Genomic DNA, 143425 nt, shown 5'->3' with positions numbered 1-143425 from the left:
ATGAAGGACAAAGCATGTAGCACTAATAATTACTACCAATAAATCTGCCACTAGTAGATTGTGTAGTTCAATTGGAATGCAAAATTATTTTTAAGTACGTTAATTTTGAAGTTTCAGAAGTATGCACATTAATTATAAGTTAATTAAGAAGACATTTTAATAAAATGTTATATACCAGTCATATTGCCAAAATAAATTACTCATAACAGATTAATCTAGTAACCAAGGATCTAGCTCAGATAAAAAAAAAAGAAGATTACTATTTGGTAATTAATTTTCTTTATTTGGAAATTTTTTATTTTTAATTAAAAAATAGTAAAATAAACATAAATGAATTGGTACTATATTATTTTAAGTTGAAAAATTAGTAGTACTAGAGGAATGAAAGAAAAAAAAAATCTTAATTAAAGTACTATCCTTCATTAGTAGTATCAAAGAAGACAAAACACAACCCAAACTATTGGTGGGATTTTCTTCTTGTATTCAACAAATTTTCTCATACACGTGTGAGAGGATAATTTAACTTGTGATTTTTGTATCATTAATATAATGTTCTAATCTGGACAATTATATTAAAAAATAATTAATGTTTTTATATATAAAAAAATTTAATATATATTTACTATACATATAAGTTTATATAATAAATTTTTTAATAATTTATTTTGATCTAATAATATTTTTTTATATATATATAAATTTTTATTAAACCTATAATTTTTATTTAAAATTTATATATGTAAAAAATATATTATTAGATTAAAATTAATTATTACAAAATTTATTATATAAACTTATATGTGTATTAAATATACATTATAAATTTTAGTGTTATATACAACAATATTAATTATTTTTTAACATAATTAATCTATTAGTTTAATTTGTTAGAGTATCGTGTTAATAACACAATAGTCATGAATTAAAGATTTGTATGAATCATTAATTTTAAATTATTTTATACGTAAAACATATTTTTAATAATCTGTAGGTTCTATACCAATCCGTATACAGATTGGCCTTATGAATGACAATGTTAAAATTATAAGAAAATATGTTGGATGTAGAAGAAAAATGACTGATGATGTAAGAAGAAAATCCCACTGTTGATAGGCCCAATAAGGTGAGAAGGGCCGGCTAGTCCCATGAGGGAAGACGAACTAACATTCGGCATTTGCTATACCATTCTCCCTATTTCTTAATACACTCCCGTTTTATTTTATTTTATTTTTCCAAAATTACCCCCCAAAAAAATCCACTATCCTTCCTTTGATCGACCTGAGCCCCTTTGAGAATCTCCTGGTGTACTCTTTTCCCTAGTATATTGGACTATGATTTGCTAACACCTACTACTGATGAGGATTACCTTTTCCCTCCATCTCAGGCTCTTAATTTCTTCATACGAGAATACATGTCACAGCATTGCATGCATATCCGCAAGTCGCTCTTAGTATATTGCTGTTGCTGTTAGCACTGGTTTTTACACGTTTTGAGCTCTTCTACCTCGGTTTCTTTTGTGCCCAAGGCGAAGAGGAAGATAGCTAAAGAAAGCTTTGGCTCTCATCATCGCCATGGCGTGTTCGCTCTTTCTTTCTTTGACATGTAAGAGGGCATGCATGCACTGTAGATGTGTTATTTAAATGATCGGAAAGAAAAGGGAATGTTAAAAATGTTTCATAGGATACCCATTATGTTATAAGTATATAGAGATAAAAGAAAAAGAATAACATGAAAAAAGTTATTTTTGGTACTTAACACCAACCGATAATAACTCGAGAAAAAAAATATTAATATAATAAATGATATAATATGATACGATTGAAAGAGAAATAGAGAATTAAAAATTATTAGTTGGATGTATAAAATAAAATATTATCAAAAAATAATTATTTGAAAAATATAAATATTATATGATTTATGGTGTGATAAAAAAAATATAAAAAGTTAAAAGGTGTTAACCGTGTGATATATAAAATAAGCCATTGTTTGTGTATTATTATTGAAAGGAATATAGGATTGCATGGAGAATGCAGCGCACTTGGACGAGTGTTAACGTACGTGTCTCATAACCAGCAACAGCAAGCAAGACACTCATTTCTTCATACTACTGTTTCCTAGGAAAAGGGAGGCACACAGAAGTATACATTATTAAATTATATTTTAATATTTATATTTATTTTGTAATATATATTATATGTGCATTATATACATAACTGATGATACTCATTTTCATTATATAGTAGGGTAAACATATACAATGGAGATAAATTTTTGTTGTATAATAGAATGCCAAAATATAATAGTACGCAGTATATAAAAACCTATTTCTATTATATATAGAAATTCTTATATAAAGTGATCGAAAACTTAAATTCATTGTATAATTCACCCAAATACATGTTTTCTTTATGAGGAGACATTTTTGTCAAAATAAATATTGATACCAACACCTAGGGAGGTTTAAATAGCAATCAAGAGCTGCCAATGGCAAGCACCTTAAGGTTCATTTGCTACAATAACCCATCCAATTTTCTCTTGCTTATAAGTTTCAACTTAGTATTTTAGTTTGTACAACAAAAAGTAATTTATTTATTTTAAATGATGTAAAGAGATATGACATTGCCTTCATACAAGGAAGGAGCTACTACCCCCAAAGTAATCATGCAGTACATAACAAAACTAGTTTACAGGGAGCTTCACAATACTTTTTCCATCACCAAGTACGTGAATCTGGCGTACGTAAAACTGTAAATTGTTACGGTTAAATCATAGTCTCTACAAACTAACAGCTGGTTCTCAACCACCCAATTCGGAACTACAGTCGGAGATTATTTTGGATAAGACGAGGGTGAAGGGTTATCACTTATCCCGATTGTGTGTTCTCTTATTAACCAGCAAGTTTTTTAACTCCTATGATATTTACTACTCCTATGGTAAATATATTTTCTTTATTTGGTAATTTTTTTTAATTTTAAACAAAATAAATTAATAAAATAACCATACATAAACAAGTAGAAAAAGATTAGTAGTACGAGAGGATTGAAAAAAAAAAATCTTAATTAGCGTATATTTTCCCAAACAATTGTTGTAATCTTAATTCTTTAAAATAGAGATATAAAAATGGTATGGAAAGATTAGCATTTCTTATTAAATGGAATATATAATGTGAAATAATAATATTAACGTTTCATATTGAGTATTGTCTGATTGAGGACGTTGGAAACATTTTTTTTTTATCTTATATCAGAAATCATGAATATCCATAGAGATTAATCTTGGTCCCACTATTTCCACCAAATCCAAAGAAATTTTGGACACATTAAAAACTAATCAAACATGAAAATTTTCAAAAAATAATAGAATTTCAAAAAATAAAAATCCAAAGAAATTTTGGACACGTTCAAAACAAATTAAGCATGAAATTTTTCAAAAAATAATAGAACACTGTAGGATCTTATAACACTACATCAACCTATGAATTTTTTAGGTGAATTAAATTGCATCAACCTTTAAATTTTTTACATGAATTAAATTGTGTTTAGATAAATTTTTTTATAACACCTATGACAAAGAAATAAAAAAAATATTTTTTTTATAAACTAAAATTAAAATATGCATAAAGTAAAAACCATTTTTAAAAAACTAATATTAAAAAGTTCTACTTTTAACTTATAATGATAGTTATTTTATTTTTTTCTTTTTTCTTTTCTTATGTAAGTATTCATGATTTAAGGAATTTAGACTTGGAGCAAAGAACCAGTTTACGTCTTATTCTGCTACCATAAGAGATAGCTAACAATACAAGTGGCCATTTTATTCCATTAGCATCCCTGCATTTAGATACACATAAACTCCATCTGGCTAATTTAAAGAACTAGTAACATATAACACAAAATACAGAAAATTTAATTTAAAGAGTCTCTGAAGCTTAATACATTCCCCGTGATCTTCAGCCACATGCACACCTTTTCTTGATTGTTCTAAACCTCTCACGCATCAGCGCGACGACCACGCTCCTCTCTCGGCAACTCAAAAGGGAAAAAGAAACTCTCCTTTCGGTCGAATACTCCGTTCACCATCTCAGAAGGATAGTTAAAGGCAAGCTCCTTAGCAACGTTGTCCAGAGAACTCACAATGTTGTCCTTCCCTGTTACACACAATATATATAATAACTAGCTTCAACTTTGCAATAAACTAATTAAAAACCAAATGAACATGCATGCATAAAAAAAATGTATGCATGGCATAACTAAGGGTTTATGTGTGTGTGCCTACCTGCAAATGTAAACTTCTTGTTGTCTCGAGCGTTAACCTCGAAGCAAATCATGAGGAGATTCTCTTTATTGGAAGCTATGGTGACGAAGGGATGACCGGGAGGGACAACAAACACCATTCCAGGCTTCAAATCGGAACTGATTCTATGGTATGAAGGGCTACTCTTATCATGCTTCGAGTGTGACGACCTTGATGACATGTGTGGACATGATATTTGAAGATGCCCTCTGCCATCGATCACCAGTGCTATCTTCGTTGCATGTGAGTTGTAGTGAATAGTACTCATAGATCTCTATTAAATTATAGGAGAACATGCAAATCATTATTAAGAATTGAGTTCAAATCTATGCAGTAAATTTTAAACTGTCAAGATCAGTCCCAGATCACGTTATCATCTTAAAGAATAAGTTAATTATTATAAAAGTAAGAAAAAACTAGCTACCATCCATGACAATATCTTATGGAAATAATATAATGTTATCAGTCACAAGGCTTGTTTTCATGTTAAGAAAAATTTAATTATGATAAAGCCAAAAAGACTACCATTGAACAATATCAAATTGGTTGATAATGTCAATGATCTTTACACTATATATACATGTACTGTTTTTTCTTGAAAGATTACCAAGAATTTAAGTTCTATTTACTATAGATGGCAACCAAGATATTAACCAAACTGATAAAAAAATGACAACCAATTAAGAGAATTATTGTTTGAAATTAATAAACGTAGTCTACATTAGAGTTGATAACAGTTCAAAAACTAGTAACTTACTCATCAGTTAATGAGATAAATAAATAAAGATAAGATAAGCGTGTTGATAATATACCTGGGTGATGTTGGTAAAGGTAAGCATGAGATTGAGTCTTTGAAGCCAACTCTTTTCATCATCGTCAGGACCAACTTCAGTTAAACGACCATATCCGTTGGAGATAGTGGGACGCTTGCTGAAAATATTGAATTGAGGCTTGGATTCGCCACCGAATGGCCACCAAGAGCTTTTCTTGGTAGGGGCCAACGCACGCACCTGTTCTCTGCTTATTGCGAAAATACTTCCCTCGTTCTGTTGATCAAAAAGCTTTTCTAACTTTCCTTTTGGGGTCTGTAATTATTTTCCATTTTGGTAAAAAATACAAGAAACCAAGTTAATGAAATTGACAAGCCAAATTAGTAGCATTTAATGTTACTTTATGCTATAATATAATATTGATGCATGATAGCTAGAAATTAAGGGTCTATATACTTGGAGCGCAGCTTGCAGCACATTCCAGCTGAATGCTGAGAGGACCGATTCTGGGTCTCGTCCTCCAGGCCCGAAAAATTCCTACACCACAATTTCCTTCGATCAGTATAAAATATAATATTCAACTATATCGTATATACCATCTTCTACTTGCTTTAATTAGTTAACATGTGAACTCAATTGTGAGTATTGATTTAGTTTCTAAAGATTTTGAAATTTGATTTTTAATTAATGATCAAAACTTTGTTTGGTCTAGTTCTCTAGACTTTTGCATGTTATTAAAAACTTAACTAATCCATATGTATATATAATTAGAAGCAATTACCTCAAATTTTCCAGGAGTAGAGACAGAGACAGGTATATGGAGCATGGCAAGGAAGAGCTTATCATTCTCATCTCTGTTAACGATGTACAGTGGGGTGCCAGCTGGTATGTGTATCATGTCCCCAGGTTCAAGGGTGATTTTTTCTGTTTCACTTTCACTCACCAACCCAAGTACGGCTCGCCCTAGTAAATAAATAGAAATACAACAAATGAAGTAAGGAAATTTCACAAAATTGTACAGCATCAACAGTAGATGTGTGAATCACCAACAAATTAATAAAAAAAGCATCAATAAATTAATATTATATATATATATATATAAAAGAAAAAATATAGTGTAAAATAATTTTATATGACGTCTAATTATAACTTATTATTATATAAATATAATAATTATTTTAAAAGTTATAAAAATAATATTTTATGATTGAATAAAAGTATAAAATTATTTTAAATGGTTAGTAAATGCATGCATCAACATTAAACTCAGAAGTCAAAACTCATATGCAAATATCTTAAACTAAAAAGAATATATATTTTGCTTAATTTAAATTTACGTACCCTTGATGTTGAAAAAAACAACCTCGGAATCAAAGTGGCGAGGAGACACGAACGTGTGTGCTCTAGCTTCCAAAATGGCCAAACGGAAGTTCTCAATGCCCTGAAGAAGCTTGGATTTTTCAGTGAACTTCTTGAGAACCCGAATTCTGCCACCTTCAGTTTCGACTCTGGTCTCAAAATCCTTATCTTCCTCAAAAATGTAGGGATTTTCATCTTGTTCCTCATGCTGCTCTTGTTGTTCTTCTTCCCTTTCACGGCTTTCCTCCTCTTTCTTCTCACGAGTTTCCTCTTGGATTTGTTTCTCTCGCTCTTGCTTCATACGATGATACCTGTCACATCTTTGCAAGCATACCCGCTTGTCACCCTCAGTGTATTGCTGTGGCTGTTGGCATTGGTGTTTGCATGTTACGAGCTCAGGGTCTTCTTCTTCTACCTCGGTTTCTTTACATTTGCCAAAGGCTAGGTTTGAAAATAAGGCTAAAAGAAAAAAGAAAAAGATAGCTAAAGAAAGTTTGGTTCTCATCGCCATGGCTTGGTCAGTGAGGAACAAAAAAAACTCTCTTAATTTCTTTGAGATGATGCATTGTGCTTGTTTATATATATATATATATATATATATATATATATATATATATATATATATATAAATATAAAGAGAAGGAAAAGGGAGGAGTGATGAATGGGGTGGCAATTGCATGCACTAGCTAGGACAAGTGTTAATGTACGTGTCTCGTAAGTAGCAAGCAAGACGGGTAATTGCTGCCAAGTAGAGCTGGGTATATACAAAACCATAAACAGACAAAACTTTTGCTTTTTTCATACTCCTATAATGTTTTTTCCTACGAAAATGATGGAGAGACACCATGTTAGTAGACACGTACACGGTACATAAAACTAAATATAATACTCTCCGTTTATAATTGTTCTCTTAAAATTTTTTATCTCAAAATAATTATTTTTTAATTTTTATTATAAAATTAATTATTTTTTTTATTTATATCTCTTATATATTCATCATCAACTATAAAATTTAATAATAAATTATTGATAACGTAAGATTAAATAGAAAATGAAAGACAGAAAACAAATAATGCATGAATATAATTAATATTTACGCTTTTTTTAAAAAAAAAAATTCATGTACACTCATATGCCAATCAATACCTAAATAGAGAAAGTGATAGAAAAATATAAATGTAATGTGAAAAAATAAAAAATAATTATTTTCTTTATTTCTAAGGAAAATAAATAGGTCTAATTTGGTCTATTCATTGTGTGAGGTTTCTTTCTCATCGTATTCTTTATCGTATTTATCTTTTTAAAATATTTCTCTGACTTTAGGTCATATGAAGCAGTAGTGAAAGTATAAAAAGTGAAAATAAGATTGCATCTGTCATATTTTTTTTAAAATCATTTAAAAGGTTAAAAAATATAATGAGTGTGTAAGTTCATATGACGCACTGTTAAATTCATATGAAGCCAAAACATTTAAAAAATTATGTCAGACATACTAAAAAAAAATTCCTAACCATGTCGTATATTTTTTTTATGCTTCCTAACCATGTCGTATTGCTCTAAGCTATGAATTATCTGAACTATTAAAAAACCTTAGAGAAACAGATTGTTGTAATATTTTTAAAAACTCCATTATTTTTTATTAATATTTTTTTATAAAAAAAAACTATTAAATTATTCATTGAAAACGTTTCTCAGTGTGCCAGTGGGCCTAGATTATTTCTTTTTTTCCAAATGTAATAACCAATTTTACTTTTTAGGCCCTTTATGATAAGATAGGTTTAGCTACAAACAGTATTCTAGATCCATTAAACACCAAAACCCACATGTTACCCAATAAGTAAGACTGACTTCGTAGTTCGAACAGCAAGTTTGTTGGAACTGGATAAAAAGAGTACCAACCCATGAATCTGACATGAGAGAAGACTGATCTTTTGGGGAAAAAACTATCTATAGCTCAAATCAAACACTAATATGGTCGAACCCAATTAATAAAAATCACTAGAACTAGAACCATAACAATCAAACAGGTTCCTCTTCCACTCATCTAACAATTAAAGTTTATAGAGTGAAATGACCATCACTAACTGGAGCTAACATCAACTTGAATAGGGAAAAGAATGCTAGTAGTAATGACTAAATTGGTAAAGTTACAAATGATTCAACTCCTAGGCATGGTAGCATTAAACAAGGAATGCGTTTGTAACTGTGTTCACACAGATACACGTTAAACACTACCCAGTCTAGATTTTGCGTCTAACCCATCATAGGGTGGTGTTAGAATGAGGTTCCAAAGTCCAAACACGCTTTTAATTGAATCATGGCAAAGGGCAAGGTGATAAACTCACCAAATTTTTGTTCATCACGATAGCAGTTACCTAATTGGAAGTGGAACAGGGCAACGTCTCCTTAAAGTTCAGGCATGCCCCGTCCTGTTTTAGCATCGTAAGTCTTCTCTAGCACAAGATTCATAGGAGTATCTTTAGGACCAACTGCCAAAAATGAATAACAAACAGGATAAGATACTAAGCAAGTTTCTAAAAAAAGTTTAAATGTATCTCTGTGAATTAAGAAAGCATGGGTTTCCCAACACTGAACAGTATATATATCCATACAAGTTTTGCACATCTACAACAACTGAGGTAGTTTCCTGCAACACTAAGATGGAAAAATAATAGCTGTATAGAAACAAGAGAATGAATTCATGTGAATTACCTATTCCTTTGAACCTGGCTTCTGGCTCTAAATGAAATATTATAGAAGACTTAAATATCCATCAATCCAAATTACTCTGATTGACAACTTAAAATGTTATATATACACTTATTATACCTTACAAATGAAGTTTTTTATTTGAGTTTCTGCATATGGGTGCAAGTCCAACATGCTTTAGTTGATACGAAGGCGGGGAAATCATGTAACCAATATACACATCCTAGTCCTAGAAGCAATATTTTAAGACAATGGAAAGCACTTAATAAATCTTAAACCTTTGATGATTAACATTATTTAACAATCAATCTACCGTTTAAAAATCTTTCCTTTTATGGTGTGGTGCTAAGTTGGTAACTAGAATTATGTATTTCAATAAGGTCAAGTCAGTTTAAAGAATGTCTCTAAAGTGCAAGGAGACTCTCCTTTTTTAACACCAAGTATAATAACAAGGTTATGTATAACAATGTATGTCAACAGACATGTAGCAAAGAATATAAGTATTACATCTTAGAATTATTTGAGAAAAATCAACTATCTATCACAATACTTTGCTTTGTTTGACGAATCATCTAATTAGGTAGATATGCACATGTAATTAGTTAGTGATTCGTTACTCACTCTAGTCTATATCTATATACTATATAAGCCACATTATTGGCTTGTTTGTTTCCCACACCTTTCTCATAATTCAAGTTCATTTTCTGTCTCTCACCTTTTCTCAATTCTCTATTGGCTCTGGCCATGTTTTATCAACAACTCATACAAGGAAAAAACATAAGCTTGTTAGATACTTACGGACTGTAGGTCTTGGGGTAGTTCTTATCTTTAAGATCTTGGGACGAGGGACTATGAACCCTGATGCTCCTATTCCTCTGGACACTGACTTTAGTACCATCTTCAAGATATTTTAACTCCAACCTTGCAAGGCTTGCTGCACAAGTAAAAGTAGGTTACTCTTACTTACATACATGTTATCCCATTTGGAGAAGCAATCACCAGTTCAATATCTAACATGTACATACCCTGTCACTGGGTTAAGAACTTGCACATTGGAGGCATGCAGTGGGTCTTCCACTGTAAAGATTCCCCCTTTATGACCTTGCCCTTGCTTGATATGCTTCTTTACCTATAAAGAGGACGGCAAAAGGCATTGGAGTGAGAAATCTAACAGGAAAATTTACACAATTAAATGCTCAATGTCACTGACAACCGATTAATATTCTGATGCAAGACACACTGACAGTGGAATTGAAAACAAAAGCTACAGAAGATAGGGCATTAGAAAAACAGAAGGACCAAATAGTGATTATAATATCTCACCAGATTTTTACCCTCTACAATGACACGATTTTGAGAGCAAATGACACGCTTTATAATCCCGGTCTCACCCTTATCTTTGCCCCTTGTTATCATAACCTGTTAGATGAATACATAAGTGACTCTGTGACTGTGAGACTAAAATTGTAAAATAAAAAAGTAAAATTAATAAAGAGCACAGAGACAAACATATGGTGGGTTTGAATTGACTCACATACATTATCCCCTCTTAGAATTTTCCAGCGCCTAATGAGTTTCTCAGCTGCTTTCCAACCCATACAGGATGTTTCTGCACTCTAAAATTACAAAAGCTGAGCCAAGAACACCAACAGAAAGCAAAAATGGCCATGGTCGGTTTTAAAATAACTTGGAGGTGCCCTGTCCATGTTTGAAGTTTAATTAATTATTAATTTATATTTTATTCTGTGCAACAAACAGATGAATTTTTTTATCTAGCCCCATAGATTAAGCTTCCACCCCACAAAAAAGAGGAATCCATCTTTTATTCAGCCATACATACATCACATTAATTAAATGAAATGATAGAGAAAGCACAAACCTGGATGCTGGCGAAAACAAATGGAAGGTTGAATTGAATAGAGACAGAGACAGAGAATAAACAGAAAATGAATTTCGCGGGAGCAGGACGTGTCTTATATCTTATTAATTTCTTCAGTCGTGACAAACTACTCTTAAATTACAATCCAACTAAACAATAATATGTAACTCAATGCAATATAAGCCATTTATTTGGGAAGGTATAAACTGATAGAAATACAAAAGTATGTAAGATTTTGTGTTCACTAGCTGTTGAATATGAGGTACACAATACATGAAGCATGGACCATGATTCCAAATTCCATATTAATATCGATACAATGCAGTAGTTGTCAATTAGGGAGTCAAAAGTACTTGTCTAATTCCTGAACTTTTCGTGGGTGCTTCTGCTTCATTGGTGTAGATTCTACTGATGCTGGTGCCAATGCTGGTTGCAGAATCTCAGATTTCGGAGCTTCAACTTCGAAAATGGTGTTAGAAACTGCATTCATTTCTAGATAAATTAATTTCCCATTATTTTGTCTAAATTTTAATGGAAGATTAGCAGGTTTCAACAATTAGCTGAGGGAGAAGTGAAGAAAATGTTGAATAAAGATTGAGGAGGAAAGTGGTCTTTTTATACTTCTTAATTGTAATATTTTATTTTCTACCCAATAAATATTGCAACGGGTATTTATTTTATTTTCATTCGTTCAATATTTACATTTCTTTCTAATTATTAATATTTTAAACTTTTAAGTAAATTAAGTTACCTTGTGGGCTTAAAGGAGAAAAAGCAATAGGCGGAGGAGTTTGGTCATTTGATCCAAGTAGAGCTGGGCCTGCACACAAATCAAAAATAAAATGCATATTTAGTTTTTTTTTATAATATATATATATATATTATTTTACTTATTTTTTGAGAGGATTTAAAAAATAAGAAAAAAAAATCATCCCAAACATGTACTAAAAACTTCAATAAGTGTTAAATTGATTGTGGTATTCAACTTAAATTGAATAAAATAAGTATATAAAAAAAAAGATTGATTTGTGTCAGGTCTCTCAGTGAACAAATTTTAAACTTTGTTCAACTTGACTAAATTTTGAACTCTCAATTTTAAAAAAATTATCATCCATTTTTCTTAATTATTTTTTTAGTTTTCTTAACGATTGGTAAAAAGGTTAACCGGGGTAAATATACATGTCCCCCAACCAATATAATTTGATTTTGAGTGTCAATAAATAATTATTTGTAAAAAAATAATACTGAATTTGATTCCATTTATTTTATTTAAATAGTATTTATTTATTTTTCAAACTCAGCCAAACTAAGAAATATTTTTTTAAAAATGCTTTAGCAAATTAGTTTCCCTCACATTTAGCATATTTCCTCAGCAGTAAGAGAAGTAAAATATATTCAGCAAAAAAAAAGGGTAAAATATTGAACTGTCGACGATTATAAAATATGAAAGCAACATATAATAAAATAATCAATACCTGGAGCCGGTAAAGGAGAAGCAGAGGCTGCAATTTACAAAAACTCTATTACATTAGATATCCAAGGGTTTTCTTAGGAAAAGCAAATGTGAAAAGGTCATCAAAATTTGTAGCCATTTTTAGTTGCAATTTCAATAGAACACAATTAATTGCACCTTTGCACAGTGCAGGCATTTGACCCACGTTGCATGCCTGTGGAAGGAAGAGGGCAAGAACTCTGTTAACGGGTATTTGCAATGGAACATTAGCTGATACTAGAAGGCAAGCACAATCCACGCTAGTGGTTATCAAAGACAGAAATGAATCACAGCACGTAGCTGATGGAGTTAAACCATTGTTAATGCTTCCAGTGATGAAGTTGGCACAAGGGGTGATAGTGTTAATCATAGAGGTCATGCAGGGCGTGGTAATAACCTGTGCTGTGACCAAATTTAGTGAAGTGAAAATTGCAAGGGCTAATAATAATATGAGTGTCATTTGAGAATTAGAGCTGAGGTGTCCCATGGGGATTAATTGTCAGTATTGGCTGCAAGAAGAATGATGAGTTGTCTAATTAGGACGGTGTAGGGGGGTTGATTAGAGATAAGGAAGTTATTTATATGTTGTAATGATGATGATGATGATTCTTCAGGTAGATTTGAACATGGGAAGGAGTTCAACTACCTTAACTAACGCTTCTATTAAAAGGATCTTGTCAAATTACCCGGGTTTAGTTTGGTGTGGTTGGCTGGAATGGACCTTTCCATATTTTGAAACCAAATTTTTTTAATGACTCATTTTAATAGTTGACAATCCATTCCCTCAGGCCTCAGCCCCAACCAGGCATTTGGGTTTCGTATTACATACCATTCAATTCTACTTTTTCTATAACTTAAGCAAGTCCTCTCTCTAATCTAATTCAATAACTTTGAAAATTACTAAATAAGCCCCACGAGTAATCACCAAAATATGTATTTGAAATTGATTAAATAAAATGCATGAGTTATTATAAATTTTTGATATTTTATTTGATTCTTATGAATAAAAAAATCTCATAAGTAATTACTCTTTTTACAATTCAACAATGTTAATTTTTATTAAGTCATAAATATATAAATTACAAAACATTAAAGTTATAAAAAAAAATCTATCTATGCTAGTTTTTTATGGGATGAAAATTTAAAAATTAACAATTTTGGGTGAAAAATAAAATCAAAGAAGAAGTTCAACATTTGGGATTGACTGGAACAAATAGGATGAAAGAGAATTTGATAAAGAAGAAAATGAAAATCAAAAGATTTATTTATGTAAAAAAAGGTTTGATATTGGTCACATTTTATAGATGTTGGATTGCATTTATATGTTAAAAAGAAAACAAAATGTCCAATATACATATTAAGACTAATCTAATAGGTGAAAGAATCATAAGACTTAAATATCATAACATGCAAGTCTTTTATTCTCTTCATATATTCATATTTTAAAGACACTATAGTTACACTTAAATAATATTATAAAAGATATCTTAAGTTCACTCAATTAAATTTAAAATCATATCTTAATCTAAAATCTTAAAATTTTAATTTGAGTCTTGTTCTCACTTATTTAATATTTAATTTTTTTTATGTTATATTTGTATTCCATCAAGAATACAACCATGACTTTTAAAACAATTATTATAACATTAATAATTTTTAATCATGCATTAATCCATAGTTAAATGAAAATCATACCGTCAATTTATTCTAATTGAAATCTTATGTTTTATCATATTTTGAAGAAGCTTGAAGGAAAATACGTGTTTGAAATTGCGAGTGGCATGAGCCATGAGGGGTTGCAACCGCAACATTTTGATCATCTGACCATAAATTGCATATCGCTAGCATAGATCTGCATCAACCTGGTACGCAGTTGTGAGTTTGCGACCATAATAACGAAATTACAACTTAAGAAAATTTAAGCCATTCGTTCTCACAACGCTCCTAATGAGCTTCTCTTGGTATGTTAATTTGGGTCTCGGTTCAAAATATTGAAGTAAATTAGATCCTTACATCTTGTGGTGGTAGAGTAAAACATATTCTAGAATATTGCGACATTTTATATCAAACAAAACAACCCATTAGCTATAATTATCTATAAGCACTTCCTTTTAGGAAAAGTTAAGCCTTTACATATCTTTAGTTAGAAAGGGTAGGCAACCTACATTTACTTGACCATTTCTAAGAACTTTTCTTTCCCTATATAACTCATCCTTCAGCTCCTTTTCATTCTCACTCAAACAATGATTAGTACAGCATAATAAAAACATCGATCAGTATCAATATCAGCACACAACATATCCACATCCAGAGTTTGAGAATTATTCTGATTTTTGAGAATTGAAGTTCATAGAACTAATGGCTTTTAGAGGGTTTGCCTTGTGTCTAGTTGCGGTCATAGTGGCCACTATGTGGAGTCAAAATGCTGCCCAATCGGGTTGCACCAATACACTAACAAGCTTAAGCCCTTGTCTGAACTACATAATGGGAAGTTCTTCAACCCCATCAGCTTCATGCTGCTCACAGCTCTCAAGCATAGTCCAATCTTCACCACAGTGCCTTTGCTCCGTGCTCAATGGTGGAGGTTCCACTTTTGGAATTACCATTAACCAAACTCTTGCTCTGTCTCTCCCTGGCGCTTGTGAAGTACAAACTCCCCCTGTTAGCCAGTGCCAAGGTATGAATAATAATACAAGTACTATTAACTAAAGTCCAAGTGTTACGATGCTAAAACTACAGTTACTCTAATTTACAATCTACACAATAAAACAGTTGAATCTTCAATTTGCTTACCATGTGACACGTGTTGGCACATCATTTTTTAAAATATTTTATTGTTTTGTACTTTTCTTTCTCTCGCATGGATCCACACTCCACTATTTCGATTATTTTTTCTGCACAAGAATTACTCTAGTTTAAAATAAAAACTATAGTTTATAATATAAATCTTCTTTTTTTTTTGCAAACAAACTATAATATAAATATTTAAAATCATCTTATATAGTCTTTTAACTATTTAATTTTGAGAACATATTTGGGCCTTCGTGGGTCCATCCTAACACTAAGTTCCCCCTTTTTTTTATATTTTAAATTATAAGTACAACTAAAGTATGAATTGGCTAATAATAACTAATGAGTATTAACTTTGTTCTCATGACATAAATTTTAATAGCGGGCAATGGACCAACAACTCCTTCGACTGCTCCAGTTGGTTCTCCTTCTGGTTCTTCAGCTGAATCACCTCAAGGCTCAATTACTCCTTCTGCTTTAGACTTTCCCTCAGGTATGCATCACTTTGTACCCAACAAAAACTCAGGAAAAAAAAAGATGTAGGCGGGAGATTCTAATATAAACTTTGTACATAAGTAATAATATGATCTTTATTGGTTCACTTAGTTCTAATAGTTTGCACAAAATCTCTCATCAAATGCATACCTGATACTAGTCATTGAGACGGTTAGCATATGAATTGCACGCATAAATATTGCTGAAAATGTTTTTAGTAAGCCATTTTGGTTAATTGCAGGTGCAGGATCTAAAACTGTGCCATCAATAGACGGTGGTTCATCTGATGGAAGCGCTATTAAAGTCCCCTTCCACTTGGTGCTCTATCTTCTTGCCCTTGTGTCTTGTGCCTTAACCTTCACCAAGTTCTGATTATTATTTTGAGTCAACAGAGATTTGAGTGCTGAAATTTTATGTTTACCGTTTGCTGCCGTAGAAGATATATATTTGTTATTGTATAAATAAAGGAATATTGTTGAATACATGCATTTGATATGAAGTTACTTGTTCGTGCTGATGGACTGCTATTTTGTTAGTATATATTGGCTTAGCTACTTTGTTGTTAACTATTACTTCCCCGATGCAAATAAACTAAACAAAGGACCTATACAAAAAAAAAAAAAAAACCAATTAAACCATGGAAATTGAAAAGAGAATAAAACATATCAAATGCAATGCAGGTCCACCAATGATCATGATAATTGAATTGCAACGATTAACAAGTAATAAAACAAATAATTAAGCTAAGTACTAGTGTTTTTACAAAATTACGATAATATTAAATCATGATATATAGTTTTACTTATTTGTTAGCAAAAATTAATAACAAGAAATTCAAACAACACAATCTAATAAAAATAATGAAAATTTAACCACACCAAACTACAACTATCAGTTAAAATATTTGACCAATCCAATTTATTAAAAAGAAAATTATAAATGAATGGATTAGATTGAATTTAAATGTAAATGAATTAGATGGATTATGAATCCTCTTTTGTTTTCTGGTCTATAATTATTTTTCATCCTTTGTAGTTCAAAAGCAACTACAGGTTTAAGAGCTCAAAAATGTTTTTAATTTACATTTTATTTTAGTGTTTAATGTATAAAAACATTAGTTTTATAGTGAGTATTTTCTGCAATTAAAAATTTAACCGCAGGAAATTCAATTTGCCCTAAAAAGAGTGTAATGATTAGTAATAACAATAACATGAGCTAAACCTAAAAATAAATCACATGAACTGGTAATTAATACTAAAATCTATTAGTAAGTGTCACGCAAGGTTCCAATTTAGGAGATGAATAGAAGATAATCACGTTCATAAACAGAGCGAGACAGTTTTCGCTAGTTTAAGCTTTATAATTGAATTGGGTGCTTGGAATTTGTCCTTAGTATAACATAAAATACATAAACTAGGTGCAAAACACTGTTCAGATAGTGACAATTTTTACAGTGACCTATCAACAATATGATGATACATCTTTCTATTATAGCTCTTTGCTTATCCTTTTAGCAAAGGAAGTCGACAAACAGTGCCTCTTCTGCTCAATGATTGAGTAAGCCTTTTACCGCCGCAATAGAAAATAAAGCAAGACAAAGAAAATTATACATTTTAAAATTATCACTCTAGAAGACTACTATAACCAGAAGTTTCTAAATGACTTTTTTTTTTATAGGACTCTCTTTATAATCCTCGTTTAAAGGTAGATGGCCTAACGAGTGATAACCTAATATGAACAAAATGTCACTGGTTTCAGCTTCCCGACCAAGATTACAATTGAAAACCTTGAACATCACCGCTACAGTATCAGATTGTTTTCTACATGAAATTTGCTTTTGTCTTTTGTCTGCTGAATTGACACAAGCTATTGTTATGGAAAGTCCAAAATTTGATTTACTTGATCGCTCAGTCAAATAGGCAAACGATTGAATCTTTCATCTTGAGCTTAATTACATTCAATAAATAAGGGATCTCATATATAGTTTGAGTTATGGAAGTAATATATGATTTTTTAAAAATAAGTTATTTTAAATGCACACGTACAATTTAATTTATAAACACGCTAGCTTTAATATAATGAAAATTTGTTAAACAAAAAGTATTTGATTAAACTATTTATCAAAATGTCCTTAGTTTCCTCAACACTTGCATATTTCCTTGAGTGAATATATTCCTGGATCCTCTATCATTTACAAATCTTCAAATCTCGTCAATGTAAGTAAGGGTTTTTCAATTCTTCCCATATTAAAGCAGATGGTTGGAGCCAAAAGGGGAATAAGTGGGGTCTGATATGGTACAAGTGACTATGTTCTGTCTCCATACCGTTTCTCAATCAAGTTGCACGGGACACTCTGGTTTATCTGTTTGTCTATGTCACACAAAACTCCAAATCCCACATCCTCTTGCTGCCGACACCAGTTTTAATAATTTCTTCTTCTCAGTCTCTCTATTTGCCTACTTAAACGCCTCCACCCCTCCTTTATTAATACTGTGATTGCACCTCCCCAATTGATGTTTGAGCTGACAACATACCAAATTTCCTTCAACAACCATATCCCCACTAAAAATAAAAATAAAAACGAGTATTCAATTTGCTCCATATTATGATATAGAGTTTGCTAAAGGAAGGGTGTGAAGACAAGGAAAAAGTTTAAATTTTTCAACCGATAATTCTAATAAAGTTAATAAATTAATATTTATTAATAAAAAAATGATATGGAACACTAGTAAAAAATAATAGAAATGAAAAAAAGATGGAATTATTTTTTGATTTGCAAAATAAAATTTATTAAAACTTCGAATTTGTAAACTTTGGTCCATATATATGCCAACACGTTCTTTAACCTGCACCGAGCAACCAATTTCATCAACTTCTTTTTCTTTAGTATTTGCGACGACTTTGACTTTTATCTTCATTTCACAGCCTAGACTTCTTTTCGCCTTGTCCTTTATTTTCCTCTATTATGATAGATGCATATTTTTTCAACACCACAAATTCATTCGAGTTGAACCCTGCATTACGAAGGTGTTATTATGATTTATTTTGGCACTTTATTTTAGCATTTTGAACAATTATTATAAATTTTAATCTGTTATTAATAATGATCAATAATTTTGATTTTTTTCTTAAAAAAAATAGTTTTGATATTTTTTACTGTTTCAAAACTATTAATCTAATATTTCCTAAAAAAAAACTATTGACCCAATACATAAATTCGAAACAATGGACACAAAAGCTATACATCTCCAATGCCTCTTCATTAAATTAATTATCTGATAACATCTATTTTTCAATATCGCCATAATTGATTGAAACTACATATTATCTAGAAGTTGTTTTTCTGTTTAACTGTTTAAATATGTTGAAAATGCTTCATATTTGCGTTACGAGTTACAACTTAATTAAGAAAGACTTCTTCTAGACAATTAATACGAGTCTTGAAACTTTTCTTTTCCTCACAAATATTCTTCAAAACAAAATTTCATTATACTACAAGTGACAAGTGACAACCCATAGAAATTGCGTAAGATCCCTAAGACAGAAACTATATCAGTAATTAAATTGATTCACCCCTTGTCCTCTAAATATTTAGGTATCAGTACCTAACAAGCATATATATAGCCAGCCAAGCTCGAATGAACCAGCATTGTATAAGTACTTTTGATTTAATTTTTGTGTTGGCTTTATTATTATTATTATTACTCATCTCCTTTTCCACGTGCAGTTTTCATGTATCAACCTAACTTGGATTTTCCTTGAAGTATTGCACAATAATCTCTCAAGCTTGGGCAAGGGGAAAACAATGTTTAAGAGAGAAAAGAAAAGAAAGATTCGATGTTCTAGAGATCAACAGAGAAGGTTTGGGGAAGAAAATGAAAAGAATTAATAATATTCCTAGAAAAGACCACGCAACTGTACTAAGTGGAAGGAAAGAAGATTAATTGAACCTGAATACAACAAAAGGTTGTCATTAACCTTAAAAAAAAAACAAATCAAACAATAAATTTACACCGTTGAAAAAAAATATAAAATTGATTTGCATAAACAAAACATAAATGTGAAACATTAAAGATGCTTTAATATTATTTTTAATTAATATTAAAGTATCATTATGCACAATAAAAATAACGCGTTAAATTGTAAAAAAAAAAAAATGATTGAATGTTAATTAAAAGTACGAAAAATAGTGGTTTATTTCATGAGACAGAACAATAACGACAACGTTAACATTGGCTTCTGTTGCAAGTTGTAAGTGGTAACTCTTTCAACTCGGCCGTGCAAGTTTTATTGGCAGCGCTGGAACCATCTTCTCTTCTCTTCACCTACGTTTTTCTTTTTCTCTTTCTCTTTCTCTTACTCTTTCTCTTTCTCTTACTCTCTTCAACACTTTCTCAAATCCCTTCCTTCTTCGCTCTTGTCTTCTCTTTCAGGTAAAACCTCTATGTCTCTCTGTTAGCCAATCTTAAAATAATAAAAGAAAAATAAAATTCTGTAACTCGAATCGTTGCTACTGGATGATGCCTAATTTACATAGATTTTCGTTTTGCACGAAATTCATTTTCTTCGTTTATGTTGAATTTCAACAGGGTTTTTTGTTTTAGGACTCGAGAAAATTCTTGTACATATATACCCTTCCTTTTCTTTTCTTATTTTTGTTAATTTTTTTTCCTGGTGCTGAAATGTTAGGGTTGGAATATCAATATAGGTTGAAGTTAATAGTGGGTTTTCCCTCTTTATTGTCCAAATTCTTCGTAGAATGCGTCTGGCTTTTTCTTTTGTTGTTGTTTTGTAGTGATGACGTTTTCGGGAAATTTCAGTTTTGGATCATACATTGAAGCTTGGAACTGATGCTCTTCTTCAATCATTTTTCCTTAGTGGAATCATGTCAGTTGTTGTTTTTTTTTTAGAACTCATGCACAACAATAGAATTTCCTATTGAGTTATGCTCTATCCTGCTACAAATCCTCCTAATACTTTATAAAGAACGTAAAGTAAATGTTTTTAATATATTGGAAACATAAAAAAAAAATGAAATACTTATCCTACAAAGCAAGTAGGAAGATGTTGTAGGAGGATTTAGAATTGTGGTTTCCTAAAACTGTGTGTCCATTAAATGACGGTATTTGCTTTCCCTTCTCTCTGCCTCTCTTCTATTAGCTTCCAAAAAGCTAATGAATATTCTTTGCATTTGTTTCTGTGGGTTAAAATTTCCTGTGGAATTCATTTGTCCTTTTACAGATTAATATGGTTTTCTCCTTAATATATGCCGAGTTTCAATTTGAGTGATTCATTATATTCTAGAAAGGCAAAGTATCACACTCTTGTTTGGACTTGACGAGGAAAGCTATGCTGGCGTGATCCGTTTACAATTTCAGTGACTTAGATGTCTTTGACGTTGGTATTTCCTTTCGTGTTCACTTTCTGTTGTTTCTGTTTGTTGATTTGCTGTTGGAGTTGGATATTTAGTGTTGGAAGTTTTGTGATATATGCCGCTTCTGTACGGAAAGGAAAGTAAAAAAATAAAAATGAACACATAACGTAACATAACATTCCTTGGCTGTTTTTATGCATGTTCTGGGAAATAGGTCCTGCAGATTAACTAAACACTAGCATGTATCACTGTCATAGATTCTTTGAAAACTGGAGGCAAAACATGATCTTGTGTGTGATAAAGTGTTCTGGAAATTATGTCCTGGGGGTTAGCTAAACACCTGCATAGTAGCATTTGTCATTGTCATAAATTCTTTAAAACTGAAGTCAAAACTTGATCTTGTGTGCCATAAGGTGATGGGCCTCTTTATTTAGAAGGTTGATCTCTTTCATCCTTTTGTATAGGTACTCAACATAATATGATGCTGGGTTGCATTAGGTGTTTAAAAAGAGTGCAAAATGATGTGGTGTTGTTGTTGCAGTGGCAGTTTTTATTCTTAAATTTTAGGTCTTTAATTTATTTGTTTGTGAGTGATCCTGCAAAAAATTTTAGCACTGGGCTGGTTGTTTTGAGTATTTGTAATTTTTGTAAGGAACAATCAAGCAATAAATTTAATTGTGTTTTCTTAACTTTTCTGAAGGAAGTAAGTTAGAAACAATGTTCTGTAAGTAATAGTCTCAATTCTTAGATTAGATGGGGTAGGTAGATAAAATTCAGACTAATGATTGAAGACTAAGAGAGCACACCAGACAGTAGACAGTTGCTTAGGGTAAAGGAGTGAAAATGGTATGCTTTAGAGTTCTTTTTTTAATAAAAATCTTAATTAATAGGCTTCTCTATGGTGGGGATTTTGAGGGCATAAATGCTCATTCGTTAGAGTATCAATATTGTCCCCATGACTTTCACATTGAGTTGGATAGATGGACTTCTGACCTGAGATCCTTTGGGTCGGTATGTGTCACTAATTGAGATCTAATGGAGTCTAGTGAAGCATCAAACCTACTGTGTGGATCTATGGTGCTGCCTTGCATCTGAAACAATTGAACATAATTTTTGCATGTAATTCAATATTTTCTTACTTGCAGTTAGCTCTACTATTTTTGTATCTTTTGTCTAGCTTTCAAATACAGAAGAAGTTTCAATGACAAATGACTATTATGAAGTGAGAAAAGAAAATGATAAAACATATCCTCAGTTTAGTTTCATTCCATTTGTTTTGGATGACCTCTTTGTGAACTCCCCCTTCATTCAAATATTAAATAAATTACTTATATGTTGGAAACAACCATTTCTCAGTCAAAACGTATCTGTACCTGATGATGGCTTTCAAATTAGTAATGCTTTTCTTATATTGCATTTGCATTTCTCAAGTATTAAATTATTATTAATGTGCATAACTGGATATATATTGTGACTGCAGGTGCACCTTCCAGTTAAGCAGGAGTTGGATAATTGTTGGACATAGATGAAATAGTGATTGTTATGTCTGGACTGATTGAAGGACTTCCTGACGCTGTTGCAATCAGGTGCCTTGCATGGGTTCCCTTCTACCTCCACCCAAAGTTAGAGCTTGTCTCTCGTGCTTGGCGAGCAGTTGTTCGTGGCCCTGAACTATTTAAAGCTCGACAGGAGCTTGGTTCATCGGAGGATCTGTTGTGTGTCTGTGCTTTTGAGCCAGAGAACTTATGGCAGCTGTATGACCCTCAGCGAGACCTCTGGATAACTCTTCCTGTTCTACCCTCAAGAATCAGGCACCTTTCACATTTTGGTGCCGTCTCCACTGCTGGAAAGTTGTTTGTGATTGGTGGTGGAAGTGATGCTGTTGATCCTTTGACGGGTGACCAAGATGGTTGTTTTGCAACAAATGAAGTCTGGTCGTATGACCCAGTAGTACGGCAGTGGTCCCCCCGTGCGGCAATGCTCGTCCCCCGTTCTATGTTTGCATGCTGTGTTATGAATGGAAAAATAGTTGTGGCTGGGGGCTTCACTAGCTGCAGAAAGTCAATATCTCAAGCAGAAATATATGATCCCGAGAAAGATGTTTGGATTCCAATGCCTGATCTTCATCGCACCCATAACTCAGCCTGTTCGGGAGTGGTGATTGGAGGAAAGGTGCATGTCCTGCACAAGGATATGTCAACAGTGCAAGTTTTAGACAATGCAGGTCAGTGGACGGTAGAGGAATATGGGTGGCTCCATGGTCAAATGGCAGTTATCAGGGATGCCCTTTATGTGATAAGCCATGGATTAATCATCAAGCAAGACAAAAAAATGAGGAAGGTAGTTGGTTCAGCTTCTGAATTTCGAAGGAGAATTGGATTTGCAATGATTGGTTTAGGTGATGAATTATATGTGATTGGAGGTGTCATTGGCCCTGACAGGTGGAATTGGGACATCAAGCCACTGTCTGATGTTGATGTTCTTACACTTGCGAGCGAGAGACCGACGTGGCGCCAGGCAGCTCCAATGACAAGGTGTGGTGGTACTATTCTTGGTTGTACACAGCTGAGAATTTAGGCTTTCACTTTCTAGGCTTATGTGATATGTGTGCTCCAACTAAGGAATGTGAATTCCTTCAACAGGAGACGAAGAATTAGGTTGTTCAATGGCTTCTTTGAGTTGTTGTATGTAAGCCATAATATTTGTCCTTGTTGTTTTGTTGACTATTATGTGGTAATAAGATAAGGTAATGTTTTCAAGCAAAACAATGAAGTTCATGCACTACTCTAAACAATATTAGTCTCATTTATATTCTTTACTTGATTCGGGAAGATGTATAAGTATACAATACTCTAAAGTCTAAACTTATAAAGGGTACAACCTTACCTTAACAGATTTGAGTTGGCAGAGTAGGTTTTTGAAGGAAGAAAATCCATAGCATATCATTCCTTGTTGAATAGGGTTATAATGGCTGGGGCGCGAGGAGAGTTGAAAAAGATGCATTAAAGTCCCACGTTGGAGAAATACAAGGTTCGAAAAGGTAGCATCTTCTACAATAAAAAGAGAAGATAGGTTGCTGAGTAAGATGGTGACGTCCACGAGATCAATGGCTAATCAACATGGCCAGCCACGTGGATTTACCCATGGAGTAAACTTCGTGTAATGCATCTTCATAATTTAGTTCGATCTTGGAATTAATAAATAAATTTCTGAAATTCAATTATGAGAAAAAAAATGTATTTTAAGAGATTAATTAGAAATTTACAGTTGATATGTAATTATGAATTGAGATTGTATGTACAAATTAAACTCATAAAATTAATTTTCCTTTTTCAAATATATTGTTTATGCTAAATTTTAATTTGTATTTCGAACGGTGAGAAAAATTTTGATACTCTAATGTTATTACATTTAGGATGTATTTGAGAGAACTTGTGAAAAAGTTATTTTAATTTATAAAATAACATAAATATTTAAGCTCTTTTTAACTTAAATAAAATCTTTTTTTTTATTTTTTTAAATAATTTTTTAGTGAGTTAAGATATATATATATATATATATATATATATCAAAACCTTTATCAACACTTATTATTTTTCTGTCCTTTTCTTTTTGTCAAATCATATTATATCTTTAGTAATAATAAAAAATAACAGTGCATGTTACTTTCAAATTTTGGTGTCCACCAAATTTCTTTCAAAATGTAGAACATAAACCCACTTTTATATCTCAATGATTTCTAATTAGCTTATAGATAATATATAAGAATTTACATCTATAGTGTATCAAAAATAAATTCTAAGAAATTGTTAATAAATATAATAAATTTTTTAATACTAATATTCTATTATTTTGAAAACACACTTTTGAGATGGCTTTTTTGTTTTTTTTCTATTTTAAGCTTCAGATGATAGAAGAAGCGTAGAAGAGTCGAAATACGTTACGTCCCATCTCACGACGACAATGAATGAGTGTACGTATTTGGCGCTGGGCTGGACCGGAGCATGAAAGTTTCAGCCACAGCCACACCCTTCAGATTGGGCCCCACCATTTTCTCAATTCCCAAATCTTTTTTTTTTCTTTTATTTTCATTTATGCCCCTCATGTTTTGATTGAGTAGATGGACCACCCACCCCAAAACCCACTTTAACCCACTACGTTATGTTTTGTATTTGAGTGTTGTTGTACTAATAAACCAATCTTGGCTTCGATAGAAATCATGACCCTCAGGGAAAGAGGAAAAATAATGTGCGATTTGTAGCACAATTTGATGAGACATTCTACACGGATGAGTTCTCTTAAATATGTCATGTATTTTGGCATATAATAAATCAGATTTCTGGTCCCTTCTTTATATAGAAAAGCTATGTAATTTTTCAATACGAACATGATATGATATGAACATCTCATAAAAAAATTATTCGGTGGTTTGTATGTCAATATTACAATGGTTCATAATATGTTCATTGAGATCAATTTTATGATGCATAAAGACGCATTCATTCTGTCCAAAAAAAAAAGATGCATTCATTTGTGATCAATTTATTGCAGCTAAGTCATGATATATTCATAGTTATTCTGTGTGCAAGGCTCACGTATTAAATTATGAAAATGAAATTAAACAGCTCAATCAAATGGTTCAATATGCTCCATAAAGTGAAGCCTTAACTTCAAACGAAAACAATTTGAACCTTCTAAGCCAATAAATGGTAAACTCTGAGCTATAAAAAAAAGTGGTAAATCCAGAGCTATGAATTTTAATTTTACTTACCACAAAACAATTTAAAATATAATGCTTACACTCAAGTATACATTGTGTATTTGATGTACATTTCCTATTAAACTCCAATGCTTGACTTCAATGTAGTGTTGTGCTTAAAAACTATCAAAATTGGATTAAACTTTGTAGTCGAGAATATTTCACGTGGGATGTTGCACAAGTTACGTTCTAGAATAAACATGTTCAAATAATTTGTTCGACCAAGACTTTAGTTTAATAATTGATAGATTACCTCAACTTACAAGTTACAAACTTGCAAAAAAGGTGCCTGCATATCGAAGTTAAGCCATAACCACAAATAAAGTGATTTCTATATATACAAGAGGCATAAAAAAAGTGATTTATACAAGTACGTGTACACACCTTAGCCATCGTAGTGTACAATGAGAGATAATAATAATACACCAATTCATCAAAATGTATCGATGATGAATGATCCAACTAACGCCACAAAGTTATATTGAGGAAAATGTTAAATGTAAAGTCTATTTCTGAGATATGTGGGTAGAAAGAAGAAAGGGAAAAGAAGAATTCAAATATAAATAATAATAATAATAAATATGATACTTTAGATATGATGGTTTTTCTTTTACATCTTAGTGAAGAGACTAATCTTTATAAAAAAAAAACGGAGTGTTATCTCCAAGTAAAAAAACTAAAAAACGGAGAAAGGATTAAACTTATCTTAATTCTTAGATTCGAATCTCATAAAGTACGGAGATTTGTGGAAACAACAATAAATAAAGTTAGCAATGTTGTTTAATCAATTGTGAAAACTAATCAAATTGTATAGTTCTAACTGGTGTCTATAAGTAATCATGACTTTACTTTTCTTAAACAAAATCTCAAGTTCACGTTCACTAAATGCAAAATAAAAAAAATAATTTGTCTTATAACGAATTCTGAATTATCCGATATTCTTCCTTTTCTTATTTAGAACATATTTATAGGAGCTTCCTTTACCATCCGTTTCCTTGTTCGAAACCACACCAGAGTCAGTACAAAATACCTTGGATCAGTCATCTGTGAATAAAGGATAAGAAAAGACAAAATCAATAATAAAAAAATCGTTTAATGGCACAGTTTGGGTTTATAAGGAGAGAAAAAAAAATAGTATCCTGTTAATAAAAAAAATGAAAATGAAAGCAAAACTTGGAAGTAATAACGTTTGATTTTCATGCACACTACATCTTTTGCTTTTTCTTCCTTTAAAAGCCACATTCCGGCATCTATCTATCCTTCTCTCTCTTCCAAATCGAAAGCTTCCCTCTTTTTTCTTCTCTTTCTGTTTGTTCTCCATAAAGTTCCTGAATTTAAACTCAAAAAAAAAAAATAAATAAACACCCCAAAGTGAGTTGCAGTACTAACATCTCTTTGATGGGAATAGAATATATGCTTTTTTTTTCCTGTTGAACAAAATTAACAAGAGGGAGCAGAGGCAATTCAGTTACCCTGACACAGTTTCAGATCACCACTTCTTTTTTTGGCTGTGTCTCAAATTCTTCACACTAGAATTCTTTATTTCCTAAAAAGAACCCTGAACCTCAAGTGTAACAAGGTACATATATTGTTTTTGGATATTATAGTCTGCAAATCAATGAAAGTGGTTTTCTTTTCTTTGTAACATCAATTTAATCAGTTGTTTGTTTTGTTAATTAAGGCCTTAATGCTGCTGAGAAACAGATCAAGAGCTGTGACGAAGCCAAGTTTGATGGGTGATCACAGCTCCTCCCAGCCATGTCCAAATCAGAGTTACAAAAGAACCATCATTCCTTCTCTATTTTCACCAAAATTCCGAGACTTCACTGCCAAGTGTCTCTCAGCTGGAGCTGAGGCTTTGAGAAGTCCCACATCGATTCTTGACACCAGAGCCTTATCATCCCCATTTGGGAGTCCTTTGTCACATGAAGCAGCAGCCTCAGAAAACACAACCTCTTGGGACTCCAAATGCATTGGCCTTGCTCTTGTTGGTGCACTCAAAGATGAAACTTTTCCTCAGAATTCAACTAAACCAAGTAGTGGAACGGTTCTGTTTGGAACTAAGCATAGAGTAAAAATCCCACCTTTGCCTCTGTCACTGCCACCACCTTCATTTGAATCCAAAACATGTGCTTCTGCTGCTGCTGCTGATTGTGCTGCCAAAACCAAGGATTCTCCATTATCTGTTGCAACTGGTGTTCTGAGTTTGAGTGAGATGGAGCTTTCTGAGGAGTACACGTGTGTGATAGCACATGGACCTAATCCAAGAACAACACACATATTCGACAATTGTATTGTGGAAAGCTACTGTTCCCTGCCAAATACACCCAATTCTCCTTCACTCAATTTCCTTAGCTTCTGTCACACTTGCAAGAAGCATCTTGAGCAGACTAAGGACATTTTTATTTACAGGTATAATTAAGCTAGGTCCATTTCCAATGCTTCCTAGTGATAGACTAAAATGATTTTAATCAAATATGATTTTATTTTCCTTTTCTAATTCATTTGGGTTGTGTTTTGTAGAGGAGAGAAAGCTTTCTGCAGCAAAGAATGTCGCCACCAAGAGATGGTGCTAGATGGAGCAAGAAATTCAGAATTTGACAGATACTAATGAGAATATTTTACTTCTACCACGGCCTCGAAAGTGTTGCATACTGATGAGGATAACCAGCTAGTCACAATTTTCCATTCTTGGTTAGGATTTTCTAGATGATGTTTTGTTGTGACTAGCATATTATATTTTACCCTTGTGAAGTTTCTTTTGTTTTCTGTTTTTTTGGTCTCTCCCTTGCAAATAGAGATAAGAGAGGATGAGGATGTAGAGTTCACTTCAAGAAATGAGTAGTTTTTTTAGATTGCTTACGGTTTTCTCCCTTTGTTTTCGGCTGAAGCAGATGATGATATATGACTTTTATTTTCTTCTTATCCGGGTAGATGATGATGATGCATATAATTGTAAATGGGGACCAATTCATTATTTTTCTCAAGAAGATTCCTCTCTTGCACGAATTCTATTATTATTATTATTATTACGCCCCTCGATTGAGAAAATTCCAGCAAAACCATTAAATAGTTTATAAAAAAAATGACATTGACAGAGAAATATACATTTGTTAAAAGTCCTTATCCTTACCTATTATTACTTCGCTTTCGTTATCAAAATAGTTGAATATTAGGCTTCCATTAGAAAATTTGATGCGTATAATAAGGGTATCCCAAAATATCAAACTTTGGGATAAAAGCAATTCTGGATGTCCGTCTCATTTTATAAGTTATTTTGTGTAGTTTAACTTATCTCAAATATATGTTACTTCTAGAAACATAGGAAATTATTATCGTCAAATCATGCATTACTATTTCACTCAAAAACTTCATAATTATATTTATTTTAAAAAAATATTTACTTTTATATTATAAATTAAAGTACATAACTCAGAGAAAAGTTCTCTCCGCTCAATTAGACTTTCTCAATCTTCTATCCTTTCTCTTCTTTGGACATATTTACATGTTATTATGCAACAGTCTAAATTTTGTTTGTAAAAAAAAAATCTCTAAATTCTCTTAAACTATCTTTCTTTTATCAATATTTGTATACTCAATCTTCTTAACAGTCTATTTTTTTAATTTATTCTCTTTTATCTCCATTTCTAAATTATATTTTCATAGTTTTCTTTTAAAAAATCTCAATAATTAAAAACTAATATTTTATCAAAGTTTAAATTATTCACTATGAATCTAAAATATAGTTTATTTATTCAAATGTACTTGTTTATTTTAAACTTTAATTGTAATATAATTTATATATTTAAAATTATTTATTCGCTAAAATAACTAGTTAAGAAGTGTGTATTAAGAAGTGTGTATTATTTATTCACATAAATTTAAGTAATTAATATCTGTTAAGAAGTGTGTATTAAACAAAAGATCTTACTAATGTGCAGTGAAATGCATTTGTTAAAAAATGGTAAAAAGATTTTATTACAAATTATTACAAGAATGTTAACAATATTAGATATTATAATTTTTATAAAAAAATCATTTTAAAATTTCAATTAGTATTTTAATATTTTAGAAATAAATAATATGAAAGTGAAGGAGTGAGTATTAAATTAGCAAAATTCATTTCATGTCCCACCTCCCCAACACCATTATCACAATTCATTTAACATCCCCAACTATCTATGTGTCTTGAACGGGCATAGGCAACAAAAGGGTCTAAAATAAAATGGGGTCATCATAAAAGCAACATCACGTACCGCAAAGACAAAATCATAAAAATTCCAAAGACGCGCGATGGATTAGCTTTAAACAATACCGGTCACAATATAGCTTTAAACATGAGATAAGAAATCCCCACTTCAAAGCAAATCGTTAATTTTATTCACAAAGGGGAAATTGGTGGTACTTTGGTTTCCTTCTTTATGCAATACAGGTACTTTTTTCAGTTTTTGGGCTATGGATTGAGATCGAGAGCCTCTTACCCTTTTAATTAACCATTTGTTACGAAATCAAGTTCTGAATGAATTAAGAGAAAATAATATTTATAAATGACTTTTGATCTTGACTCAAACAATTTAGGTTTAATTGTAAATTTGGTTCTCCTATTTTATCTCAATTCATGAATTTAGTCTCCCTATAATTTAATTTATCAATTGAGTCTTTCATTTTGTTTTTCAATCTGATAATTTTAATCCTGAATTTCAAATTTGAATGTTGACCGTTAATTTTTTTTTACATTGATGATCACGTGTCGTGCTTTTATTGGACATTGATTAGATGCACAAAATTCAGTTCCAATAAGACAATTAGGAGGACTAAATTTCCAATTAAGCCAATGTAAGACTTTGTAACAACAAAAAATGTTATTACTTCAGCCTGAGCCTGAGACTGTGTATCCCAAATATGAAAATGAAAGTAAATGACAAACAGGACTTACTAGTGCGCATGAAAATCACCAGCAACCTTGAGTAGCTAGTCTTGTACCTAGAGAATCATTAATTAAAAAAATTGACGTTCGGGAAGGCTCAGTTCAACTTATAGGGTGAAAACAAGAACACAATGGAATTGGGACCCAAGGTACTGTAAAGTGAGCACGCTAAAATGCCGAGATGCTCAATTAATTGTGACAAGGAACAAACAAAAGTAACCTAAAAGATGGCGACTCCTTTGACATCTGCTATAATTATTAGTTACTAGGGATGACAAACTAACCACATTCAGACATTCGTATTTAACCAAATAGTTGAAATGTTTCCCGTGAATAGTTAGTTCTGTACAAATACAGTAAAGCAATTAAATAACAAAACAGTTACACCTTGAAATTATCCTCGTAGCTGAAATTATTTAATTGAGAGAACTTTTACAAAAGTCAGGGTGCATAAGTTGATTTAACTTACAGAAGAACATTGCTTTATTATACATCTTTATTTTGTTCTCAGTATATCAATGTAGTGATATCAAAAGAACACTGTTGTATATCAGTTTTCTCATGTACTGTACTGCTCAGACACATTGATAATACCACTACTAAGTTGCAACCATATTGATTTAGAATTAGGTCAGCCAACACACTAACTTTCGCCAATGCGAAGAAAACTAAGAAGTGGATTCGTTGAGATCATATGCACTGAACTGAACAAAGTGAAGTACCCTGACATACTAAAATATTTTGATTTATGAGGAATGTTGTATACCACTCCACGTTCCCGCGTGTAAATTGGTTTATCCGAAGGAACCAAACATGCAGTTTCCAAAGCAGGAAAACAGACCTTTCTGAATTGGAATTGTTTAAACATGATACCAAATCTTTGATGCGTGAGAATCATTACTGAATATTTCATAGCCCAAGTTCCATCAATATTTGGAAACCAATTCATTTAAAAGATCAAACAACTGACAACAGATACAACAGTTCATAAAATGTAGATAATCATGCCATAGGACATAGCTTCCGAAGAACAGCTATATAAATTAACAAGGAGATTTAATTCAGATACAAAATGTTGTATAGTTAAGAGTCAGTAACATATTCCAGCAGACCAAACAAAATCCACAAGTAACTGAGGCAGAAAGAAAGAAACACAGACAAATTTATGAGCCACAACGGACATTAGGGAGAAAAACTGAGTTGCAACTGACCACATCTCACAAGTCACGATCCAAACAAACTTCATAAAGTTTTGCCACCCTGATAACACAGTGAACAGTTCTTAGCAACTGCAATGTAATGGCATGAAAAGAATATAGCAGAAGTATTTAAATAATCAACAAGTGAGATCATACCTTAAAATTTGGCATAGAACGGTCAACACACCCCATGAAAATGGAAGATAAGCCAGGAGAGAACTAGGTCTAGGACTAAGGAAATAAGCATTACTCGGAATGAAACATATCAGGGGTTTACTAGTAGGTGGAGTGACATGGATTAATCCTAAAAACTGAAGCAGATACTGCAAAAGACTACTACCAATCCCTTCTTACTTTTCTTTGAAAAAAAACAGAAAAGATGATGAAGGGGTAAACTACACCCTCACTGAGGGTAGCTAAATACAAAGTTAACCAAAGAGAAACAAAGATGACTAGAGGAAAAGAAAGACAGGTGAGGAAGGTAGTAACTAGCAAACAGCATTACCATCTAGAAGACTGATATGACAGTGATGCACACTATATACATAATTAGAATATAAGTTTGAATGGTTAAGGATTGTAGAAAGAAGAAACAGATAGAGAGAGAAGGGCAGGAAGGGGAGGGGAGGATTTTGCAGTATATAAATAATATCTAAAGCAAGAGGCCTAAATCCTACGCAAGAATAAGGGAAAGTTAACCATTCTGTGAGGAGGAGATGATGCTGAGAACTATGTATCATAAATACAGGATTCTTCAGGTCCAATAGATTAAATCAATGTCAACCCAAGTCTATTCCATGCCACTTCTACCCATTACCACTATTCTATATACCAAACATTTTCATCGAAGCTTCCATCAAGTTGTACAATCCATAGCAAAGCCTGCTTTCAATAGATTCCTCTAGTATACACCCAGTTACCCTCTCCACAGCTAAAAGCTTGATCCAAATTCCAAAATCTGGAGATTGTTGACCCACCATCACAGCCCAGATTGTCAAGGGCAACACCACAACCAAAGGCAACATAAACCAACTAAGACTACGAACTTTATTTGGTATCTATACACATCTAACACTAACAGGAGCCTATTGCTCCTTCCATTTCAGTCATCATTGATGTTAAGATTAAGAATGCGACACAGGGTCTTAGTCGCAGCAGAATCAGCATTATCATCAAAGAAATCCCTTGTAAAAGGCAAATCCAAAAGCTCCCTGCTAGGGGAAGAGGGCGCAGACTTAGCCACAGGGTGCATTTCAATCTCAGGGGAGGAGGAACCAGGGAGATCAAGAGACACGGTCCTCTTCGGCCAGACGGAAAACTTGGGAATTGGCAAGGAACTGGGAGGTGGTGAGTTTGAGTAGGTAGGTCCAGCCCACAATTCAGAAAGCAAAAGACCCCCACCATTAGGGACATCTTCACTCTCTTCTTTTCTATAAGCTTTACCATTGATGGGAATTGGGGTGCTCTTAGGAGTAACTTTTACTTTCCCAACCATTTTGTTATCAGAGTTAGGTGGTGTTTTGGGAGAACCATGATGCGATTTCAAAGGTGTTGGCAATATACCAGTTCTCCCAGACTCAAAAGTTCTGCAATTGATATCCCTAAAGCCCCTTGAAGGTGACCCCCCAAATCGAGCATGACCCTGTGACTTGGACCTGTTGTAGTATTGGTTCTTATTATGCTGCTCAACAACAAAAAGGGTCTCCATAACCACAATCGCTGAGTAAGATAGCGACTTAAAGGCTCAATCCACAAGATCCAAGTGCTACAACTCAGTACGAGGTTTCAGAAACAAGCACACAACCAAAATCTTTGCCTTTTTAAACATGTAACCGAAATTATTTTCCCACCACACCACACAACCGATTCAAATCAACCACATAAACTTTCTCAGAATCTCAGACACTGAAAAAAAAATAAAGCGAAAAATACAGAAATTAATAAATCACTGCCACACAAAAATAATAAGAAAAAAACTGAGCTTTCTCCTAGTCATTAAATCAAAACTTTCACAAGAAATAGGGAACACGAAAATTACCCGTCACCGACAGTGGAAGAGAGAAAAAATGAAGAAGAAACACGAGAAGGGTATGATAGTAATGTCGCTTTTCCTCGGAGCTACACTGATTTCATGGCTTTGGTTAACTTATAATAACATTGATTTTATGTATTTGTTTGGTTTGATTTAGTTTGGAAGAAATGAAAAATCTTAAAATCAGCTCCGGCCAGCAGCGGATCTGAAAATGAAATGAACCTCAACACTCAACACAAGAATCGCGTATATATCTGCATATCTGTATTAGTTAATTGCACTAGAATAAAAAATCTGTATTAATTAATGTAAAGTAGGAATGGTTGGTCTGGTCAATATGGACGATTTTTCTTTATTACTACGTCAGAGAAGATAGATTATGTCATTACAAAAAAAAAAAAAGTTATGTATTGAATACATAAAAAATAATTAATTACAAAATTTGTTTTTTTTATAATAATTAACTTTAAATTATATATTAATAATATTTTGTTATTAATTAACTCTGTAAAATTATTATTTTCTTTTGTAATATATAATTATTTAATTTAATATTAAAAAATGATTAATTTAATTAATAACAATAAGTTTAACTTAAATTTATAAATTTTTTATAAAATTATTTTTTATTATGAATATTCTTTTCTCTTCTAATTATTTGTTAATGTATTTTTTTTAATTAATAATATTCATAGTCTAAAAATAATTAATATAAAAAATATTATTCGACAGATTTTATAAAAAAATATTATTTTAAATTTAAGTCTTATAAATAAAAATATAAAAAATACATATAAATAATTTCAAGAAAAATATTTATAACGCATTTTTTAAAATATTTTAAAAAAAATTCAATAAAAATCTTAAATTTTTGTGGCTCTCGCCACGTGGCTCACTTAATTTTGTAATTTCAATCAAATAATATGTATTAAGAGAATGTTTTCTAAACGCTCGTGTGATTTAAATTCATGTCACACTAGTGGTTTTATTTAACATTTTTATTTTTTTTCTATTCTTTTCAAATAAAATTAAAAATTACAACCAACGTTATGCTAATTGCTGAGCTGGGGCCAGGATTCTGCAAGTACTGAACGTTCAACAAAAAGAAAAATATTCAATGTATCTGAGAAGTTTGAGTTTACCTACTGGTGTCGGTTTCTGGCTCCATGCCACGTGGAATGACGTTACACGTGCCCGTTGTGTTGCTAACAAAAATCTGGGGTGGTTCTGTGCTTTGCTTGCCATGGGGAAACTATAAAGTGATTGAATAAAGCAGTCTGCTCCAAAAAAAATAAAAGAAAGAAAAGTATTCTTATGCTTTATTGTGCCCGCCGAAAGGTATGCCAAGAGCCTACGTTTCCCAATGAAAAAGGCAAATATTTCATTTGAACTCAAATATAATTATAAGAGAAGGATTTAAATATATTTTTCATATTTATAGTATTTTTTAATAAATTTTTCATACTCTTAATATATAATAATGTCTTATAAGATCCAATAATTTAATTTAAGTATTATCTACCTTTTTATTTTTTATAAAAAATTGCTATTGATTTTTTTAATAATTTTTATTGTGAAGATAATGACATTTTTATTTTTAGACAGATATCTTCTTATTTCTTTTTCATAGTATCTATTACAAAGATAATTATATTATTTCTCTTTTTAGAAAAAAAATACTTGAATATTATTTATTTATGGAAATTACTGAATAGTACAAAGAAAACAATACACGAAAGTTAATTACAAAAACTTGAATCTACAAATACTTGAATATATATATATATATATATATATATATATATAACTGTTAACCAATGAAATACAAGGAACGAGTATTTCGTACTTTTCGTCTACAATAACTTCATGCAGTATAGAACTATTCTTTATTTATTGGCTTATTTGCTCTTTTGATCACCCATTATAATCATTTATTACCACTCAAGTTTTCAGGAAATGGTTAGTAACATTTTAAATGATTACACCAACCAAATTTTGGCATTTTATACCGCTGGAAAAAATCGGGTACAATAACTAGTTAAAAGAGAAACTTGATAGCAAGGACTAAAAATCAAATAGAAAAATAATTAAGATTAGTCCAATAAAATATAGGAACTACAAACAAAAATTGGTGCTAAAAGAAAACTAGTGAATTGATAAAAGACAAAGACTGGCAAATCCATTCGAACACCATGAGCATATATATTTATTGTTGTTGGAGGCACTGGAAGAAGCCAATTTTAGTTTCTTGATGTAAATGCTTGGATTTGGCAAATCTCTCATTGGATTTAAATTGTCAGTACCTAATTAGCCTCTTCCTTACGTCCCTACCCGTCCATCCTTGTAACGAAATCCAATGAACAACCTATAACAACAAGAATCAAAATCCCTAATAAGAAATTTCCAAAGAAAAAAGTGCAACTTTACTGGGAATTCTCCAGCCACTTGGCTAAATGAACATGAATTCGCCGCCAACAAACAACAATGACAACATTACCACTCATTTCAATAAAATGAGTTACAAAAGAAATAACACAAAATGGGACATTTCTTAAAGCAACCAATAAACGAAATGAAAACTTAGCATGAATCTTGAAATTTAAGAATGTGTTCAATTTGGCATTCGATCATTTAAAGTGAGGTTTGATCCTCATTGAAAGTTGTACCTGATTTGTTTGACAAATATTTTTTTTAATTGAGTTTAACATAATTTTTATTAATCCTTCTCTTATTTTTTTTCGTTGAACATAAAAAGCTTCAAATTAAGTTACATTAAATCTACTTTTAACTAAATTAAAGTTTACAAAATTAACTTCAATCAAATTCTATATTTTAAACTGTAATCCAAACACACTTTAAAAAAATCAATTTCATTGATGCCACTTTAATCTGAAATGTTGAAGGTAAATATAAGATTGAAGAGTAGATATGTAATATTGTATGATAACAAGAGGGGGGAAAAGATTCATATTAAAAGTTGAAAAAGAGAGACAAATGACATTTTGCAATGTAGATGCCTATCGTGGGTCGAGAGTCTGTCACTATGAAAAGGAAAGATCAAATTACCTCATCTAGGTACTTCAAGTTCCCCAGGCCTAATGTATAGTATGCCAGGAAAGGTGTTCCAGCCTGTAAGTCAAAAACAATATTGGTCTTCGAGCATGATAAGTCAAAGGGTGGTAATATAGAGTCTAGTACCACAGTTGTTGTGGTCAAGAAATACAAACTTCCTTTTGTCTCATGTCACCATCTGTAGTATACACAACCTTTTCTGAACTGACAATTGAAAAGAACTAGATATTTAGGGACTATTGGTTTGCTGTTATATGAATTATAAAAAAAATTGTTCATTAAAAACAAAAGCACAATAACACTTGTTTGACAAGACCGATTTCTTAAGACAATTTTTGGAAACAATAAAGGTGCGTGTGATTGTGTTTTTGTTGTTTAGGTTTTAAAAATTATTTTATAAAACAAATTTCAAAATCTCTCTTTTAGAGAATAGATGGGAAAAGAGCAAGCGAAAGTGTACAAATTCAAATATTTAAAGCGCATTATTGATCACACAAAAAAAAGAAAAAGAAATCAAAGATAACTATGGCAACAAAATCTGTATGCCTCCTTGGCATTTTCAACAACAATGTATAAACAAAATCTACCATATAAAAGGGCCAAAGTAGCTAGGGGTATATAATTGAACATATAACTATACGAATTGTTTGTCAATTTTCTCTCATTTGATTTAGTAATTAGAGGATGAAGGATTCACAAATGTCCATTTTGCCATTGCAAATATTTCAACTCTCATTGAAAAGATTGCAAATATGACAGGGAAAATAATTTGGTTTTTCTTAATGTACGGGCCGGTAAACCTAAGCATTTCTAACTCATTCAGATAATTGCCACATACTCATACATTGATGACTAAAATTATAGAAATACCTGAGAAGCTGCAAGCCACTGAATTATGATCTAGTGTATTTGGAGGTTTAGAAACTTTTTATTTCTAGAGGGGGAACTTTCAGTTGGAAGAGCTGATTCAATAGGTTATGTTCATATCTTGCTCCGTTTGTAACCAATTGGTAATGCTGCATTTATGTAAATTTGAGATTTATAAATGCTTAATAACCGAGTGGCAGGGGTGGAAATTTGGAGACGCAATGATAATTGATGGAAAGCTGAAGCTTTGTAGATTTCAGGATGCTTGGTGGGGACATGTGACGAGCACTTTCAGGATGGCAAAGTACGTTATTGTAATCTGCTGTCAAATGTAATAACACTAAATCTCTAGGGAAATCCGTGTAATCTACTCTATTATACATTTAAATATTTAGATACTATTATTTATTCTATGATTCTATAAATTTGATTTTGATTCATGATTTATGCTCACTAATAGATATTCAGGAAACTTGTTATAAAAAATGAAATAAATATTCAAGAATCAAAACTTACCTTAAAAGAAACTTTTCTTTTACCAAATTAAGTAATTCCCTAGCTAATTGTCATAGATAATGGTGTTAGAGATCATGCACGGAATATATCTGCACAATATGAATTTATACCATCTAATCTTGCATAGTGTAGTTACACGATCTAAAAAATCATGTTCTTAAAATATTATAATTTCTATTAAAATTACCATATAAAATAGCATCCATATAATTGAAATCTTTATTAGTCACATGAATTAAATTTCCTTGTAATTAATTTCAACATCAATTTTATTTCAAATATATCATAAAGACACAGTTTTATATAGGATGAATTGCAATTTTCAAGGTGCATAATTTAAGTCAATGTAACATGCTTTTCATTTTGAATAGAGAATTTGAATTGATGAAGTTTTTTTCTTTTTTCTTTTACAACAATTGGTGAAGATAAAAGATAGGAAATTTGTCAAAGATTATTTTGACAGAATAAAGAATGTTGTGAATTGGATGGAGCTTATTGGTGAGACATCATTTACAGATCAAAATATTGTAAAAAAAAAAAAATCATAATTTTGGTGTCTTATAAATTTGAAATCGATATCTATACAATTAAAAAGTCTTATGATCTGCAAACTCTCACAAACTCGCATCTATTTAGTAGATAATTGTCCTCTTCATTTGGAAATATACACCTAATTCGGATCCGATAATCGTTCTTAGTTTTTTTTTTTTTTTGAAGGGGATAATCGTTCTTAGTTTGTCTCTGAAAAATTAAACTTTCCAATGTTCTTGATTAGGTTCCTTGTAGGATCCGTAGATTACTTATTCATCATTGTAAAAAGAGCATGCCCATTCGTTGAAACTTAAAAGTTGTCTATTACTCTGTCTAAAAGAAAGCCAAAAGGAAAAAAAATATAGAGAAGAAGACTGCAGTCATTTGATGGTAGATGCTTGGACCTAAATTAAATACCATAAAAAATTGTCAAACTCGTATGCAGAATACACAACTCAATGCATATAAAAGTGTGGTTAGGCTTGGGTATAGGTTTGAATGGCTAAGAGGCACACTCAAAAGTGGAGTCTGACTATTCGATTTCAATGGGTCTTTTTATCTTGTGCCAAAGAATAATAAAAGTATCCTATTTTGCTAGCTTACACAGATTCGTGCATTTATACGAACCACTTATAACCAAACAATATTACAAGAGGTAGTATATTATTCTTAGAATACATTTATAAATGTCAGATTTTCTCTTTGGTTCTATTTCTATTTTTTTTTATATAAATATACAATTAGTCATGTCGTGATAAAGATGATAAAGACAAACAGTATGATTAGGAATGTTACGTAGGATTTCAATTCCCGAAGACAAAATTAAGACGGATTCTATTCCATTCCTTTCGTTTGGCCTAAAACCTTTTCACGATTCCTGCGGGCAAAGAAAGCAAAAGCAATTAATCAATACCCTTCCTCGTTCATAGACCATCCTCTTCAAGGGTAGTTCCGTCCAACCAAATTCACGTCGAGCCCCTATATATATATTCCCATCGAGTAACAATCCACGAATTACACCAATTTCACATGCATTTCCCTCTCTAACCATATTTACAACATCCAAACAGGGACTTAATTAAATTACTAGAACTGGAGTTTTTAAGCTATCCCATGATGTTCGCCAAGAAACGTTCCCGGCGAGGCGTCGTTTCATCGTTGCCGAGCTCGAACGCGAAGAAGCTATTGAGACTGCCGCACGTGTTCGCGAAAATACTAGAGCTTCCTTTTCCTTCAGAAGACGACGTTTCCGTGGAGGAAACGCCGCAGTTTTTTCGGTTCGTGGCGTCGTGCAATGCCGATGGTGGCGTGAGAGCTCTGGCGATCGACATTTTTCCGGGGATAACGAAAATCGTGATAAAGAGAATGGACGGTGGTGACGTGGCGGTTCCGGGTCAGCAGCAGCAGCAGGTTCCTTCTGGCTTTGGACTGTGGCGGTTCCGGCTTCCGCCGTGGACGCAGCCGGAGATGGTTACCGCCGTGTGCAGCGGCGGGAAGCTGATGGTGACGGTGCCGAAGATCAAGAGCAGAGCAAACTGATTCGATTCCTCAACCGTACGTGGAATATATGAGAGAGGCGTGTGCTTTGAAAAGTAGCGTTTGTATATAAACTATGTGAGATGTGGCCTCTTTTGATGTTATCTTTGTCTCTAATAAAACCACGATTTCATGCCACGTGGCCTGTGTTATTTGGTTATGGTGGATCAGTTATGAACTTATTTAGGGTTTAATTATGGTAAAACATTGTTTTTCTTAATTTCTCTTGATTCCTGATCTTTGGCTTTATGGTGGAGTTTGCACTTTGCGGCATGCATGCATTTGAAGATCAGATAACGCGGCTATTGTTTGTGATTTCTTTTTCTTGCTACCAGAACTGTCACATTATATATAAAAATAGTAGATGCTCTTAGCAGTAGTACCGTGCTTGAAAAACAGTAAGAAAATCATGGATGGATTAGACACCGATTTCTCAATAATTTTTCTGTTCACCAAATCGATTCCCATAAGCATAGCCTATATAATATTATTACTTGTCACATTATTTCTTCTTGGCGCACGGAATCGATACTTAATTATATTCTAAATATATTTCGTAACTATGATATGGCTAGACGTATATGAAAGAAATGGCTTCAACGTGGGCGCATACTAAAAGTTGTGTGTGCGGTGCGATCCCCACCTGTGCCTAAAATTTAAATCCAACACTTCTGTTCTGACTTCATTTTTATGGAGTATATTGGAAACTGAAACTCTTGATAGTGATGAAGTTACGTTTCCCTCTTTTCTTCTTTTACAAAACAATATTCCATTATGGAACAACTTAATTATATTTATATTATACAGTACAAAGAGAAAATTTCCAAAATGCTATAACGTCGAATCCATTTGATTTTTATTCGTCGGTTTATCAATTATGGTTTTCATTGTCCAGTGCTTGTTCCAATAAAAGAGATTTTTTTTAATGGTGATATCACTTGTTAAAAATTAGAAGTTTTTTTATCCATAAAAATTAAATACAGATAATAAAAGATTTACACATTGAGGTAGTTTCCATTGATAGCACTATCTATATCCTTTATTTCTCATAAAAAAGACTGAAGATAAACAACCATGCTATTCATCAATTATATCACAACATGCTCTGGTTTTTCAATAAAAATAGTACTAATTTTCTAACATAATAAAATGATTATAAATGAACAATATAAAACAAATATAAGTCTATTGTAGATATTAATCTTGTCAAGCTTTAGCACTGTAACAATCTGCATACCTTGGTCTGTTTATCTCATGTTAGACTGTTAACTGAGTGAATGAATTGGAAGAAAAGTAAGGACTAGTGGCAGAAATCATGGAAATAAATTCGTATTAGTTTTTTTATAGGCGCTAAAAGTTATTTTTTACACTACGTACTCTTAAAATTCTACCATTAAATGAGTTATAAAAGAAAAACATAAAATTTATATTCTTCGTTATACAGTACATACCTATGCTAAATAGAGATTTACAAGAAATATCAATCATATAAGTAACATCATTTAATATTTTTAGAAAAATAAAATAAAATAATATTAAAATGATAATATCTACTCATCCCATTTTTAAGCTACTTATCTGGACTTCTCTGAACTCATCCGATCATTTTTCCTGTAAATTTTTGCAACATATATCCAGTATATAATATCATCCACTTATTTTAGCCTTTTTTTTAATCTTAAAATGTAAAACTTGACTAACTCTATGCGTAGTTAAATCATGCATCGATATATGGTAGATTAAGAAATCCAGCTTAATTAGTTAAATCATGTTAAGTTATGTAAAGTTCTTAAAATATATTAAAAAAATCATTACCCTATTATAATAGAAATGACCTAATTAAAGGAATTGTTTTACATTATAATAATGTGTTTGTTGAAATTATAGAGAATCTTTATAAAATACCAATAACTATCACAAATTTATTGTATTAGATTATCAAGAAGGATTATAAAAAATATATGAATTCATAATAATTAATTAAATAAATGTAACAAAACCTGAAAAATAATCACCAATAATTAGTTTCATGAATTTCCTTAATCAAATCATGTCATTCTTTATGGGATTGTGGTTTTTTCTTCTCTGTATCTTAAGTTTTAAATTTATTAAGATTTGTATTATCTTTTAATGGATTAAACTGATTTTTGCTTGTTAAACTTGTTTCAATTTCTATTGATAGTATTAAATTACTTAATTTAATCCATAAAAAATATAAATAATTAATATAAATATTATAATATAATAAATTGTACACATTAATTAATTAATTAAAAATTATAAAATTCCTAACAGCGTCACCCTCTAGAGAGTCCATGGTCTAGATAACATGATCAGGTGGAATACTCACTCCTGGAAAAGAAAGAAACAATGTTAATGTTATGGTATACTTGGCACTTTATTACCTGCTGGCTGCTGCAAAGACAAAGGAGGTGGAGTACCCACTCGTATCGGTTATATACACAGCCTTACTTTACATTTTCCTTCCTTGTTACATTACTCCCCAATCGGTGCCGGTGATCGCGGCAGAGCATAGAGAAAAGAAAAGAAAAAGATGTGCATATTTTCATTTGTCTTAAATATATAAAAATATATTTTTTAATTTATTTTATCTTATTTAATGTTATTATTTTTAAAATATTTTTATTTAATTAATGTGCTAGTTTTAACGAATCTTTCAAATTTTTTATGTCAAATTTGAATGGAAAATAAGTTAAAAAAATATTTACGTTATAATAATTAAAATTTATATAATTAAATTTAATTAATTAATTTTATTAGTTAGCATGCGATTTTTATTTTTTTTATATTTGAGTACATAACTATAGAACATGAATTGATGTTCTTGGTACTTCTTAGACACATGTGTGATGCTGATGCACCTAGGTGTTCTTGAACGCACGCCACCTGTAACGTACTCAAAGCACCGAATGATCATCTTTCTGATGCCGACAAGGGTAAATTTCCTTTTCTCATTTCTTCTACTCTGCTATCCGGCCATTTATATAAATTCCAAGTCGCAAATCCAAAGCCATATTCGAACCACACAAAATTGAACTGTAATTGTAGTAGTAGACAGTAGCACCATGAGCCAGGAACAGCTCAAGAAACCTCAAGGGGAGCAGGACCCCATCAAATACGGCGACGTTTTCAAAGTCTCCGACGAACTCGCTTTCAAACCCATCGCGCCAAGAGACGCAGCTCTCATGCAAGCCACGGAGAACCAAGCATTGGGCCAAACTCAAAAAGGAGGTCCCGCCTCGGTGATGCAATCCGCCGCAACCGAAAACCTCCGCGCCGGCGTCGTGGGCCGCCAAGACATCTCCGACGTGGCGAGGAACGAAGGCGTGAGCGTGACCGAAACCAAAGTGGGCTGCCACCGCGTCATCACGGAGTTCGTGGGAAGACACGTGGTGGGGCAGTTCGTGGAGCCCGACGTCCCCATGAACACCCCAGGCACCGCGCTGGAGCGTGACGCCATAACCATCGGCGAGGCTCTCGAGGCATCGGCGATAGCCGGAGCAAGCGACAAGCCGGTGGATGAAAGCGACGCCGCCGCGATACAAGCTGCGGAGATGAGAGCGACAGGAAAGAACGAGACAGAGCCTGGCGGGCTGGGCGCCAGGGCCCAGTCAGCAGCCACGCGGAATACTCGTACTGTGTCCCACTCTCACAAGACAACCTTGTCTGATGTCTTAACGGTAACTTTTATTTTTAATAAAACTAATAAATAATGTTTTATTCTTATATAAGGTGGGAGAGGAGTGAAGGAGAGTAACAAAACTAATAAATAATGTCTTATTCTTATATAAGGTTGATTCAATGCATGAAAAGAGTGAAAACTTGGTAATTATATTTTTAACAAAATTAACATTTATTTTGTGTACTACTATTCTCTTTTCTTTTCTGTTTATATGATATTGGTCAATTTTTACGTAACACGTATCATTGCGAATGTAGGATGCGAAGGAGAAGCTACCAGCGGATAAGGCGGTGACGCGAGAAGATGCGGAGGGAGTGATTGGAGCTGAGCTTAGGAACAAATTGGACATGAGAACCACCCCTGGTGGGGTCGCTGCATCCATGGCTGCAGCAGCCACACTTAATCAAAACAGCTACGATTTCTTCCTTTCATCTCTTTTGATTATTTCAACGAAAACAATGCAAATCCTGCTGACGTTTTAATCATTGTGTACATAAACTTAAGTGGTAGTAGGTTTTCATGTAATAGCTAATTAAAGTTTATGGTTTTGTGCAACACGTGCAGGACAAGTGACTGATGCGTGAAGATCTCAAGTTTCCATGCATCCAGTGGAGTTAAGTGCCATACCCTGTGGCTGCTGGGGCATCCATGGCGATAGTGTGTATGTTTAAATAAATCAAGTCACTCTGAGTTTGACTAATAAAAGTACAATAGTCTTAGTGTGTCAATTTTCTGCTTTTGTACTTTGTTTTATTGATTATGGTTATATTATTATATATAGTACTTGGATCCTCGATCGCACTTTAAGATTGTTTCTTTTAATGGTCACTTCATACCGGATCATGTTCATGAAGCAGAGTCGGGAATGTCAAAGGACGAATAGGCCCATAGCCATGTTAATGTGAGCCCTATATCGTCGGTGTCGGAATAAAACGAAGTTCCCAATTCTTGAATTGTGTACGAATCTAGACCCGAAAATAGGTTCCAAAATTGAATCGGATGAAATTATTTCCAAAGTACAAAACCGAATCTTAACTCTTATTTCATACCTTCCTAATTATAAGATTTTTTAAAAATTTGTTTCTTTTTTTAATTATATTTTTTCTAAATTTTTAGATGTATTTTCTCTTCAAGCATTGTTGAAAATAAGCAGGTGAATAAAGAGTAAATAAAAGAATAATTTTAAAATAATAATATAATTAACGCATAAATTTAATGCGGTAATTATCTTTTTAAAAGATATAAATTAGTTGAAAGAAATAAATTAGTTGAAAGAATCTTATAGGAATAAAGATAAAGAGAATATAATTTATTTAGAAGTAAAATATTTTTTATATGAATTGATGAAGTGTATTTTTACTTTTTAGAGCAATTTAATTTATTTGTAGATATCTGTATTTTCAAAATAAATTCAAAATAATATATTCTTGTTTACTCTGTAATAATTCTTGATTCCCATGTTTAAAATCAAATCGAATAAGAGTGAATCGGATTCTTTGAGAATTTTATAGGACTACATTAACAGAAAAATTCATATAATTTTGTTACAATGCACTCTTAATTATGATGTGTTAGTGTGATAAGGCTGCTAGACTAAAAACAAGTGAAGCAACCCGAGTTAAATTCACCGTTGGGGAAGTAACATAGTCGATCAATATCATTATTCGAGTTGAGTTAAGTTCATAGTTAGACTTAGAGAATCTCTTTTGCCACATTTTCTATCTATCTGTGCGGTATGAAAACACGAAGAGCGGGTAAGGAGCATGAAGAAGAATCCCATTCTACCTCTTGGGTTGATCAGATAAATTCTCCCGAGATTGCCGGTGAAAACCATTTTGTATTTCAAAATGTGTTTGCAAGTGATGACTTTATCTTATTTCTGATTTCTGGTATTTCCATCATGACCTAGCTATTGAACCCTCGCACCTATGATGCATGGTACTGGGTACGGGATTTTCCAAAAATCTAAGATACGGGTACACTAATACAAATTTTTAAAAAATAATGAAATATGTATAGATTATAAGTGTGACTATATTTTATAAATGATAAAAAAAACATAAATAAACATAATTTATAATATAAAACGAGATTAAATTCTTCATCGTGACAAAAAAAAAAATCTAAAAATAAAAAATTGTAACAAGTAAATGTTCAACTAAAACTTATGACACCTAAACATTATGATATCACACATGAACAGTTTCAATCTCATTATTTTCTTGTCTATGGTCACTGAAAAGAATTATCTTTAAATCTAGTTCATCAAGAAAAAAAGTAACAACTTTTAAGAATTTCAATTCCTTTAACTGGATGTCATTCAACTCCATTAATATTTCACATTTGACTCTCACCCTCTTTATTACTCTTACTCTTTCTTTATAAAAAGGATAATATTTTAAGTTATTGGACTTGGCTATGGGCCCGATTCGTACTCAAAAAGTACCCAAAAAGAGAAGTCCATTTTTTTTAAAAAAAAATTGATACATACCCGATACTTGTACGTATCGAGTACGAGTATATGACATGATTTTAGGAGTAACCATGCTTCAGAGCCTCCCACTGACTTCTTCTCAGATCAGATGACTTTTATGTTGAATCCATTGATATTGAGGCGCCACTTAAAAAAGGTCTAGTGCAATGCATCTCCATTACCCCCACCCCCCATGAGAAAGCGTGATCTCATTATATGGAATCCACCAAGTGTCTATCAAGGATTACCATACTTTGAATACGCAATAGCCTCTCAATTTCTATATGGTTTTGGGTATGTCAGCATCAACAAATGACTACCTGCTAATTCTTATTGGATATTGCACAAGCTTGAGAATGATAAATTCTAGATTTTCTCCTTTAAAACTAATTCGTGGGGCATAAATGATATTAATGTTTCATATGTTGATCTTGGCGATAAATTCGGATTCGGGTCATTGGTTAATGGGGCTCTTCATTGATTGGTTTTCTCTCGGGATAAAATGGTTCTTGTCATTCTTGCCTTTGATCTGATAATACAAAGGAGTTTTTCGAATATAAAGTGTATAGTTTAAGGGTTATGGGAGGATGTCTCAATGTGTGTGCACTTTTGGGCGTTGCAAAGACTGGAATATGATTCATAAAAAAATACAAAGTGTATTCATCTTGAACTAATTCCATTGTTATCCCTCCTCATGACATTCCACACAATCGCTTTTCCCCCCAAATGTATCATCACAGATGGGGCAATTTTTGGATCAAATATCATAGGAATATTAGAGAAATGTAATGACAAAGGAGAGTTGCTTGACAATCTCAGATATGGTCGAGGTGGAAATTTGTACAAAGACAACCCACAGGTTGCTATGTATACAGAGAGTCTACCAAACAAATGAAGATGGCGACTGTTTCGGATAGGGAAAATCAGGGTATGTATTGTTCTCCTTTCAAATTTATATTCCTATTCGTTTTGCATTTTATTATGGGAAATGAGATGTTAAATGTAGAATACATGGTATGACAAAAATCACGATTTAACCTATTTTATACTCTAAACAGCCTTTCTAATAATACTACTTTTGAAATTAAATGATACACAATGTTGCATGGAAAAATGAGGTTTGTTGGTGATGATGGATTCAATTTACCTTAGATAAAATATGTGATGTCTTGCTTACTCGCAAGCCATGATGATAATCAAAGGCAATTTAAGTGGGAACTGAAAAATTATATAAGAAGGAAGCAACGTAACTAATGTTTAGAGTAAATTGATTAGGATTCCCACGAGATTTTACAATATTGTTGTTTTATTGCTAAATATTGCTTAAATCTTAGAGAATGTCCAATTAATATTCTAACATTAACAACATGCTTTTTGCAGGCCATGAAATATGCAAGAATATATACAATTATCTTGATGTCACTTTCCTACAAATGGCGACGTTGCTAGCAGAAAGCATAACACTTGGAAGAAAATGGCATATATATGATATTGAATTACCTATTGCATTTTAACTATGCTTCATAGTCTGAGTTGGAAAATCCTAGTTGGCATTGTACATGCTATTTAGTGTCTTTATCTTTTGTTCCTTTTAATGTTATTATGTCTTCAGTTTGCTTCCTTTCAAAAGTAAACCAATCCCTTGGACTACTACGAAAAATAATATTTAATTTTACATAGTTTTTAAATTCATACTCTATATATTTTGATAATTTCACAGAACTCAGGTATTTTTTTAAAAAACAATTTCTAGTTTTTATTACAAAATATGTTGTTACTATTTTGATTTTTTTTTAATTTTCGCTTTAGATCTTTATGTTTTAAAATGTTTGATTTTTTGAGTTTGCAATCAAATCTATGATCATTTTGTCAATTTTAAACTAACATAATTAGTGTTTCTCATTTTAAATAATTATTCCTTATATTGTAGCTGTTAAAAGCCGTCATAATGTTTAAATTAATTATTTTATAATAGATTGAGTTACTAAAATAATTAATTTAAACACAGTGAGGATTAAAAGTTATCATAATTTTTATTTTATTTTATTTTTAAAATCACAAATTAGCCTTCATCTGCACAATCCTCAAATCCCAATCTTGAAAATCCAAAAATCCCCATAAAAAACAAGCAAGAACATTAATTGCACTTTTGGCAGGCAGAGAGACAGATGATCAGCCCAAGACATCGCAAGCTATTCTTATCCAACGCACTTCATAAGATATGACACTGACAGACCCACGTTGAGTATGGTCTAAGTGGGACACCATGAATATAAACATAGAAACTCAAGTGAAATCAGAGTAATATTAATTTAGCTAATCTAATAATTAGGCTGTGAATTTACGGAAGAAACGAAATTAAACAAAGTCAACGTGACTGGCTAGCTACTGCCTAATTAATCCATGCAAAGACACCCTGTGTCCCCCAAATTTTCGTTCTTGGAAATGTTGGACGTTGATATCTTTCGGTATCTTAATAATTAAATTAATTTTCAAAATCCAAGTTCTTATTAAATCCAAGATGCTAGCTAGCACGGAGCAAGTACGTACATATACGCATAAGCTTGAAGTTGAGTTGTTGATGCTGCAAATCACGTTTTTACACAACTAATGATTCTTCTCCACCAGTTAAACTATTATGAGTGTCGGTTGCGTACCAATTAATATATATATATATATATATATATATATATATATATATATATATATATATGGAGCATGAGATAGAGCACTATTGGTGCAGGACTGAGTTGGCCAGTGTGGACAAAATTAAGTTCTAATATACAATATATAGTATATGTTATAGCTCATTCTTAGTATATATATGTATGTATATCAGTATATGTGATCAATTTTAGTATGGATGTATGTGACTGAGTAAGACTGGCGAAGACTCTTATCACTCCAACTCCTGAACACAATAATATAATTTTAGTGGTAAAAGAGGAGTTAGATACTTAGATATTAATTTATTAGGATATCATCTATTGTGTAATATATTCGTTAGTACATTTTCATTATTGAGTGAATTGGCTATATGTCACACTAAATCTTGTAAGTTATTATTCATGTAATAATAAAGAATGTATTATCGCATTAATTTGTATATATAATTAACTATTTGGCCTAAGTAAACTGTTCTCAGAACCCTCAAGCTGCTAGCATTTACAGCACCTAATTGAGACGTACAAGAGCTAAACGAATGAGATAACTTTTTGTGAGAGAATAGCATCGTGCTTAATTATAAGCCTAGAAATAAAAAATTAAGACAAAGGATAAGCAATTGTTGCTGGACACTTGAAGTACGATCATATGAGGACATATGGCTTGTTTTTGGTTGTTGGCGGTGCATGTGTTAAGGGAGCCAATAATTCAAATTAATTAATTGAAATATGAGACGAAACATGAATTTTTTTTAATGTGATATGTACTGGCAATATGTACTGGGAAAAAGCACGGGAAACTCAATAATTTCAAGGACAGATGTGCGCAAAACTAAATATTCGAATTCAAACATATGCCGTTTATCTACCGAACGATCAGCTGGTGTTATATATAACACTCATTAATGGAAGATTTGAATTCATTTTTTTTTCCCAAATGTATTGATTTCATATTTCTAACAATATCTTCAATGTTCTGTCAAAACAAAAAACAATATCTTCAATGTAAGAACTCAATCTGAGTTTTTAATTCTCTTTTTAGTAGATCCCTTTTTTTTTTTACAACATTTAATAATATTTACTAATTTTCACTTCAATCATAGAACATAACTTAAGTTATTAACTTATTTTAAGTAAATCTTATTTTATCTCTCCACTCTCATGAAACTCCCTTTTATCATTGATTTTTTTTAATGGCTAAGCAACTCTATTTGTGGTTAAGGAATGATATTATCAAGTTAATGATTCGAGATTCTTTTATAAATAATCTTACTCATCTGCTCCAATGATATTATCAATTTAAGTAATGCCACTTAATTTTAAGAATCAAAATAAGCAACTGCGTTCAAGTTGCTTTAATATCTTGAAAACATTGCACCAATAATTTCTATTTTAAAAGATAAATAATTTAGGAACTTTGACCGATCATGTTAACTTAGAGCTATAAATTTGTTTTCTCGATCACCAGTGATATTGGGTGATTGTTATGTTGAGATGGGTCTAGAAAAGTCTAAATATATCTTAAAATCAAAATAGTTATATAAAAGAAACTATACTGAATGGAATTAAAAAAACAAGATGCCGACATATGGATAATTACTATACATTGATTGACATATAAGTGCATTTCTTTTTGAAGATTATTATCAATGGAACATATTAGTTTTTTTTTTTTTTACTTTCCTTAATTTGTAGCCTCTGTATATAATAGTTATAGTAGTTTTAGGTACTATTTACAACAGATAACATTCTAGCTGTCTAACAACTTTACTAGAACGAAAATGGCATCAGGTTCTGGCTGAAACTGAAGCAAAATATTTCGTCTATTAACTAATTTCTAAGCAAAATATACTACCAGTTAAACCTAACCCCCATGTGCTTCATGGAAGCCTGTGATTGTAAGGTTGGTTGGAGCATCCTTATAGCTTCCACACCACATCATATATAGAGTCTACACATAAAGTGAGAGAAATTTTTGGTTCAAAATTATATGAATATATATTTTTCTTTATTCAGGTTCTTTTTTTTTTTTGTCTGTATATTAATTCTCACATATTCAATTTTTTATATACGTACGTACAATGAAGAGCGCATTGTTGGTGTGGTGTCTGTTAGAAGCAAATATACCAAGTTGAAGAGCGTTTTGTTGGTCTCTTTTTCTTGGTTGAATTGTTGAGTGATGAAACCATGCATCCTCCTCCAAAGGAACAAGACGTTATATTATTAGTGTTAGAAGTTTGGTCCTTGGCCTTTTGCTTTTCTCGTTATTGAGCAGGACGCACGTTTTGAGATTCAACGGGTTCTGAAGCTCTGCTGCTACATATTCCAGTCCAGTGAGCACAGCGTCACGTACGTGAATGATATGGAATTATTAAAGTAGAGACCACTTTTATCTGACACCAAAATCGCAGAGAGCTGGCTTACCATCACCATTGTCATTGGAACATGACAAATTAAATCATAATTAACGGATTTGCTACCATGCAATGTTCTATTTTTTCTTCCCCACATAGATATTAATATTATTATTTTGGAAACGATTTTTCTATATTGTGAAAAGTTGCATGACTATCAACATTTTGGTTTGACATCAAGTCTAGCAAAATCCTCATTCAAGTCTCACGTCAATCTAAAAGTTACTTTATATAGTTTCAGGTTTTCACGTTATGGATTCACGTTTTTTTTTTTATTTATTCTCATGTTAAACCAAACATGCACTGTGTGGTGATTGTTGTCTGGTTGAAGATCGAATTCAATAAATTTATTTAAGTTCATTCTTAGTTTGTTCTAATAAGAGACCCAATTCATTAGAAACTCTAAATTATTAAAGAGAGCATTATGTTAAAAACATTTGCATATTTAATCCCTATCCCCAAAGCACCACCAATTATGCTGCATTACCCCAACTCTATTAATCCCTAAGTTAATTTTCCAATTGTAAAATGGAGTTTCGAATCATCTGAGTGATCAATCCATTAAAGCAAAAGTAGAGTTAAGCAATCAATAAAAAAAAACTTGGTGAAAATGAAAATCAATGATTACAAGAAGTTCAATTATTAATTAGGTTCCATCATCCCCTAACTACAATTCTCATAATGTAAGAACAAGAAAACAAAAGAGAAGATATCTCCAGATTTGTTGAAACGGTAATGAATTAGCGCACTAAAGTTGTTTCCACGATCATATATTGCAACTGAGAGAGAATCTCCTCGGGACAAGTGTGATTATGTCTCGTCATCTAGTTACGAAAATCTATTTATAGTTTTGAGTGTTGAAATTAACAAACTCGGATATTCATCAGTATATAAAATTCAATACTTCTTGACTACCGTTCAAACGCACACTTGACAACAAGAGGAATTCTAACTTAATTTTCCAGCTAATGTTCAAACATTTAGAACTCGAAGGTTCAAATTTGCACTTTTCAGAAAATAAGACCACCTTAGCCAAGAAGGGTAAGAAATTGTGGTGGAGTGTGTGGGCAGCCATCATTTGGTCTATTATGAGGTTTCACAGAAATGATGTTATTTTTAATAATGCTCAAATAAGTCTTGATGTAGTGAAAGAAATGGGTATCGTTAGATAATGGCAGTGGGCTAAGGCAAAAGTGAAAGATTTTTCAGCCTCTTTTCAAGACTGGCTATATCTTTCTGCAGTAAATGATCATATCAATACCGTCTTGGAAGGGAACCGATCTGTTCTTATGCGGTGCCAACAATTTATGTGACTCAATAACCCTGCTCATCTTATGACAACACGTGGGATGGATTCATTGTTTGGGATTCTGGTGTACATGAGCAGGGTGGGTAGGGACTAGGGAGGCTTTTATCAATTATCAAGCCTCTGCATTGCTAGACTTTCACAGAAGCTTGCTGTGGGATAATATGCTGTAAGTGTAATAATTATGCACAGCATTCTAACAGTCAATTTCCTCTGTTTTCATGCTTTCTTTTGTTTTCTACTTTCTTGAGTCAATCTTATGCACATAATTTCAATCAAAATGATCAATCTTAACATGAATTAACATTTAAATCTACAACGACTATTAACATGTTTAGATTTTCATCCACACAACGACTCAAACTAACTTGGATCGCAGAAGCAATGTTTTAGTTGTTTTTGGTACATATATGAAAATTTGATCAAACGTGAATCACACTTGTTAATCCAAACACACAATCAAATTCATTACAAGATTCCATATAAGTCTAAATTATACTTTTTCGGGTGTATTTGCTACTCTCATCATTCGAGATGATGACATGTTCTCCTAAAATGGGCTTTTACTGGCCTAAACCGTCTTCCCAATTAATTAAATCAAACTATTTGTGTGATAAAAAAATCACGTTGGGATGAGAGTGGGACCGAATGTGAGACTAGCCTTTATTGTGGTATCTTGCATGAATAATGAATTGATAGCCATCCGATACATCACTTTCCTGTGTGGTGATTGTATAGTAGATCTGTGCATGAAATGGACCAACCCATGAGTAATATTGTCTTATACTCTTTGGAATCCTTCTTTTTTTTTTTTAATGATTTTATCCTCGCATTGGTATTCACTATCCCCGTTTGTATCCGATAAACAATTAAATAGCACTCTCAGGCTTATTATTGGTTTGTGCCTTGCTTTTGTTTGATACCTCTCTAGTCTTTTTCGTTTCCCATGTGCACCTTGCTTTCATTTCAAACTAAGCTATTCACTGAAAACCCGGATGATTTGGGCGTTTGGCTATACTAGTCTTTTTAATTTACACGCTCCTCTCAACTCATTACAATTTTTCATGTATTAATATCTTGTTTCACCGTACATATATATATATAAATAATAACTAATATTCTTAAGACATAATTAAGAAATTAAAAAAAATATTATAATACATAAAATTACATATTAATAACTTTTTTTTTATGATTTTCGCTGTACTAAATATTCATTTTTTTTAGTTTCTTAATTAATGTCTTATGGACACTAACTAAGAAGACACATGTATATTTTTCCTTGGATCTTGGTAGCTCACAACTAATCCTATATAATAATATATATGTATTGTAATCATAAAACAAGAGAGCTTCTTGGCATCTTCGTTATTTTTTCCTTCCTTCACTTGTGGTTTTTTCTCATTTTGCAAAAACAAACCTAATATGGCAAGCACAAGAAATCTGAAGCACCTCAACCTGAACCTGAACCTGAACATGTGTTGTTCAAATTCAGCTACTCATGAATGCGAATCTCCTCCATTGAGCCCCATAACTAGTTCCTCAAATCACAATAACACTACTCAATGTCCTTCTCCTTCTTCAATTATGATAAAGAACTTCAACTCTATCTATGACCCTACCTTAACCTCTCATGACCACTCTTTCAGCTCTACCTTCTTCGAGCCCGAACCCGCTGACTTCGCCACCGCCTTCGCCTCCCAACGCTTCTTCTTCTCCTCCCCGGGCCTCTCCAATTCCCTAGTTGAATACAACAACACCAACAAAAGTACTACTCGACACCCAGCATTGTTGAGAGAACATGGTGAGAAGATGAAGGAGGAGGAGGAGGAGGAGGAGAAGAAGAAGAAGGTGTTGTTCAAGGGGAGCGTGGCGGTGGCGACGTACTCGCCGGATCCTTACGTGGATTTCCGGCGGTCGATGCAGGAGATGGTGGAGGCGCGGCCGGAGCTGATGGACGTGAAGTCCAATTGGAATGTTCTTCACGAGCTTCTTCTATGCTATCTTGCGCTGAATCCAAAGAGCACACACAAGTTCATTCTTGGAGCCTTCGCTGATCTTCTCGTTAGCCTCATGTCATTCTAGTAGTGTTGGATCTTCTTCAATTTTGGGTTGTAAATTCAAAATAATGAAACATGTCAGATACTGATTGTTTCATTAATTAGTCTCACACTCGTTTTTGGTTTTTTTTTTCCTTCGTTTGGTTAGTGTTAACTGTTAAGTTACTAGTTAGTGGTACGTATAGTGACATTTTTGGTTCCTTTGCTTTGAGGGTGGGGAACCTCTATACTCATACTTGTCCCCTCCATGCATTAATTCATTCGCTGTCCTCTACTCCATCTTTCACTATCCTCCTTAATTAATCTTTATCCATCAACTTAATTACCATCTTTTTCTTTTTCGTTTTATTGTATTTTATAATATAATGAACTTAATTTTTGTATTTTACACTCTAAACTAATCAAAAATCATGATTAAATGTTCTATACTATCAATCATCAATTAAAAATCACGCTTGATAATATTTATTATAATAATTAATAAATTTATTATACATAACCAATTATATAAGAAGGACAACGTAAAAAATTATTTACATTGTGTTAATATATTCACTGTTATCTCTAATATGTTTCTTTTGTCCTTAATTATAAAGTTTTTTTAGAAATTTATTTTTTCTTTTTTTCTAAGATCATTTTTTTAATTTCTGGATTCATGAATTATTTATTTTTCTTCAAACATTAATGAAAAATAATTAAGTAAATAGAAAACTAAAAATAATAATAATATTACAAATAATTGACAAATTTAATATAATTAACTACTACACGAGAATTAGTTTTAAAAAATTGATAAGTAGGAACGGAGGATTAATGGGTCTTGGTCACCCTTAATTATGGGGAACATCAGTTCGTATATTACTGAGCGATACCCTGTGACCATCTTATTAACATTTCCGTTTGGAAAGTTGCAAATATTTTTTGGGATATATGGAAAGTCTTTAATGTCTTCATAACTTATACTAGGAGTATGTGTCAAGCAACTTTTAAAGAAACATGAAATTCCTCGATTTTTGTGGTCATGTAACATGCCGCATTGTTAGCGTTTCATTTAATATTGTACTTGGGAAATTAAATTGAATGCTGCATGAGTGGTTTAAGAAGTTGCTGCGGACATTAGTCAAGAACATGTAGCATAATTAGATGGAATGCACAAGCTACCTAGGCAAATAGTACATTAATGTACGAATGAGTAAGTTTTGGTTGTTTCATACTGCATTCGTATTTTAATTAATCATCCAAAGTAAAGAGCAAAAACCAGTCTCCCCTGCATGTTGCAGAGGAGCACAAGACTAGTTTTTGAGCTGTGGCATGAGACTCTGCTTCATGAATCATGATGGTGTATTAGTTATTCACTGAACCATGTGCGGGCGCGCGTGTTACATTTAACTAATAATAATAATATTGATCGAGTTTTATACATTAATTGCTGTTGTTGACTTGTTGGGCAGTGACAGGACCATATCTATAAACAATTGCAACTCGCTACTTAATCCTTGTTTGGTTGCGCAGAATCGATGCATCCAGACTATTAGTGTCTCGGAAAGGGCCAAATGCAAATCAATAAAATAAGAATTGGCAAACACACAGAATCAAGGAATCACAATTTTGTGGCCCCTTTTCATCTTTTTTTATTTTGGATTCTTTAATTTTATAATGAGATGACTGGAGAATGGGATAAGCCACGCTGAAGATTCACCCAGTGAATTTTTTTGTTTTGTTTTTTTCTTTTTATATTAAGATATAGTTCATGAATTATTGAGCTGAGTGCGAAAAAAACACTATAGATGCTGAATTTCCTGTGAAGCCAGTGACAGAGAATAAGAAATAAAAGTAATATTTTTTTTGGTCCAAGAGACTGAGACGAACGATATTTAAAAATGGTCATTTTTTGTCTGTAATTCCCGTATTTAAATGCTACTGTACACATTTGATTGATTGGGATTGAACTCAGATCCCTTGGTTAAATTAGAGCAACCTCTTACTGATTAATTTACAGACTATGTAATTAAAAAAAAAAGGTGATACTTTGTCTCAATGACTTTTATGATTTTGATTTCAATCCAAATTTTAGAAAACACACGATAGTATTTATTTGCATGTTTAAAAATTTATTGATACCTTTCAAAAAAAAATTATTGATAATGCGCAAGCTTTTTAAAAGGTATTTTCTTCTTAAAAATATGTTATATACTGTATACCTTGGGTATTTTCAATTTGTTTATTTTCTTTTGAAAAGGCATACAGTAGTATATAACAAATTCTGCTGGCTATTTCGCACTCTGCTTCTACAGTTATGGCAAGAAACTCAAATAATAATAGAGTAATGAGTATATTTCTTTAAATTAGATGATAAAAAAATTTACATAATTAAGTTTTTCGTATCTGAATTATAGTCTGTTTACTTATCATTCATTTATTTTTTATATACTTAAACAAAATTTTATGTTTCATTTTAATAACTTCATTTTAGTTGCATCATATCTTAATAACTTCGTAATGTCTTGTCACTAAACACTTAAGCCCCTATTTTTGACGTCATTAATTTTTTTTTAATTTTAAACATTTCGTTGAGGCATTGCCTCGAACACCTTTAAGACCTCATCGAAACACCCAATTTCCACATACAACCCCAAAAACACGTTGTTCACCACTTGATCAGCTTCTCCAACATCATGCTTCACAATTTGGGCATGGATTGCTCTGCCAACCAGCGCATTACCCAAACGTGAAATTCCCAGGCTTCACAAAACATGACAACATGTCAGGGTAAAGAAGCAAAGCTTCATGGGAGAACCCATTTCTCGAATACCCAATACCCATAGCTACCCAACACAGGCTCTTCTGGGGGTTTCTCATCGCCAATTTGGAACACGCGATGAGCCTCGTTGACTCCTCCACGCTTACGTGGAAACTGATCATCTAATTGATCTTCCTCTTTCAAATCCATCTTGGGAGGCCTCCCACGCTTCCGTTTCATTTTCCTCCTGCCATTCCCTTCTTTCTTCGCCTTAACCACTTCCTTCTCATGACTCTCGGCCAAAAAATCATCAGCTTCTTCACATTCCTTCTTAACTTTCACCCTCTCTCATTTTTCACGGAATCCTAATTCTACAAAGAACGTATAGTTAGGGCAAACCGAAAGAAAAAACCAAACGCATATAACACCAAGTCCATTCTAACCAAATAAAAAAATTACAGGTACAGTGCAGATGAAGCAAAAACACATGTGAGGTTTTTATCCCAAACAGCCTCTGAAAACCAAAGCCTTGGTCACAAAACGCAGGTCTTTAAGAGAAATCAAAGAGAAGGATCAGATCAACATGAAGCTTGGAAGGTTACCAATGTGCGAAAAACGGTAGAAATGGCGTTCCTAATTCAAGGTTTTAGAGCGAGAAAGAGAGAGAGAGGGGTTTAGGGGAGTGAGAGAGAAGACGCACGCAATAGACAATATAAAAATATATATATACGGAGAGCGCGTGTTCGGACTTCCTGAGTTTCTTTTTTTCTTTTTGGTAAACTTATTGGTAAATCAGATATTCAGATCCCGCCAAAAAGTAATCATTTTATTTTATTTTCATATATTTTAAAGATAAGATTTTTATAACAGCTATTGTTAATTTCTTTTTGGCATTTTCTTTGTTAAAAATAATCTATAAAAAAAGTGAGGCGTTTAATTTTTAAACATTATTCCTTGTTTAATTTTTAAAAAATATTAAGTTGCCTTATTAAAAGACTGTATATTGTATAAGATTAGTGACTTATTTGAATAAAAATTTTAAGATAAATAACCAATAGAATTAGCACTCACTGAATATAAGTTTTATCATGTAAAAGATAAACTCTTTTATCTTAAAAAAATGATATACGAGACATTAATAAATTAATTCCTTAAAGATTGAAAGTTTAAATTTAATAATAGATTAATTTTATAGATAATTTAATGATAAATTGATTTTTATATTTTATAATTTAATATTAAATTAATTCTGAAAAAAATATAATTTATTGTCGATCTGAAGTCTAATAAATAAATATCTGCTTAAAAAAATTAATAATAATTATAACTTCTAGACCTTCTACCTTCTCTTCCCGACAATGGCATATTTGTCTTCCGTGGTGCGAAATTGTAGTACTATTTTTGGTACTGAATTAATGAATTTTAGTAAACCATCATAAATTTGTAGTAAATAAATAGTGATGGGATTCTTTCCTCCTATTTTAGGAAAAACCCTTACTCTTCAATGAACGTGTATTGAATTTTGAATTTTTTTTAATATTTTTTATCAATAAATATTAATTTATAACAAGTAACATAACTTGAAATGAGATACTTCCTCCTCTGACTAAAATATACTTATCATGATCAAACTTACATTGAAGCATTCACATATTATAGGTAAATATAAGAAATTTAATTTTCTTATTTACAAGTTTAGAATAATAGTCCGTAAAAAAAAGAATAATAGAGCCTTATAAATTATTTTGGTGACTTTATTTAAAGAGGTTGAGATAGTTGCATGTTAATATTATAGGTATATATAATTTATTTGATGGTTCCAAGTTCACATGAGCCAACCACCATGAACAAATATATTTATATTAAGAATGTTTAACTCACTTAATTGAACATAATACCTGGATATTATAAATCTCCTAATATTGTTTTAAATTTTTACGGATGAACTATCTAAAGTGGGAAATCATGGCATATGGTTTGTGGTGGACCATCACTTTTACCCTTAGATTAATCTAATTCTTATAAGCTGATCTTTTCACTAACCTCACCTCCCCTTCCCCCACTAAGACTTCCCAACCGAGATCGACACCAATGAAAACACCAACAACAACCACCATCACCTCTTTCTCCAGCTATCCCTAACAAGTGACCTTTGCTTGACAATTGACGCAACCCCTCTAATTCCCTCATTACGAGCAGGAACCAAATGAATTTAGCCTTCAAATCATCGTCATCACCCTCTTTCTAACCGCTTCAAGAACGTCGAACATGCCTTTGTGGATCGCGTTGTAGGGAACTGTTTTCATTGGTAGGAGTGCAAGGGCACCGCTAAAGTGGCTATGGGTGCAAACATCATGACCCACAACCATGCATAGAACCTCCCCTTGCACTGGATCAACAAATCCCAACAAATGTAGCAACCACAAATCAAAATCAAAAACCAGAAAAAGAAAGGATGAAGAACTGTGAAGTGGAGAAGGTGGAAAGGGGAAGAAAATGACAGACAAAGAATGAGAAAAAAAGGAAAAAAAAAAAACAATTGCTTCCAACAACGTAGTCATTGTGAATTTTGATGTAGGCAACTAGTGTTCTATGTAGGGCACACACATTAACTTTAACGATTTTTTTCAATGACATGTTAAAGGGACTTTAAGTACTTTTAGAAACGATAATAAATTACACTTGACTATTCACCCCATTTTTATTAGGTTAAGATAAAATTTTGTTCCTGGTATTATATTTCATTTGTAAGGTTGGTTCCCATTTTAATTTTACAAAGAGACATTTAGTCTCTAGTTTTTTAAAAATTAATAATTTTGGCCCAAATTTTAATTTTGTGTATGGTTTTTTTATTATTTTGATCAAATTAAACTCGAGATTTAACATATTTACTTAACATATTATAATTAAATTATTCAATTAATTTAAATAAAGAAAATAAATATAGACATCATAAAAGATTATTACCAAAATTGCTTATTTTAAATCAAGTTGAGAGAATAAAAATTCATTTGTTTAAAAAATATTTCTAAAATAATTGCAACAAATAATTTAAATAAACACATCATAAAAGTAAAATTACATATTTTTTAAAGTATTTTTAACAATTTAAACAAATATTAACAAATTATTAGTTCAAATGATTTTGAATTTAGACCCCTTAAATAAGGTTTTGAGTTTGTGGGAGAGGATCCCACAAAGGTGTTTAATCAATAATAAAACTAATAAATACTATATACTAATGTGATGTTGATAAAAAATAATTTTAACAAATAGACCATAAATATATCTATTTTTTAAATTAAGAGATTAAAATTGGATAGTAGACAAAACAGGAGACTAAAGTTGTATATTTCAGCAAATTATCTAAAGGCAAGCCAGTAAACGTCCCTTTTGTTCTATTCACTCTATCCGCGATGGGAAGACCATCCTCCACCATCGAAATTCCTCACGAACGCTACCGACATAACGACCGCCGCACCCCTGACCCCGATGTCTCCGACGACTATCGCCGCCGCCGCAGCCCTAGCTACGACTCATATGACCGCCACCCGGAGCGCCGCCGCCGCCGTTCGGTATCGCCCGAGCACAGAAACCCTAGGCACACCAACGGAACTCACAACGACAACGCTCTGCCAAAGAAATTTGGCCGCCGAAACGGCGCGTATCTGGACCGCGACCGTGGCGATTGGCAGCGCTCCGATTCCGAGTCCGACGAGGAGTTGAAGGGTTTGAACTTCGAGGAATACCGAAGGCTCAAGAGGCAGAAGATGAGAAAATCGCTGAAGCACTGCATCTGGAACGTCACGCCTAGTCCTCCGAGGCGCGAGAATGAAGATCTGGAAGATTATAGCAAACCTGACGAAATTTCTGATCGAAACGACGGCGCCGGGAAGATCGATACGGAGGTTAAAGCAAAAACAAAAGCAAAACCGGAATCAGAATCTGATTCTGAATCTGAGAAATCTGCCAGTAGTGAATCAGACGATTCGCGTTCGAGGAAGAAGAGAAGGAAGGGTTCTGCTGGTTCTTCGAGGAAATCATATAGCGAGAGTGAATCAGAATCAGATTCTGAGTCAGAAGAAGAGGAACGTAGACGGAGAAAGAGTAGGAAGAATAGAAGAAAAAGAAGTAACAGGAGCAGGAAGAAGAGAAGATATAGCGATTCAGATGAGAGTGAAGAGAGCGAGAGCGATGACTCTGAAAGCAGTGGAAGAAAGAAGAAGAAACGTTCCTCTTCTTCTAGGTCTCGATCGAAGCGTATCAGAAGGAGCAGCAAAAGAACAAAGGGAAGCTCTGAAACTGAGAGCGCGGGTTCTGGTTCGGAGGAGGAGGAGAATGGTTCTGGTGATGCCAAGAGTAAAGCAATGGTTGATGAGGTGAAGATGACGGAGATTAACGCGGAGGCTATAAAGTTGAAGGAATTGTTTGAGTCTCAGAAGAAACCTGCTTTGGATAACGAACCCGCGGTTGGGCCAATGCCGTTGCCTAGAGCTGAGGGGCATATCAGCTATGGTGGAGCGCTTAGGCCCGGTGAAGGTGATGCCATTGCCCAGTATGTTCAACAAGGGAAGCGTATTCCGCGAAGAGGAGAAGTGGGTCTTTCTGCTGAGGAAATTCAGAAGTTTGAGAACCTTGGTTATGTGATGAGTGGTAGTAGACATCAGAGGATGAATGCCATTCGTATTAGGAAAGAAAACCAGGTTTATAGTGCTGAGGATAAGCGTGCTTTGGCTATGTTTAACTATGAAGAGAAGGCTAAAAGGGAGCACAAGGTTATGGCTGATCTGCAGCGCCTCGTGCAGCGCCACATTGGCCAGGATGTTGGTCCAACTCATGATCCTTTTGCTGCTAAAGCCTCTGATGGTGCTGATGCATGATCCTTAATGTTGATGTATGTTTTGCTCTTGTTCTTTGCCTCTTTTTTTCTTCTTCTGGTTACATTTGTACTTTTCTATGGGTTTTATAGACTTGGAGAATAGATATAGATGGCATATTAAGACTGAGAAAATAGAGAGATTAGTGAACTTTGTTTTCTTTAACTTGGTGAGTTGGTGTGGCATATGCTTTACACTGTTAGCTAACAGCAGCAGATTATATCTTATATTACAAGTTAACCAACTGCCTATTAGTTTAATAGAATGTCTAATTTAACTGCTTAAACTGATTGGTTAATACAATAAATATCTGTTTCATGTGTAATGCTATGGAATGGAATGACCAATTGGTAGGTTTATCATTTGCAGCAACTTACAAAAGCATGTGAACTTTATTATAGAAACAAATTTCTATGCTGCCAATGGGTTTTGATTGCTCCTCATCACTTTGTTATTTTTTTGAGGGACTAGCTGCATTGCTTGTTGAAGTTAACTTCTTCAATTTGTTAGTTGAATGTGCACCTGGTTGTTTTGATTGGTTATCGGCTGAGGCCTTTTCGAGTGTGATTGCAAAATTTCAAGTTTGCTTGCACTTTTTGGCGGCCGGTGTTGTTTTATCAGTTTATGTTCTGCTGTATGGTTTAATTATGCTATATAGGCTTTTATGTTCAGGATCTGAACACTGTTTTTTTGTCTGGTGTTGTGATGTTATATCCAGGATTGGTGATGTAATTTTTCTGATATGCCTATTGGACACATAGAGGATCACATACAGCAAAAACCGAATCATTAATTTGTAGTGAATGGTGTCTTTTCTGTCATTAGTAGGTCTCTGACTTCTTGTAACTCAAGCATCTGAACAGATGTATATTGTAGTAAATGTTGTCTTTCCTCTTCTCCTAGAGAAGGAAAAGATCTCTCAATGTGCCATAGTTGATGCCTACTATTCCTCAGTAAGATTGTTTGGTAATCCGATTGAAAGCTACATGTAAGCATTACAATCCCTTGTTTGGTAATCTCAGTAAGATATCCATGTGAAGAATCATATTAGACTCTCAATAAAAGCTAACCAAAATACCAAGTTATTATAAAGCTATAGATCAGCAGCAGCCTTGGTGTTGTGTAGTTGTACAAGGATTAGTGTAGATTAGCGATAGCAGATTTTAGCTGCATAGAAACATATTAATAAATTAAATTCTTTCTTTTAAACCAAAAGAATAAGAAGAGAAAAGAGAGTGGATTGGAGTATAGAGAAAGTAGAGAGAAATTGGAGAGATAGAGGCATAGAGCGTAGGGTTAAAAAAAAGTAAAAATTTACTGTATAACTGTTAAAGATCTTTTCTAGTAAAAAAGTCACAACCGGTAAATGATACCTTTGGTATATGATATCTCTACATTTTTAATTATTCAAGTTTGCATAACAATTATTTAACATCCGTATCAATATTAACAAAGGGGTAATATAGGTATTTGAATCCATTTCTTTAATTTTTACTTAGATAATTGTATCTCCTTACGGAGCCATGTCTCCTAGTCCTAATATACATGCCAGCCTTCGCAAATTGCAACAAAACATACCGAATGCCAGTTCCCATTTGCTTGACTCATGTCATGCATAACAATAGCATAATGCAATTCTAGCCCTTTATACTTGTACCCCATGTGCTTAAAGCAACCTTTACCTTTGCTGACCCTTCCTTTTTATGTTCCCTGCAGTTTTTTAATCACTCATCCTTTTTGGTTATTACTCTACTTGGTCTCCCCACACAATTCACACATCATCCAAATCTATCTCTCTCTCTGTCCCCTACACCCCTCCTATGTCTTATCCCATTCTGAAGAAACACGACTAGAAACCATTCCAAAACTCAACTCTTTTGGAGCCAATCTCAGCATTATTCATCATGTTCACTTCGAATCAGTGGAGGGCAGAGTTCCTCTTATTGATGTAGTAGTCTTATTGAACCTTAATTAGCAGGAAAGCTCTTCCTTTCTTTCTTTTTAGCCAAACCATATGTATATAAGAAAGGAGTTCGGACAATTTCTTACTGGTGGTGTTGCCATGAGGGAGTTTCCTTTTTGTTTTTGGAGAAAATGGGGTTCAGGTTGCTGACCCATCCTCATCAAGCACCACAGGAGCAGCTCAAATATGGTTGCCGTGTGATAGTTCTGTTAGTCGAGGGACTTAGATAGTTAGGGGACAGTCAAATAGTGGGTTACTTAGTGAGTCAAGTGGCTGATGATGTATATGAATAGGAAGAGGGGTTGTGAGAGGAGTCATTCATTGGGTGGGAATTTGTAAAGGAATTGGGAGAGACTTGGACCTTTCGAAAGTCCTGGAGTGTTCTGAATAAAATTCATTCCTTCATTTGTATCTGAACCAGTTTCTATCAAGGTTCATGCTTTTGATTACAGTCTGGTCTCTCGTGGAGCAAAACTCTGATGGGTCAAGGCTTGAGTGGGGGAATAGATATGACTTGGGAAATCATTACCTTTTCAAGGTTGAGATAAAGCCATGGCTGTTATATCTTTATTTTAACTTGTGGCAAATGTTTTAATTCATTTTGAGAAGAATATTCAAATTAAATCTAACGCTTCATTTATTTGTCTATTATATCAATATCAATAGATGACATTTTAGATGGGATAAGACAATTCCAAGTTTTGCTCCCAGTTTTTGGCTGCTGGTGTTGCTTTTGTGTTGTGCCGATCTGGTAAATCATCTGATCAGATCAGCCGGTTCGACTAGTTGAATAGGAAATCGGTTTGGTGATCGATATGGATACTCTAAAAAATTGGAAGATTTCAGAACCAATGCAAACCGGTCAAGAATCGGTTAAACCGGTGCAAAATCAATAAAGAACTGGTGCCCAAAACCAGTTTGAACTGTTATTTTTTAAAAAAATTAGACTTCTTTTGTTTTTTTATTTATTTTAAAGATAAATAAAAACACATTTAATAAATATTTCAAATAAATATAAATTATTTTATTCATTATTAATAATTTTTTCTTATGAAACATAATTTACTCTTTTCTATTAGTTTATTGTATTTTTTCTCATCAAACATATAATTTATCTATTATTGTTAATGGACATTATCATATTTTATTAAAATTTAAAGTAAGTATTATGATATATTTGATTAGATTTTTATGTATATTTTAAATGTTAAGAACTTGTAAAATGGTGTTTTATTTTGGTTTTTATTTATAAAGTGATGTGATATTATAATTTACTCAATATCATTCTTTAAACTATTGAATTTTATTGTTTTATTTCAGCTACTAAACAGATCCTAGAAACACTTGATAGGCATCAATGGCCACAGCCCAATCTCAAAATATAACTAATGAGCATTCAACCAATCGTTTGTATAATTTGAGTGTAACTAGAGTATTTACCTGGTTTCCCTGAAGTACTTACTCTGCTTTGTCATTCTCATTTTATTTCTAAAAAAACCCCGGTGCTCTATGGAACAAATCATGAGAGCCAAACATTATTTTTTCGAGAGCTATGGAGAAATCCTTGACTAGATTAGACATTGTTTGTTCAAGTTACCTGAAGTTTTAATAACTGTCGCATCGTTTTATATTAAATAATTGCATACATGAATTTGAATACAGACAAAATAACGAATTCAATTTTTTTCATATCCAACAACTTTTGATAAATATAAAATTTATACCATTTTAGTAATTATTATTCCAGAAATGGTTATAATTTATACTATCTAAAAAAGATTAAGATGCTAAAAGCACTCCAAACTTATTTTTAATTAAAATTTATTTTACAAAATCAAAATAATTTGAAATCAAGCTTGCAAATACTTTTACCCCAATATACTGTATTCCACTCACTGAATCTTTAAACCAAAAGAAGATACCATTTTGAGGGAGGGACAGAGAACCAAAAGGAAGACCTAATAACACCAAATTAATATCAAACTAAAATGTATTGTAGCATTGCGCTTGGTCCGTTTTGTATTGGATGGGCTTGGAATTGCCTAGGACTTTCTTGTGATAATGTCTTCCACTCCAAGCCTCCATTGCATGTCCAAATTATTTGAGTGCCTTAGTATATGAGTATTCATATATATATATATATATATATATATATATATATATATATCAAACACTCTATCAATGGTATTATATTCTCTATCATATTTACAATTTTTCTCTCTCTCTCTCATTGTCATTTGTATGTTAGGTGTCCATCTATTATTTTCCAATTAATTTATATGAAATGGACTTTTCTGTTTTTTCCTCTTCCACTCTCCATAGTCTTTTCTTCTGAAAGGTTTGTTTTGTTCAAATTGGGGTAGGAATGATGAGAATATTTCAATATTCAATGAATGTGATGTGATGATCGAATATGTTTATTATTTTTTTTTTAAGAGTTTCAGGACAACGAATATGTTTAATTAGGCAATGATCAAATGTCAAATCAGTTTCAATTTAATTCAAATTGAAACTAAGAGTACAAATTAGTAAGTAAATGAACAACCACAAAAAATATTTTCATTTTTAAAATAAAAACTAAATTAAAATATCACATTCGCCAAGGAAATGGTATCATGCTCGTGATCTTCATTATTTGATAACTCCTCCAATCCGGGGGAGAGAGGAAAGCTCAGTGCAGTCTAGAGAAAGTACAATATTGGTGTTTCGTTCTCTCTCTATTGTTGGTTTCTAGTTCTTAATTAAGGATTTAACCCTTACTAAGTTCTCATGGATAAAATAAGAAGATTGGCCATAATTTAAAGATAAAAGTATTCAAAATTGATTAATTGTCACTTCTTACTTCTTATGGAATCGTCCATCAGTCTTCATTTTTCAAATTGTTTTTGGTTAAGATAGAAAATGATTTATAATGCAATAAAATCACGAAGTAGACTTTAATAATTATGCATTGTTATTTGTTAGTGTAAATATTTTTAGTAGTGTTAACCCAAAAAAATATCATTAGGACGACTTTTAATATATTTAGAAATTATCTTTCTTATTATCATAATCAACAAACTTAATACATAGTGTTTTTATAATTGAATGATAATATTTTACACTGTGAATACATATATTTGAGAGTTGGAAGAAAAAATGCCGGGCAATCCGCAAAGAGACAGGCAGCTATTCGGTTTGTTCTTTGATCCCGTGAACCTCTTTTTTTCTTTCTTTTTCTCACGACCTTTTATGTTACAATTCTCATTGGGGCCATTGAGCTTTGACCTCGGACATATCATGATGAGGTACCCAATGATGATTACTTAGCCAAAAAGAATTGATAAAGCTTGCTCGCGATTATAACATGATTTGATTTGAAATGTCCACTGTGTCACTATAGTAAAAATTGATGTTGCTTTTCCCCCACCCTTTTGCAACAGATTTTAAATCATACCCCTAATTGGACGTCTCTCCGACAACAGAGATTTTGGCGCGAAATCAAAATGCAGAAAAGAATTCGATGTAGGCAAAATCAGCAACATTAGGATTTATAATTTTGAGGTACCCAAAGGTGTGATGAACAAACATATATATATATTTCATGTGTTGTGTGGTGGATGGCAAAAAACCATAACCCACATGACATGTTGATGATACAATTGAAACTTAATTGTTGACAACTACCTTGGATGACTTGGTACTTTCATGCACATGGGTAGGCTAGGCTGGCAAGACTTGTTGATAAAGGCTGATCAAAGACCTTGGTGTCAATCCTAATCTTCACATCCATAAAGTCCAACAACAAAAACCCACAAATCCTTTATTGCTCTTGTTAGGAGTCATTGGTTAAATGGTATCTAAATCCCTTTGTTTATGCTTTAGAGTTTAAACCTTTTTTTTCTTTCTCTAGAAACCATTTACGGTAACAGAAACACTTTAGGTTTAGGGTAGATAAATTAACCTGGATTTCCAAGCAATGTTTAGTCTCATAGACCTTTTTTCTCATTTGCTTTAATCATTCCACTCATATCTTTGTCGTTTTTTTTTTAAGTACAATTCTTTATATATTTCGTGCAGTACATAATGCTTTTTGCTTGATGTTGCGTTTGGAATAGTGGAAAGAAAGAATTAAATGTGAATATACTAAATTTAAATTATGCACTTTTATATTGAAAGAAACCATTAAGCAATGAAGAAAATGAAATAGATATATAGATCAAAAGCTGTTGCTATAAATTCTACTCTTAAAGAATTGGCTTCAATTCTTGGCTTCAGCATGAAATTACGATTAAAAAATACTATTTCAATGCTAAAATGAATTGATTTAGTAAGAGAAATTATTTCAGTGCCAAAATAAAAGTTACATATACTCTTGATCATATCAAACAAAAGAAAATAAAAGTGAGAAAATATTACCCACAAAACTCATTTTAGTGAGAAAAAATGACTGTTACTATAAGTTTAGATCAAAGACTGATGATCAACAAGTCTGATCAAAGGCTGATTAATAAAGTGTTTAAATATATTATCATCACTCATGGTAAAAGTATTATGGCGGGGGCACAAGGAAAAAAGAGACGTAGGAGAAGGCATACTAGAGGTGTCTTGTTGGGGTATTTTGGGAAATGAGGTTGTTTTTTCCCTGGCTTTATTCGCACTATAGAGAAATAAAATTTTAAGGTGGATCTATAAATGTCTATCTCCCTTTCTTTTCTTCCATGCAAGTATTGATATCCAGCAATGATAATCTGTACATTGAAGACATTATGCATTTCTATTTATCTTTTAGAGATCCATTTCTATTGTCATAATCTTAATGTTCTTTCATGTTACATAGTTTCGGGCCAATCACTGAAGAACATATACTATAGGATTTTCATTATACCATGGGGTCCTGAGCCTTTAATTTGTTATTACTGTTGCAAAAGACTGTGTTATCCTCTTGAGACTTAAATGATTCTCTTTGTTCTTTTCCCAGTTTCATTTTTGTGGCTATTACTCTTATGTTGAAAAGTCACTCGCGATTATACTGTTTCATGAGGCCTGTCAATCTGTCATATAACTTGTGTTTCACCCTGGGAACTAGGAATCAGATTCTTGCAGTTGTTGGATGGCACTTTCTGGAATGCAATTTCATACTGCCCGTGACACACACTTCTGATCATTAATTCTTGTCATGCACAATGTCCCATTTTAATTACCATTACCACTTTTCTTCCCTTAAAATCATTCCAATTTTGTGGTGATCAATTTATCATATAACAATGAGAACCAAGTCAAAAAAGTTGGAGAACACACATCATTCAGAATATCTACCCGCACAATAGTTTTGAAGTTGTTTAGTGTTTGGCATCAGAATAGTAATGTCTTTTCCTCATCTTAAAAAATTAAAGTTGGGACCAATTCCCAAATACTAGTACTTCTGAAACAATCAATAGATAGAGCACCTGCAGAATGACTGTGCCATTACCAAGAATATATTTTCAATCGATAGTTGAAAATTAACTTCTTTGGAAGCATAGAGATTAAGAATTGAGTTTTGTTTTTTCCAACAATTTTTTTTTTTCATTTTGATGATCACAAATCGAATCTTTTTTGAAAAAAATTATAAATTATATTAAACCCAAAATGATACAACAATAAACGGGTCATACTCCGCAACTAGAAAAAATCAAAAGTTTCCATAATATAAGAAGGCCTATATCAAGATGTTAAAACAAATGCAACAAGTGCGCTTGTCTATACAAAAGAAACTTAATCTTGCCAATAACCTTTACTATAGAAAATTGATAATCTTCAAAAATCAGCTTGTTCCTAGATAACCAAATACAGTAAAATGTAATTACTAGTCAGACAATAAATTTTCCTTGAACACCTGATGTGGATCTGCTCCTAATTAAAGAGTCAGTAATGCGCTACAAAGAAGTGAATGTCTGCGAAAAGGAGCCAAATCACGAATGTGAGCCCAAACTTGGAGAGATTTCCTATAAGAAAAGAACAAATGAGCATTTGACTCAGCCTCATTTAAACATAAAGGACAGAGAAAACCTTTGTTAAAAAAAGCAGCTTTGAATCTTGATTAGATGTTTAAAAAATTCAACCATCTATTAATTTTGTGGGATCTGGTCAAAATGACTGTGCCATGATACTTAGAACCATTCCCCCACTTTCTTCTTAGAAGGGATAGAAAGGTCTCAACAGTCAAGCAGTGCCATCATGCAAAATTCCAATTCAATGGCCCTTCTGAAATCTATTTGTTGTTTGGTGGGGCACCTAATCCTAAGTTTGGTTAAACAAAAATGTTTCATTATGTCATGAAATTAATTATTGGACATGATGGCCAAATGGGCTGCAATATATGTGCCACTACACCTTACTAAGATCTTTGAAAAATAGTCTTCTCTCTCACTCAATTTTTGCAATGGATGCATTAGCGTAATCATAGAAATGGGACGGTTTCTTGCTGAAGCAACCATGGTTTATTTAATTTCATGGGTCAAAGGAAATTTCACCTAATTGATTATTTATGGAATTTAAAGCCTTACATTACAGATGTTCACTTACGCAATATTCGTATGTTGCCGAACGAGCAATGCCTTGAGATTATTTAATGTTATATTTGGGGAAATTTGGGGATCTTAAACACAGTTGCTCTCACACTTCACATAAAAAAACACAATTGTTCCCGTGGCTTACTAATTGTGTCTAAATCACTAATTTTAAAAATACGTTACTAACACTTTTCATTAAAGGATTTTTTTTTATACACACAAACTTGTTTATTGAATCTCAGATCACATATTCAAGAGTAAGATAACCTGCCAATTATATCATACAAGATTAATAAATTAAATTCTTTCTCTTAAACCAAAAGAATAGGAAGAGAAAAGCTTAAAAAAATGAAGAGAGCACAGAATAGGAAGAAAAATAGTCAAAATTTACCGTATAGAAACTTTTAAACGTCTTTTGGAGCAAAAAGTCACAAAACTTGTACATAACATGGCACTTGTGGTATATGATATCTCAAACATTTTTAGTCATTCAAGTTTGCATAAGAATAATTTTACAGCCGTATAAACATTAAGGGCCAAATAGATATTTGAAATCCATTTCTTCAATTAAATACTTTGATAATTACATCTCCTTACTGGGCCACGTCTCCTAACATATATGGCAATCTTTGCAGCAAAACATACCAAATGCCAGTTGCCATTTGCTTGACTCAAGTCATGCATTGGAATAGCAAGGGGGCAATTGTAGCCTTTTATCCTTTGTACCCCATGTGCTTAAAAGCAACCTTTCCTTTCACAGTTTCACTTACTCTTCCTTTTTATGTTTTCTTCTAATTTTTTTTAAAATAATAATAATACACAAACATTCACTTATTTCAAACAACTCACAAATATTTTTCATTTTTTAATAGTGAAAATTAATCAGTATTCTAGAGAACTTAAAGTAGAAGTTTATTGGGAAATAAAAAATTACGGTCTGTCCATAATTTTTTTTTATTTTTCCTTTTAGTTTTTTAATCAGCAAGATTTTTTTTTATCACATCACAGATTCTATAATACCTATATTTTTCTTTTTAGATGTCTTATAACATTATAGCTGTTAATGGAACATTTTTCTCTTTTTAATGGCTTCCCTTTTGTTTGGGTTATTACTCCACTTAGTCTCCCCACACAATTCCAAACATCAGCCAAATATAACTCTCTTTCTCTGTCCCCCACACCCCTCCCTCATATGTCCTATCTCATTCTGAAGAAACACAATTACAAGTTAGAACCCCCCATGTCAAAGCTATAGTCTTTTGGAGCCAAAGCTTTATTCATCATCTTCCCCTCTAATCAACCAAGGGAGAAGTTCCTCTTATTCAACTTTTATTAGCAGCAAAAGCTCTCTTCTTTATTCTTTTTTTGTTTCTAATAAGGAGTTGAGACAATTTTGTTGTTGTTGACTTGTTGTTGGTGTTGCCATGAGGGAGTTTCCTTCTTGTTTTGGAGAAAATGGTGTTCAGGTTGCTGACTCATCCTCATCAAGCACCACAAGAGCAGCACAAAATGTGGTCACGTGTGTCTATCAGTGCAAATTAAGAGGCCATTCAAGCTTGATTACAGTCTCGTGGACAAAAACTCTGATTGGTCAAGGCTTGAGTGTGGAAATTGATGACTTGGGAAAGCATTGCCTCTGCAAGGTTGAGATAAAGCCATGGCTCTTCTCAAAGAGAAAAGGGTCAAAGAATTTGGAGGTCCAATCTGGTAAAGTTGACATCTTTTGGGATTTGAGTAGTGCCAAGTTTGGTTCAGGGCCTGAGCCAATGGAGGGGTTCTACTTAGCGGTTGTGTTCAACAAGGAGACGGTGTTGCTCCTAGGGGATCTAAAAAAAGAGGCATGCAAGAAGATTGAGAGTGATTGTGCTTGCTTTTCTCACTCTGGTGCTATTTTCATTGCAAAGAGAGAGCACATTTTTGGGAAGAAGTTTTATGGTGCAAAGGCTCAGTTTTGTGACAAGGGGCAGGTGCATGATGTCACAATTGAGTGTGACACGTTAGGACTCAACGATCCTTCTCTTGTGATTCGAATTGATAGCAAGACAGTGATGAAGGTGAAGCGTCTCAAGTGGAAGTTCAGAGGGAATCACACCATTTTGGTGGATGGTGTTCCTGTTGAAGTGTTTTGGGATGTGCATAGTTGGCTCTTTGGGAATGCTATGGGCAATAATGCAGTGTTCATGTTCCAAACATGCATTTCAAATGACAAAATGTGGGAAGGGCAATCTGTTTCTGATCCCTCATGGGCTTCTTCTCAGCAGTTTAGGGATTCCCAATTGCAAGGCCTTGGGTTCTCTCTCATTTTGTATGCTTGGAAACATGAGTAGTCAATAGAGCTGTTAAGTCTTATTCCTCAATGTTATTACATTTATATTGACAGCCACATTTTTCAACAATGGAACTATAAACTTGCCCCTATTTTTTCATCTTGATCTTACAGACACGCTTTATTTGCTTTTATTATAACTTTTGTGATCTTTTATCAATATTCCAGAATCTGTTTGCAGAGTTTGTTACTGAACATATGATCTGCGAAGAGTAAAAACTGTAAAGGTATATGCTAAATAAATTTTCTGAACGGTAGCATAAATATCAAGAAGGATCCTGTTTCCAAATGAGGAAAAAAAAGAGAGAGAGAATCACATAGCAATGTTGTTGGATTTTTATTTTTTGTTTTGATTTTAAAATTGAGCTCAAGCATTTAATTTTTTGATGCTGGGATAAGCCCTTTAACTCTTTGGCAACGGACTAATACGAAACATGGAGAGTAATCTAACTTACAACAGATTCAAAGAAGTACTACTGGATAGATGGCAGCTATTATATGCTGCTTTCAGTGCTTTGTTCTTACCTATGTTTTGTTTATTTTTATTTTCGTAGATCCAAGGAACAATTATCAATGCTAATCATCTATAGTAACACTTAAGAAGGTTAAGACCGTGTCAAATAATTTTAAACACACACGAGAGAGAGATTTGTCAAGACATATGTCTCTGAATCCTATGATCTCCCAGCCAATTTACATTAATGTGAATGAATGCCTCGACTCCTTCTATTTTGCAGTTGAATATGAGGATACATGAAGGAATAGTACAAATAACTAATTCTTCCCGCGACAAAATGTCTCCACCACTACTTTTTGTAACTCTTTCATCACGCTCTGTAATAATCTCTGAATATGCCTGACAAGTTTTAAAACAGTTCTTTTGCTTGCTTCCTTTTGTAGTCTTTTACTGTATTTTAATTGAATTTACGTACGGTGAAGCCTACTCCTGGATTCCAAATAACTTTCTCATTTGCAATCACCGTGGAGAAAATAGTTGATTTTCGGCAATATATTTGATATCTCATTATTCTTGATTTTGGGAAACAAATAATGTTTCATCTCAAAACCTACTGAATTTCCATAAGTTCTGAAGCGGTTACATGAAAAATAATTGTGTTTCAAGATTTACAATATTATGCTATATTTTTTATTTGAAAAATTAATGGGCTTCTTCATCCAAAAATAATATATATGGTGGAAAATTACAGAAGAAAAATATTTGTTGGATATCATTACATTCTCACATTACCTTACGTTAATGGTGTTAAAATTCTTACAGGACTAGCTATAGGTAAAAAATAAAATAAAGAGTCGTAAACTGTTCAAGTTGCATTACTTGCTAGAAAATTACAATTTTCTCTACTTCAAAATATCAGAAACTTTCGTTCATCTAATTAGGCACAAACAATACAGAAAAGAATGTCTAAGTGGAGTAATTTAGATAGGTAACACAAAACTCATACTTTACATCTCACACATTAGTCTTTGTGTAAGAATCAGAATGTCTATAAATGGGATGAGTTCGACTATAATAAGTGATGAAAAACTATATTTACAAATAATACCAAAAACGGAACTAGTGCCAACATGAGATCAACTTGTATGTTTAATAGTGTCTAATATTGAAATCAGACATGCATAGGCATGTAGTTGAAATCTAGAAGAAAGACAACATCCCCATACAGTTTCGATATTATTCAGGAATCCTGTACCCAAACCCTCACAGTTCTATCACCAGCGAGACCAGCAGAAGCAATTTTGTTCTCTGTTGGGTGACAAGTAACAGATATTACAGTGTCTGTATGGCCTTCAAGTTTCTGAACCAATTTCTGCTGAAGATCCCATATATAAACACAGTGATCTTCAGAACCGCCAACAATATATTTCCCATTAGTCACAGAAAATGTGGAAGTTATGCAGTATACTCTATTCACATGCCCAGAATAAATTTTTAAACACTTCCCACTCCCATAGTTCCATAGCTTCTGCATCCAGAAAGTTCATATTGTTAGGAAAATTGTAAAATAAAACAACCAATCTGCTAAACTAACAATGATACATTATCAAAAAGAGAATGCTAATAAATGTCCCTAGGAAACTAGCTAAGGAACCAAAAGAAAAAAGTAATAAACTGAAGCGACAATTGGGATAAGCATGAACATGGAAGCTACTATAAATACGGATACTCAAGTAGAATTTGGAGCATTCCAAAAGCTTCTATAAGACTATATTTTCTATTTTAAATATTAGAAATTTGATTATTATTATATAATTCAGAGGCTGTTTGGTATAAATGGTGGTCTCATTGGCAGAACACTAAATCACCAATGCAACATAACATACAGAACAATATGAAATAGATGGAAATAGTATTATTCAATTAGAAAGATAACCAGATAAACGGTGATTTATCCTACCGAGCCAATGCTCCTCTGAGAATACACTCTCGGTCACTACTGACAATAATAATCAACATACCACCACTATAGCCCCCCCTACTACCCTAAAATGCAGACCATCTAACTAACTTTGACACCAAAATCCCAGCAACAGCAACATTCCCCCGCTACCTGGCCTCCCTTCTTGAATATACTTTCCATATGGGTATCTCACTTGGACCTGGGCTCAATAATTAATCCCCCACTGAACCATTTACATCTCTCAGCTCAATGTTTATATCATTTATAAGCATGGTCCTTTGGATCAAATGCCTTTGAATAATAGGGGCGGCTGCAGAAAACCAACTTCTATTTGGTGGAGGGATATAAGTTCAATAGGTGTTATTTTGTTAGGACTTAAACGCAAAAGAAGAGCCCAACCAAAAAGACTAGTCCTTTAGGGAGAGCCTCATCCTTAAACACCACATTAAGTCTTTTATTTTACTTAGCATGGGATGAGACTCCTAACATTGCCACCTCCTTCAAGAGGAGAAGTCCAAGGAGGCTTTCACTCTATCAACGCTAACTCACAGCCCTTCTCCCTTTGACGGCTTCACTCACCTATAAACTTTCAGTTTACACCTACTTAAGCACAAGAGAAGAACCTAACACAAAAGACTGATTCAATAGGTAGAGGAGAGACTCATGCCTTAAGTATCACATTCAGTGCATGTTTTGTTTGTAGTTGGAAATGCTGCGGTGCACGTTCCAATGCAAATCCACCAGATAAAAGTAAAATGAGTGCAAAAGCAAGGGATTAGTAGCAAGGGTCCTAATCCGTTGGCAAAATTACTTTTGCCTCTAAACATAATCTTGCAACAGCAAACCAAACATGCTCTAAGTCTTTCATTCTACCGACGTGGGACCCATCACATATTTCTTCTACCCCTCCATTATGGTTTACTTAATCAGAGGAATGGAGAAAAACATAAAGTATCACTCAATAAGAATGCTTATATGATTATGGTGCTGCAAAATGGCAATGGTCTGAGATTTCATTTCAAATGTAAATAGCAAGACTTGTGAAGCAAACAGAAAAAGAAGATGAAACACACAAGAGTGTCGTTGAGAGTGGCGGCGAGAATGAGCTTGCCATTGGGGGAGAATTTGGCGAAGGAGACAGCAGGGGCCTTATCTTCGATGAGGGTCTTCAAGAGATTGCCGGTTTCGGTGTCCCAAATCTTGCAGGAGCCGTCGTGGCTGGCGGAGATGATGAGGTTTCCGTCGCGGTTGTAGTGGACGGAGGTGACGGGCATGGTGTGGCCCTTTATGGTGTGGACGCATTTCCCGGTCTTCACATCCCAAACCTTGATGGTCTCGTCGAAGGAACCGGACACGATGTAGCTCGATTGGGGGTTGAAGTTGACGCAGAAAACGGCGTCGTCGTGGCCGCGGAGGATCTTGATGCAGCCGCCGCCGACGGTGGCGTCCCAGATGCGGAGGGTGCGGTCGTCGGAGGCGGAGCAGATGTAGTGGGAGTCGGAGGACCAGGCTAGGTCGGAGATGCCCTCGGAGTGGCCCACGAGGCGGTGGCAGAGGGTGAGGGTGGCGGAGGACCATATGATTAGGGTTTTGTCCAGGGAGGCCGAGGCTAGGAGGGTTCCATCGTTCGAGAACTTCACGCACGACACCGCGTTTTCATGGTCGGTTAGAGTTTTCAGGTGACGGTACGGCTTGAAGCCCAAGGTTTGGGTAACGCCGCCGCTTCTTGTCGCGCTCGTCGCCATCCACCGGAACTCACTCACTTTCGACACCTAACGAATACTTATATATATATATACCTTATGATTCAAAGTACAAAGCCAATTCCAACAAACTCAGCCAAAAAAAAAAAAAATAGAGCCAATTCCAACTTTAATTGTGAAGATATCTGTTACGCGATGGGCTGCCCCAATGGCAAAAAGATCAAGCCCAATTTCTGATATATTGCACGAGGCAATTAGTATTTGTACTTCTTTTTTTCTTCTTATGCATGCTCTATTTAAGATTATTTAAATATATTCAACTTAGTCCTTCAAATAACATTCAGATATTTTAGCATCATATGTTGAATTTTGATACGTTTAAATAGTTAAAAAACCTATATGATTCGTGCCACATTAATCAATTTTGTTTTCTCTGCTAACCAAGATTACACTTCTATGATGGTAAGAATTATTTTGAACCATTCAAACAAAATAAAAAATCAAAATGACCACAAAATAAATAAAAGATTATCAAAAGTGACATTTTACCTACTATGTAAATATTTAAAATAGATGATCAAAAGTCACGACATTATAGATGAATTCCTTATTAAAACTATGATCTAGCTGGGCTTAGGCGAACCAACTAACCAAACATGCAATTGCTTTATGCACCCATAAGAAATAATAATGACTCGGAATAGACTAATATACCATTTTTATTAGCCTTATTCTACACCCCACTTGGTCACCCAACCCTGGCACACCACTGCAACTTCATTTCTCTTGCACCACACCCAACTGTCTTCCTTTCTCTATAGCAACCCATTACACCTCATTCATAAAAGCAGCCCGCCACACCTCCGCCATCTGCCTTTGACAACGATAGCCACACCACTACCATAGGTGAAGGCACCACAATCACTATTGTTGAAGCCACTTCACAGTTGAAGGTAAGTGGCTATGTGTAATGTTTTTTTTTTCAACATCCATTTGTGTTTAGTGTTTTCCATAATCTTTGATCCGTAACATACAAGTATTCCAAAAATGTCTTTTGGAATATATGTTTAATATATTATGGAATAGACATTCTAGAATACATTTATATTGGATCCATTGATTTAGAATGACACATGTATTATGGAAATGTATTCTAGAATACCTATATCAAACATATATTCTAGAATACTTGTATCATTCTGCATCAACGATTCTATAATGTGTCATTTTTTATCAACGATTTTGTAATGCAACAAACTTTTGACATTTCATATTGTAGCTTAAAAACAAGCACTATAATGTGTGGTGAATTACCAATCCTAATGATATGGAGAAGGAGGAGCTTCTTTGATTATAAAGCAGCGCAAAAGGTGTAATGAGGTCACAGGCAAGTGTTTTATTCACAATTGAGCTTTACTTCAATGACCTTGGTGGCGGCATCGATGAAAAAGGAGAGGTGGAGAGAGCTACCATAGACCCAAGTGATGGAGGGGCAACACCATGGTGGAGACAAGTAAAGTGGGAATATAAAAAATAAGGGGTGCATAAACAAATTTCTAACCAAATGTTATCCTTAGCCCAAATGCTAATGCTGCTAGTATATTACAAAGATCAACATCAATATGTTTGGGCTATTTCACATTAATTATCAAGGAACTACTATTGGCCCCTACCCACTTTGCTTTTAGCCCCTACCAAAAGGTGAAACTCCAATTTTGCCCCCCATTTAAAATTTTCCCTCCCCTCTAGCATCCTCCCTCTTCCTCTTCTCCTTCCTCCACCAATATTTTTTTTTTGTTTAAAAAGAAACATAATGAAATTATCTTTTTTTTGGAGGGGGGTTGAATACCACAACGATGTATATTTGGACAAAGAACATGATGAAATCATGATTTTGTTGTATTTTTTTTTCTATAACGACGGAATCACGATTCTACTATTTAACTTTTTTTTATTACAATAAAATCACGATTTTGTTGTGATGTGAAAAAAGTTAAACAATAGAATCTTGATTATGTTGTGATAATGTGTTAAGGGGGCATGCCAAAAAGTATAACAATGGAATCACATTCCATTATACATGAGACGGAAAAAAATATATAATAAAATTATGATTCTGTTATAACAAGTGAAGGTACAAAAATCATATAACAACATAATCATGATTTGATGGGAATGATAATTCTAAAATAAGAAAATCTTCAACCACTTGTTAGGAAATAAGAGCACGGCGCCAATAATAATTCCCTAGTTATTACTTCCACTTCACAAGTTCATATCATCATTTGATTTTAAATAGATAATTGCGTTATCGTATCACACAATTATTTTACACTTAAATTAATAATATTGTGCCAATTATGAATTAATATGCTCAGTACAATTTATGTAAGAAAAGCATGACATTCTCAAACATATTTTTTTATATATACCTATATAAATAAGGCGCACACACACACACACAATATATATATATATATATATATATATATATATATATATATATATATATATATATATATATATATATATATATAACTTATCTTTTATTAACAAATTTGCAATTCCGTATAATCTCTGAATTATACCTTTTCCAACTTATTCCTTATCTTATTAAATAAGAAGTTTGATTAAAGAAAAGACAATTAATAATACATGACCATTGATTATAGATTAGAAAAGAATAATTGACTTTTGAAAGGGTATTTTGCGAATGCGGAAAAAACAAAATTAAGCAAAAGCAACGTAAGTTCTAGTCTATATATTTCAATTGTATGTTTGGTGTGAATTTGATATCTTATAACTTTTTTTCAATTTTATAATTTTAGCACAATTGCATAAATTTCCATTATTTTTTATTTGGAAGGAAAAAATACTTACAAATTTGGTAATTACACCTTATCTTCTATGAAATCGTTATTTAAATCCTCATTTTTGCATTACTTATATAGGTACATACTTGTCCTTGAATGTATTTTACATGCATCCTTGATATCCTCGATGAACGTACGAGAATCTTTCCTTCCTGTTTTTAGGCACAAGACAATAAATAGAATTGTCAAGACGAGGACAGCTGCACCAAACCCGGTGTGAGGAAGCTTTCCAAGTTCCAATTCCAATCAGAAGAAGACATTTCAGGTTCCCTGACGTGAATGATTACGTGAATCAAATACCATTCACTTAATTGAGAAAGCTATGAAGTTAAATCATTGTTTGTTGGCGGCAACATCGACGATAGATAACAACGGTTGAAAACTACTTGTGCATAGGTCATGGAATGTCATCTTTGTTAGCCCATATGTCCCGGATTATTTATTATTTATAGTGTTTTTAAGTCAACAACTTATCATTTAAAATTTATTTATTTAATTATAGTTATAAAATATTGGTATTAAAATATTTATTTAATTGTTATTAAAAGATTTCAATTATTTCATATTTTAAAATTAAATTATTATTTCGAATAAATGCTTTTTTTTTTAAATAAAGTGTATAATAATAATTCCCGTAATTGATTTTGATTACTTATAAACCTGTGTATCAACCGCTTCTAGTGATGTTAAGTTGCGTCAATATATCATTGTGCTTCAATTGTATTGACATACTACATGATTTGTCGGAAGTTATTGAGGTTTCTTAATTTGTTTCCATCATTATTCATTAGTCTCAATTTTTTTTAAACAGCTCCACTTATACGAATTTCTGCCTAGTTAGATACGCACGATGGTTCTTGTTATAAGGACCACCCCTTTATATATATTCCAATTCCTAGGACAATGATCTGAAACGAGACATTATAAGCATCCGAAACACACCAGGACCATAAATAGACTCGATTCCCTTATCCAGCAGACAAATGTCACGTTATATAAGACTGTTTGGCGCATATCATGTCTAAACTTTGATTCTATTTCAATCGACAAAGGAAACTGTAGTATTTGGCCACTCTTGCTCCATGCAAAGGACCTGTCCCTTCACGGCCAAAAAGTCTGAAATAAAAGCAACATATGCTTGTACAAAAAATAAGGCGACAGATGAGAAGGGTCCCCATGAGACAAATGACAATAGATAAGGATCATCGTCTTATAGGTAAAGTCACTTTCTTTCACTTGGGTATCATCATCGGCCAAGTCTCACGTGCGTCCTCTCGAGGATAGAGGATGAAGAAATGGGTCGCACCTTCGACGACAATGCGGCGGACATCGCCGACGTCGTGCGGTGAAGGTTAGACGAGTGGCGGGTCGACGCGATTTGGTGTGCGTTGGAGGCTAGTGAGTGGTGGTGAAAGGGAAACATGATAGAGAATAGGAAGGGTAAATAAGGAAAGGGAGAAAGAAAAAGAAAAAATGGAAAAATATCTCCACCGTCGATTAAAATTTAAAAATATATAACGATCTCAATTACTTTCATACCGTGCAATACCTTGTAAATAGTAGGTCTACACGGGGCCTCTCTCTTCGAGAGGACGCACGCGAGCCTCGGCCATCATCATCATTCATCATATCATGTTTTGATGTTCATAGCCAAGGAATGCTAGCTGCTGAGTTCTCAGGGAAATTGAGGCTGCATTGAATAAAAAATCGAACAACACGGAAAGAAACAAGGAAACGCCAAAAAGCAAAAGAAAGAACCATTCCCGGAAATTTAGCATTCTCATTTGTTGTGTTCTCTCTCAAGTCTCAATCTCAATCTCTCAATGTCCCAACGATCCACCCTCTCTATTAATAACAAAATTATAAGAAATAATTGCAGTTTTTTTCATTAAAAAATGAATCTAAGTACATCTTTTGCTATGGGAGCTAAAAAAAAATCATAATTATATACACATGATAGAATTGCCTTAATATGTCAAATTAATTGGATTCCACGAGAACTTAAAGGCCAGGCCTTCCAGAAGCTACCAACCAAGAAATATGACAAGATAATGGTACTTACTATTTCAAAATTGCAGGCCTAATGGATCCCAACTCCCTTTCATTCCTCCCACCAACAAATGTCATACCATGTGCCCTGTCACAACACTAATATTGAGTTGAGCATAATATCCCACATCAACATTGCTTTTTACACCTCTCATATCATTGCCACCTTAGAAAAGAGATGCAAGCAAAACTCCAGCATCTGGCTGCCAAAACTTTTTTTCTTCAATCTTTCTGAGCAGCCTGAATTGTTGTTGAACATGAAGCAGAGCAGCATGGGCCTCCAGAACATATGATTAGGAGTGCAATTGCAAGAAATTCCTTCAATCGGAGGGGGGGGGCAGTGTATGACTTGGTTTCTAATACTTTAGCTCTGATAGGTGGCTGGGGCATGAACTTAATATTGACGGGACATTTCTCCCACAAACTGGAGAAGATTTTTGGCCACTCCCAGCAGAATTTTCAGTTTGTTGCAGTTGTGAAGCGTTCACCGACGAACTAACTTTACTTCCTTCTGAATTTGACTTCGCATTGCCCCCACTGTATGGAGTTCCTTGAGCTGTTGCGCATAAAGGATGGTTGTTATTGAGTAGTGGTTGCCCTTGGGGTGGCAGGGGCGTTATGTAATTTCCCCCAAAAGAAATTTGCATATGACCTGGCAAAACTCTCCCTTGTTCCTGGGAAAAACTTTTGAGGGTTGGAGCATTAGATGTTATGACAGATGAGTGATGAATATGAGAATCTGCAGTTCTACTCGAGGCCTTAGTGTGAGAAGCTTGGTTAGAACTCTTGCATTGAGAAGGAGTTTGTGAGAAAACGGGGGCATTGTTTCCAAATTTTGCAGCTGGAGTGTTGTTGGCAGGTGGTGCTTTATATCGAGTTGCCATAGCAGCTTGCTGCTGTTGCATAGCATGCTGCTTTGGAAGCTGAAGCAAATGTGGTGGTTGTTGAGAACTTAAAGCATTACTAGAGAGTGGCACACTTGTTATTGCAGTTGAAGCAATGGTGTGATTAGACCAGTTTCCATTCGCAGTAGATAGCATAAAGTTAAGATTCTTTGATGAATTATCAAAAACAAGGGTGGTTGGCCCATTGCTGGAAGACTGAGCACGAGAGATTTTCTTTTCATCATCTTGGTGTGAAGAATTTCCTCCACTCTTTGCTTCAGTAATTGAATAAGTCTTTTGCTGAGTAGTCTGAGGTGTGCTTGCAGCTTGATATCCTTGCCATGCCATATCAGGCAGGCTTTGAAGTATCACAGGATTCTGTGCCATGGATGAGAAGTTAAGGTTTGAAGGAACACTGGTCCCATTATATGCAGCAAATGATATGGCAAATGCTTGAGATGGTATATTCTCTACTCCTCCCTTTAAAGCCTGTTGCTTTTGTTGTTTGTCACCAAAACTTCCACCATTGCCAACAATATCCGATGTTGCAGATGGCTTAAAAGAAAAGTTCACTGGCTGCACTGGAATTGTACAGTTCTGGCCATGCACATTCTTCTGTGAGTAAGATGTTCGATTAGCAACAGAAGGTGCATTCCCTCCACCCATCTCAGTCTCATGCTTGCAAAGATGAGACAGTGAAGTCTGTCGCTTTTGTGACTGCTGCTCCATAGTTGTAGAGGTCAAAATATTACTGCCATTAACTTGTGCACCTGGTGACTGTTTATGAGATGATGAACTACTTGATGTGCTAGCATTAAGATAACTTGGTTGAACCAGTGCTTGTGACTGAGGGTGCTGTTGTGGATGGAACATTTGAGAAGAGTAGAAAGGCCCACTAAGTACATGTGTTGCTTGTGGAGGGCTCGGACCTCTGATTGCCGTGGTTGCTCCAAGAGAAGTTGAAAAAGGGAATGAATACCCATTATTGTGAACTATTGTCATATACGGAGAAGAACCATTGGCTGAAAAATTTGGGTAGCTAAAGCTTATTCCAGGAGCAACAACTGGCAAAGTTGAGGAGGTACCAGGAGATCCGCCAACTGAACTATGGAATTTATTATATGAGGAAGTGCTGTTAGGGGAATTCACAGCTCCTGCCTGATTAGTAGTTGCTGTAACTGACGCTTGATGCTGGCCTGGAGGATAGAGGAAAGCAGGACCATGCTACATTCAAAATTAAAGCACATTAGACATTACTTTCCAAAATAAGAGCCATCAATAAAATCAGTAAAAATAGATAACACTCTTATTTTTTAGCTGTATATATGCAATTAAATGAGAAGACCATACCACTAGATTACCAGTTGGCCCAGGATTTGGACCTTGCTGGAGCACAAGCTGCACCCTATGAGCTGAATCCATTGGGTTGGAATTATTAGAACATTTGGCAGCAGTAAGACTAGGATTGCTGGTCACGGCCCACCCTTTCTCTTGTGAAGCATTTTGGTTTACAATTGGCAAGTGTTTTTGAGATTGCTTCCCAATGGCCATACTTTCTGCAGAGGGCACACAGTTGACATTGTTGGGCTTTGTGCTACACAGAGAACCAGAGCCAATAGCTGCTGGCAAAGACGGGTTCATCTTTGTAAACTGCTGGTGTAAGATGTTACAAGCAATGTAATAATGGGTTGCACATCTCTTTGGTTTCCGTTGAGATAGGACAAAATTTGCATGCTGCACATTTGAATTATGAAGGAAATGAGCAGGGTATCATAAAAAATGGTATCTTTAAAAATGGATAGGTTGGAAGTTAATATATTGACACTCGGTTAGAATAAATTTTGGACTCGCATAAGTACAACTAGAAAAAATTGTGAGAGATTATAATTACCTTTAGTGTCAATGATCCTGTGGTTTTGTCCGTCTTTGCAACTGGCTGCAAGTGCGGCTTGTATCTGCCAATCATAGTTATCGACCTTAGCAAAGTCACATTATTTGCTATAACCAAACATAAAGTAGAATTTGGGAAGTATAAGAATGATGAGAAGGGCATATTCCTAGGGAAGTGATTATCTAATAATAGACTAATACCCAGTGGGAGAGAGACTGCTCTGCCGTCCTGATTCAGATGTTGATAAAGGCATTGAAGTAGATTGAACTGGAGATGGAAAGAAACATTAGAGACTTCTAATTAACAAAAGGGTCGCGATCAGAGTTGACATACTATGCATATCTGAATAAAATAATAATAAAAAGTGAAAAATATGAAATTAGTTACCGGTTTTCTCTTCTTTGGGATTTGATGATATACTAGCTAGTTCCTTATTCCTATCCTGCTCTTCTAATTTATTGTTTGTCTTTATGTCATGGACATTGTTTTTCTTCTCCAAATCATGTTTTAGCACATCCAACTTCTCCATAAATGTGACCATTTTAGCCTCTTCAATTTCCTCTGGAATTTTCTCCTTCTTAACTGGTCTTTCCACCTTGACACTATTTTCCTTCTTCTGCATCAAAATTGCGACGAGTTTGATCACGAAACAGAAAAATGAGCAAGTGAAAATAATTTAAAGATATACAGTCAACCTACTCACCATTTCCACATCCAGTGCCAAAGCTTTAGTTTCTAATATGAAATCACCCCTTGACAAGTCATCCCCTTCTGGGGACAGCCCCATGGGAGGAGGAGCCTGCTGGAAAGCCACTCTTCAGATATTTGACAGCAAAAACAAAGGAAAAAAATATAACCGGAAAGTGAAGAACTAAGATTCTCACCATCAGATCTATCTCAAACTTGCCTACTAGTTGGGCGTTGGCATCTGGAACAGCAGAGATCCTAATAAATTGAACCATAACGAAATTGGGATATTGATCACATATCAAAATAAGTTTAGCCGACAAAGCAAAAAAACTTTCATTCATTGGTGCTCACACTCTGTTTGAAGCTGAATATGGTTTCTCAGTATCCAACTCGGAGCATGATGGCGATTCCCTAGTAGGGGAAACCGATCTTCCATCTGCTGAAGCATCCCCAATGTTCTCTTTTGGTGCCTCTATTGATGGACCAACATGATAATCCACATCAGCAGGTTGCTCAATCTGAATCCTGCTTAACTCTTCAGTTGAATTATTTGAAAACAGGGTGGAAGAATTGTTGTTGTCTTCCATTTTCTTCTTCTCTGTAATAAAAGTGCCAATGAAAAAAGTCAAAAAAGAAAAGAAAAGAAGAACAAGCACGTAAAAGAGAAAATCAACTGATATTGAAACCCACCAGCATCATCAGAGGGACTGACGCTTGCTTCAAGCTTTATAGAAGACTCGTGGTTCTTCGAAGTCTTCAAGCCGTACAAAAGCTCAGCTATCTCAATCTCGATGTCTGATGAAGACGATTTGGATGTCTTAGAAACAGGTTCTATCTCTTTCTGCAACATAATAACACACACCTCAGAACTTAACTCTAAAAAAAAAAAACTCGAAATAGAAACAAAAAACTCGTGCAGACCATCTTCTTCCTGAGAGAAACATTCGAAGAAGAAGGTGAGGTCGGTTCAACACTCTGTCCTCCGGGGGAATTCGATCGCTGCCGGAAATTCAGCTCCTCCCCGCCGCTGCTTGCGGAAATCCAACTTTCGTAAGACCTTTTCGCAGAGGCTGCAGAAACACATCAAACACCGAAAAAACAAATAAAAACAGTAAAAGTCAGTTACCGGAGACAACAAAATGAAAGTGGAAAAGTATTAATATCGTCGCAAACCTGAACGAGCCTTCCTCGGAACGCTCACGCCGATCATCTCCTCCGTTATCTTGAACGGCGGCGGTTTCGCTGACGTGAAGCTCCGGCGATGGATTTGATCGGAGGCGAACGATGTCGTCGTATTATTAAGAGAACGGATCTTAGAAACACCAACGTCTAAAACGTCGTCATCTTGCTCGTTTCCGACGCTCTCTTCGGTGCTTTGCGAGTGAGAGCCTATCCTCCTCTTACTCCTGTTCGCCGAATCCCTATCTCTATCTCGATTCCTTCCTCTCTTACTCGTACCTTCTCTCAATTCCACAGCTCCTTCCTCTGTCACGGAACAGAAATCGTGTAAGAAACAACACACAGAAGATAAATAAGAAGAAAATGTATTAATATACCGGAAGAGTCTCTGAGAGCAATAGTTCGATGTCTGCGTTTGGGAAATCCGTTGGTGGAGGTGGTCATGGATGATCTTCTGGATTCTCTGGTTCTATCCATGATCTTCTTCTTTCTTCTCTCATGTAATCAAAACCACTTTCTAACACCAGCGACGGCGAGTCACCGGAATTCCGCCATTAACGGCGGCGCTCAAACTTTGCAGAGCCTTACACTTCTCTCTTCTCTTCTATGCTCTCTCTCTTTCTATTTATTTTCATTCTGTTCGCTTTATTTGAAGGGATAATAATTATTAAATGCAATAATTAATTGATTAATTAATAATCTGATCTTTCCCTTTTCCATATGCGTGTGGAAAAGGAGAAATTGTTAGAATGTTTCACTTTCACTATTCACACATCACACTCGCGCAGGAAGGGACGGCTGGGATTTGCGGATGAGACTTTCGGCGCAAGCATCGCCGTTGGATGGGTCCCGATCAGACGGTGGTGGCTTGGCAGTGCCAACATGGCAGAGAATGGAATGGCAACTTAAAGTGGGCATGTCTCACTTTATTTATATCTTTTTCCTCTTTCCACAATAATAATATAAATTAAATTCTCACGCGATTATGATGCGCGTGTAGGCACGTGTCGGCACACTCAGGCCCCAGCTCAGCCGAAGTGGGGTGCAGTTGGGTAGGGTGAATAATATAAAATAGAAAGTGGTAAGTACTAGTATTACTAAACTACCAAGAGTTCTTAAATTAAATTATAATTTATAGTTAAATATTGAAATGAGGATGAGGATCACCCATTGTGACAGGATTGAGTCTCTACAATTTTGAATTTAAATTTAAACATAATTTTATAAACTGAGTCACACGTCTTTTTATATAAACTATTTAATTATCTTTTTAGTATTCTTTGTTCTTAAATTAAATTATAATTTAATAACTTAATTAATAAAAGATATATTTTATACAGAATTATTAATTATTAATAATAATGAAAAACATACTCATTTTGTATATAAAAAGAGATAAATAAATAAATACATTAATGAATGAATGAATGGTTGTCTAATGTCATTATGTCGCTCATTTTATCAATGCCATTAATTAACGCAATGTTCATTAAAAAACGAAACCGAAGACCAAGTAGGTTATATTATAGTCAGACATATCAAAGCAAAGATTCAAACAAGATTATTTTAAAAAAGAATTAAACTTTAAGCAATTCGATACTGTACAATATAATACATAGCTATGAGATGAATGCAACAAACAGAAAAAATATGAAGATTAAACTATAGCAACGTAGTAGTTTTCAATCTTGGAATAAAATTAAGAATAATGTGTTGAAGGAAAAACCTATGTCGTCCAAGATATAATACAGCTAGAAAACTTCGTATATTCTCAATTAATCACTAAGAGTTTATTTTTATTTTTTCACTTTGAAGTCTCTTCTTCGTAAGGTAAATATAGATTTTTAGTTTATTGAAATATGCAAACTACTAATATTTTTTGTTTATGAAAGATATAGATTTCATAATGAAAAGTTAAAATTTGTATTAGTAAAAAGGTTGGTTCAACTAAAAGGACTACTTCTTGTAATATAAATTTGGATTCTTATTAAAATAATATTTACATTTTTAATATGTGTAGTGTCTCAAATAAAATTGTGTCTAAAAAATATATATGTGGAAATTGTGACTGTTTATGTCAAATACTTATAAAATCAGTGAATAAACATATATATATATATATATATATATATATATATATTATAAAAAAAAACGTGTATGTAAATGTATGGGTAACTGTGTGTAAAGTTTCTTAATACATTATATACATGTTTGGATGTTTGAAGTTGAAAATATTATGTGAGCATTCCACTGTAAAATTAAAAAATAAAGGTAAAATTACACTTTGATCTCTTAATTTATCTCTAATTTTGGATTTGGTCTCCCTATAATTTAATTCATAAATTTGGTTTTCAGATTTATAAATTCTTATAAAATTAGTCCCGGAAGCCTGATTTAGAAGTTAATCGTTAACCTTGTCACATGTCCACGCGTCAATGTCACATGTCAATGTCTGAGTGGTTCCTTGTAAATGTTTCATTTTTTTAGGTAAAATTGTATTTTTTGTCTCCCAGTTTTATTCCAATTTCGATTTTAGTCCCCTTATAATTTAATTCACACATTTGGTCCCCTAATTTTATAAATCTCTTTATAAATTATTCTTGCAAAATTGGTCTTCTGAATCTATAAAGGGATTTATAAAATTAGGGAACCAAATATGTGAATTAAACTATAGGGAAACTAAATTTGAAATTGGAATAAAATTGAGAGATAAAAAGTGCAATTTTATCTAAAAAAATGAAGTCTTTAGGAGAAATCACTCAGTCATACGTGACATTAACACGTTGTAGTCACACGTGGCATTGACACGTGACAGTCAACGTCTAAGGTTAACGATCAACGTCCACCAATTTTGCAATGATTTATAAAATTGAGAAACTAAATTTGTGAATTAAAGTATAGGGGACCAAATCCATAATTAGAGATAAAGTGAAAATTTTGATTCGTTTACAAAAATATTTTTACCTCAAACATAATTTTGTACCGAGGACCCAACATCCACTTAATCTTACTCGTATTTCATAGCTCACAAAAATTGGCATAATTTTCGCAATGTCCAACTTTATTAAATTGTAAAGTAGCCAACCCTTCTAGTTTCTTCCATGTTCTAAGTAGGCAAGATTTTGATTTTTCAATTTTTTTTAATTCCCTTCCTTAATCTCGCTGCTTGTATTGTCATATAAAAAATTATCTACATAATTACTTAGTTTAATTGTACTATCATTTAAAATTCACCAGCTGCCTTATTCATTCACATATAACTCTTTTAAAATATTACGAGGATGACAATGACATTCATACATTGTTAATTAATTAAAATATTCATCGAATACTGTTGAATAATTTCAGATTAATTGCACGTATCGGTCAATGGTCAATCTTATAATAAAAATATGTAGTAATATATTAAGAAAATACAATCATACTATTATTTAATCATATTTAAAAACTATAAAAGCATATGCACTTGGTATAATAATAAAGTTAACATGTTTTAATTGCAATTATAAAGAACTCATTTCCGAAAAGAGGAAGAATTCATAACATGATTATCTATGTTTGAAATGCTTATTTTTAATAATTAAGAATATAATTAAGTTTTTTTTTTAAATAAAGACATTTTCATTTCTTCAAGGAAAAGTTAAAGAAAAAAAGGAGGTGACACAAAAATATCTTGTGGCATAGTATGAGGGTAGAGGAATAGAATATAATATAGGGGGAAATTGAAATTGAAGATAAATATTGAAAAAGACATGAGGAGGAGGAGGAGATGGAATGGTGATTGATGGTGAAGTGGGTGGTTTGGCTTCCCAAAGGGAGGAGTGAGTCAAACATATACTATTAATAAATTAAGTTAATTAATAAATGGTACTATAATCAATACTAGTAGTTTAGTATTATTCTAATAACCCATTCCCACGGGGATGCATTGTGGGACCTGACTGGTCTGCAAAAGTGGGGACCCACCACTTTAAAATCCTAAGTAACACCTCTCTTTCCTTTGTTTTGCTTTTTTCTGATTGTCGTCCTATGTGGCACCGCCAACCATCAACATCGTGTTTCCAACCGACTCTTATGAACCGTACGATTACTGGCTTCAGAAAATTAGGATTTTCAGAGCTAGGCACATGGATGCTAGTGGGCCAGCAATCATCAAAGCCGATTAGAACCCTCCTATCAACATATTCTTTAACATTTTTTTCTATTAAGGTAAATAACTAAATTTATCGGTAATGATAAATTATTTTAAAAAAATAAGAAATTTAAATTTAATTTTTAAATGTGTAAATAAATATGACAAATTAGTGTCACAGATAATTTAATAATAAATTAATTCTTAAATTTTATAATTTAATTAAAATTAATTTTTAAAAATATATTTTATTTTCAAATTGATTTTTAAATATTACAATTTAATGATAAAATGATCTCATAAATTTAATAATATGTTAAAATAGTATATTTTTATGACTAAATTTATATTTTTTATTTTTTAAAGATCAATTTATCACCATATTATACTTTTAAGAATGAATTTATTTATGTATCCTTATTATTATTATTATTCTCAAAATTTATTGAATAAAAAATCAAAATTATTAATATAATTTTAATTTTGATTAATAAAAAAAACCTGTTAAGGAACGTGCTAGAAAATAAATTATTAATTTTTAAGGCAATTATCAACTTGTTTCCCTTTTTTTTTTAAGGTTACATGGTACTTTTCTTGGAGAGATGTAATACTTGTATATTTCAATTCTGGAGTGTACGCATAAAGGAAAGACAGAAGATAAAAGAAATAGATAAATTTTTAGATATGAAAAGTAATGTAATAAAAAATGAAAAATAGATAAGAATAAAGTTAGCATATGAAACTGTAAATTAGTTTTTTTCATGCAAACTTGGAAAAAAATTATACATTTTTTTATTAAAAACAATTTTTAATTAGCTTAAAATTAAATTGTAACGGTTGAGAATATTTATATTCATAATTTTATATTATATATCAATTAAAATTAATATAAATAATTGTCCTTGCTATTTGTTAAAGAAATAAACTTTATTCTACAAAAGAATCACCACAATATAATATATTTATTACAATAATAATAAAAAGGATAACTATTCCACTTTCGTTTGAGCATGTCCCACTTCCATGCTAACAAATTATGGGTCATTTGGAATATCTCATATTATAAATACTTGTGTGAGTATGTGAGGGAATTTATGAAAACAATTTATGTTATGTCCATAAACTGTTTTCAGTTTATTTCAATAAGTTTTCCACAATAGTTTATAAAAACAATTTAGAATTTATATAAAAACAATTTTTAACTCTAAAACAACTTATACATAAGTACTTGTGTAAATAAGTTATTAAGTAAGTTGTTTATTCAAATAGAGCTTTAGCATACTTTAACTTTGTGTTCCAAATCTTCCACATTCATTTTCATTTGATGTCAAAGCTTTTAATAACAATGACCCTCTCTAGGTTGCTCATAACAACCTTCTGTATCACTATTACTATTCACATTATTTTTCTCTTATGGGCTATAAATGTAAGTGGTTTATTAAAATTCCTAAAAACTATTTTTTTCATACGAAATATCTTTTTTAATATTTTTTATTACTTTATTAATTTTTTTCTTATTATCCTCTTAACAAAGGGAATAATAAGTTAATATAAACAAAGTAAAATTTGTAATAAATGCAAGGTTTACATATTAATAAACATAGGATAATAAACTACATCAACGGTCTAGTGATGGACCACTTTTTAACGTGGTTGATGGTAGAAGTCATTAACATTAACTTTCCATAGGCTCAAAGAGTTTGATGTGGCCTAATTTTCTGTTTAACGAACTATTTTATACTTGAGAAAGTGGTTCAAATTGCTTGGTAAGAAGGGTGAGTTCAACATTTTAAATAAATGAGATGGATAATTTTTAAGATGTTTATTTCCTCTGTATTTAGAGTTACACAAAAAACTATGCCCCCTTATTTTAACTCAAATAAAATTTCTATAAGGCTTTTAAGTTTTAAGTCATATTTTCCCTCTTGTTTTATTTATCTTGTAGCATTAATATATTTAATCTTTTTTTATCACTCTAATAAAGTCTCGTGAACATTTTTCCTCCCCAAATAGTATCACGAAAATTTCAAATGGAAGATATCCCTTTTGCCACAAGGTTTAATGAGTATAATTTTCCTTATTGTTTTCATTTAATAAATTGACAACAATTAATTAAACAACTCAAACTCAACTAGAAAATAACATTAAAATCATTTAACTAATGTATTATAATTTTCCTTATTGTTTTCGTTTAATCAATTATGCAAGTAAGTTATTTAATGAAAACAATAAAATGCAAAGTATTACACGACTAATCTAGAGTGAACACTCACACTCTTGTACTCAAAGAAGGAGTTGTTTTTTAATATACCTTAAGTATCTATTACGCAAAGATAGTTCTGCTCAAACTGGATATATTTCAATAATTTTTTTGTCTTGAAAAAACAAGTCCTTAACTATTAATTGAACAGTTTTGGTTCATACTTCATAAGCATATGAAGTTGAAAGATGATGCAATCTTCAAAACGCCATCTACTTTAGGTTGAAAGATGTTTTTAAACAATTGGAACATGTTGATTTACCATTTTTTATTATTACTATGATTTTAATTTAATAACAATAATAATAGTATAGTTTCAGAAATTTTGTTAAAAATAATAATTTTTTATTTTATTATTTCCCTGATATTTTAAAATTTTGTAAAATTACAAACAATTCCTCAAATGCCTTCCTATTAAGAATTATTTTTTAAAGCGCGCTTATATTTGTAAGTTACTTATAGGAGTATATCTGCCTCTAACATCATCTAACATTTATATTGAATTTTTAAACCTTATATGCATAAAAAAATTCTCATAAGAACTTGAATGTAAATAAAAGGATTTTTTTTTGTCTTCTTAAAAGCTCAGCCACGTTGTTTATAAAGATGTATATATATTAATTAATTAACTCGAACGGCAGAATACTTATTTATTTCATATAAAGTTACATCACTTACATGGCGAATCTTTTTAGTAAATATAATTATTTTAACGTTTTTTAATAAGTTATTCTTACATATAAAAAGTCTCTCATTAGGAGTTAGGACCGTATTCTACGTTTTCTATAATTTATTTGTTATTCGTGGCAAAATCTGTCCCACGGCCATGGTCCATCTTATCTTGGTGGCAGAAAAAAAATAGTTCGTGACTTTGCGTGGGGTAATTAAATTTGTTGTCAAACATAGTTTAATTCCCTTAATTAAAATCTGTACTTCTAAGATCGTAATTGGTAGAAGATTTAAATTTTTCTTATAAAATAATTTTATTCTCTTTACTTTTTTCCTGCACTCAATGAGAATTCTGTAAGCCATATTCATGTGACAGAACTTTCCCTATACTCTAGCAGTGTCTAATTAAAAATAATCATAAAATATTACAAAATCGACTTAACAAAAAGTGAGAATAAAGTAAAATTTGAGAAATTATTTTATATTTTATTTTAAAGAATAAAGTGATATGTGAAATATTTTAATTGATATATGTAATCTTTTTATTTTAAAAAATTAATAACAAATATTGATTGAACTAAAATTTAAATTTCAGTTGCTTTATATTGCCGTCAATGAACTAATATGACCCTCTATTTACTTGCGTAAAGGGTTGAATATGAAGTTACTTGCGTAAAGGGTTGAATATGAAGTAACTTGAACATACCCTTATAAAGCACACATCTTAGTGTTCAAAAGCATGTTCCTCGATGCACAAAGATGCCTTTATCCTTTTTAATAGATTTGTTTATAGTTAAATCTTCGATTAATCTTTGCATCCTTTGGACAAGAGAAAGGGGCATTATTTTATTAAAAGATTGATAAAAATCAAAGCAAGTATATTTTTCTGACACAAGGAAAAGGAAGCACTATATTTTATTTAATAAAGTACACGTTATTGAAACTGTATTATACAAATATAATGCATGAACAAGTTCTACTACTAAGGCATAAACAAATGATTCAATTATAAGATTGAAAAAAATAACAATAAAAGCGTCCTTCATCGGCTTTCCGACACTTTTTATTTGCATATAATATGATCTGAAAAGCTACGATTGGTATCCCCTTCCTCTTCCACTTGTCTTATACTATTAATTTATTGGTAATGCCCTCATTATTAAGATATAAAACTAAGTTTATGCGCACCTTCAATGAGATTTGGTCATTGATTAATGGGCTCACTCTACCTGCACATGACCAATCGCGATTTGGATGTTAATATAATACTTTTTTAATTAAACTAGCTAATTGAGCTTATTGTATATATTTTGACCTAAGCTAGTTACCATGTATAATAATTTTTTAACGAACATGCACAACTGATGATAAAATAATGACATATATTAGCGGGTTAAGACAAACGCACTCGTTCAACTTAAACAAATAATAAAACCAAAGAAAGAAATCTAATTTTTAATCTTTAATTAATTAAATTTGTTGGATTCAAGTTGTCTTCATACACAAAAGTGGCAATATTAGTTTTATTTGGACGTATCTGTTGATGTGGCAAACACTGGTTGTTCCACATCAGAGTTGTGTTCTTGATTAGTGAAGAGTTCCGGAAATGTGAATTTGTTTCCTTGCTAATCGTGGAGATCGCTATGATTAAGAAATATAATAGCATTTAATTACACTGGGAAGCAACATCAATAAAATATTCATTACTGTTGTACTGTGGGACTATTTTTTGTTTTCAAAGAAAAAGTTCCGATAATGCTTTGTTTTCTTTCTTTCAAGATGAGTTTACGATGACTAAACTATTTAATAATGTTTTTGTAGACTGTAGCAAGCTGTAAATGGAACAACACTCTAGACCAATGTTCAAACAATGTTAGGTTTGTGACTTTATTTTTTATTCATTTAAAATGTAATGTATTTTAAGAAGTTTTCATTTCATTATCACTTATCAACTCTTCACTACACCCGAAATTTGAATATATTCGGATTCCAACGAAGTAAACAAATATTTGGTCAACTGAAATAAGAATTTTAAAAATATATGAAATGAAGGGAACCAAAAGGAAAAGCACTTTCCCAGCGCATGCCTGAAAATCATGAGAGATAACGCATAAGAAATACAAGATGAATTACACAGTATAGGGTGTGTTTTACAAGTCACCCTAGTACATAGTTAAAGGTGGGTTTAAATAAGCTTGTTTGATAAGTAAATTTATTTGAAATTCATTTTTTTGTTTGATAAGTAAATTTATTTGAAATTCCTTTTTTTTTATAAGTAAATAAGCTAGTACATACTTTTTGACGTATTTGTTTTCTTTGTTAATGTGGAATTTGAACAACTATTTTTTAAGATTATTTTGTCTAAATTCAAACTACTTATTTTAATTAATAATTTAATTTTTAATGTTAATTTTAATTAAAATATTTGGGATATTTTTTCAATTAATAAAAATAATTCTATTACCGGTTTTATTGAATAAATGGTAATCAAATTAATTTTTTATAATTTATTTTAAAAAATATTTCAAACTTTTAGAAATGAAAACCGCTTAATATATTATTGCAATTATTTTTGTTTAATATTTTTAAAAAATTTCAAGAAGAAGTATAATCTTTTAAGCTAGTAGAAAGTTTGTCAATTAATAGAGATTAAAAATAGAAAAAATAGGTGTGATATTTTTAATGGAAATAAAAAATTTTATGAAGGTCATTTTAAAAAATAAAACTTCTAATAAACTAATAATTCTTTTTACCACTCTAATAAACTAATATTAGTTGTTACATAACTAGTATTTTTTAAATAATAATACTAAATTAAAATATTGTTTGAAATATCTAGAATTGAGGGTTTACTTACCTTTACATTTTGATTTTTTTTCCTGGATATTTTGGCTTCAGAGTGCCTACCTTTGTTGATCACGTCACTTTGAGTTCTCTATGTTTCGACTGATAAAGACTATCTTAGCGACCGTTGATCATCTGAACGATTTTTAGAACACTTACTAAAATGAATTATTATCTCACCATTGAACTTTTTTGCTGAAAGCGAGATAAAGGATAAGGAATCAAACATTGAAAAATATTTTGTTAACAATAAAATGAGACAGCAAAAAATATATCTTTTAACTTAAAGTATATTTTTTAATACATGTATAAAAAAATGATTAAAAAAAACAATCACGTATGAAGATTATTATGTACAATATCATATGGTAAATTAAGTTTTAATGCTCAAATTGAAACCCGAACAGTGATTTTATGACTTTTTTTTTTGTTTTTTTTTATCAAGAAAAAGGTGAATTATCTAAAAAAAATCAAGAAAAAACAAACAACAGACATATCTACAAGCAATCAATGCTATCTGTATCTAAGAAGCTGGATTATCAATTTGACTTTTTCTCTTAATTAGTTTTTTCTTATGATTTTTCTTTCTGTCACATATGAATAAGATATTATTTCTTGTGCCAAAGGGTGTTCAGCTATACCAAATAGTTTCTCCTCTACTTGTGACTCACCTTTATCTTGATGTGTGCTTCGGTGGTCAAAGGAGTATCTCCAAAACGTACTCTGACATTCAAGTGAGGGTTTAAATTAGGGTCATAAACTCAATGGCAAAAATATATTCAAATGAACAATAATTTTTATCAAATGATTCTTTCCTTTATATATTAACTTTGTTGGACCTTAAACTTTTGAGCCTAAATCCGTTGATTATCATCTAGATAATACACTCTACAATCATATTTTGGACCCTTAAGCCAATAATTATCAACAACTGGGATTAAGGGTCCTAAGTCGGGTCGAGGGGGTATTCCACTTTGTAAACAAGTAATGTATGACATGTGTTTTATTGCAGTTGTGTATTCAGCCGAATACCTATCTGTTATATTTTCATAATTGATTTTAAACCCAAATAAAGGAGAAGATTATGTTGAAGTACTTGACAATCAACATAAAATATTTCGATGTACCATAGATTGTTTGTTTACCATAAATGCTAAGGCTAAATTATTTCCTGGAAGCAACGTGTTGTGTGGCTCAAGAATAGAGTTGAATGAGTTAAGAGCCACTACATTGGCATCCAATTCCAAATGTAGTGTTAAAAGAAATCTTATGGTGAATAATATTTTTGAAAGTTTGGTCTTTAAATAAATTTAATGGCGTTTTATCATTTATGTAACCATCCCCTTCTAATAGAATAAGACTTTTTTTTGTTAAAATTGTTGTAGCTGTTTCTTCTAAGTCAACCTTATTTTTGGTCCAGTTTTTCAACTAGGGATAAATGTTAGCCAAGAAAAATAGCTCTGGCACGCTTCCATTTATAAAGAGCTGGATATTTCACATAAAGTTGTAAAAGCCAAAACTCTAAGTAAACTCAAAATGCTTCAATAAATTTAACTCGTAGATTTGTAAATTTTACTTAAGATAAAAATACTATTAAATAAAACTATGATAATATTCAGACATAAGGTAAAATCCCATCACAAGTCATAATATAGACACAAAGACAGAACACATGTCACATGACGAGTTGTTTGATTTTGCCCCAAAACCAAAGTAAAAGGATGTCTACAGTCACATCAAATGTCACGGATGTCTGCAGTGGTATCAAATGTCACATTGTCTTTGTATTAGATTTTGCAACATGGTATGTTAGAAGGATATTATAGTGTTCTAAAAGTATTCCATATCAAAGCACAATACTTTATTGTTTGCGCAAATCTTGCTCCCTCAGAATCGGTTGACAATGGATGTTGGTTCACATCTTGTTCCTTCAGACTCGTTGACTCGTTCTTAACTCAATTTTATGTATGTTTGCACTTGTTTACTAGGGACGCATTTAAAAGAACTTATTTATAACTTGGACTTATCTTATGACATAAGGACTTGCGTAAGTGTTTGGGAAGGCTTATGAATACAACTTGTTATATATCCATAAATTGTTTTTAGCTTATCTCAATAAGCACTTCAGAATAACTTATAAAAACAGCTTACAACTTAAATATATGAAAAATAGTTTAACTATATTTGTTTTATGATTAAAAAGCAACATTCTCAAAAAAAAAAATGATTAAAAAGCAACGTATACTCATAGGATAAGTACTTAATTAAGTTATTTACCCGAACGTACCCTACGTCTAAGTTATCCATAAATGAGTCTGACAGTCAGTTAACTTGATTTTTATACCTAGAATCGTAAACCTGTAAGAATCTACGAGTAGCCTCAAGAGTTTGACAACAATGGTTCCGTGAGGGTCTAATTGCAATGAAGCATTATGTAAAATAAATCCAATTTACAGATATGAACTCACCTTTGCAATTTGAGAACATCTATTTAATTCAAAGATTTGTCTTCTGCATAACCAATAAACATATGCGCATTAATTATCCAAACCTAGAGCAAAGTAGACACAAAATTTGACCCTCTTTAGATAGAACTCTGCATTTACTTTTTGTATCAAAATATCAAACTGTCAGCAACTCCTGAAATATAGGGAGAAGAAGTTACTTGCCAAATCCCAAATAATTAAAAGAAAATCATGGAGCATAGAACACAGAATTTGAAAACAGTTAATACTTGATATTGATGAGTGATGAATATCATACAGTAATGCATAATTTTGATTTTGCTAGATGTAATTTTAGTCAATTATAACTTCTTTTTTGTATATCTCCTTTCCTAACCACAAAAGGATGTAAATCTCCAGCAGGTTATTGATGACCACAATCAAACCATTGTCTAAATGTGAAAATGAAACATCATTTGTAGATCTTTAGAATGCTAATTTCTAGAACATATTAACTAATGTGGTGGACATAGTAAAAGGGAGAGCATGTGGTCTTGCCTTGGGCATGTAATCCGTGTCTAAGTACCTCATTAATTTACCATCCGTCATAAGCTATTAATAAAGATATCAGTTAAGCGGAAATATATAATACCTTTTCTTTCTGTTTGAAGATGGTGTCAACTTTCTTCATATACTCATCTGTCAGCTTCTACACAGTATAAGAATTGCCATGAGGAAAATAAAGGAAAATTGTCTATTCTATATTTGAAATGATAATCTTGGCTTATAAATCCATCATTTACTAATGAGAAAATTAAAGTAATTATGCTAACAGGAAAATTTCACAGATACTGAACAGACAGGAGGCCAAAAATAAATTGCTTTCTACAATACAATATGAAGATCATCCCCAAGGTATAATATAATGAAAGACAAATTAAAGTTGTCTAGTCTACAACTAACAAAAAATCAATTCCATTCTTTTACAAAGCCAAACATTTTCTTACTATATTGGTCAGGTTACAAATGCAAAGCAAGCAAAAACTATTCCCCAGGGGAATAATTCCTTTTTGTCACATTGTTCATTGCATATTCCAGCTTGGGTTTGTAATTGTTCCATTTCACACAATTGCCTCGTCCCCAAGGAAAAAAAGAAAAGGGGAGATGGAAACTAGATTTTAAATGGACTAAAAGAAGTACATAGAAACTTGTATAAGTGCTCTCAAGTTACCTGCAAATCACTTGACAAATCCTTCACATTATCTTCCGAGAGCTTTTTCTCCTATCAGAAAATTCCAACAAAATGATTAAAACATGAAATCCAACAATCTGAAAAAGGAGGAAAATGGCACAAACACTAGAAAGAAATTGCTGAAGAGAGTTAAGGTGAGTAATTTGAGGTTCAAACCTTCTCAAGTTTATCATAAGCTTTTAATGCATCTCTCCTTATATTCCTCAAAGCCACCTATTAAAAAAATGAAAACACATACAAACATGCAATTTAGCTGAAATATTTATCGCTTATTCTGGAAGCTTAAGATATAAAGCTATATGATTTGCATAGCATGTCATATTGCAATACTACATCCAAACAATAAGCACTCTTCTCATACGTTAGTAACTTTAATTATTCACGTAATAACTTGTATTCCTCACCTGATTACATCTACAAGTTTCAGAATAACAGGGAATGAAAACAAATTGGTATTTACATTTAAACAATTGGCTGATGTTTGTCCTTCTTAACCATGAAAGAGGTTCCAGGCAGAGTAAATCCCTCAAATTGGCAATAAACAAGCAAGTTCACTATCTCAAAAGTAAAGTATTTAGCAAATATACCTTCCCTTCTTCAGCTTGTTTAGCCACTATCTTCGATAGTTCCTATAAAGAAAAGCAAAATAAAATAAAATTACAGCTTAAGAGCTCATTTGTTTAAGACTAAACAAAAAAAAGTGAATCTACTGTAAAGCTTTTCTTTTTCAGAAGCTAATACTTTTGGCTTCTAAAGAAAGCACTTAACACATTTTTTTATTTTCTTTTTTAAAAACTTATGAACATGTATTATTACTATTAACTAAAAAACACTTTTCCTTTGGGTAAAAAAACACAAACAGACACTAAATTATTCAGATGACATCAAGAAATCAACATATTCATTTAGACCTTCAAAATATTCATTAAAATTTATGTATAAAGGACCTTTATAAACAAAATGGTGCAATCTTGTAAACAAAATAAGTTGATAACTAAAACTATTGGAATCATGGCAAGCAATATATTAAGTCACTGTAGAACAGGTGATGCTATGCCATTTTGTTAATAGTTAAATTAGAAGTGACAACCAATTAGGAATATTACTTTGAGTCAGTGAGAATAAGAATGGAATTCACAGAAAAAGAATGAACTAAGACACTGCAGCATCAATGGAACTGGAAAATACCTTCCTCCTATCAGATGTCAACTGTGGGATTCTCAATTGTATCGATTCTCCATCATTATTTGGAGTCATACCAAGATCAGAGCTAACTATGGTTTTCTCTATAGCCTTCAAGCTAAAAAAATATATGAATAATCAAGAGTTTGCTAAGTATTACTCTACACACAGGATAACACATCACCACTTTCATTGACAATTTTAAAACTTGTTTTATGTCATGTGATTGAATAATGCCTCAGATGGGTAGATATATTCTCAATCGATAACTAATGCCTAATATATAGCAATTAATGGAGAGTACAAATGAGGTAAGCCATATAGACCGTTACAAGCATGTCATATGTGAAGTAGAATGGAATTATACAATAAGCTTAAATGGGATCAGTTTGATGTTTGTTACTATGTCATGTATAATATACCTTGATTTGTCATATGGCTGTACCAAAAGAGAACTGGCATCAGGAGTGCTAATTTGAGCAATGCTCTTCAAGCTAACTGGACTTCCATAGTATTCCACCTAGAAACACATTATGAAACAGGTCATCTACAGGACATATAACTCTACAAAATAAAACAAAATACATTTGATCACTTAGTTAATTGGTGATTACAATGATATCTGAGCTTTTATCATTATGTAACTAGATGAGATTGTGTGAGCTATGGCAGTCAAACCAAATCAATAGTAGAGCCAAGATATCAATTTGATGGGGCAGTTTCCTATGGAAGTTGGATTAGTTTATTACCAAACAACAATGTGGTAATCAGACATGGTGTAAATAAAAAAGACTCAACTAATCCAAATCAAATGAAGACCGGTAGACTCTGTAGTGAGGAGAGTAGACCAGATGGAGAGAAGACAAACAATTCGAGGCAGAGGAAGACCCAAAAAGACTATAAGAGAGGTTATAAAAAAGGATCTCGAAATTAATGGTTTGGATAGAAGTATGGTACTTGATAGAACATTATGACGGAAGTTGATCCATGTAGCCGACCCCACCTAGTGGGATAAGGCGTTGTTGTTGTTGTTGTTGTAATCCAAATCAAATGAAAAAAAGAAGAAGCAAAAGCTGATAATAACATATAGGCTTCATGCAAGGAAATGTGACCATGACAGACAAACGGGAATCATAAATCAAATGAATTTATATGATTTGCAAAAGAACTCATATGATTTGCAAGTGAATTTATTCAATTAAAAAATCAAATGATTAAATCAGCACATAAGTGATACAAAAAGAGATAAATTTCTGAGCAAATAAGCCCAACTAGACCAAATTGAGTGCAACAAATAAACCAAGTCCACTGGACATGCATTTTTTTTTTCTTATCTAGAATGTGGCAGCACAAGGTAGCAGATTAAAAGAGTGTATACCTCAATTTTGTCAAGCATGGCTGGGTTTGCTCTCCCTGTCCTTATGGAACTGAAATTTGTACGGACATTATCAATAGTCCTATCCATCCTGCTTTTCTGAGAGAGAGAGATTAAAGAATTGAAGGACGCAAAAAGAAAGAGAAGTTTAGAGACAGAAAGAAGTTTATTACAGCATCTTTCTCGATTGCTGCTTTTTCGGCTTCAATTTCTTCGATAGTAGCAGCCCTCACAAGTGGCGTTCTCCCTTGGAAAGGAGGGGTCTGCGAGGGAGCTTGAGAGTTGCATAGCTTGCGGAAGAGGCGAAGGAGCGCTGCTGGGAGAGAAGAAGAAGGGCTTTGGGAGGGTTTTGCTTTTGGAAGATGATGGAGCGGACAGAGGCTGTCGGAGAGAAAGAGGTCGAGGTTGCCATCAGAGAGACTTGTGTAACGTTGATGATGTTGTGTTGTGGATAACAATTTTCTCCACTCTTTTTTTTTTCTTTGCCAATTTGCAATGCCACTCCACAAGGCCATAACCATGCTCACCCAGAAATTATTACAATTTTACAAATTTATTATTTCCAAAAATTAATTGTCAGAAAACAAGTGGTTCACTGGTACCCATACTTAAAATTTTGAGTTTGAGTTTATTCACGTCAAAAAATAAAATTTAAGTAAAGAATATAAGTTATATTTTTCAACATGAATTAATCATTGATGACCTTATCAAATATTTTGTATTGTAATGTGATAACAAAAGAAACATTTAAAATATTATTAAATATATGAATTAATTAATACAAATTATTAAAATTTAATTAATTATTTCAAATTCAAGTATTAAATATACAATTATATTAAATACTTATTGAGAATTTGACTCCTATAATGATCTTGCAAGATTCAATAATGAACATACATAATTTAAAAGATTTTACACTATTATTATTCAATTATGCTTGGTATATAAAATAAATTTATTGACTTCTATAATAATTTATAAATATTTTATAATTTTTATTTAGTCAAAAATATAATTTTTTTACATTCAATACATAAAAAATAAACTCATTTTTAAATATAGTTTTCAAAACATATTTTAATAAAAACAAATACAAAATCATGAAAGAAGAGGCCATGAGAAAATAAAGTACATAGAAATAGAATCCCCTATGTGCCACTCGATTCAACCTAGGCGTTAAAGCCCATTCTCTTTTTGTTTTTGGGGAATTGATATTGATCTCTACCTAATTGCTAATGGCTCCTGCTACTTTTTGAAAATGGGATGAAAAAACATTTTTGCTCCTCTTTAATTTTTCCCACACTTCCCCATCTTTCAATTAGAATAACGATTTCGTTGTGTAGGAAACACACAAAATCGTGGTTCTATCCTGTTTTTTTTAAAGCTGAAAAAAATAGTCAATGCAATCATGATTCCACATACAAAATCTAAAATGGAGTCATAATTCCGTTAAATATTTTGTATGCACATCATATGAAGTTTCATAAAAATACATGTTTTCAATCATGATCCTGCATACAATAAATTCAACAAATACATGATTTCATTGAGTATTGTGTACACTACGTATACAATAACAGAAATTCACTTTCACTATAGTATGAGAGTTTCCTATAAAATATATGATGGAAACGTGTTTTCTTTGTAATATAAGGGCGCGTATAAAATATACAATGAAATCACATTTTTACTACAAAATACTCAATGAAAACAAGTTTCTGTTTTAGGTTTTGTTGGCACCTCCCTACACTACAATGGAAACACGTTTTTGCTGTAGATTTTGTACGCGGTTATACAACGGAATCCTGATTCCATAGAAGGAGCCTTTTTGGGAAAGAAAAAAAAAATCATCCTAGTTGATAGGGGCCATTAGCAATGAGCCTTTTTGGGAAAGAAAAAAAAATCATCCTAGTTGATAGGGGCCATTAGCAATGAGGTCAAAGCGAATAACAACTCCCTTGATTTTTTCTTGCGACAACCTAAAGCCCATCCTCAACAAATATTGTCATGACCCAAACTATCGGCTACAATTATTTTTGGATGTCTATAACTATATGTTAAATTAAATGCAATACATTTCTTATGAGATGGGTTGACCTGAATATCTCAAACACGTATTAACTTCATACTAAAAAAAAAAACTTCAGAAAAGAGGCAAAGAAGTGACTCCTAAATATGTATTGTGTGTACATATATATGTAAGGATCTACCATTAAAATATAAGATTATTTCATCTTAATAAGTGATTTTGAGATTAAAAAAAAGAATTTTATCACCTAAAATAGTCTTATTTGACTCGAGCAGAATTTTCTTAATAAAAAATATTTGCAGTCCATAAAAAAATATATCGGTAATAGTCTAACAAATCTGCACATATGTAAAGCATGAACTTCTTTTAGTAACTCTACATATTTTCCTACATACCTAAAAAAACCTGCTAAATAGTTCAAGTGCTTTATTAAATGAGCTTGGATATTTAATTACATTACGTATCATATATATTTGTCTGATGGGGTCATAGTTAATAGGCTCACGAATCTAAATTATCTGATGACTAACAGGTATATGGTTCGCTTGTTTGTGATGGCAATATTGATTAGTTTTTTTGTGGCTTCCGCAAATGCTGTATACAAATACAAGGTGGGAGATTCTGATGGGTGGACTATTATATATATACTACTTTCCTACAAACAGTGGGTATCTATACCAAGAGTTTCCATGTTGACAATAATCTAAGTGCTTCCTTCTTCCGCATCCTCGTTTTACTTTTCATATTCCTTAAAACTGTGTTATTTAATCGCCCATTTGCCATTCACTTATGATGCATTTAAATCCTGAATATGATGTAATGGAATATCTTCCAAATTGGTACTATATTACAAGGTGCACACATATCTGATACGATTGAGTTGTATCAATGCCATCGTATATATCTTAATATGCATCAAAATTGATCTTGCAAGTTGCAAGTAACCATTGCTCAGTGGCGATATATACTCAGAGCGTCTTGCATTTTATTTTTTTATGTATCATGCACTTGCATTTTAGTTAGATAATATGGCTGCTGAAGTATTTTTTTGTGCACCCGACCTTGTTTTTATTTTTGTTATTTTAAGTTTATGACTAAATTTTGATTGATTTAGTCCCTCAACCCAAAACTTGTGCATTTTTGTTTACATCATAGTCCGGCTTAACGATTATAAGTTGCAGTACCAAAATTATATATTAATAGTATACATAGTTATTTTGCTATCATAAGTATCTTCTTCAATACTATGAGGATCCAGTTTTTCACGTGATATTCTTCATGCCTAACAATTGGTTATAATGTTATATATCTCGTATCCGCTTAATAGCTGGATAGGCACCTGTTAATGATCTCTTTTAAAGGATTTGTCGAACACCCTACTTTTTTTTTTCATTCTCTAATAGAATACATGATTTGATCTTGTTTTCAGGTTTACCTAGATCTTTTGAATCATATTACAACTTCATTGTTAGTGATCAATTGAATCTCATCAATAAATAAAGATTTATTAAGACTAGAACAGTTGTCAAGAGACTCGTTGTTTAATTGAATGTGTATCCTATATTATCCCCATTATTTTTTCTATTTTTCATATCTAGAAATCCTCATATCGATCATGAGTAGATTAATTCAAAGATTTTTCCTGTTACAAAGAAAGTATTTGTCTTACTTAAAATGAATAATTAAACCCTTCCTCACATGTTAACATGTGATTATATACTTATGGACACTAGTCCATTTTAACTAAGTAGGACATCTCACCAAACTGAGCAAGCGTCACGGTCAACTAAAATGACTTTCTGTTGAAGGGAGAAAAAACTAAGAGAACCAAAAGACCAATCCTCTTAAAATCGTGTATCACTGTTACACCTTTGGGTTATGTTTTTGCCAATTTCATTCTAATTAAGGCCGTTAAAGCTGTATTAACCTGGGCATCTAATTTTGTAGCTAATTCCTTAACCTTTTATCTACAACAGTATTCCACCTCATATTAACATTCCAACAATGAAGGCAGAAAGTGATGAAAATGTGTGAACAATTAACCAATACCTCCTAGCATAATATCGTAAATTATTGTTTTTATTATTATTAGTCCAATAAAAGTAAATTATTGTTAAATTCTGTAAAATAAAATAAAATTGGCAGTTATACTTGAATACTTCTTAAAATTAATTTATGGAGTGAAAAACAATGCATAAAAACGAGGATGGCGAGAGTAGTATCATTTTTTATTTCAAAATATCGAAATAAAAAAAATCCAACCCTATCAAATGCTGAAAATGTTTTTTTCTTCTTAAAAAAAACTTAATTAGTGTGTTTGCTTAAATTTTAAAATGAAAATGAAAATTTGAAAAAAAAAATATATCAGACTTTTGATGACCTTTTTGGTAGGTAGGCTTTTGATGGTTTTGAGTAGCTTCTAAAAACCTATAATTATAACCAGATTCTTAAAATAAAAAATGTTTTTAAATTCTAAATCAACAAAATAGCTTTTATTTTAAATAGAAACTCTAAAAAAAATCAGCTTTACATGTACTTTTAAAATCAAATTTTTTATTAAAAAAAAAAGATGGCCTCTCAATAAGATTGGTTTTGTTTTTTTTTTTTTTTTAATGATGTCAGGTTGGTTTAGTTTGATCTTATAATTTTTTTTTAACTGACTTAAATAATAAATCCTACCATTCCAAGTTCCAACTAATGTTGGTTTGGTTTAGTTTGAGTTATTGAATTTTCAAAAGACAAAATTAAACACGAAATATTATAGTTTTAATTTTTTCTCTGTATTAAGTCTTAACTTTCAGGGAACAGATGCTCTCTATCCTTTTCATAGATCGTCCTAAAATCAAGATATACTTTTACGACACAAATCAAAATATTAACCTGAAAACAAAATTCAAAGGTTAATGTCTAATCCTTTTCACAGATATACTGTTACGTCCTTATTAATATTTTTACTTAAAATATAATGACAAAGATAAAGAATAAATATACTTTGTGATAATTTGGATACTAGACGAGAGGGTCAGAATAAATGAAAATATTAACTAAAAACAAAATGAATAAATGAAGATACAAGTTTGTGAAAAACTTATTGTAAAAAAAAAAAAAAGGAGAAGAAGAAGTTTGTGCAAAACTTTGAAGTGCTTATAAAATAATAAACTTGATTACGTTTATTGGTAAAGGGTTGAAAGTCAAGAATCTAAAAATGAAGTCAATGATAGTTTTGTTAAGATTAAATTTGACATGAAATTATCAATAATTCAAATTCTTAATATTAATGTAACTGGACTCGACGTGTCTTATAGGTAGTAGACTGCAACCTGTAGGTGAGATTGAGGCCCAACTATAGAAGAAAACTCACTGTAGAAGATTTTAAACTTTGAGAAGCAGCAAAACAGTACAAGTCAAAGATTGTCCTGCTTATTGACCAAAAAGAAAACTATCCTCCATGACCCAATAGTATTTCATCATAATGAAAATAACTTTATTCATAAAGTTAGTACTTGAAAATTTTGGGTGCTGAATGTATTTTTAGAAAGTAAACTCAAACGATTGCACATTAAATTTTTGCCTGCAAATTGCTTTCTGTAAAAACAAACCTTGAATTATTTTTACAAACTCAATTTATAAACTTAAATTTAATCTAAATTTAACTTTATAAACTTTAATTCAAATTAACATGTACTTACTATATGTTTGGAACGACAATGCGATCAAAGTGCGTTCAAAATCTGGTGACTTAGAAGCTCATTGTGGCTTTTTCTTTTAAAAAGAAAAGAATATCATACTAACAGTCCTTCAAGTTTCTTGAGTTTATATATAAATCTTTGGTCATTTACAGAAACCTTTGTTATAGGGTACATGGTGTAATATTTTAAAATAATCAAAGGAAATAATGTAATGTATAAAAGGTGTCAATATAGTATTTTTTTTAATTAAACAATTAAAAGGGTTAGTGTAGGTAAAAAAAAAAGAATGATAAAACCTCAGGAATTGTAAATATAATTTGCTCTTAAGAAACCACTTATTTTACGTGACTTCATGAGATCTATCACAATTTGAGTGGCATCTAAACACACACTTAAACAAGTAATTTTAAGAATGATTTTGTGAATGTTTAAGCAATTGCTTTCAAATTCTTTGTCCTCAACGATTTACTTTTTTCATTGTTTTGCATTATAAAAATCTCAACAAGGCATAATAGTTCCAATTTGGGGTCACAGACAACTTTTGTTGTTAGATTTCCCCCCTTAAATAATTGATGTAGAAAAACTTTAGATCTTAACTTGAAACTAACTCACAAGGAAAAAAGGGTAAAAGCAAGATTTGGGCCACGAAGAAACTAACTTTAGATTTATGCATAGGAAACTCATGTACAGTATGTGCATATGAACAGAGAAGTCCCACAAAGATAAAAACAAAATGCCTCAAGTGAAGGTTATAGGCAAAGGTATGCATAAAATTTAATTCCAGCACATATATATATATATATGCCAAAAACATGTTGTGTAGCTTCTTTTTTCTTTCGCGTAAGAAGAAAATATCTTCCAGTCAGAATTATGTAACTTTCTTCGGGTGAAAATGAGTTAGATAACCTTATTAAGCATATCACTATGATTCTTCTTCTCTCTTTTTTTGACAGCAGATCACTGTGATTCTTCTAAAAAAAAGTATATCACTATGATAATGACGAGTGTAATGTAATTAAATTTGAACCCATATATTAACTCGATCCACTTGCGCAACTCACATTAAAAATTAATATTAAAAGTCAGTATAAGTTATTGAGATGATAAATAAGTAATTTTTTTCTACAGATAAATAAGTTTAAATTTGAAAATTTTCATTTTAACAGGAATTGGATTTTTCTGACTTATATTTATTTTATTTTATCCTTAATTTATATATGTATCCTTATATTATTATTGGGCCAAACAATCGTCCCGACCTATTTTTTTGAAATCCTAACGAATAAGTCTATACACACCTCATGTTGTCGAAATTTGAATCAATATATTATCGAAAATACATCTATGTATTCTAACTATCTTATCAATAATCTCTCTGAGAATAAATCATACATCACTTTAAAATATTAGTATAAAGTCTACATTTAACTTAGAAAAAGGAATCGATGATACATTTAAAATATTTTGGCAACATGTCTCAAACCCTAAAAAGAATCCTAAGTCAGAACAATATATAAAGTCACAAAATCCAGTCGAATTAATTAGTTAAATAAGATATATGAGTTATTATAAACTTATGACATTATCATCAATTTTCATTAAAAAAAAGAAAATTATTTTAAAAAAATTGTTATTATATTTTAATTAAAATTAGAATTTTAATTCAATAAATCTCACAATAATCGTTGGGATCAACAAGAGCATTATATACCTTTGTTTATAGCATCAGTCAATACTATTACTGTCTTCACATTAATGTCTTGTCGTGTGTGGTTTTCTAAGAAACTTCTAATTACATAAAACGCATGACTACTCTCCCCAAATTTGAGTGAAGAGACTTCCAGATATCTTCCTTTGCAGTTAAACATGGAAGCATAGATGCAGATCAAATCAAGAAAATTAAATAAAACATTAGTTAACAAAACAATTAGTAATGAAGATAAACGAGGCGGCTGCTGGAGAGTGGAGATGGGGCTACTACGCTGACTTATTGAGCAAGCCGAGCCGAGGTTCACGCGCGGCTGCACGTGCATACTCTCACGGGACCAAACAAAAGTCAGTTATTATAAAATCACAATAGGAGAAAATCTGTTCACTGGTTAAGAAATTAACTCATATTTCAGAAAGAATATGATTGTCATTGTTAATATAAGAATTTTATTCATTTGAACCATAAAGATGTCCTAACTACCTGTAAAGAGTCCAGGATCAAACATAACTAAATATTTTTAATAGGACACAAATAAAATAAAAAAAGTAAATAGAGAAAACTGAAAAGTAGCGCACTGTAATAAAATAAGGACAAAAGGGTGGCGTATATAAATACCCCCATTCCCAAACGGAGCTGTTCAGTTAAGTTAAGCCATTTATTCCTCTCAGCACCAAAGCGTGACACTATTTGCTTTCTTACCTTCCATTCTTTCATTCTCTCTCTTGCATTACAGCGACACTGTTCAAATCTCTTTTCTTTCTAAAAATTAAAAGCAAAGAATTTACGTAAGAGACTGAGATTGAGTGAGTGAATGGAGTTTAGTAACCTCACTCTGGAGATCTTCTCCAAACTGGAGCAAAAATGGCTCTCACATTGTAAAGCCACCAACAAAACTCGCATTCTCAGCATTGACGGCGGAGGAACCACCGCCATTGTCGCCGGCGAAGCTCTCATCTACCTCGAGGATCAGATCCGTGTTCACACCTCCGATCCTCACGCTCAGGTAGCCGATTTCTTCGACATCGTCGCCGGCACCGGCATTGGCGCCATCCTTGCCGCCATGATCACCGCCGGCGACGCCTTTGGTAGGCCGCTCTACACCGCCAGGGAAGCCGTCCGTCTCGTCTCGGAAAGAAACTCTGAACTCTACAAGCTCAAATCCGGCGGAATCTTCCGCCGGCGCCGGAGATTCTCCTCCAGGAGCATGGACAACGCGTTGAAGCAAGTGTTCCAGAGAAAGGAGGAGGACGGACGGTTGTTGACCTTGAAGGACACGTGTAAACCGCTCCTTATTCCTTGCTTCGACCTCAAGAGTTCCGCGCCGTTCGTGTTTTCGCGCGCCGACGCGTCCGAGTCTCCGAGCTTCGACTTCGAGCTCTGGAAGGTGTGCCGTGCCACGTCAGCGACGCCGAGCCACTTCAAGCCGTTCGACTTCGCTTCCGTCGACGGCAAGACCTCGTGCTCCGCCGTCGACGGCGGCCTAGTCATGAACAACCCTACTGCAGCGGCCGTCACGCACGTCCTCCATAACAAGCGCGATTTCCCGTCGGTGAACGGCGTGGAGGATCTGCTCGTCCTTTCCTTGGGGAACGGATCGTCGAACGCAAAAGCGTGCGAGACTCGCACGTGCTCAACGCCGTCGGTGGTTGACATTGTGCTCGACGGTGTTTCCGAGACCATTGACCAGATGTTAGGGAACGCCTTCTGCTGGAACCGTACGGACTACGTCAGAATCCAGGTACTTGAAAGTGAATGCTTCTGCTTCAATTCAATTCCACCTTCTTTTTTTTTCATCTTTTATAACTCTGATCTCTGCGTTCTGCTCAGAATTTAGATTCATTCCAGACACTTTCGTTTCCTGAAAAATGAAAATTAAAAGTGAACTAACGGCGTGTGTTGTATGACAGGCTTTCGGTTTGGAAAGTGAAGCAATGAAGAAGGAAGAGGTTCTCAAAGAGAGGGGACTCGAGTCGTTACCGTTTGGCGGGAAGCGGTTACTGACAGAGACTAACGGAAACAGAATAGATAGCTTCGTGCAACGTCTTGTTGCTACCGGAAAACCAAGCCCGCCGTCAAGTCCCTGCAAGGATTCCGCCGTCAACCCTCTCGCTAACGGTCGCTAGTTTTTTTATTTTACTTAATATTTTAGCTTCTTTTTTTTTTTTTTAGATTTTAACGGTGTAAAGTGTAACTAGTGTTTTTACCTAGTTATGCCAGCTGTCGTAGTTAATAGCATTTAATAATTTACCACTGCTACCTGGTGTATTTACTCATTGCCTTCTTTTACAATTTTCCTCAATTCATTTTGATTATAATTTCTTGGAGTGAAGGGAGGTTTAGTGCCGTAAATGATGGGCGTGGTTTTACCGAACACAGACACAACCCAAGGATTGGACCTGCTGTTTATTTAGTTTACCGTTCTCATTTTAGTTTTTAGTCATGGAACGGTAATTATGAAATGACTTAAAATAACTTCATTTTTTACACCTTTTTTATATCTTTATTTTTCATCACATTATTTATTATTTCTTACTTATTTTTTTGAAAACAACTTTTTTTTTTCTTTCTTCTAGAGACCGGCTTAATTTTACTCTTAAAAAGTTGAAAGGCTGCTGAAGTTTTTCTTGGGTCATGTTCCAGAATCTGTCTTCTTTTCGAGACTGAATATATGGTACATTGAATTTTTTTTTTTTAAATGTAAATTATATTAAATCTAAAATGATACAACACATATTTTATAACTAGAGAAAATTAAAAGTCTCCTTAATACAAGAAGGCTTATATCATGATGTTAAAAACATTCAACATTTATATGATACTTCCATGTTAAAATTTAGCAGAATTGGACAACCTTGATTGAAAGAAGGTATACGGTATATCAAATGACCATATTGTGAAGTGTAAACAAGTATTGTTTTTGTGTTGTCGTTTCTTGCTCCTGAGCTGAGTGCCACCATTTAGGCCTGAGAGGAGTTATAGTGTGTGGACACGGTCGGACCAACGATACCCAGTAGTCAGTACTCACTTACATTGTTTTGGCGCATGCCATGGCCGAAAGTGAAGGGGAAGGCAAAAATATAAAAATGATCAAGTTTTGGGTTTATGTCATGTCACATAATATCATTTAAAATAATTCAAAATCAAAAGTTTTAAAAACATTATTAAGTTTACAATATTTTTTGATAATTTTTTTAATGTCTTCTTTTATCTTCTTCTCATTTTATGGTCTTTTTTGTATATGTACAAATTACTTACTTGATTTTTTTGTCATTTTTTTAATGAATTCTACATTAATATTTTTCTTGTATAACATCATTTCATATTTTTTCATTTTTTTAGGATCACATTCATCTTAACAATATAATGTAATGTAAGGCATGAAATTGATTTTCCAAAAAAAATGTTTGGCAGGAAATTGACAACATTTTACAAGTTCAAATATAATTTCAAGTAAAAAAAAAAAGACTATAGGATTAGCAGCTAAACAATTTTCACCAAAAAATAATTTGACTAAAACTATTCTTTTTCAAAGCATGATTTCTTCTAGCTAGGAAAAAGTAGATTTAAAAATTTTGTTTCTTCCATCCAAAAATATACAATTCATCTATATAGAAGTTATAAAGTTTTGAAGCTGATATGGTGGTTGAGTTTGGTGAGTGCAGTGAGTTTAGTACATGTCTTCTCGCCCACTGTTGTCGTCACTCAACCATCCGCTGGTCGCTTATGCCACGGCATTAAACAGCCTGTAATATTTGCTGCCTTTTTATGTCACTGTCCTTGTGGCAGATTTCTATATTTTTTTCAAAAGTTTTGTTAATTGCAGGGGAAACGCTTTATAAGTTAGGTAGCAGTACTGCAGCAGAAACGCCTTGGTACAACACACATACTCTAGCCCCTCTCTATCATTAACTGAACCGATTACGACATTAAGGTAACTTAAGACAATAATTCATTATTCACGCCTTATATATAGCTCCTTAGCCAATATAAATCGGTGTTCTGACAGCATACACGGGTTTTTAGCCAACCTATGTGATTCATGATGTAGACTTGTTCACACTTCAATTCTCAGCACTATATTATGATATCTAGGATTCCACGACATTCACGGTATTAAGTTCTTGTTTTCATCGTAAGAGTAGTAGAGGCTTCGATGGGGGGGGCCCCAACCCTTTTATCAGCATGTTGAAGGGAATTTCCTCAGCTTGTGACAAATTTCACCCTTCACAGTTATTAATTAGTTCCCATCAACTACTTTTGACGAGGATCTGCATTTCATCTGAGATTCAGACCACACTTTTCTGTTGTTGCTGAGTCTGAAATCTGAATATTTAAATGGAATTCATAAGTCATAACTTTGGTGCTTATGCCTGGGGCCCCTTATGCAAATCTTGAAAATTTCCATGATTGTAAGTTAACTTTCTTTTCCCGTTTTAATTTTGGGGTGATCAAGATAAAGTGCAAACCTGTACTGCTCATGACTAGATTTGGTTAGTAATAAAAGACAAGGGTTCATCCTATGCGGTTTCTCAAACCCATAAATTGACTTTGAGGAGTACGGTTGTGTTGGAGAAATTAATGCCATTTGGACCACTTTTTCGGACTTAATAGAGTAGTAGCTAACAATAATATCACAACGTAATGGATCTATCTTGTATCATATTTACTTTTGATCAAATATCGTTAAATCACACATATTGTTCTTTTGATTGTGAGGAAAGAAAAGGAGATATGAAAGTGAATAAATGAGGGGAAAAAAGAAATAGGTGAGAAATAGGGTGAAAAAAGAAATTCTGCAAACTAGAATTCACATTTAATTTCAATTTTTTTATTTTAATTTTAGTTTTATAGAAAGAGAAATTATTAAATGGTCTAAGATCACCAAATCATTTATGTTTCACATAATATGTGGACAATTAAATATATACTTACTAATAATCTAACAAGAATTAACAATGTTATCCTCCTAATTTAAAGGATCTTGTGAAATTTAAAATTCTCCTTAATCAATTTAAAATACTAAATTAAGCATCAAACTATTATTGATTGGTATTACATACAACATTGTGGTTTTGGATCATTTAATAATTTCTTCTACCAAACAAATAAAATAAAAACTTTCAATCACTTATCTCTTTCCATTTCTTTTAAGCTAAATTCGCCTATACCAAACAAAAGATTAATTAGTGTGTTTGATATTCATTGTATTTGTAGTAAAGAGTCGTTGACCAAACACTCATAAAACTCAACTTAATGTGTTTGACTGGTTTGGATCAAATTGAATTCGTAAGTGAGAGTATGAACTCTCTTAGAGATAAAGGAAATCAAGCTATAGTTAAGGGCTTAGGAACTTCAAGTTGACCAGTTTGATAAATAAGGTGCTTGACCCTTCCGTTTATAAATAAGAATCAAGTCTCAACTAGAGTGGCTCACCGACTCTTCTAGTATACAAGATATATTTAAAAACTTTTTCTTTTTTTTGTTAAATACATGTTAAACAATTACCAAAGTGATACTTAGTAATAAGATAAATATATTAAACATATATTTTTGTTTTTATAATCAACGTGACACTTAGTATTAACCTAGATGAGGTCTCAGAATCACCCTCTTCAATTAGCAACGTATATTAAAAGCCACAAAGCATGATTTTCCAACGGTGAATCCTGAAAGGACCCCACCTGATTCATAGTAATTAAAAAGCTACAAACTACCCTAGTAAAACATTCAAGCTCTAAGTTCATTGCTTCAATAGTCACTTTTAATGTAGTAATTTAAAGAGTTGAACAGTTTCAAAAGGTTTGCATCATAAATCTTTATTAATGGATAGTTGGTGCCTTAACGCCTTATAGAGAGTGCAGAACGTCTGCTGTAGATTAAAATAGTATTTGAAGCAATAAAACTTTTATTGGTCAATCTTAATCTTAAACCATACACTTAATCGCATCATATTCATTTTTTATAATATCCATAAATGCATCGATGTAACATTTTAATAATAAATTTTTATATAAAATGAATCTAGTATGATTAGATGTATGATTTAAAATTAAAATTGACCAATACAAATTCTACTACTGTTTCAAATACTGTTCTATGCAGAAGATTTGCACTCATCGATGCCTATTTTAAAGGGAGTTATTTCCCTCCTCTCATAAAGTAGATATTCTCTATTGGATATATTTTGTCAAGACAAACCTGACTGATAAGAATTGAGAACATTGGCTTCACCATAAGAATAAAATATTGAAGAGAAGAGCCATATCATTTAAGTAGCTGCATGCTGCTTTGGATGTAAATTATAAACTATCCGTTAAATCGAGGACCTCTAATTTAAAGTGTCATAGAACGGGTGGTGTGTCTTTAAATGGTTGGTTTCTGGTCCTTTGAATTTATTTGTTTTTTCATTCTTTATCAATTATTAACTCCAATTAAATAATGAAAAGGTTATTAAAACAACATTGGAGATCAACGTAGGGACCAGTGGAGGGCAAGATTGAGCTTAATTAATTAGTAGGTGAACAATGTCGTTCAGTATTCACAATTTTTTTATTACCTCCAATTTCAACAAAACGTTTAAAAAATTGACGTTGAAGATGCGAAAGGGAATGAGAAGGAAAGGCGCATTGAGAGGTTGAAGTGACGACTAGGGTGGGGCAGTGTAGAACCTACTTAATTGAGACCCAAGTTATGCTCTCGTGTATTACAAATCATGATCAGAATACATTAATACATTTTAATTTAGATTTTTTTTTTACATTGAAACCTTTAATAGTAAAGAAAAAATATCTCTAATCATACAATTACAAGTAAATGATTAAAACTGATTTTATTAAATTTAATTTTGACAATTTACTTACAAATGTATAATTAATATTAATGTTATAAGATTCCTTTTGTCATTTATGTTTGAAAGTAAGTAATGTATCCTTGTAATTTAAAGTTACGAGATTAATTTCTCGAAAAAAAGTGGGAGTATGAATTATATTTTTTTCTCTTGGTTTATATTTGTAGAATTTCGTCCAATTCCATTCCAAGCGTTTCCCACGAACCAAACATTGACACAATATGACTCCTGCTTTATTGTTTAAAACTATAGATTAAGAATGTGCCTTTCTCCTAACTCTATTCTTGAAGAATCTATAGGAAAACTATACGAATATTTTATGTTTTGGAATTGCACCAAACAAGCGCATCGCCGCTGCTTTAATATTTTATGAAAAGTGGATAAAGGCAGTAGCATTTGATTCAATGTATTTTGATTTCATTCTCTTTTTAAAAAAAAGAGAAGTTGAAGTAAATATAATTTTTAAGCTTATAAAAGATACAGAATTATTTGGCGACACAAAAAAGGGTCTTAAGAAAATATTGCCTCAATTTTTTTTGGAATTATTATTCTCCTCATGATGTAAAAGTATCTCTTGAATTGAAAAATATTAAAGATTGATGATTAAACCACTTTAGTTTCATATTTAACGATATTATTTTTAACTTATTAGATTTTAAGTATTGTCGGTGAAAAATTACAATACTATTGACTAATTAAAAATAACTATTATAAAAGAATTTACCCTATTTGCTTTTTTTTAGATTAGCCTCTTGTAATCTACTAATATTTCTCTTATGATTTCCCAAGTATATATAAAAAAAAAATCAACGAGAATGTTGCTCCATGATTTTACGATTTTGTCCTTCTTAAAAGAATGAAAGATAGAGTTTCATATACACATAGTATAATGGGAGTAAAAAGTGTACTGATAAAACAATGATTTGGGCAAGCGTGCAAACAACTTCAAATTAAATATATAGAGCCAATTTGGCTTGACTCACAAGTACAATGAAGCAGACAAGGAATTTTTTTTCAGGCTAATGAAGAAATAAAGGCATTGTATTAGACTAATATCTTATCAACTAAGTTAGATGGTAGCTTATGGAGAAAGAGATAAGATATCCTGAACAGTTTACTTAGGAGGGAGAAAGCTGAACACAATTTTGAACTAATTTAACTGTTTCATTATAAATATAGTTCGTTTTATTTTTAGTTTCCTAATCATCAGGACAACTCGCAACCAAAAGGCAGGGTTTTTATCTTATAATGTGTGGCACAAAGTAGGTAGCAGTTTAGAGTCTTTAAGCATCAATTTGATTGGGTACAAAGACACAAAAAAAAAAGGAAGGAAGGGAAACTTATATTTTTCAGTTGTCCCCTCTTCATTATGTGTGAAAGTTTAAGTGTGTAAGTACAAGAGCAATGAATAGAGGTAAAAGTGAAAAAAAGATTCAGGTAAAAAAGGGATAAAATGTTTAAATTATTTTGTGAGATTCACTATTTTAAAATTTTCTTGCAAAAATAGTGCTCAAGGAAGGTGAAATAAACAGTACATGGTGCAACGTAACCATAATCAGTTATCCCCTCCTTCCCCAATAATTATGGTGTGAACATCATCACTATTTTATCCTTCCCCAATAATTAAGGTATCCTGGTATCATCTATAATCTATCACCATTTATAATGAGAATTATCATAAGAATTATGTTATTTGATATACACATTTTAATGGATAATTTTATCCTTAAATTATATCTTAAAATTTAAAATTATCTTAAAATTTAAAATTATCTTCTAATTTAAATTAGTTTCCCACTACTTTTATATTATCAATTTTTTTATTATTTCATTTTTTTATTAACTGTATTTAACTTCTATTTTTTTTTTAAATTTAGAGAGACATGGAATGTCTCTCTTCCCCTCCTTATATATAAAGATAATTGTGTTAGTGTACACATTTTTATACCTATTTTGTTTCTATAATTATATTCATGATTATTATTTTATCTCTATAATAATCACTACTTTTATAAACCACCTACTAAATTCTAATTTCTATTGTCTTTCTTTTTATTTTAAAAAATAAAAAAGTAGTTGGACACGGAGTGTCTATTTTCCCTAATAATAATAATAATAATAATAATAATAATAATAATAATAATTATTATTATTATTATTATTAGTAAACCATGAGTAACAATTATTTATATAAACAATTTTATCTAATTTTAAGCAACTCAAAATCATATGTATAACAACAAAATAATATTTTTTTTGGTAAATAATCCATTAAGTAACTTTCACGGTAGATGCTCATGAACGTAAAAACCATCATTAATTAATACTATTAGGTATTCGTAGAAAGAGAGACACTTCATGCCTCTATTTGTAATTTTTTTTTTAAAAAGAAAAAACAGTTGAAGAAAATAATGACAAACGTAAACAATTGTATATTGAAGGATAATTTAGGAATAGAAAATATCTACACCAAAAGAAGTAATTATCTTTATTAATAATGATAGATAAAAGCGTATTTTTATTTGATATTATTATTATTTATCTACCAAACTACTTTAATTGAAATGATTTAATGTATTTTTCATTCTCTTCTATCTAAATTAAATAATCTTGTTTTTTACTCTATTACATTTCTTTTCATTCATTTTCTTTTCTTACATTTTTTTTACTCTACCAAACACAGCTTAATAAAGTTAAATAATTTTTTTATTAATTAAAAATTCAAGTTACGGTATATACTTTCTATTCATCATGGTAGTAACTTTTCTTTTGAACTTTTTTCCTTTATATTATTCATGTTTTTTCTTCTTCTTTTTTTGTACAACTACATCATAAAAATAAATATCTCTTCTCTTCTGCGAACGTAGATTGAATGTAAGAAGGTTTGTGGCATTGATGTATTATTGTACGTAGAAGAGTTTTTCATGACATTGGCTTAAAGTACTATAGGTACTGTCCTATAACAACTATATGTCTGGGTATCAATTGATGTTATGTCAGGGGATGCCTGATTGCGGGAAGCAAAGCCCACTGAATCTCCTGAGTTCTGACTTCTTAGTAGCTAAATCGTAAATCCATTCAGAGCCATACAACTTATCTCTCTCCACAAATTATGCTGTCCTTCAAGGATAAATTCTTGCTACTCTTATACTTTATTTGTTTCATTACAATTACTCTATAAAAAAGATATTTTATTTTAATTTTTTAATATAATTTAAATTATTTTTTTCACTTGTATCTATTATCTATTATAATAATGATATATCTTATGGATAAACAAATTTATAACTAAATTAATAGTAATATAAGATTAATTTTATAAAATTATTATTATTTTTTGTCTGTGTAAATTAAGTTAGGATAATGATTATTTTAGGATGTAGGGAATAATATTTCTATTTTTGTAATTATTTCTTTATTTGGTTGGTTCCTTGTTATTTTTATTTAAAAAACCATGTAAAAGTGTATTGCAAGAATATTGAAAAAATCTAAAGCTGGTGAGCCATTATAATTGATAAATGGGTACAAACACAGGTTTTAATGTAAAAAAATAACCAAAATTGTCATCCTTCTGACAATATTAGTTAGGCCGGGCCCTCTGTGGCGGGGCATTCACGCTTTGCATTGAAAAAGATAAGATTTTTAACACCTAAACTGGAATTAAAGAGTTATATATTTTACTGTTATCTCAGCCACGTTGCTACAGAATTCACGTCCAATTTTATAAATACCGTTGCTTGCTGCTGCCGATGTAACATGAGAAAATTATATTTCATCAGAAAAAACAAATATTATTAATTCAGAATTTGTTCAAAAAATAAGTTGTAAAGTCTACTCGATAATAATTTTTGTGAAAAATTAAACTCAAATAATATCTGAATAATTCAAATTTAATTTAATATATTAACTACTTATGTTTAATTATTTATGTAGTGTGTGACTCAAAATCACAAATGACATAAGTGAGAAAACTTTAAATTGGTACTGTCATAACTGTTTTTTGTTATTATAACTGAATTGGTTTTGACACCAAAGCATAGCTAGAGTGTACATATATAGTCTTGTCTTGATCATGTAATACAATGTGTGGGTTTTTGAATGAGAGTGGCTGAAAAAAACAAAGAAGCTAAAAAAACTGCAGAAATCAAAGAGTTCAAAAGGGAGGTAGTGAGCTAGGTGATTAAGAGAGGTTTTGTTGAAAGAGAAACAAGAGAGATCAAAGCTAACTGTTGCTTGTATTGAATTTGTAATTTCATGATCAATGTGATGATGATGAGCTGCGTTTTTTCGTGAATGTAGACACATTACCGAACCGCATAAATCTTTGGGTTCTTGATCGGCTACTTTGCGATGTATTTTGTTTTTTTTTTTTTGTTTTTGATCTTGTGCAGATTATGAATATCAGAATTTATAACTAAAACCAACAATTTCTCATGTGTTATTTGATGCCGGCATAGGGATGCATTAAACATTATGCTACAAAGTATAAACTAATAGAGAGATCGGAGCATTCCGAACTTAGACGTTAAAAAATATTGTGCATAAATTATATTTATAAAATCAAAAACAAATTAAAAAGAGAAATATGATTAAGTTTCTTATCAACTAATTCCACTACCTCTACTGCTAAAAAGAAATAAATGGGACGTTTATGGTTAAATCTTTTCTTAAAAATACTAGTTTTGCGACAAAAAAGTTTTATTGTAATTTTCTTATAAGTCTAATAAAATTACAAAATAGATAATTACCATAGATACTGGTCAAAATATGATACGTATAAAACCAACAAATTTTAATTCCAATCCTTTTACAATTTTTTTTATTAAAGTGGATAATATATTCGATTTCAAAAAGATTAATAAGAATTTACTTCTTTTATGATATTAAAATGAAAAATAAAGACAAAAAAGGGGTTGTGAGTAGAAAGAGGTTAAGAAATAATTGATAAGCAAAAAAATTTGTAATCAGGTGTAAATATTTTTAATACGTTTGTAATCAACCAAATAAATTTTCATTTTCATTGAAAATATTTAATTATTCTTACAAATCATAATATTTCATATTTTTAATTTTTAATAATCAAGATTCTTAAAAGGTATTTTTTTTCCCATCAAATAATCCCTTGGTCAATTCATCATGTCTATGTATATATTGAGAGAAAGGGAATGATATTTGATGCATATATTTATCTATATTAATTTTCACAGAAGAGAATTCAATTCCTTACCGTAGACAAAAGGTCATAAGTTAGAAAAATAATCATTAAGAGCCATTGTTTTTTTCCATTCCCTTTCTCAAATTCTCATTTTCTAAATATTATCTTCTTACAATTATAAAATCTCCTGTGATAATGAAAAACTAAATTCTTTTTGTTGGGAACTTAGCAAATTTCTCTCCTTATTTATTTATGAATATTACTTTTTTGTTATCCTTTTTTGTGCTTAATTTTATTGTTTGTGACTTGATTACTCACTTGCATGGTAAGATAGCATTGAGAAATGTTATTTTTTAATAGAATTGAAAAAGGACATCTAAATCATTCATCACTAGGGATAAATTGATTTTGTTTAACCTGTTATACATATATATTCTTAATGCAATTTAATTGTTTTATCTCTGCAAATGGATTTGAGAGAGAAAATAGATAAATTAGACTCTTTTACTTGATGAATCATGGTTAGAGTATATGAGTAGTTGCAGGTGCAAATTTGAATAAACATAAATAGAGAAAAATCATTAACATTACATTAAGAGTAGCTCTGATAGGCTAAGCTCCCAACATTTCCATCTTCTGAATTAACTTATGCAATATTATTGACTTCTCTAATCTTTTCTGTTTTAATTAATTTACTTTTATATTTGTTTTTCTTCTCTTGTTTATTTTATTTTTATGCCAATTTAAGTTACTTTTTTCTTTACAACCTTTTAAATCAATTTATTTATTGCTTGATAATTATATATTCACTTACCTAAGTACAAACAAAGTTCTTGTGGATTTGACACTTGGATTTCTGTTTTAATTTTACTATTTAAGACAATTTGGTGCACTTGTCAATCGTTCAACAACATGGAAGTGAAGGATATTCCTTTGGTTTAAGAGGAAATTCACATGGTATAGACCCAATGGTAAAGCAAGGAGTAGACTTGAAAGATTTATGGTGTCTAGAGAGTGAATTGCTATTTGGGGAGGAAGTTTCTAATTTTTTTTGGATAGAAATATATTGGACCATTGTCCAATATTGTTGAAGATGGTTACCATTGATTGAGGGCCTAAACCTTTTAGGACCCTTGATTGTTGGTTTGAAAACAAAGACTTTAAGGGATTTGTAGAGGAGGATTGGAGGCAAGGAGTGGTGCATGGTAGAGGAACTTTTGTGCTTAAGGAGAAATTCAAGAGGTTGACGTTGATGTTGAAGGATTGGAATTGCAATAATTTTGGCAATATTCATAATAATATTGCTAAAATTGAAAAAGAGTAAAATGATACGGATAATAAATAGGAGGAATTGGGTTGTCTATAAAGGAAGTGGAAAGAAAAAGGCAACAAGAAGACTTTTGGAGACATGCAAAATTTAGAGAATCTCTCCTTAAACAAAAGTTGAGACTCAAGTGGCTTAAAGAAGGAGATTGTAACTCTAAATTCTTTCATACTATGGAAAATTGGAGGAGGAGAAGAAAAAATATGATAAGAGGCAGTAATGTTGATGACTCTTAGTGTGAAGGTCCATGTAAGGTCAAGGAGGAGGCTTACAATTTTTTCAAAAGGAGGTTTAGTGAGGAGGATTGAGAGAGACCAAATTTAGATGGAGTGCACTTTGAGAAAATTTCTTTAGAGGATAATGCTATGTTGAGTGAGAGGTTCAAAGAAGATGAAGTCAAGAAGACAATTTGGGAGTGTGACAATTCAAAAGTATAGGATCAGACAAATATAACTTCAAATTCTTAAAGGAGTTTTTGCATTTATTAAAAGAAGATATTCTTAAGTTCCTTGAAGATATTCATTCTTCCAAGGATTTTCCAAGAGGAGCTAACCCTTCATTTATTGCTCTTATTCCCAAAATGAAAGAATCACAAGGGTGGGTGGGGTGACTATAGACCCATCTCCTTGGTTGGTTGCCTATACAAGATTGTGGCCAAATCGTTGGCTAGGAGGCTTCAAAGGGTCTTACACGGGGTGGTGGTTGGTAGACAAAGTTCTTTCTTGGGTGGATGAAATCTTTTACATAATGCTTTGATTGCAAATGAAGTTGTGGAAGAAGCTAGAAGGAAGAAGAAGAAATGCTTGATCTTCAAAGTAGACTATGAAAAGACATATGACTCGGTTAGTTAGAGTTTTCTCTACTATGTGTTGAGAAGATTGGGGTTCAATGAAACTTGGATAAATTGGATTCGGTCTCGATCTTTGTTAATAGGAGTCCTTTTGAGGAGTTCATGCCTCAAAGGAGACTAAGGCAATGAGACCCCTTAACTTCATTTCTCTTTATCATTGCGGTAGAGAGGCTAAGTGGAATGATGAGGGAAGCAATATCTAAAAATATGTTTAAAGGCTTCAAAGTGGAGACCAAAGAGGTGGAGGTGAATTTGTTGTAATATTCGGATGACACAATATTCGTGGGAGAGTTCAATTTAGACTGCATGGTGGTCCTAAAAATTGTGATGAGGTGTTTTGAACTAGTACTCAATTTGAAAGCTGACTTCCATAAAAGTAGATTTGGAGGCATTGGAGTGGTATTCAAAGAACCTAAATTGTAGAATTTTGACCATCCCTTTTGTGTATATAGGTATTCCGATTGGAGCTAATCCAAGGAGGTTGGAGACATGGGAGCCAATCATATCCAAGTTTGATAGGAAGCTTGCATTTTGGAAGCACAAACACTTGTCATTTGCTGGGAGGATTTGCTTAATTAACTTGGTACTTTCTTTCTTACCCTTCTACAATTTATCTTTTTTTAAAAAAAATCCTAGAAGGTATTTCTAAAAAATTGGTGAGGTTACAAAGGAGATTTTTGTGGGTATGTGAGGAGGGGAAGGAGAAAATATCTTGGGTGGGGTGGAAAAATATTTGTAGTCCAAAGGATGATGGAGGTTTAGGAACGAAGGGCATTTCCTTGTTTAATGTTGCCTTACTAACAAAGTGGAGGTAGAATTTATTCGAAAATAGAGGAGCATTATGGGAGAGGGTGCTAGATTCTAAATGCGCTAATTGGCAAGGTATGTGTGAGAATAAGGAGAGTGGTGAGAGACACTCTAAATCCATTTGGTGGAGAGACATAAAACAAGTGGAGGTAGAGGTGATGGGTGGTTTGAGGATATATATGATGGAGTGGAAAATTGGAGATGGTACACCTACTAGGTTTTGGAAGCATAGGTGGTTAGGGAGTGAGTGTTTACAATATAAATTTTCTAGATTGTTCCTTAATTAGGAACCAAAGGAGGAGGAATGTGTAGAGAGGATGCCAAGATGGATGGATAGTAGATGGGAATGAGACTTTTGGTGGAGGAGATAGTGGTTTGAATGGGAAAAGGAATTGGTAGCTGAATTTTTTTCTTTGATTGACAATATTGTTATTCAAGGACATGGAGATGATCATTGGTCTTGGAAGGTGGATCCAGCAAATTCATTAATTTATGGTTAAGTCAGCATATCTAGCCTTACATAATTTGAGGTTTGGTTCAACCATGGTGGAAGAGTTCAAATGCTTGTGGAAAAATAAAATTCCACATAAGGTTTCATTTTTAATTTGGAGGGTCTTGCATGATAGGCTTCCTACCACAAGGATAACCTACATAAAAGACGTACATATCCAATTCCTTGATGATGGCCTTGCATGCGTGCCATGTGGACACGTTGTTGAAGATTCCTATCATGTATTTTTTTTTTCATTAAATTTGCGCAATTGCTTTGGTGGAGATGGTATGGATTGCTGGACATTTGCTCGGTACCCCCTGGGTCACCTATTGAGCACTTCTGCCAAATTTCTCACAGGCTACAAGGACATGTCCTAAACTCTTGGTGGAAAGCTGGTTGGTGCGTTATTATCTGGAACATTTGGTATAACAGAAATAAGATATTGTCTGGAGGAGGAGAAGGTGAGGCACAAGATACTTTTTGATCTTTGGTCATGGCTCAAGGCTTACCAGAGTGACTTTAACATCTCTTTTCAACAATGGCAAGTAGAGACCCCCAATATTTGTTTGGGAGCCTCTCGGGATAGATGATGAATCTTTTCTTATGCAACAAATATGTGTATAGGCCAAGATCCATCTTCTCATGTATGGAGAGCTCCTCCTTTTTGGTTTTTAGTGCTTGTATTACTGGTATATGCTGCAGGGGCGAGGGTATAGGGATCCATCTCTCTTTATTCCTTGGCCTGGTGCTTCTAAGCTCGTGGAGCTTCTAGCTTTCTTTCTGTGCAATTCTTTTGCACCCTAGGTAAATTTTAATATATATTGCTTTTCGCCGATAAATAAAAAAAAACAAGAAAGATTTCAAGGCGAAGTTTGATCCGGTCCTAACAGTAAAAATCAAAACAATAGTCCAGTTTTCCTTTATATTTTCAATAGAATGAAGAATTATATAACTTAGTGCAGAGTTTATTTTCTTAATTAATAACCAAATATTTTTTATGATATTAAAACTAGAAAGTAATTGTTTGTGAATAGAAAATAAATTAAAACGAATATAATTCATAAATAAATAAAATAAATATATGTTCATTTGATGTAAATATAAAATAAATGAACTTAATTAGTTTAAAGATTAAAAATGTGTTTGACAATTCACTCTAATAATTTATAAGCTAGTTTGTCTAATATATAAGTTGGTTTCACTAAAAAAATTTGTATCATTCTCAAGCTTATTTTAATAACTTCTTACTTACTTTCATAAAATCTAATTAGTTTTGTAGTCTATAGGTTTTTTTTTTCATTTTCATTCCCATTAATTTAATAATTGAATTTTTTTATTTATCTTTTCAATTTATTTTAATTAATTTTATAATCTAAAATTTTAATTAGCCTCACCAATTTTAAACATAAAAGCATTTTCGACGAATTATGTTGAGTTATTGTTTGGTTTTACACGGGACTTGCATCTATCGAGGCTCGTTTAACAGTGACTGCATGTGTGCCACATGTCCTCCCAATAATGTTTACGCATTCAACACATGGTATTTCAGCAAATATAGCTGATGAGATCAGTAGTGAGTACTCAGTACTCACTGAATAGTAGAGAAGCTGTGATGTTTCCTATACATGTTTTTTAGCATCTGTTGATGTCAGAACAGAATAATCACTTTGATTTCCAAACCATTACCAAAATCTTGCGAGTAATACTCTTCATATTTTTCTGTCAAAAAAATAAACACTCTTCACAAACAATGTTATAAAATTTTAAACATATGAAAAAAATTGAGATAAAAATGAGACTTTTTTTTTTACTATATTACAAGTGAAAAGTTTTTAATGAATTTTTTTATTATCTCTGTAAAAAAATTTAAGTAACTAGCTTGAGTAAAATCCTTTTTTTTCCCTCTTTCAAACAATACAATCTTATTTTTTTTAGTAAATTATCCGGACACTCATGAGATTTATCCTTATTACATCCAAAACTCAAAATAATGTAAAAATAAATGAAATGTGTCAGATGTAACAAGAGCAAATATAAAAAGTTTTGTGTAATGTATATTATTTTTTCATTACTCGGATATTAAAACTTACTTAAAAATATTAAAAAAAACTTTTAAAATTTAAACCTAATTAATTGTATTGAAACTAACTGATGTTACTAGGATAAAAAAAAATGTACTATAATAATAACTCCTTTAACTTTAATACTCCAGTATTATTAGTATGTGGATAGGTAGGATAGCTTCAACAACTCAATTCCAATAAAGCACGAACTGCAAGAGCAATAACCACTGCAAAATAACCCAAAAAACTGCGAGTAGGGCAGCTGCGGCACGTGACACACGAAGTAACTACTTTTTGATTTAGTACTACAGTAATCATGACACTAAGTTCTTTAGTGATATTTAAGATATTTTTACAAGTTTTAATTTTTTTAATCATTATGAAATTAATATTTAATTAAGACAAATTTTAATTACATTTAAAATTTATTTTCTCTCTTCGAAAATATATTCTACACATCACAACTAAATTATACCTATAAATTGGGTCACACGAAGTGACTACTAGTCTACTACTTCAACACTCTATACTAAAGTTTTTATATTTTCACACTCAACAGACTGCCCTGCGACAACTAACCACTGCTAGCAATATCCGTGTTTGGATTAACAAAAACGTGCGTATCACGTGACAAGTTTGTTACATGTCAGACTATGTTCTAACCTATATGAACAGATTGTCATGGCAGAGTACCTTCAAGTTAATATTTTAGTTCCTTGTTTCATTGGACTTTTATAATAATTCCTTGTTTAATTGATGGTAATAGACGTGTTCTCTGGCTACTGACCAACACCTAATTAACGAGAATAAATTAATTAACATATGTAAGATTATACTATATGATAGTTTGACTGTTTTAGGTTTGTTGGTAAAGAAAGAAAGTGAAAAGAAAAAAATAAATAGTAAAATGATATGTAATTCATACTCTTAGATTTTATTTTAATTAAAAAATTGTCATGTTATTTTTAATTTTTTTCAGTCTATGGAAGGATACTCTAGTGGGCGAAGGAATAAGGAAGGGCCAAATTAAGGATGCCCATGTGATGTCTATCTTTGAAGCACGAGGGGATGCTTCCCTCCATGAACTTAGGCTACTACGTAGTATCTCACGTGCGTGTCACTGCTATTTTTTCCTTGTTTCTTAACATCGGGAAATGCCATATTTGTCTAAGTTAGATAGGGCATAACCCCTGTACCACACACGCCTTCATTTTCGTTTTTGGTCGGGTGAGGGGTGATTTTTTATTTATTTATTTATAAAACTTATAATATTACAGATATTATTGTCTAATCAAAATTAGCATTGCATTTAAGCAATCATTATTTCATCAAGATAAATAAAATTAAATGTTGGTTTTGGTTAAAAAAATACCTCCATCCGTAACGAGAATTTGGATTTTTGAAATGCAATTAGATGCAACAGAAAACAGTAGTTGGAGTGCAGGAAGCTTTTAGTCCCCTAATGATACTAAATCTAAAGTCCTATTTCATTGTGTTTTAATTTTTTTTTAAAGAATATTCTGTAAAATATTAACGAAGACTTGTTAATTTATAATTAAATATAAACTTGTTTGATAAATATCAATTTGGAAAACAAATTGAAATTAAAAATATTTTTAAAAAGAAACCACTAAAACAAAACAAAAAACTCAATTGATTTTTTTTTAAAAAAGTTATGAATCGAGATCAAAGAGTTTGTTTGATTTCCTTTTCACTTTTTGGTTTTAATTTTTTTTCTTCAAATATTTTCATGCTATTCAGCAATCAATTTCTCATTCAAACCCATCCTGACTCTATGTGACTATATATGCAGTTGCATCCATGTACTATAACGTACCTTATAGTATTTCAGGTGTTCAACTTCGTTTAATTTTAACTTTAGACAATGAAAATATAGTTACATACTTAGTAGAAGGGATAGAAAATTGAAGAATATAGTTTTTTTTTTCTTGAAATTTCCTAGGGACAATACATTATTTCCTACTAAATGTGCCACTTACAAATAAATTGCTTCAACCTGGCACACACGCATTTTAATTTCCACTCCCATTCGATACTCGTATGGGCTTAGGCCCATTCCATAAAAGAAAACAATAATCGTGTTAACATAATATTACAATATTTGTTGTTTTTATTACGTATTAATTATAAAATTTAAATTATAGAATTTATTTTTTAATCTAATTTTGAAACGATGAAACCAAATTAGTATTTAAAAATATTATTGAAATGAAAAACTTAAAAGGTAGTGTTATAATGAAGGGTTGCAAAAAATAATTCCCAGGCAACAGTTAATAGGGCCCAGGACTAGGCCCAAATATACCCTCAGTCTCTATCAGACGCAGGATTTGGGTTCAAAGCAACGTCAGTTATCAAAAGACAGCGTAAATCCAACGGTAAGACGAGGGTACGATTGTAATTGGGCAGAATAAAGTGGAGAGAGGAAGCGGAAAATCCACGCTTGGGGTTTTCCAATTCCCTGGCCCTATTTGAATCATTTCCCCCGCTCCACCAGATACCAGTACCATCTTTAAAACCCTCCAACCAATCCTCGCACTCTTTCTAGGGTTTCACTTTCACTCTTTCTCTTCGCGATTGCATTCTCCTTCAGGTACTCAATCCCTTCCCTCCTTTCTCTCTGTTCACTGTTTCTTCTGGATAATTTTTTTTTTCATTTTAACTTTCTCTTTCTTTCCGCCTGTTGCTTCTGTCTGTTTGGTTTACTTGTAAATTTTAAGAAAAATAAAACAATGCTCCGTTTCATGGATTTCTCCCCCGAACTTGATCTTTCTAATTTCATTTACTGATCTTTATCCTGATGAAGTAACAGTAATTTATCATGAATGCTCACCTGAGATGTCATAGATGTTCGGAAATGCTGGATCTGTAAATTTTTAGGTTCGTGCTATCTCGTGGATTTCATGTAGTTTGTTCCTTTTGTTTTTAAATGCAAAAGGTCGATGTAGTTTATGTGATATATTTTTTGGATTTTATACCGTAGTTGTTGACTTTGGCAAATGAATGATTTTCAACTTTTTAGGTTTTTTTGTGGCAATTAATAACCGAATTTAACTACAGTGTATCACAATATTCATATTAGGATTCTTTGATTTTGATTTTATATGGTAGTTATTATTATTATTAGTGTTTCAAATTCAAGGTTTTCCTTGAGCAGTTTCTGTCTTCTATTCTATTGTTTTCTGGGTGTAGTGAATTGTATGGTTTTGTCAGAAAACTGTAAAATTGCTGTTATACTTGTTTGCAGGTTGCTTTGTAATGGATTCTACAGGGCAGGCATACCAACATCGCCCCCTTACGATTAAGTTATGGCCTCCTAGCCAGAGTACTAGGCTAATGCTTGTAGAGCGGATGACCAAGAACCTTACTACTCCGTCAATTTTCTCAAGAAAGTATGGACTGCTTAGCAAAGAAGAGGCTGAGGAGGATGCGAAGCACATTGAGAATGTAGCTTTTGCTACTGCAACCCAACATTTTGAGAAGGAGCCTGATGGTGATGGGAGTTCTGCTGTGCAAATTTATGCCAAGGAATCAAGTAAGCTCATGTTGGAGGCTTTGAAAAGGGGCCCAAAAGCAAAGGAGGATGGAGAGTTGATAAATGAGAAGGCAGCTGGTGCAACTGCTGAAACTGTTTTTGACATATCTGGGGGTCGCAGAGACTTTATTAGTGGGGAGGAAACTGCAGAACTTCTGAAACCATTGACGGGACCAAGCTCTTATAACAAGATATGTTTTAGCAATAGAAGTTTTGGCTTGGATGCTGCCCGTGTTGCTGAGCCCATTCTATTGTCAGTTAAGGATCAATTGAAAGAGGTAGATCTTTCAGATTTCATTGCTGGAAGACCAGAAGCAGAGGCTCTTGAAGTGATGACTATATTTTCTTCTGCCCTGGAAGGTAGTGTTTTGAGATATCTGAACCTGTCAAACAATGCCATGGGTGAAAAGGGGGTTAGAGCTTTTCGGTCACTCCTAAAATCACAAATTAACTTGGAGGAACTTTATTTGATGAATGATGGTATATCAGAGGAAGCTGCAAAAGCAGTTTCTGAATTGCTTCCTTCCACTGAGAAGCTGAGGGTTCTTCATTTCCATAACAACATGACTGGGGATGAAGGGGCAATTGCTATTGCTGAAATTGTGAAACGTTCCCCAGCTTTGGAAGATTTTCGGTGCTCATCTACCAGAGTTGGCTCTGATGGTGGAGTTGCCCTCGTTGAAGCACTTGGGGATTGTAAGCATTTGAGGAAGCTTGACTTGCGTGACAACATGTTTGGTGAAGAAGCTGGAGTTGCTCTAAGTAAAGTTGTACCTGCATTTACAGATCTTACAGAGATATACCTCAGTTATTTGAACTTGGAGGATGATGGTGCAGAAGCCCTTGCTAATGCCCTCAAGGAATCTGCACCATCACTGGAAATTTTGGATTTGGCTGGGAATGACATTACTGCAAAAGCTGCTGCTTCTGTGGCTGCCTGTATATCATCAAAACAATTCCTCACCAAGTTAAATTTATCTGAGAATGAACTGAAGGATGAAGGTGTTGTTTTGATCAGCAAGGCACTGGAAGGAGGTCATGGCCAATTAATTGAAGTTGATTTGAGCACTAACTCGATCACATGGTCAGGAGCTAAGCTGGTGGCTGAAGCTGTTGTGGGAAAACCAGGTTTTAAGTTGCTTAACATTAATGCTAACTTCATTTCTGATGAAGGGATTGATGAGTTGAAAAATATATTCAAAAACTCACCTGATATGCTGGGTCCTTTGGATGAGAATAATCCTGACGGAGAAGACCCTGATGAGGAGGCTGAAGAAGATGCTGATCATGATGAATTGGAATCAAAACTAAAGGGCCTTGACATTTAGGAAGATTCATAGGAACAAACATGCAACCTTTACTCAAGATTAATTTGTAGGCCATTTAATATTTCCGACAGACATACTTGTTTCAAGCACAATAGCTAGCTTTAATCTTGTATTTTAGATATTCTATTCCATGACCTGACATTTTAAAAGCATAATAGATGTATGCTCTTAATATATCTGGCAAAACAAGAAATGTTATTAGCTGCAGAAATTTTTGGGCTCTATTGTGCTTTACTGCTTTTGCTGGCAACTTGTTTTCTTTCATTGCTGGGTCTCTGCTGTCTTTCTATATTTTGGCAATTGATTCCATACGCAGATTATTTGAATAACCGCATCATATTTTTCTGGTCGTGCCTTGTAGGCTCTATAAAAACAACAGACCAATTGCATGCAATGTATCTTTAAGTAATTGGCGTAGGTGTGTAGCTTAACTTGAATGTAGTTGCAGAATCGGTGTGTGCTTTAGTTGGAAATCTGCTGGCAGGCCTAAATATCAACTCTTTATCCATGATTCCTTACATGTGTTTATGTTTTCTTTTTGAAATTTGTACGTTTTGTAATCAATATTACATTGAATGATGGGTTACCAGATCAAGTGCAAGTTGGAACGGAACTGATGTTTTGCGCTTTTTACGGAAATTTCACTCAAGTTCCTGTATGAATGCTATCTTGGCCAGTTAGAAAATTATTCTTCATACTTTTCAATAAAAAATACACTACCAATAAAAAATTGTGCTTTTGATTAAGTACACATTTTATTCCTCAAAAAAGTACTCGTTAAAATTAATTCCATAAAAATTAAACTGATAAATCAATCCGGCGCTTAAATTGTTTTGGATTTTATTTTATCGGGTGTATTGTTTTCAAGGGAGAATTTGACTCTAGTTGGTTTAGGTGGTTTATTTGGTTATCCACTTGGCATGGGTCTGGTACTCACCATGCTAATAGAGTTTGGTTGTGTTGAAACGATGGTTTATATCCAATGGTTTTCTTCCTCCTTGCACGGGGTTTAGTGCTTAATTTATAGTTTGAATTTGGAATATTTTAGTCATGATATCCTAACTGAGCTACTTAAGCATCATAAGTTTATTTTGTTTTATTTTAACAAGGAGAGAAGTAACTTTCTTCAATGCACATCATTTGAATTGAGCGACCAAAAAATCTTAAAGTCTTGTCTGATAATTGTTTTGGATATAAATGGATCACACTGACACCGGAACCTTCAATGCCTCCAATATCTTATCATCTAGCTCGAACTGGATGGATTTCTTATCTCTCCCAATCTTTACGTACTCCTCAAACCGTTCTTTTAGGTCTTCAGGGAGGTTTGTGGTTGATTGCCATCCCAATTTAGCTTTGGCTGCTCTAGGTTCTGCATAGAAGTGCTGCATAATACATAAAAGAAGATTGCATAAACTGTTAGGCTATAACCAAGAAGATTGTATAATTGAAAATATTTTAAATGCTCTATCAAGCTGACACATATTGTTAGGGTATAAATTTGTACAACACGGGTCAGCTTGGTTGAGCATTCAAAATAGGTACTTATGTTTCAAGAATTCAAAACAAGGTATTATAACTTTTTTTTAGTATGAGCTTAATCCGTTCAGTGGTTTGTGTTAAACAAGACATTCTAAATAGATATTTTTGTTGCAAGAATTCATAACTATGCTTGTGTAATTTTTTTAGCATGCAAAACAAATCATAAAACTGATTCACCCTGTCCTGTTAATCACTTCAATGATTTGAGTTCAGCATTAGGGCGTTTCCATGCATTATTTGATCAGGTTATAAAGTAGATCAGAAGATAGGGTAATAGTAAGTACATAGGTGCGGAAAGGGAAAGCCTTCTTTGCATCAACTCCAACAGCTTTTGGATCATAATGCACAATGTTAACCGGGCGCCCTGCAGCTTGAGCACATAGTTTGGCTATTCCGTCTAGAGTCACTGCACGGTCACTCACACAGTTGAAAATGGTCTGATTTGCAGCTTCTGGATTCTCAACAGCAAGAGTAAGCATTGAAGATAAGTCCCTAACATGAGCTATGTTACTGAGTTGCAGTCCCGAGCCAGGAATTGGCACAGGTCTGTCCCGAACAATCCCTACAAATATGACAATGCACATTTTTTTTAGTATTGGTCTTCTAGAAAAGAGTATATTTATTGAAGAAAAATGCCAGCAACACATTCTTTAACACACTATTTATGATTGGTTGAAATTTATGGCAAATCACAATTTTTTGCAAGTCCCATTTGTCATTTAATGATTTTCTTTCCTGATCTTATAACTTTCAGTAATTCTAACCAATGATAGAGTGCATGTTAGAGAGTGTGTTGTTAGCACTTCACTTTATTGAAACAAGGCTTCATATGTATTTAAAGTTAATAATAACGTTTGTTTAAGAAAGTTCCCCTTACTGTCAAAAAACCACTCCTCACAGTCTTTGTTGTTGCCAGACCCAATCATGTACTGTGGCCGGAACACTGCCCAACTTCCATAAGTTTCTTCAATGTATTTCTCCACTTCAACATGACCAGCATCTGCTTTAACAACATCCTACACCATAGTGCATTTAACATTTTCACTTCAATTTTATATAATTGCTATTGGGATAGTAGTTTTACAAATGCTAATGGGAGAATATAAGAATATTCTTCAACATACCCCTTCAACATGTGGAGGTTCATCTGTTGGTTTGTAGATTCCAGCACTGCTGATGAACAGGAATTGCTTGACACCTGAACTCTTAGCCCAATCAATCACCGGCCTACAAGTGAATATTGATATTTATGATGTCTGTCTTAGATATTGCATCTAGTAATGTCCACAAGTTCTGTTTCTTTAACAGAATTCTAAGAATTGCATTATGCTAGCATAGTAACATGGAACTAATGCAACAAGTGAAGATTGATATTTATGATGTCTGCCTTAGATATTGCATGTAGTAATGTCCACGAGTTCTGTTTCTTTAACAGAATTCAAAGAATTGCATTATGCTAGCCATAGTAGCATGGAACTAATACAAATTGTATGTGTTACATGCCACTGAAGTTAACAAGAAGGCATGTAAATCAAGTATTATACACAACTAAACAAGAATTAATACAACAGAGAACAAACCTCACAGTCCCAAGATCCTTGCCATTGTTGTCCAAGACCACATCAAACACTTCCCCTCCTACAACACTCCCTACTTGTGCTGGATTTCCCCACACTGTGCGCCCTCCAGCACTCACAATTTCCTATTTGTTTCTCAAATCATACAATTAAATCTTGAATTAAACTTAATGATTGGAATTCGCAACATTTATTCAATGCAAGTAGCTGAATCCATACAAAATGAATAATTGAATGTGTATAACAAGAAAAGAATTAAAATTTAAAGATCACAAACTGAGAATCTGTTGAAAGGAGGTTTCTTCATCTTGTCTGAGCCTTCATCGCCAACAGTGAGTATGGTGACAGAGTGGCCAGCACCAAGAAGCTCCTTTGCAAAGTAAAAGCCAATGATGGCATGACCGCCGCTGTTGGTATTGACGATGAGCACCTTCTTCTTCTCGGCGGCGCTGGCACTGATGCTGAAGGCAGCATGAGTGGCAAAGTGTGTAGAATTTGAAGAAGTGTATGATAAAAAAGAAGGAGAAATTGATAGAGAAGAGGAGGAGGAGGAAAGGGAAGAAGAGAAAGAAAGGCGCGAAGTAGAAGGGTGTGAAAATGGGAGGAGGTAGGAAGAGGATGCAGAGAAGAGCACAGTGGATGAGGAAGAAGCAATGATGGTGGCCATTGGTTGTTAACTTCTCTGCTTCGAGAGTATGAGAAGTGAGAACCAGCAGTTCCAGATAAAGCTAACTTAACTGATACCTACCATCCTCATTTCTCATTACCAACAACATATGTGGTCATAAACACTACAAAAATTTAGGATGTTAATCAGTTTTCCGAGTCAAAGAGGCTAAACTAATATGAACATAAATAAATTCCACAAATTATGGATGCTTATTGTTTAACTGAAGAGTTGTTTTTAGTTTGTTATAATTAAAACTGATTATAAATTTTAATTACTTTTTTCTTTGACTTTTAGACCATAATTTGAGAATTTAACTGATTAAACTCTTTTTATATATTTTGTGAGGCTAAATTCTTATGCCAAGATTACTTTTTCCAATAAGCACTTTTTTTTAAAAAAAATACTCATTCATTTTTTCTTAAAATGATTTATTTACATTTTTTATAAATGTAATTGTATTAATTAATTTTTAATTTTAACATCTTTATTGAATAAACTAAGAATGAAAAACAATACAAAATATTTGAATTATATATGATTATGTTTTAAATTTTAAAACATTTACTGATATTTAAATTTTAAAGTGAAGAAATAATAATATTAAAATTGAAAGGGAAAAGAATGTAAAATAGATTTGACGTAGGTAGTAGATAATGTTGGGCGAGATGAAGTAGTTGGAGAAAGAAAAGATAAACGAGTGAGATTTCAGAGACGGAGGGACATTGGTGTCCGATAACGCAATCCAATCCCGAATCCATGGTACCTTGTTCCGTCACATCCCCTTCGTCACCGTTCACCGCAATCATCCCACGCCACACGCACTCTCGCTCTCCCTCTCTCCCCCTCCGCGTCGCGCGTGCTTTTCCCATCAACTCCCTCTCCAACAATGCTGAATCCTCCGCCCAGTTCAACCAGCAACTCTTCCGCCCCAGCTACCCGCCGCAGCAGCCCCGAACCCTCTTCCCCGGCGGCTACAAGAGGCCCGAGCTCAATGTCCCCACTCTCGTCCTCCAACTCGACCCCGACGAGTTTCTCAGCGCCGACACCGACGCCTTGGCTTTAATTGACAAGGCCGTCTCCAAATGGGTCGGAATCGTCGTCCTCGCTAGCAACCAAGCCAGCGGCGGCAAGCTCTACGAGGCTGCATGCTCGTTGAAGTCCCTGCTTCAAGACCGCGCCTATTTGCTTGTCGCCGAGCGCGTCGATATCGCCGCCGCTGCCGCCGCTAGCGGAGTTTTGCTCTCTGACCAAGGTTCTTTTACTTCTTTAATCTACCAAATTAATGTGTAGTTTCATATTACTGCATGTTCGTGCTTCTGTCTAGGAGCACACACGGGTCCAGGTCTACCCGATGACTCGATCAATCCAAACTAAACCGAACAAGAAAATTCGGGTTGGTTTGGATTTGGAGTTTGGACCATTAGTTTAGTTCAGATTTTTAAATTACAAGCTCAATTATATAAGTTCGGGCATTCGATCTGTGCACATAGGAACGCAAATCTAAACTTAGACCATTTTTAGAAATTTTGTATGTTTTGTAATTTTATAATTATATTACTTTTATGGTGTGTAATTCTATAAGAGTTTAATACTGATGCATTGACAATTTTATATTGGCAAGTGACATCCGATGATAAATCATCATTAATATGACTTTAAAGAAAATTTTGTACAATTCGATTGTGATTAGATGAAAGTGTACAATTAGTTTACAGTCAGTGCATAACCTTTTTATTTTCTCTCATTCTATAATTCTAAGTTTTGATATTATTCATTAATTTTATTATGATTTCCTATTTTTTTCCTTTATTTTTCTAGTTTTTCCATGTTTTTTTGTTTTTCATTAATAGACACTAGGACCAATCCAAACTAATATGAATATGATCGGTTGATTCGGTTCAGTTGTTAAACAAAATTTAAACCAACCCAAACTGATTAACATTGATCAATTTGGATCTAAATATTTCCTGAACCTGATCCATGTCCATCCCTATCTTTAAGGGTGACACGTGTATCTGAGTTTTTCAATTTACAAAAAAAGAATTAATAAAACCCATCTGCATGTCATTAGAAAATAGAAATTGACCTGGACCATGGTCTCATGGTGGTATTGAACATATAATAATTTCTCTTTTTTTCTCTTGGGCATTTGGTCCAACAGCTTAGTCTGATTTAGTGTGAAACGTCTTTGAATATAATTTTATGCAGGCCTTCCTACTGTTGTTGCTAGAAATATGATGTTGGATTCAAAGTCCGAATTGGTGGTTCTTCCCTTGGTTGCTAGGATTGTTCGAACTGTGGATGCTGCGGTGAATGCATCTAAGTCAGAAGGTGCTGATTTTCTTATATATGGTGGTGGTGACCTGAATCGTGTTGGTCAGGAAGTTGGTTCTGTGTATGAGAGCGTGAAGATACCTATTTTTGTCTCGTGTGGGAAAAACATGTCTTATACTGATGCATCGGGTTTGTTTGCCTCTGGTGCTAGTGGTTTTGTTACTAGTTTGGAAAATTTTGGTTTGTTTGGTGATGAGTTTTTGCACAAACTGTTTGGCACTGTGTATGCAAGTGATGATGGTGGGAATATGAGTGAGAATAAACTGAATGTAGATAATGGTTTTCAGAGTGAGACAGAGGTTGTTGCTGGGTTTGTTAAGCTGGAGGATAGGGAAAAACTGTTAATCGAAACAGAGAGATTGGTGTTGAATGAAGCTATTGAAGCTATCAAGAGGGCTGCACCTCTGGTGATCTTTTAATTAAAATATTTGGTATTTGAAGTAATTTTTTTTTTGTTCTTCTGTGTTTTGACCAGTATATTGTTTACTTTGTGTTAAATTGGGATTCGTTTCAAATGACAGATGGAGGAGGTTTCACTTCTTAATGATGCGGTTTCTCAAATTGATGAGCCATTCTTACTGGTTATAGTGGTAATTGTGTGCTGAATCTCAACAAATTCTGGTTCCTGGAATATACATTGGTATTAGCTCTAAATTTCGAAAAGAAATCTTCTTTTAATACATCTAGTTAGAAACTACTTAACTAATAAGTGCTATTTGTTGTGAAACTTTTCTGCATTTAATTCACCTGAATGTCTGATTACCTCCATATGTAAGCATTTACTATATGTTGAACCATGGTTTACTTATGGGGAGTGGTTGGTCTTCTGTCTTTACAAACTTCAGAAACTCTGTTGTCCTCAGTAGAGTCTTTTTTCATATAGTTTGTCTCTGCTCTATGTTCTTATTATTCTACTTGGAACAGTGCTATATGTTTTGCTGGTTTTTTCTGTTTCTCCAGCTCGCCTTTAATTTTTATTCTAATATTTCAATTCTAACTCCAAGAGGGAATTAATTGGGTGAAATTCCAAAATCAGCTGCTTTCTATATAGAGTTCATACAAATGCCAAAGTGCTGAAGTTAATTGACATGATATCATGCCTTTTTATCTTTTTTATTTTATTTTAAATCTTGATATTACCAGGGGGAATTCAACTCTGGTAAATCTACCGTGATTAATGCGCTTCTTGGAGAAAGATATCTCAAAGAGGGAGTTGTTCCAACAACTAATGAGATCACATTTTTACGATATACTGACTTAGATATTGAACAACAACGGTGTGAAAGGCATCCAGATGGCCAATATATTTGCTACATTCCTGCTCCAATTCTTAAAGAGGTAAGTCAATTCCTTATGGTTCCTTCCTGTCTTTTATGTGTATCAAGACTCAGTTTTTTATATTATCCCCTCTAATACCAGTTTCTGTTCGTAATTAGAATGCTCTCAGCAGTTTTCTTTGTTCTTCTGAAAACAGATGACCATTGTTGATACACCTGGAACTAATGTGATTCTTCAGAGGCAGCAGCGTCTTACAGAGGAATTTGTACCCCGTGCAGATTTACTTCTTTTTGTCATTTCTGCTGATCGCCCTTTAACTGGAAGTGAGGTATGGTCATTGAGGATGGGGCATACTCTCTTGTTTTAATTTGTATTGGTTATCATTGACCAGGCAGGGCTATGACATGTTTTATGTTGTTTTCAGATTGCTTTTCTTCGTTATTCTCAGCAGTGGAAAAAGAAAGCGGTCTTTGTCTTGAATAAAGCTGACATATATCAGAATAATCATGAGGTATTGTGTTTTGATTCTTATTAGTTATTGACATACTGATATTTTATCAACGAGTTCTTTTGTAGTGAAATTGCTGAACTAGGTTTACATTATATTTTCACAATTCAATGCAGCTTGAGGAAGCAATGTCCTTCATTAAGGACAATATACAGAGATTGCTGAATACTGAAGATGTCATGTTATATCCTGTATCTGCTCGGTCTGCTCTTGAAGCAAAACTTATGGCTACCTCTAATGCTGGGAGGCTAAATGAAGAATTATCAACCTCTTATTCTCATTATGGTGCCAGCAGTTTCTCTGAACTTGAAAACTTCTTGTATAGCTTTCTAGATGGGTCAACAATCCCAGGAATGGACAGAATGAGGCTCAAACTTGAAACACCTGTTGCAATTGCAGATAGACTAATTTCTGCATGTGAAACTCTTGTGACACAAGACTACCGATATGCCAAGCAGGATTTGGCTGCAGTGGAAGACATTGTTAATAATGTAAATGATTTTGCTTTGAATATGGTAACTGAGAGCCTTTCTTGGAGGAGACCAACTCTGTCTTTGGTAAGTTATAAGATGTTTATAACTTTTTAAATTCAGACCAATTTGATTTTCTCTTGATGGATATGTTCTTAAATATGCATTGGTATACATTATCAGATTGAAACTACGAAATCACGTGTTGTAGAGCTTGTTGAAGCTAATCTGCAATTGTCAAATTTTGATATTATTGCTTCATATGCCTTCAAAGGAGAAAAAAATGCACTGCCTACTACCTCAAGGATTCAGAATGACATAATTGGTCCTGCTGTCTCTGCCGTCCAGGTTATTTTCTGACTGTAACCTGTTTAGGATTTTAGTTTTGGTATTGCATTTTTACCATCTTATTTGAGCTGGAAACTAGTGAATCCTGATCATCATATTGCATTGATTTCCACTCTTGCTTATCAGAATGATTTGATTTAACTATTCACTTTAGCCTGCTTTTGATTGGGATAAGCCCCAAGAGGCTCAAGACATCAAATGACAAAAATGCTGGATTAAATGAATAATTGTTTATTAGTAAAAGTTAATTGGGTAGGTTATGCTAAAATAGTTTTTATTCATAGAAAATACTTGAAGAATACGAAAATTGGTTATATTCCAAATATACCCAACAAGGGAGACTATACAAGGAATCCTTTGAAAAACGATGGCCTTCCTTGAGCCATGAAAGTAGTCAAATAAATTTTGGGACCGACCAGTTGCTAAAGAAAGTGGATCAAGCTGGCAGCCAGGTGATTGACAATTTCAGCAGCATTGCAGTTTCTAAGTCATTTGAGCAAGAAGTACGGGAAATGGTAAGCTTGAAATTCTTTGTAAAATAATTTATCATTTTTTTTTCTTTAGGTCCTTCAGTGCAATTTGGTTCCCTTGTTTGAGAGAAGTTGAACTTTGTTCCTCTTGTTTCAATTGCTTTAGTTTTGCTCACATGATGCAGTTATGCTCCTTCATCAGATTGCCTTCAATTGAAGGCAATTGGGCTAATGTGGATTTGTTTTATGTGAGCAAGAATACTGCCATGTCATTAAAAGAAACGAGAGAGCTCTTAAATCTCCATATCGGCAAAATAATGGTCATGCCACCTCAATTGAACAACAAACTGATAGAGGAACATAATTGAATCAATTTGAAAATTACATGGGAAATATTGCTTTTACTTGGGGACCATAACCAAGCTTTTGTGGAACTAGGGACTAAGTGTGCAATTAACTTCCCATGAATTTTAAATTGAAATTCAAACAATCCCCAATTAAGTGTGTTTGGATGAGTGTTCGCTAAATTGATTTTAGTTAAACTGATTTTCAAGTGAAGTGATTTATACCTGGATAGTTTTTTCTTGAAAGCAAGTTTACTATAAAACTCAGTAAATTTTTCAACCATATGTAAAAGTTACTTTTCATCACTTCTAGTCAAACTGAGGCTTTTAGGCAAAATCAATTTTGCCCGACAATAGCTGGAATACCGAAACATCTATATTTTGACAAAAATCAAGTTTGACTGGAATCAAAATTATTTCTCATGACTCCACCATGAAACCAAACACACTATAAGAAATCTGCAAAAAGTCTTAATTTTCTCATGTAGTGATGATTAATTGGAGAGTAGCATAATTGACTTTGAAGG

The 143425-nt window shown here is 32.7% G+C and overlaps 18 protein-coding genes, 2 long non-coding RNA genes and 1 pseudogene across 34 annotated transcripts in view; 12 read left to right on the top strand and 9 right to left on the bottom strand.

Annotated features, from left to right (window-relative positions):
- Window positions 1–3743: 3743 nt before the first annotated feature.
- LOC100787186 (sucrose-binding protein-like) lies at window positions 3744–6976 on the bottom strand. The gene is made up of 6 exons (NM_001289379.2): window positions 6405–6976; window positions 5845–6026; window positions 5520–5600; window positions 5106–5378; window positions 4276–4567; window positions 3744–4147 (listed from the first exon to the last, which is right to left on the bottom strand). Exons 1-6 carry the CDS (start codon window positions 6931–6933, stop codon window positions 3990–3992), a joined length of 1515 nt encoding a protein of 504 aa, NP_001276308.2. The 5' UTR covers window positions 6934–6976; the 3' UTR covers window positions 3744–3989.
- Window positions 6977–8427: 1451 nt separating this feature from the next.
- On the bottom strand, window positions 8428–11490 carry LOC100783466 (50S ribosomal protein L24-like). The gene is given in 8 exon segments (XM_041006290.1): window positions 8428–8911; window positions 9930–10015; window positions 10017–10042; window positions 10044–10065; window positions 10157–10260; window positions 10455–10550; window positions 10670–10740; window positions 11364–11490. Coding segments are annotated over 7 exon segments (477 nt in total). The 5' UTR covers window positions 10730–10740; window positions 11364–11490; the 3' UTR covers window positions 8428–8828.
- Window positions 11131–13064, bottom strand: LOC100809817 (non-specific lipid transfer protein GPI-anchored 16). Its single transcript, XM_003536863.5, has 4 exons — window positions 12641–13064; window positions 12486–12512; window positions 11762–11830; window positions 11131–11490 (listed from the first exon to the last, which is right to left on the bottom strand). Exons 1-4 carry the CDS (start codon window positions 12987–12989, stop codon window positions 11354–11356), a joined length of 582 nt encoding a protein of 193 aa, XP_003536911.1. The 5' UTR covers window positions 12990–13064; the 3' UTR covers window positions 11131–11353.
- A 1672-nt stretch (window positions 13065–14736) lies between these two features.
- On the top strand, window positions 14737–16324 carry LOC100306151 (uncharacterized). Its single transcript, NM_001251439.2, is given in 3 exon segments — window positions 14737–15179; window positions 15675–15785; window positions 16029–16324. Coding segments are annotated over 3 exon segments (561 nt in total). The 5' UTR covers window positions 14737–14860; the 3' UTR covers window positions 16160–16324.
- Window positions 16325–19989: 3665 nt separating this feature from the next.
- Window positions 19990–23926, top strand: LOC100814641 (F-box/kelch-repeat protein SKIP30). Of its 10 annotated transcripts, none has more exons than XM_041006285.1 (4): window positions 19990–20220; window positions 20608–20674; window positions 21092–21188; window positions 22642–23926. In XM_041006285.1, the coding sequence occupies exon 4, from the start codon at window positions 22704–22706 to the stop codon at window positions 23736–23738; it is 1035 nt and encodes a 344-aa protein (XP_040862219.1). In that variant the 5' UTR covers window positions 19990–20220; window positions 20608–20674; window positions 21092–21188; window positions 22642–22703; the 3' UTR covers window positions 23739–23926. The 10 variants fall into 10 exon arrangements, with proteins under 10 accessions (XP_040862219.1, XP_040862218.1, XP_040862217.1 ...); XM_041006284.1 differs by having other exon boundaries at window positions 20583–20674; window positions 21092–21184; XM_041006283.1 differs by having other exon boundaries at window positions 20583–20674; window positions 21029–21188.
- Window positions 23927–27061: 3135 nt separating this feature from the next.
- Window positions 27062–28788, top strand: LOC100811607 (FCS-Like Zinc finger 8). Its single transcript, XM_003536543.5, has 3 exons — window positions 27062–27499; window positions 27602–28332; window positions 28444–28788. Exons 2-3 carry the CDS (start codon window positions 27608–27610, stop codon window positions 28529–28531), a joined length of 813 nt encoding a protein of 270 aa, XP_003536591.1. The 5' UTR covers window positions 27062–27499; window positions 27602–27607; the 3' UTR covers window positions 28532–28788.
- A 3080-nt stretch (window positions 28789–31868) lies between these two features.
- LOC100527889 (uncharacterized) lies at window positions 31869–34354 on the bottom strand. Its single transcript, XM_003536536.5, has 3 exons — window positions 34085–34354; window positions 32203–33951; window positions 31869–32107 (listed from the first exon to the last, which is right to left on the bottom strand). Exon 2 carries the CDS (start codon window positions 33752–33754, stop codon window positions 33149–33151), a length of 606 nt encoding a protein of 201 aa, XP_003536584.1. The 5' UTR covers window positions 33755–33951; window positions 34085–34354; the 3' UTR covers window positions 31869–32107; window positions 32203–33148.
- Window positions 34355–40177: 5823 nt separating this feature from the next.
- Window positions 40178–40603, top strand: LOC121172924 (uncharacterized). Its single transcript, XM_041006093.1, has one exon. The coding sequence runs from the start codon at window positions 40178–40180 to the stop codon at window positions 40601–40603; it is 426 nt and encodes a 141-aa protein (XP_040862027.1).
- Window positions 40604–43452: 2849 nt separating this feature from the next.
- Window positions 43453–45031, top strand: LOC100809281 (late embryogenesis abundant protein D-34). Its single transcript, XM_003536862.5, has 3 exons — window positions 43453–44301; window positions 44561–44714; window positions 44868–45031. Exons 1-3 carry the CDS (start codon window positions 43687–43689, stop codon window positions 44885–44887), a joined length of 789 nt encoding a protein of 262 aa, XP_003536910.2. The 5' UTR covers window positions 43453–43686; the 3' UTR covers window positions 44888–45031.
- Window positions 45032–45731: 700 nt separating this feature from the next.
- On the top strand, window positions 45732–48356 carry LOC121172988 (uncharacterized). The gene is made up of 2 exons (XR_005886902.1): window positions 45732–47704; window positions 48157–48356. It is a non-coding gene; the product is annotated as an uncharacterized lncRNA (long non-coding RNA).
- A 5976-nt stretch (window positions 48357–54332) lies between these two features.
- LOC102663296 (transcription repressor OFP16) lies at window positions 54333–55493 on the top strand. Its single transcript, XM_006588569.3, has one exon. The coding sequence runs from the start codon at window positions 54585–54587 to the stop codon at window positions 55242–55244; it is 660 nt and encodes a 219-aa protein (XP_006588632.1). The 5' UTR covers window positions 54333–54584; the 3' UTR covers window positions 55245–55493.
- Window positions 55494–57789: 2296 nt separating this feature from the next.
- LOC106794950 (uncharacterized) lies at window positions 57790–58837 on the bottom strand. The gene is made up of 2 exons (XR_001383031.3): window positions 58419–58837; window positions 57790–58330 (listed from the first exon to the last, which is right to left on the bottom strand). It is a non-coding gene; the product is annotated as an uncharacterized lncRNA (long non-coding RNA).
- Window positions 58838–61319: 2482 nt separating this feature from the next.
- On the top strand, window positions 61320–65216 carry LOC100798821 (NF-kappa-B-activating protein). 2 transcript variants are annotated; one of them, XM_026124022.2, is made up of 2 exons: window positions 61320–62853; window positions 64553–65216. In XM_026124022.2, exon 1 carries the CDS (start codon window positions 61376–61378, stop codon window positions 62837–62839), a length of 1464 nt encoding a protein of 487 aa, XP_025979807.2. In that variant the 5' UTR covers window positions 61320–61375; the 3' UTR covers window positions 62840–62853; window positions 64553–65216. The 2 variants fall into 2 exon arrangements, with proteins under 2 accessions (XP_025979807.2, XP_003536569.3); XM_003536521.5 differs by lacking the exon at window positions 64553–65216 and adding an exon at window positions 63555–63749.
- A 7201-nt stretch (window positions 65217–72417) lies between these two features.
- On the top strand, window positions 72418–73711 carry LOC100796685 (uncharacterized). The gene has a single exon (NM_001317425.2). It carries the CDS (start codon window positions 72757–72759, stop codon window positions 73657–73659), a length of 903 nt encoding a protein of 300 aa, NP_001304354.2. The 5' UTR covers window positions 72418–72756; the 3' UTR covers window positions 73660–73711.
- A 1383-nt stretch (window positions 73712–75094) lies between these two features.
- On the bottom strand, window positions 75095–77914 carry LOC100795103 (COMPASS-like H3K4 histone methylase component WDR5B). The gene is made up of 2 exons (XM_003536513.5): window positions 77152–77914; window positions 75095–75643 (listed from the first exon to the last, which is right to left on the bottom strand). Exons 1-2 carry the CDS (start codon window positions 77821–77823, stop codon window positions 75356–75358), a joined length of 960 nt encoding a protein of 319 aa, XP_003536561.1. The 5' UTR covers window positions 77824–77914; the 3' UTR covers window positions 75095–75355.
- A 4603-nt stretch (window positions 77915–82517) lies between these two features.
- On the bottom strand, window positions 82518–87984 carry LOC100808741 (protein TIME FOR COFFEE). 4 transcript variants are annotated; one of them, XM_006588567.4, is made up of 12 exons: window positions 87725–87984; window positions 87342–87653; window positions 87090–87238; window positions 86859–87009; window positions 86520–86766; window positions 86363–86423; window positions 86182–86280; window positions 85866–86094; window positions 85679–85745; window positions 85479–85542; window positions 84938–85321; window positions 82518–84811 (listed from the first exon to the last, which is right to left on the bottom strand). In XM_006588567.4, exons 1-12 carry the CDS (start codon window positions 87822–87824, stop codon window positions 83060–83062), a joined length of 3615 nt encoding a protein of 1204 aa, XP_006588630.1. In that variant the 5' UTR covers window positions 87825–87984; the 3' UTR covers window positions 82518–83059. The 4 variants fall into 4 exon arrangements, with proteins under 4 accessions (XP_006588630.1, XP_014618401.1, XP_014618402.1 ...); XM_014762915.3 differs by having other exon boundaries at window positions 85866–86091; XM_014762916.3 differs by having other exon boundaries at window positions 85866–86091; window positions 86182–86277.
- Window positions 87985–99658: 11674 nt separating this feature from the next.
- On the bottom strand, window positions 99659–104031 carry LOC100780233 (ribosome-recycling factor, chloroplastic-like; annotated as a pseudogene).
- Window positions 104032–111572: 7541 nt separating this feature from the next.
- LOC100777557 (probable inactive patatin-like protein 9) lies at window positions 111573–113202 on the top strand. Its single transcript, XM_003536481.4, has 2 exons — window positions 111573–112675; window positions 112845–113202. The coding sequence occupies exons 1-2, from the start codon at window positions 111749–111751 to the stop codon at window positions 113058–113060; spliced, it is 1143 nt and encodes a 380-aa protein (XP_003536529.1). The 5' UTR covers window positions 111573–111748; the 3' UTR covers window positions 113061–113202.
- Window positions 113203–130927: 17725 nt separating this feature from the next.
- On the top strand, window positions 130928–133568 carry LOC100819800 (RAN GTPase-activating protein 1). Of its 2 annotated transcripts, XM_041006275.1 has the most exons (3): window positions 130939–131087; window positions 131301–131374; window positions 131742–133568. In XM_041006275.1, the coding sequence occupies exon 3, from the start codon at window positions 131753–131755 to the stop codon at window positions 133355–133357; it is 1605 nt and encodes a 534-aa protein (XP_040862209.1). In that variant the 5' UTR covers window positions 130939–131087; window positions 131301–131374; window positions 131742–131752; the 3' UTR covers window positions 133358–133568. The 2 variants fall into 2 exon arrangements, with proteins under 2 accessions (XP_003536523.1, XP_040862209.1); XM_003536475.5 differs by lacking the exon at window positions 131301–131374 and having other exon boundaries at window positions 130928–131087.
- Window positions 133569–134428: 860 nt separating this feature from the next.
- Window positions 134429–137358, bottom strand: LOC100816596 (chloroplast stem-loop binding protein of 41 kDa a, chloroplastic). The gene is made up of 6 exons (XM_003536470.5): window positions 136754–137358; window positions 136480–136601; window positions 136024–136126; window positions 135777–135915; window positions 135184–135461; window positions 134429–134742 (listed from the first exon to the last, which is right to left on the bottom strand). The coding sequence occupies exons 1-6, from the start codon at window positions 137141–137143 to the stop codon at window positions 134560–134562; spliced, it is 1215 nt and encodes a 404-aa protein (XP_003536518.1). The 5' UTR covers window positions 137144–137358; the 3' UTR covers window positions 134429–134559.
- Window positions 137359–137777: 419 nt separating this feature from the next.
- Window positions 137778–143425, top strand: part of LOC100808213 (probable transmembrane GTPase FZO-like, chloroplastic) — a 7192-nt gene continuing 1544 nt past the window's right edge. The window contains exons 1-9 of the mRNA XM_003536860.5: window positions 137778–138398; window positions 139355–139887; window positions 140002–140070; window positions 140624–140818; window positions 140955–141086; window positions 141183–141269; window positions 141383–141823; window positions 141920–142084; window positions 142369–142599. Of these exons, the coding sequence (XP_003536908.1) occupies window positions 137903–138398; window positions 139355–139887; window positions 140002–140070; window positions 140624–140818; window positions 140955–141086; window positions 141183–141269; window positions 141383–141823; window positions 141920–142084; window positions 142369–142599 (2349 nt within the window). The 5' untranslated portion in view covers window positions 137778–137902. The remainder of the gene's footprint in view (window positions 138399–139354; window positions 139888–140001; window positions 140071–140623; window positions 140819–140954; window positions 141087–141182; window positions 141270–141382; window positions 141824–141919; window positions 142085–142368; window positions 142600–143425) is intronic.

Source organism: Glycine max, chromosome 10 (assembly GCF_000004515.6).
Source record: "Glycine max cultivar Williams 82 chromosome 10, Glycine_max_v4.0, whole genome shotgun sequence".
Taxonomy (NCBI): domain Eukaryota; kingdom Viridiplantae; phylum Streptophyta; class Magnoliopsida; order Fabales; family Fabaceae; genus Glycine; species Glycine max.
This window is presented reverse-complemented; position numbering and strand designations above follow the sequence as displayed.

Bases quoted from the DNA above. Each gene is read 5' to 3' on its own strand.
- LOC100787186 (NM_001289379.2), bottom strand. From the start codon at position 6,933: ATGGCGATGAGAACCAAACTTTCTTTAGCTATCTTTTTCTTTTTTCTT. The intron at 5,379-5,519 runs GTATATAGACCC...AAATAATTACAG, and splicing joins TGCTGCAAGCTGCGCTCCAA to ACCCCAAAAGGAAAGTTAGA. The intron at 4,148-4,275 runs GTAGGCACACAC...TGTGTGTAACAG, and splicing joins CAAGAAGTTTACATTTGCAG to GGAAGGACAACATTGTGAGT.
- LOC100809817 (XM_003536863.5), bottom strand. From the start codon at position 12,989: ATGGGACACCTCAGCTCTAATTCTCAAATGACACTCATATTATTATTA. The intron at 12,513-12,640 runs GTGCAATTAATT...TGTAAATTGCAG, and splicing joins AATGCCTGCACTGTGCAAAG to CCTCTGCTTCTCCTTTACCG. The intron at 11,831-12,485 runs GTATTGATTATT...ATTTGTGTGCAG, and splicing joins TTCTCCTTTACCGGCTCCAG to GCCCAGCTCTACTTGGATCA.
- LOC100814641 (XM_003536550.5), top strand. From the start codon at position 22,704: ATGTCTGGACTGATTGAAGGACTTCCTGACGCTGTTGCAATCAGGTGC.
- LOC100811607 (XM_003536543.5), top strand. From the start codon at position 27,608: ATGCTGCTGAGAAACAGATCAAGAGCTGTGACGAAGCCAAGTTTGATG. The intron at 28,333-28,443 runs GTATAATTAAGC...TGTGTTTTGTAG, and splicing joins AAGGACATTTTTATTTACAG to AGGAGAGAAAGCTTTCTGCA.
- LOC100527889 (XM_003536536.5), bottom strand. From the start codon at position 33,754: ATGGAGACCCTTTTTGTTGTTGAGCAGCATAATAAGAACCAATACTAC.
- LOC121172924 (XM_041006093.1), top strand. From the start codon at position 40,178: ATGATGTTCGCCAAGAAACGTTCCCGGCGAGGCGTCGTTTCATCGTTG.
- LOC100809281 (XM_003536862.5), top strand. From the start codon at position 43,687: ATGAGCCAGGAACAGCTCAAGAAACCTCAAGGGGAGCAGGACCCCATC. The intron at 44,302-44,560 runs GTAACTTTTATT...TTGCGAATGTAG, and splicing joins CCTTGTCTGATGTCTTAACG to GATGCGAAGGAGAAGCTACC. The intron at 44,715-44,867 runs GCTACGATTTCT...CAACACGTGCAG, and splicing joins AGCCACACTTAATCAAAACA to GACAAGTGACTGATGCGTGA.
- LOC102663296 (XM_006588569.3), top strand. From the start codon at position 54,585: ATGGCAAGCACAAGAAATCTGAAGCACCTCAACCTGAACCTGAACCTG.
- LOC100798821 (XM_026124022.2), top strand. From the start codon at position 61,376: ATGGGAAGACCATCCTCCACCATCGAAATTCCTCACGAACGCTACCGA.
- LOC100796685 (NM_001317425.2), top strand. From the start codon at position 72,757: ATGAGGGAGTTTCCTTCTTGTTTTGGAGAAAATGGTGTTCAGGTTGCT.
- LOC100795103 (XM_003536513.5), bottom strand. From the start codon at position 77,823: ATGGCGACGAGCGCGACAAGAAGCGGCGGCGTTACCCAAACCTTGGGC. The intron at 75,644-77,151 runs GTGTGTTTCATC...TTCTGGATGCAG, and splicing joins CCACTCTCAACGACACTCTT to AAGCTATGGAACTATGGGAG.
- LOC100808741 (XM_006588567.4), bottom strand. From the start codon at position 87,824: ATGGATAGAACCAGAGAATCCAGAAGATCATCCATGACCACCTCCACC. The intron at 85,543-85,678 runs GTATTAGTCTAT...TATGATTGGCAG, and splicing joins AGCAGTCTCTCTCCCACTGG to ATACAAGCCGCACTTGCAGC. The intron at 84,812-84,937 runs GTATGGTCTTCT...TTTTGAATGTAG, and splicing joins GGCCAACTGGTAATCTAGTG to CATGGTCCTGCTTTCCTCTA.
- LOC100777557 (XM_003536481.4), top strand. From the start codon at position 111,749: ATGGAGTTTAGTAACCTCACTCTGGAGATCTTCTCCAAACTGGAGCAA. The intron at 112,676-112,844 runs GTACTTGAAAGT...GTTGTATGACAG, and splicing joins CGGACTACGTCAGAATCCAG to GCTTTCGGTTTGGAAAGTGA.
- LOC100819800 (XM_003536475.5), top strand. From the start codon at position 131,753: ATGGATTCTACAGGGCAGGCATACCAACATCGCCCCCTTACGATTAAG.
- LOC100816596 (XM_003536470.5), bottom strand. From the start codon at position 137,143: ATGGCCACCATCATTGCTTCTTCCTCATCCACTGTGCTCTTCTCTGCA. The intron at 136,602-136,753 runs GTTTGTGATCTT...AGAAACAAATAG, and splicing joins CTCCTTTCAACAGATTCTCA to GAAATTGTGAGTGCTGGAGG. The intron at 134,743-135,183 runs GTACTTACTATT...TGTATTATGCAG, and splicing joins CTTTCCCTTTCCGCACCTAT to CACTTCTATGCAGAACCTAG.